Consider the following 144,179-nt stretch of genomic DNA (forward strand, 5'->3'; position numbering starts at 1 on the left):
CACTATAAACTGACATGAAACTGAAGCTGAATGTCCTACACGCATCCCGAAGCGCATGCTGCGGAGAGACCCAATAGAATGGCACTATTTGCCAGAGCGTCACATAGTCCACTGTGGCACACTGCTACTTGCTTGCCACTGTGCATGGTTCCACCAGCTGCCTGCTCACGTGCACACTACTACAGCACTGGACAGGAGGGACGAATCACTAGTAACACGCATCAGGGACAGTCCTACGATGCACCAGCTGCGCGACGGTGAGGAGTGCACCTTGCGCTCAGAAGTCGTGAAGGAAGCTGGCGCGGAGAGAGTCGGCCGGCAGTGAATGGCTGCGCTGGCGAGTTGGGTGCTTTTCTCTTTCCCGCGTCCGCGGCCGCATTGTCTGGAGCGTGGGAGCAGCGGGTTCAAGGGAAAGCGGCCGCTGTTTGCCTTAGCCGCGCGCGGCCCCGCCCCGCTCTTCCAGAGCTTTTTGTCTGCCTGCTTACCGCAGCCACGGCGCTGTTTGCTTAGGTAGGCTGCCGCCCCGGCTGCCGCCGCGACGCGATGACGTCTGACGACTGACTTCCCAGCCCCGTCCTCCACCGGCTCCGTGCCAGAGAAACTCCGGCGCGAATTCTGTGGACAGGGAAGGGGGAAAAATTCTTGCGGCGTCTCGTCTAGTGAGCATCAGAAGTACTGGGTCGATCGCAGACCTCTGGTGAGCATCGCGTTCCCTGACTCTGAGCCACTGAAAACGTGGAACAGATGCAATATTCAGAGAAAGCATCTTAAAACCGCCAAGAGCAGTTCCACACTGCCGACCGGGGTGGCCGAGCGGTTCTAGGCGCTACAGTGTGATGTCCTTACGTTAGTTAGGTTTAAGTAGTTCTAAGTTCTAGAGGACTGATGACCTCAGAAGTTAAATCCCATAGCGCTCAGAGCCATTTGAACCAAGTTCCACACTGACGGAAGTAGAATGTGTTGCACCAGTCCAGTACCAGTCCGATGTGTATCAAATTTTGTGGAGAGATTCGTGATATAAAATGTACTGAATCTTTAAACTTCCTTTTTATTTAAAACTGGTATCCATCACATCTGTTTCCGGTGTGGTGTCGAAGCGCACAGCCTCGGAATGTCATCTTGAGGCCTTTCTTGCGGTGCCTGAAAGACACGCGGTGTCGGTTGGTGAAGACTCCTGGTTAGAGCCTGTTGTGAAAGTACACGTGTTCCCATCTCGTCACGTACCCCACATTCTCTACTGGCGACAAATCATGGGATGGAACGGGCTATTCAACAATCCGAGCATTCCTCAAGGCGTTTGTGATGTGGTCTACAGTTGTAGTCTAGCATTATCTTGCTGGACTCTGACATTCTATACAGTAGGCGTGAAGGATATGACAACAGTGTTTGAGAGTTTGGCTATATAGTGGCGAGTCAGCCTTCCTTCAACAATTAGCTCTCCACACCACCTTCATGGCCTTTCACCCAGGCATAGTTCGTATGAATCCTGGTCAAAGAAATTACCACCGCTAGAACCCACCGTCAAAGAGAGCAGATACTGAAGGAATGAAGGAAGGAAGGAAGGAAGCGAGAAAGAAACCAACTGAATTATCCGTCCGTTCTTGGCTGAACATGATAAAAATATTCAAAAGGAAAAACACTCCCTAATGTTCTGCAAAACTATACGCTGAGGTGACAGAAATCCTCCTAATTAAATTATAATTATATCAAGACGCTAAGCTGTCGACAGGCGTTGATATACCAGGTGATCAAAAAGTCAGCATAAATTTGAAAACTTAATAAACCACGGAATAATGTAGATAGAGAGGTAAAAATTGACACACATGCTTGGAATGACATGGGGTTTTATTAGAACAAAAAAAAACGAAGTATTGCTAGACGCGTGAAAGATCTCTTGCGCGCGTCGTTTGGTGATGATCGTGTGCTTAGCCGCCACTTTCGTCATGCTTGGCCTCTCAGGTCCGCAGACCTCAGTCCGTGCGATTATTGGCTTTGGGGTTACCTGAAGTCGCAACTTTTTGATCACCCGGTACATCAGTGGGGACGGTTGAAAATGTGTGTGCTGGATGCACACCCAATGCCCGAATTCTTACGGGACGCGATAAGATTGTCTGCCGCGAGTAATAAGTATAATGGGCAGGGGCACTACGAATTTAGTGTGTGGACATTAAGTTGGGAATGTGGGTCTCACGGAGAGCATGCAAGGGATAAATCCCTGCATAGCGCTATCCTCTGTGCCCTTGGTGGCTCAGATGAATAGAGCATCTCCCATGTAAGCCGGAGATACCCGGGTTCGAGTCCCGGTCGGGGCACACATTTTCAACTGTCCCCGTTTATGTATATCAACGCCTGTCGACAGCTTAGGGTCTTGATATAATTATTATTTCATTATAAGCGAGCTGCATGGTCACGGATGGTATCTGTTCTTTCGGACATGTCCGAAAAAACAGATACCATCTTCATACCACCTAATTACGTTTTGGACCTCCTTTTGCCCGGCGTAGTGCAGCAGCTTGGTATACAATGGACTCAACAAATCGTTAGAAGTCCGCTGCAGGAATACTGAGCTATGATGCCTCTATAACTGTCCATAATTGCGAAAGTGTTGCCAGTGCAGAATGTTGGGCACAAAGTGATCTCTCGAGTATAACCCATGCCGGGCGATTCGGATGGCTAAATCATTTGCTGGAATTTTTCCAGAATTTTTTTCACATCAATTGCGAACAATTCTCGCCTTGTGACATGCCATCGCCGCCTGAGAACATGGAGTCCATGAATGGCTCCAAATAGTCTCAGGGTAGCCAAACATAACCATTTCCAGTCAATCATCGGTTCAGTTGGATCATAGAACCCATTCCATTCACGTAAACACAGCCTACACCATTATGGAACCACCACCAGCTTGCACAGTGCCTTGTTGACAACTTGGGTCCGTGGCCTCGTTGGGTCTGTCCGACATTCGAACCCTATCATCAGCTCTTACCAACTGAAATTGAGACTCGGTTTTTGGTCGTCAAAGGTCCAACCTATGTGGTCACGAGCCCAGGAGAGGCTCAATAGGCCGTGTCGTGCCGTTAGCAGACGCACTCGCATCGGTCGTCTGCTGCCATAGCTCATTAACGCCAAATTTCGCTGCGCTGTCCTAACGGATACGTTCGTCGTGCGTCCCACATTGATTTTTCCGGTTATTTCACACAGTGTTGCTTGTCTGTTAACACTGACAACTCTACGCAAACGCTGCTGCTCTCGGTTCGTTAAGAGAAGGCCATCGCCCATTGCTTTGCCTCTGGTGAGAGGTAACGCCTGAAATTATTCTCGGCACCTTGTTGGCATTGTGGATCTCAGAATATTGAATTCCCTAACGGGTTTCGAAATGGAATGTCCGAAGCGTCTAGCTCCAATTACCATTCCTCTTTCAAAGTCTGTTAATTACCGTCATGCCGCCATTATCATGTCGGGAAACTTTTTCGTTAAGATTTTCACGTGAATCACCTGAGTACAAATGACAGCTCCGCCAATTTACTGCCCTTTTATACAGTGTGTGCGAGATAATACCGCAGTCTGTATATATACCATGACTTCTGTCACCTTGATGTATTTATTTGTTCACGAACCGGATTTCGTCTTACCAGGCAATCTTCAAGTGACAAATGGGTCTGAGCACTATGGGATTTAACTTCTGAGGTCATCAGTCCCCTAGAACTTAGAACTACTTAAACCTAACTAACCTAAGGACATCACACACATCCAGGCCTGACGCAGGATTCTAACCTGCGACCGTAGAAACCTCTGTTATTTTCGCAGCAGTCTTGGTACAAAACCATTCCTGATAACTAAGAAAGAGAAATTATTATTTATTAATTTATTGCTTATTTACCCTGACCAGACTAGTGCTTTAAGACACTCTTTTATGTATGACGAATCCCACATGCAAAACAAAAAATATTACATAAAAATCACAATAATTTACATTATTCATAAAAATAAAAATTTGTGGTAACAATAATAATAATAATTATAATAATAATAATAATAATAATAGTATAATGCTAATAAATTAGTGGAGACATTAAAAATGATATTGATTAGTTACACACTTTTGAAGCCTTGTTTGATATTAGAGGTAGTGGAAGGGATAATGAAAGTGGAGAGAATTGAAATAAAGTGACAAGGGCTGTTCGGAAAGAACAGAACTTTAATAGAGAACTCTGTAGACAACGGGAGGGAAAAGTAGTGGGGGAGGGATGGTTGGTGAGAGTGAGTACCAAGAAGAGAGACCTGTAGTGATTACCTGTTTTTTGGAATTTGAAAGGATTTTCATTTCTATAATATTTCGGGGAAGATTGTTCCAAAGTCGGGTTTCTGATAAATAAAATGATTTAGAGAACTTGGCAGAGTTGTGTATTGGTACAGAGAAGATTTTAATTTGTTGAGAGTTAGCATTGGAGCCCTGTTGTTCAGATGGTTGTACAGGGGTTAAAAGTATATAGGAAGGAGTCCAGCGGTTGAGAAGGCGATATAGTAAACAGAAGGTATGATGATCTCTATGCTTATCGGCACGTAGCCATGATAATTGTCCTTAGGCAAGGGTGATACGGTAGGAATAGCGTACATTCCAAATGTATCGCACACAAGCGTTCAGCCGCCCGGTGTGGACGAGTGGTTCCAGGCGCTTCAGTTTGGATCAGCGCGACCGCTATGGTCGCAGGTTCGAATCCTGCCTCGGACATGGATGTGTGTGATGTCCTTAGGTTAGTTAGGTTTAATTATTTCTAAGTTCTAGGGGACTGATGACCTCAGATGTTAAGTCCCATAGTGCTCAGAGCCATTTAAGTCACAAGCGTTCATAGATTGTTCCTGCCGACTTGAGCTCTCATACGAAAGTTCTTGGAGCACAGGAGCATCATAAGGAAGGATGGGGAGTATTTGTGACCCTACAAGTTTCTTTTCAAGTTCAAGAGCAGGTACTTTTTTTATGTTTTTGAAATTAATGAGGTGATGCTGAGACTTCTCACAGACTGCAGTTGTGTTTTCAGCCCAGGGGTTATGTCTGTGCTGTTTAAGATCACAGATGGAAAATACTGTCTGAACTGAGGAGTAATGTTTCTTTTTGTGAGCGAATAAAGTTGCTTGCGTTTTCGGTGGGTTAAGTTGCAATGCTATGTTCTGCGGCCATTTTGATAAAGCAAGAAAGTTCAGCATTTATGTTCTGAAAGGCTGTGCGCAGATATGTTGGAATTGCATTTAGGTGTAACTGAGGGTCATCATCTTACACACTTACCAGCCAGAACATTATAACCACCTAAAAAATAGCCGGTATTTCCTCCTTTGGCACGGTTAACAATGGCGACGCGTTGTGACATGGAAGCAGTAAAGCCCTGGTGCGTCGCTGGAGGGAGTTAGCACCACATCTGCAGACATAAGTCACATAATACCCTTAAATTCCGGGGGGCGGCGATGAGCTCAGACGCCACGTTCACTCACGTTCCCAAATATGTTCGATCGGGCTCAGATCTGGGGAGTTGGGCAGCCAGCACATCAATTGGAAGTCGCCACTGTATTCCCCCAACCTACTCCATCACACTCCTGGCCTTCTGACATGGCCCAATATCTTGCTGAAAAACGCCACTGCCATCAGGAAACATGATCGTCATGAGAGGATGTACATGGTCTGCAAATAGTGTACAATACTCCTTGGGCATCATGGTGCCTTGCAAGAGCAATGTGAGCTAATAGTCGACACACCACTAACTGTATCAGAACTAGTGAGAGGACGGGCTAGGAGAAAGCGAGTGAGACATTCTTTTGAACAATTTCCATTTATTACAATTTTAAACACAGCAAACAATTTAAAGTCATCTTCCTTCTTTATTCGTGTCAGAGGTACACTGAAATGAAAACACATACAATGCATACAAAGAAAATTATACAGTATTCACCCGGAATTGGGCAACTTTGATAGCACCGGGTGCTGCAAACGTCAAGTCTTCATGCTACAGCTGGTTGGACACGAGTTACATTTGAAGAGATGCCGGGTTGTCTGCAATTCACCGCATTCGCACAGTGTTGTGTTGGCAGCTGACAGTTGGAAGTTCCATTTAAGGAGATTATCCCTCGATCTTGCGACTTCGGTACGTAGTCTGTTCAAGGACTTCCTGATGACCCACTTCTCCATGTGTTCAGGCGGCAGGGGATCTCGTGGTGACATCTAGTCTGACAGGTGTTGGCGTCTTTCTTTCCACTTGGTGAGTCGGGTAGCCGCAGCTGATCCTTCTAAGGGCTGTGAAGTTGTTAGGGAACTCTTCCAGGACTTCAGTCTTGGCTTGGCAGGTTGATGTCCAAAGGGTGGATGTGAGGTCACTCTATTTGATTTATGCCTCTCGATGCTAGCGGCGACCTCTCTTCTGACGTCACATGGAGCAATCTCAACGAGACATTGAACTTTGTCCATGGGGTTGGCCGTAGGCAGCCTGTAACAATCCTACAGCTGTCATTTAAGGCTACATCAACCTGCTTTCCATGTACTGAATTGTACCACACTGGGCTAGCATACTCTGCCGCAGAATAGCAAAGGCAAGAGCTGTTGTTCTTAATGTTTGTGGATGTGTACCCCAGTTCGAGCCCGCCAGTTTCCGAAGAAGGCAGTTTCTGGAGGATAGTCATAAGATCACCAGTAAGAGAAACAGTTAATATAATCCGTAACACAATAAATGATAATGATACTAATAATGACACACAATTTCAAACAGTTGATTCCAATGAATCAGGTCAGTTGAACGTAAAACTGAACGAGCTGAACGCCCAACTAGCACACAGATAAATGATTTTGAGAATGAACAACCTTAAATCACGAAATATTTAACACTATATTATTGAACAAGGCTGCCAAAAAAGTTCTATAAGCAAGGCAGCTCACACTACGTTTCTGTTTACCAAAAGAAAAATTTGCTTGCATTAAATGGCACAGGCACAATAACCAGACACAACCCCCGCTAAAATACATCGGCTAAGTCTTTCAGAAGCGCTCGACAGGTTCCAATAACAGCAGAAAGTCTTTCTTAACCACTTCCAAAAAAAAAAAAAAAAACGAATAAAATAAAATAAAGTAAAATTCAATGGCAGCGGCATTGACACCGAGACACATACCGACCAAAAGGTTAATGATCCGGTGAGCGAGCCGCTCATCGACCTTCGCAGACGACCGGCTGGATCACAAGAGAGGTCGCGATGTGGCCGGCAAGGATTGGCTGCAAACAGACGGCGCCACACGCCGCAGTAAGTCCCGACGAGGCGCACCGGGAAGTCAAGTCGCCGCGACTCGTGACGGCTTAATGTCGGCACAGCAACGTATAATGAGGAAACTAATGGCACCAGAACTGATCCTTGTAAGTCCCATGGCACTGCGTTCTTCCACTGTGACCTCTTTCAGATGTGTGTGAATTCCTAAGGGACCAAACTGAGGTCATCGGTCCCTAGACGTAGACGCTACTTAATGTAACTTATGCTAAGAACGACAGACACGCACCCATGCCCGAAGGAAGACTCGAACTCCCAGCGGAAGGGGCTGCACAATCCGTGACACAGCGCCTCAAACCGCGCGGCGTGACCTCTTTGTTCGATCGTTACACACGGTTGGCGGTATGAGTGGAACCATTGTACAGCACTAGCAGAAAAGTTTTGACTTTTGAGTTACCTTGTATAAAAATACGAAGAAGAAATGTTATTACACTACTGGCCATTAAAATTGCTACACCAAGAAGAAATGCAGATGATAAACGGGTATACATTGGACGAATATATTATTCTAGAACTGACACGTGGTACATTTTCACGCAATTTGGGTGCATAGATACTGCGAAATCAGTACCCAGAACAACCACCTTTGGCTGTAATTGCGGCCTTGATACGCCTTGGCACTGGGTCAGACCGAGCTTGGATGGCGTGTACAGGTACAGCTGCCCATGCAGCTTCAACACGATACCACAGTTCATTAAGAGTAGTGACTGGCGCATTGTGACAAGCCAGTTGCTATACCATTTTCTGTATCCAGAAAGGCCCGTACAGGACCTGCAACACGCGGTCGTGCATTATCCTGCTGAAATATAGCGTTTCGCAGGGATCGAATGAAGGGCAGAGCCACGGGTCGTAACACATCTGAAATGTAACGTCCACTGTTCAGTGTGCCGTCAGTGGGAACAAGAGGTGACAGAGACGTGTAACGAATGGCACCCCATACCATCACGCCGAGTGATAACGCCAGTATGGCAATGACGAATACACGCTTCCAATGTGCGTTCACCGCGATGTCGCCAAACACGGATGCGACCATCAAGATGCTGTAAACAAAACCTGGATTCATCCGAAAAAATGACGTTTTGCCATTCGTGCACCCAGGTTTTCTTCGTCGAGTACACCATCGCAGCCGCTCCTGTCTGTGATGCAGCGTCAAGGGTAACCGCAGTCATGGTCTCAGAGCTGATAGTCCATGCTGCTGCAAACGTCGTCGAACTGTTAGTGCAGATGGTTGTTGTCTTGCAGACGTCCCCATCTGTTGACTCATGGATCGAGACGTGGCTGCACGATCCGCTACAGCCATGTGGATAAGATACCTGTCATCTCGGCTGCTAGTGATACGAAGCCGTTGGGATCCGGCACGGCGTTCCGTATTACCGCCCTGAACCCACCAATTCCATATTCTGCTAACAGTCATTGGATCTCGACCAACGCGAGCAGCAGTGTCGCGATACGATAAACCGAAATCGCGATAGGCTACAATCCGACCTTTATCAAAGTCGGAAACGTGATGGTGAGCATTTCTCCTCCTTACACGAGGCATCACAACAACGTTTCACCAGGCAACCCCGGAAACTGCTGTTTGTGTATGAGAAATCGGTTGGAAACGTTCCTCATGTCAGCGCATTGTAGGTGTCGCCACCGGCGCCAACCTTGTGTGAATGCTCTGAAAAGCTAATCATTTGCATATCACAGCATTTTCTTCCTGTCGGTTAAATTTCGGGTGTGTAGCACGTCATCTTCGTGGTGTAGCAATTTTAATGGCCAGTAGGGTATTATTGGTGTTTGTAAATCGATTGCACGTTGCTGGTTTAAATCATATCATGAATTTCTAGTTCGTGATTTTTTTTTCTCTTTTACATCATTTATATAAAAGTAATTTCTCCCTTCCTTTCTGGTGCCCGATATCCAGCCATTGCAGAGTCGGGAGTGATTTCGCGGAGAACCAACCATAGCTGTGTGCATGTGTAAGTGGGCTGCTTCTGTGTTGGCAGCGCTGTTTAGCGCTCTGCATTGGATCTCTGACTGCGCTTTCTTTGTAAGAGACTCTGTGGCTGGTTGGACTCGTTGTTGGAAGTTAATCACCAGTACTATTGGGCAGCTGGAAGTTAGTCGCCAGCAGTGATGGAAGTACTGTTGGGCAGTTGGAGGTGAACAGCCAGCAGTGATGGATGTTAGATGTGAGAAGTTAGCATTCATGGAGGGTACAGGTCTGAAGTGTTAGCACAGGCTGACGATCTGTACATGTTCGACTTGAACATTGAATATTATTTATGATTAAATACCTTTGTACTATTTATAGTCGTGTCTGAACTGGATGTCACGTTATTAAGGTAAAAAAATACATTATTTGGTTTGCAAAAAAATCTTTCCTTTGCTAACCACGTGCCTACTAGTAGTCAGTGGCTTTAGTAGTCAGAATCTTTTATTTAGCTGGCAGTGTTGACGCTCGTTGTATTGCAGTAGTACTCGTAATTAAGATTTTTGTGAGGTAAGAGCTTAATGAAATGTGTAGGTTATTGTTAAGATTTCTTTTTTAGCTAGGGCTATTCTTTATGGAAATGGAAGAGGATGTAGATGAAGATGAAATGGGAGATACGGTACTGCGTGAAGAGTTTGACAGAGCACTGAAAGATCTGAGTCGAAACAAGGCCCCTGGAGTAGACAACATTCCATTGGAACTACTGACGGCCTTGGGAGAGCCAGTCCTGACAAAACTCTACCATCTGGTGAGCAAGATGTATGAGACAGGCGAAATACCCTCAGACTTAAAGAAGAATATAATAATTCCAATCCCAAAGAAAGCAGGTGTTGACAGATGTGAAAATTACCGAACTATCAGTTTAATAAGTCACAGCTGCAAAACACTAACGCGAATTCTTTACAGACGAATGGAAAAACTAGTAGAAGCCGACCTCGGGGAAGATCAGTTTGGATTCCGTAGAAATGTTGGAACACGTGAGGCAATACTGACCCTACGACTTGTCTTAGAAGCTAGATTAAGGAAGGGCAAACCTACGTTTCTAGCATTTGTAGACTTAGAGAAAGCTTTTGACAATGTTGACTGGAATACTCTCTTTCAAATTCTGAAGGTGGCAGGGGTAAAATACAGGGAGCGTAAGGCTATTTACAATTTGTACATAAACCAGATGGCAGTTATAAGAGTCGAGGGACATGAAAGGGAAGCAGTGGTTGGGAAGGGAGTGAGACAGGGTTGTAGTCTCTCCCCGATGTTATTCAATCTGTATATTGAGCAAGGAGTGAAGGAAACAAAAGAAAAATTCGGAGTAGGTATTAAAATCCATGGAGAAGAAATAAAAACTTTGAGGTTCGCCGATGACATCGTAATTCTGTCAGAGACAGCAAAGGACTTGGAAGAGCAGTTGAAGGGAATGGACAGTCTCTGGAAAGGAGGATATAAGATGAACATTAACAAAAGCAAAACGAGGATAATGGAATGTAGTCGAATTAAGTCGGGTGATGCTGAGGGAATTAGATTAGGAAATGAGACACTTAAAGTAGTAAAGGAGTTTTGCTATTTGGGAAGCAAAATAACTGATGATGGTCGAAGTAGAGAGGATATAAAATGTAGACTGGCAATGGCAAGGAAAGCGTTTCTGAAGAAGAGAAATTTGTTAACATCGAGTATAGATTTAACTGTCAGGAAGTCGTTTCTGAAAGTATTTGTATGGAATGTAGCCATGTATGGAAGTGAAACATGGACAATAAATAGTTTGGACAAGAAGAGAATACATGCTTTCGAAATGTGGTGCTACAGAAGAATGCTGAAGATTAGATGGGTAGATCACATAACTAATGAGGAAATACTGAATCGGATTGGGGAGAAGAGAGGTTTGTGGTACAACTTGACCAGAAGAAGGGATCGGTTGGTAGGACATGTTCTGAGGCATCAAGGGATCACCAATTTAGTATTGGAGGGCAGAATGGAGGGTAAAAATCGTAGAGGGAGACCTAGAGATGACTACACTAAGCAGATTCAGAAGGATGTAGGTTGCAGTAGGTACTGGGGGATGAAGAAGCTTGCGCAGGATAGAGAAGCATGGAGAGCTGCATCAAATCAGTCTCAGGACTGAAGACCACAACAACAACAACATTCTTTTGAATTAATTATTTGAAGTCAGGTTGCAATTGTTTTGAGCATTCTGATTGCGTTGCGCTAGAATATTGTGGGTCAGTGTTGACACGATAAGAAAAAAGTAAAGAGAAAGTAGGCTCAGTAGGTTCAGTTCCACTCAGCTGTTTCAGAATCACATAACGTAGAAGTTTCACATGCTATTATTACCATGGAGTCGCCATCCCCAGAGGCATTTTAAAGTCCCCCTCCCCCCCCCCCCCCCCCCCCCCCCCCCGGGGCGGACCCCTTCTGTCTGCGTCTAGTGTAGATAGCATGATCAAGAGTGACAGTGTTCGCGCATCGTCCAGATGCGAGGGGACGTTGGAAACACTCGGTATTTACCTGGAATCACTTAAATAACGACATCCAGACTGGCCGGCACATCGGCCCCAATCGTGAATCCGCGAGGCAGATTTGATATGTAGGACGTTCCCAGAATCTAATATGAGAAACTATATATTGTTTGTGTGTGCATTACAAACATATCAATCAAGATTTGAATTTCTTGTATCTAGGGTTGCTTAACTTCTGGCTCACCCTGTACTATATACGCACAGTAAGTAAAATTTCGTTATTTGCTTGCCGTCGTGGTCTCGCAGTTTTAATCACCACCAGTGTAGAAACCCATAATAAATGTAGTAATTTTCTTATTTGTAATAGAACACTTTGAAGGAGTTCATTCTGTGGTATGGTTTAGTTCCATTCTGCCCTCTTTCACACTCTTCGTCTCTGCAACTTTCTCATTTGCCATGAATTGCGTGGTACTGGGCGAATGCATTTACGTTCGCTATCAAGCGACACTCACTCTCCTGTTAAATTAAGAACTGGTCTATTTTCATGGAAGTATACGCAGTGTGATGAGGTGCGCTCCACACAGTACGGCGTCGTGCTAGTTTATTACAGTTTAGAACGACGAAGCTCTCGAAGAATAAATTTCCTCTTTCTGCACACTAGTAGGAAAATGGAACTGTGGCTCACACCTTCTCTCACGCTAATTAGCTAACATCATGTAATGTTTCTGAAAAATACTTCACCAAATGCCTGAAACCAAATTCTGTGCAGACAAATTGTCTGTTCCCTGGAACGTGATGTGTCAGGATAGTACAGAAACCCTGCGTCCAATATAGCTATTTCCTTGTTGCTGGAATTTTCTTCGCGAAAGTCAATAACTTTGACTTAAGTCGCGTGGAGTACACATCTCTCTTGTGTTTCAGCTACAACGCTGTGCCTGTTTGGTGATGCCGGTAGCAATGTGGACGTACTACGGTATAGGGTCACTATTCTTGCCTTTAGTTCTGCCGTAATTTCCTATTACTGAACTCATATAACAGTATTCACTCTCTCACACACATTCACAGGTACACGCAACCTTGGATGCATCCGCGCCTTACCGTCAGCGCATTTCTATCTTTTTTTCTTTTTAAAAAAAAAAATCTCTGTATGGACACCAAGGAAAAACTGATAGACATACGTCAGGGAAGATCAGCTTTGGTTTTGGAAAAATGTGGAAGAAGCCAGACCATTCTGAAGGTACGACTTCTCGTACAAGATACGTTGAAGGAAGAGAAGCCTACGTTTGCAGCAATTGTCGATTTGGAGAACGTGTGACTTGACGATGATTCATTCGTGTCTAGGGGCAGCGTCTTTGATTAGTAACAAAACGGCCTTCGGTCCCGACTTCGTGACCACGGCACTGCTTAAATTTTGACTATAAATCATTAGTAATGGCGGCCGAAGACCTCCGGCATAAAAAGCCAACGATTTTGTCAAAGGAGGCGGAAGAACGGACAGGGGTTCAAGGAACGCTCTTGCCCTTGGGGTAGAAAACTGCGCATAAATGCGGAAGAACCAGCCGTGATCAACGGTATGAGGATACAGACTGCAAGGGAAACGACTACATTAAGAACAAATAATTTGTATCCACAGGTCAAGTGGCCTGTAATTGAAAAAGTGTCACGATCATCGATCCATTGGCAAAAGATTGCGGAAGAGTTCAAAATGGTTCAGATGGCTCTGAGCACTATGGGACTTAACATCTGAGGTCATCAGTCCCCTAGAACGTACAACTAATTAAACCTAACTAACCTAAGGACATCACACACATCCATGCCCGAGGCAGGATTCGAACCTGCGACAGTAGCAGCAGCGCGGTTCCAGACTGAAGAGCCTAGAACCGCTCAGCCACAGCGGCCGGCTCCGGAAGAGTGCCCTATTCGGATTTCCAGAAGGGGACTGCCAAGTTGGAGGCGACCATGAGAATGAGATCGAATAACCAGTGAAAGGATAACGATCTACTAGTCGGTGAGTAGAATGTCAGAAGCTTGAACGTGGTAGGGAAACTAGAAAATCTGAAAAGGGAAATGCAAAGGCTAAACCTAGATATAGTATGGGTCAGTGAAGTGAAGTGGAAAGAAGACAAGGTGGTCAGGTGAGTATAGCGTAATATCAACAGCAGCAGAAAATGGTATAAAGGGAGCAGGATTCGTTATGAATAGGAAGGTACGGTAGAGTGTGTGTTACTGTGAACTGTTCAGTAATAGGGTAGTTCTCATCAAAGTCGGCAGCAAATCAACACTGGCAACAATAGTATATATGCCGACGTCGCAAGACGAAGATAGATAGAGAGAGAGAGAGAGAGAGAGAGAGAGAGAGAGAGAGAGAGAGAAAAGAGGAGAGAGTATGTGACGGTACTGAATGCTTAAATCAGTATCTGACGGAAGATGAAAACCTAATAGTCATGGGGGATTGGAAAGAGTAGAAGAAATGGTTACAGGAAAATATCAGCTCGCTACTAGGAATGAAAGAGGAGAAAGACTAATTGAGTTCTGCAGTAGATTTCAGCCAGTAATAGTGACTACTCTGTTCAAGAATCATTAGAGGAGGTGGTATATTCTGAAAAGGCGGGAGATACGAGAAGATTTCAGTTGCATTACGTAATGGTCAGGCAGAGAGACCGGAATTGTCGGAAGGACTGACTTAGCATATAGGTAAGTCAAAACAGCCACCGGTGAAATTAAAAGTAAGGGTAGTAACATTAAGAGTGTAACGGGAACTCCACTGCAAAATGCAGAGGAGAGAGCTGACGGGTGGAAAAAGTACATTGAAGGCCTCTATGAGCCGCTACAGCAGAGGTAGGGGATCCAATATTAGAACCGGAAATTAAGAGAGCTTTGAAAGTCTTAAGATCGAGTAAGGCAGAAGCGATAGACAACATCCTATCAGAATTTCTAAAGTCATCAGGGGAACAAGTTACAAAACGACAACTCACGTTCGTGTGTAAAACTTATTAGTCATGCGAAATACCATCTGCCTTTGGGAAAACCATCATCCACACAACTCCAAAAATTGCAAGAGTCGATAAGTGCGAGAATTATCGCACAATCAGCTTAACAGCTCATACGTCAAAGTTAGTAACAAGAATAACATACAGAAGAATGAAAAGATAATTGAGAATCTGTTAGACGACAATCAGTTTAGGTGTAGGAATGGTAAAGCCATCAGTGAGACAGTTCTGACATAACGGTTTATATTAGAAGCAAGGCTGAAGATAAATCAAGAAATGTTCATAGGATTTTTCGATCTGAAAATACCAATTGACAGTGTCAAATGGTGCAAGGTGTTCGAAATTCTAAGGAGAACACGGAAAACTATAAAGAAAATAGAGGTGGAAGACTGCATCCCTGTCATAGACCATTTTTAATCAGAGAATTTCGTTCTTGGTGTTCCGTTCTTGTTCCCTCTTGGCTCACCTACATGTTGTACGTTACTCGCCTGTTTAATTCTTACATCGAAAAAGCAATGATCGAAATAAAAGAAAGGTTCAAGAGTGGGATTAAAATTAAAGGTGGAACAATATCAGTGATAAGATTCGCTGATGACATTGTTATCCTCAGCGAAAGTGAAGAAGAATTACAGGATATGCCGAACAGAATGAGAAGAATTATTATAGGATATGCCGAACGGAATGAACAGTCTAGTGAGTGCGCGGTATGGATTGAGAGTAAATGCCGGCCGCGGTGGTCTAGCGGTTCTAGGCGCTCAGTCCGGAACCGCGCTACTGCTACGGTCGCAGGTTCGAATCCTGCCTTGGGCATGGATGTGTGTGATGTCCTTAGGTTAGTTAGATTTAAGTAGTTCTAAGTTCTAGGGGACTGATGACCACGGATGTTAAGTCCCATAGTGCTCAGAGCCATTTGAACCATTTTTTTGAGAGTAAATCGAAGAAAGACGTTAGTATGAAAAGTAGCGTAAACGGGAACAGCAAGAAATTTAACCTCAGGATTGATGGTCACGAAGTGCATGAAGTCAGTGAATTCTGCTACCTAAGTAGCAAAATATCACGTGACAGACGAAGCAAGGAAGCATCAAAAGCAGACTAGCACTGGCGAAAAGGGCATTTCTGGCCAAGAGAAGTCTACTTGTATCAAACATAAACTGAGAAAGAAATTTCTGAGAATGTACATTTGGAGCACAGCTTTGTATGGTAGTGAGACATCGACTGTGGGAAAACCGAAACAGAAGAGAATAGAAGAATTTGAGATATGGTGCTACAGAAGAATGTTCAAAATTCGTAGACTGGCAAGGTAAAGAATAAGAAGGTTCTGTGCAGAATCTGCCTCGTGATGACTGGGTGTTGTGTGATGTCCTTAGGTTAGTTAGGTTTAAGTAGTTCTAAGTTCTAGGGGACTGATGACCACAGATTTTAAGTCCCATAGTGCTCAGAGCCATTTAAACCCTTTTTTTTTCTTTTTTTTCTTCAAAGGAATATATAACGCTGATATACGATATCAAGGAATAACTTCCATGGTACAAACGGGAGCCGTAGAGTGTAAACACCATAGAGGAAGACAGAGATTGGAATACGCTCTGCTAATAATTGAGGACGTAGGTTGCAAGTACTATTCTGAAATGAAGAGGTTGACACAGGAGAGGAATTCATGGCGGGCCGCCCCAAACCAGACACAAGACTGATGACTCAAAAATGTTGACTGGATTGCTCTTTGGAATTCTGAAGGTAGCAGGGGAGAGCGAAAAGTAATCTACAAGTTGCATAGAAAGCAGAAGCCAGTTGTAAGTCTGTGAACACGAAAGAGAACAGTAGCTGAGAAGGGGAGAGAATGAGAGAGGATTGTACCCTATCCCTGACGTTAGTCAGTCTGTACATTGAAGAAGCAGAGAAGGAAATCACGGAGGAATTTGGAGAAGGAATTAAAGTAGAAGGCAGGCAAAATATTTAAGGTTTCACGGTGTCATTGTAATTCCGCCAGAGATAGCAAAAAACTTGGGAGAGCAGTGAAATGGAGGGTATAGTGTCTTCAAGTGAAGTTACAAGATTAATATCATGACGGTTTGTTTGATGTAGTTGAATTACTCTGTCTTTCCTTAAGGGATTAGGTTAGGAAATGAGACAGAGGAAGTAGTCGACGAGTTTTGCTATTTGGGCAGCAAAAACCCTGATGATGGCCGAAGTAGAGAGGATATAAAACGCAGAGTGGCATTAGCAAAAAAAAAAATAATAATAATAATTCCAGAATGAGAGAAGTATGTTGACATCGAATGGAAGTGGAAGGGAAGTCTTTCCTGAAGATGCTTGTCCGGAGTGCAGACTGATAAGTCAAAGGCTTCAGTCAAGAAGAGAGTAGAAGATGCTATAATGGGGTGCTGAATCGACTTGAGAATAAGACATTTATGACACAATTTAACAGAAAGAAGGAATCGGTTGGTAGGACACATCCATCCTGAGGCGCAAGGAATCGCCAGTTCAGTAATTGAAATAATTTGGGGAGGGAGGTACAAGTAAAAAAAGTGAACAGGGAGACAAAGGTTTGATTTTAATTAGGTGTTTCAAATGGACGTAGATTAGAGTGGTTATACAGAGAACTGGCTTGCATAGGTTAGAGAGCGTTGAGAGCTGTAGGAATCAGGACAATTGGCAAGGGCACTGAGAAATTCACTGAATGCAGCATTATACGGCTCAGGGTCACTTGGGGCACAAGGTAAGTGTTGTCATTCCACCCGCTGTCAGAGGGTACGAAAGGTGGGATGGTAGTTCTCAGACGCAGTGATTCGAGCATAATTCGCAGCAAAACGCTGTGCGATTGCCTCTGGATTGGTATAGATAGTTCCATTAGTGGAAATCCCAGGTACACCTGCAGGGATCTGATATTGATAGAGGCGACTAATCTTAGTCCAAACCTAGGGAGGAGAGATTTGTGAGGCCAGTGCCTTGGTGTCCTCTGGAAATCACTACATCCATTAGAAATCGTAGGCAGGCCCCTGAAACATCATAAGCAGCACATAGCCCTGGAGCACCTCATTGCCTTCAAACAGCTCCATGCCAGGGTCCATCAACTAATCAAGAGATGGAAGCACGAGTGTTGGAAATCGCATGTCTCCAACATCAGATCACGGGTTTTAGCGCATGTTCTTTGTCCCTCTGTGTCCTCCACCCTAGTGCTTTTAGGGTGGAGGTTTTAATGTATTGCAGAGTGGCTGGCTTTCCCTTTTTATTCTCGTGGTTGGCCAGCCACTGTAATCTGCTTTCACGTTCTACTGCCTTCTGTTTCTAGCGTCTCTCTGTTGTTTTCTTGTCCTCTTATGTTCCTTTTAGTGTTCGGTGCCTTCCCTTCGTTCTTGTGGATTTCCTTTCTTTCCGTTTTGTGTTAAATGTTTCGTCCGTTTTATTCTCACACTTGTGGCATTGTTTCATTAGGAACAAGGGACCGATCACCTCGTAGTTTGATCGCCTCTCATGCCTTTAAACAAACTAACCAACCAACCAACTTGCCGCTACTGCCATCTGCTACAAAACGACGGAAGCGTAGTTGTAGGTTTAATACATTTAGTATTATGTGTGGATACTGTATAAAAAATGTGCTGCTAATAGACTTAGTGGTAAAAAAGTAATACAATAAAACTTCATACCCGATGCTGTGGTTTCTTGCGTTAACAGCGAAAATGCAGTAAGCAATACTTGCTTTTCCTTTCATTATTTTGTGGGGCCGGAGAGGGGAAGGTGTCGGCGCCAACTGTCTACAAGGATTGAAATTACATAAAATTAGTTGTAAATGGCGAAGTACTCTCATTTTCAAATACTGGTTGAATACAATCTGGGGAACTTGCGCGACATGAGTTACGCTGTCTCAAGAGATAAACACAGTTTCTAACTGTAACGCTTGACTCACTGTGTTAAAGCTTTCACGTTATATTGTATTTCTTATAGATTAGATTATGACAGCATTTCAAATTTTAAAATTCGGTGAATAATTATATGAAATACTGAAAATAAAGTTTTCGTTGCTGACCGTTTTAGCCGTTTAGTAATACAGATCTGTCTGGAGAACAGTCTTGTACGGAAGTGAAAGATGGACGATAGGCAGTTGAGGCGACACTTCCGAGAAAACGGGCGTGTTGGTTGAGGCGAGAAGAGACAAGGAGCTTTTGAAACTAGATGCTGTAGAAGAACGCTGAATATTACATGGGTTGATCGACTAAGTAATTGGGAAGTGCTGAAACGAACTGAGTAAAAATGACATTAAGCCACGACTGACAGAAGGGATCCGTCGGCAGCACACGTCCGGATGCATCACGGATCAGTAAATTTGGTAGTGTAGGGAAGCATGAGCGACAAAAATTGTAGAATGAGAATACAGAAAGTAGGTTCAAATGAATGTAGGTTGCAGTAATCATACAGTGACGAAGATGCTTGCATAGGGCAGACTAATGAAAAGAGTTGTACCCAATCAGTCTGCGGATTGAAGACAGCAACAACAACAACATTTGCCTAAGCCAAATTAATAACGAAAAGTTTTCATTGTTGTAACGCGTGCAGCAGTGAAACGGCCGATTTGGCAATAGCACGCTTCGTTAGGAATTATAAAAAGGGAGTGGTGCCATCTGGATAACAAATCTTTGTCACTGACCCTGATATCGATATTCAGTCTAGATGGCGTCGTGGACTGATGAACAACGCGCTGTTTCCGCGAAGGCGTTTCGTAATAAGAAAGAAGACTGTGTGACCGCCCTGCGAGTATTTCGTGCTCGTTACAGTCCCGCACGTCCCGTCGGCACATGATACCAAAGTGAGCACAGAGAACTTCGAGGAGACGGGTGATACGGTGCGAAAGGAGGGTGGAAGTTCAAAACGCGTGTGCACACCAGAAATGTTGCAAAAGTAGAAAAAGCCTTCAGCCGATGTCCCAGGCGTTCTGCTCTCAAGCATTCCCCGCAACTGGACATATCGGATCGCAGTGCATGGCGAATTTCGCAAATGAATTGCAATACCGCAGGTTAAAAATTCAGATGGTGCAAAAACTATACGCGGACGACCTGCCAAAGAGACTACGCTTTTACCGGGAATTGTTGCAACTCACGAAAGGCAATCCAGACCCGTGCGATGATCATGAGCGATGAAGCCAATTTTTATGTTAGCAGGCTTTGTTAACAAGCAAAACTTTGGATACTGATTTTGTCATAATATTTAAATGTTTCATAAAACGCCTCTTAAGTCAGAAGGTGGTAGAGGTGTGCGGCGTATCATCGTTTGGAATCAAAGCACTGGTTTTTTTTCATTTTATTTTCGGGACGATCGCAGAATTGCCGTCCTTGTGGGTACAGGACGTTGTGTTCACATGTTGAACCTTGTTCCAACAAGGCGTGGCCACATATCTCAAGCCGGTCGAAGTGGCCGTGCGGTTAAAGGCGCTGCAGTCTGGAACCGCAAGACCGCTACGGTCGCAGGTTCGAATCCTGCCTCGGGCATGGATGTTTGTGATGTCCTTAGGTTAGTTAGGTTTAACTAGTTCTAAGTTCTAGGGGACTAATGACCTCAACAGTTGAGTCCCATAGTGCTCAGAGCCATTTGAGCCACATATCTCACCTCGCCACATTTCATGAACGCGCTACAGACCATCTTTCCTGTTCATCCATCTCGAAGGAGGTGGACATTTCGTGGCCTCGAGGATCCCGTGACATTTCAGCATACGGTTTTTTCCTTTGCGATATTTTAAATCTCAGTTATATCGGTAGTGACTCATCACAAACCATCCAGAAACTGAGAGATCAAATTCGAGGGGAAGTGGGTCGAATTTCAGTGCCAGTCTTGCAAGATTTTATGTCTGACTTCCGTAACAGGCTTGAAATTTGAAGGAAAATGGCAGCCACTTACATCGCGTGATTTTCATGTGATGGGCATTTTAAATTTAAAGCATTGTTAATTCATGTGTGTTTCTTTTACATCGCTGTAAATAAATTGCAATTTAGATCTTATTATGAATGAATCTAGTTAAAAGTAGGAGTAATTAAAATAGTCTGTGGATAGATATTGTTCTAGAATCCAAGTTAAGGCTGTGCCCAACATTGTTAAGTAGTTACATAAATGAACACATCATTTTAAACATAAAAATACGACTTTAGTATAAAGTAAGCAGGCAAAATTCATGCATAATACGCAATTATACCAACTTAATGCATCCACTACTCAAGAAAGTTTAGTTTTATTCTACAAAAATGAGTTTACAAGATTAACAATAGTTTAGTAATGGCTTGTTATATCTCCTACAGCTATATGGGAACAGAACATAATTAGATTACATTGAGGCAGGTTATTGTTGCAAAGCTGTGCAGAATTTGGCTTACTAACTAACCTAGTGCTGGTAGTTTTTATGTAACGCAACAAACATCAATTCGCACATCACTCTAACAAACAACTCCGACATAGTTTAGATCCGCATGGACTGAACAAATCGAGTTTCCCCGAAAAGGGATGTTCTTGTGGGTAGTAATAAAATAGGTAGTACCACATGTGGACGCTGGACTTTAAGTTCAATACCTAGTCGTCTCTTCCAGGTGGTGGTGATGGTAAACGGATATCCTTACCTATTCTTTCCTGTCTTATTTAATTCTCTTCTTACATTATACCATAAAATTATAATTTCCTATTCCCAAATTCCTGTCTTTTTCTTTAAAAAATAAGTGTAATTACTGTACGTAAATAAAAGATACTACTGAAGTGCAGACAAAAGAACTCCACGCAGCCCCACCTCCACGTGGTGCTGCATGGGCAACAGTGCCCGTGGCCCCACCTGCGTAGTACAATTTTGCTGTGTGTTGGTGGCCATGGGTACTGCCGAAGAGGTCTGTATGGAGCACTACGGCCTGCGTAAAGTAATAACATGGCAGACCCCCAGCAGTCTAAATTCAGCTAGAAAATAAAATGCAGCTTGTAAATACATTTGTATGACTGGTGCAGATTTCAAAGTCGCTCATTGCCACGCCTGTTAGAATAAATTGATAAGGATAGAAGCTGAAATAATCAGTTAATATTTGCGCCACTTGAACCTGGGTCTCCTGTTTGCTAGGACGATGTCATGCTCACTACACCGCCCTGGCATTGTGGCTAACACAGCTGCACGAACTGCCCTAGCCTAATACCCTGCCTAACACAGACTTCAATTCATAAGTCAAGTCACTCTTGATTTTCCCCTTCTTAAATCGTCATTAATGCTAAGGCCCTCACATATTGTAACAGAACACCAGCTTTGTATTTAATGGTGAAATCTTGCCTATACCGCAAGCATATCTGATCTATTGATCTGACTTAGCTACATTTTCCTGGAGACAGATTAGTCTGTTTCATCTTCGATCAGGATAGAAGCTGTAGTAATTAATTAAAATTTGTGCTACGGCCAGGACTTGAACCCAAGTCTCCTGCTTACCAGGCAGATGTGCTGCTCACTGCATCATCCTGGCATTGTGTTTGACACAGTTGCAAGGGCTATCCCAGTCAAGTGCCCACCCAAACACAGGCATCAGTTCACACTTCACCCTAATCTTTACACAAAGCTCGGATTCTATTCCGGTATAGGAGAGCCTTGACAATAACGACGATTGGTTTAAGTTAAACACTTCAGCTTCTATCCTTATCGAAGGCGAAGATGGGACTTAGTGTGTCTCGAGGAAAGCGTAGTCACATCAGAACGATAAATTGAACTGGATGAACTTGCAGTCGTTAGAGACTATACGCATATTCGTCGTAAAGAAGAAAATAATTTGTGGTAAATTAATGAAGATGATGAGGTAGGAAAATCTTCTAGAAAGCTCTCGCGGTTTGTTTAATGTTAAGTGGCTGAAATTCCGATGAAATTTTGGATGCAGCTGCGAAACACATCTATTACTCTAGTCTCCTCTTTCCTCGTAATCCGAAGAGGCTGTGCCGGCGCTGTGATTCATTGCGCTGATAGGGCGACAATGGAAGCACTTAGGTGTGTGTGTGTGTGTGTGTGTGTGTGTGTGAGCGCGCGTGCTATGAATACGCGGCGCAGATAAGGCGAGGCTGCTGATACCTCGCCGCCGCCTTCCGGCGGCCTGCGCTGCTGCCGCTGCCGGTGCCAAGTAATTACCGCAACGCCTCGGCTTGCGGCCGGCCGCTTGCGTCGCAGCGACACTTTGAAGTGTCCGGCAGAAATAGGCTCCCTACCGCGCTATCTTCAGCCCTTTGAGCTCCTCCACTTTCATCTTTGACTTACGTAGGCACGCCGGCTGCAGATCCTTTTTCTGGGAACACTGGTTCGACACTTTGTTTCGCTCCTTGAAGAAAGTGGCTCGAACAAACCGCCTCTACAATCGGGCGTACGTCAGCGCCAAACACTTACCACAGCTGCTATCCTGATGCTACCGAAACTTTCTAAAAGGGTGAAATTCACTTCTACAGATCCCGTCTCTTCAAACGTAAATGCCAACATTTTATGTTAGTGAACTGTAATTTATAAATGTATTACACCATGCAGTATTATCCAACCTTCGACCTCTGCCTGAGATCAGTTACTCACTCCTGGCACCGAGTGCGCCACCTCGCTGAAAAATTTGCATAAAGTATGGTCGACACAGTAATTGAACTCTGAGTCCAATGAAAGAATAACTGCACACGTCAATCAAAATAGAAAAGCATTGGTCCGATATTGCCTTAACATCTTTTATTAACCTCCCTTGTTGGCCGTTGCTATTGCCTGGGTCAAAATCCGGCTATGGGAGGAAAGGGGTTATTCTTCATCTGGGAGCTGATGGGCCAGTCTTTCCCAATACGTACTAAGATGGTTGTGATCAGAGGGCTTAAGGGGACAGTAATAGGAAAAAATAGCCAACGGCTTTGCCGCAGTGATAACCCAATTCCTGTCAGATTACCGAACTTACCAGCTGTTGGGCTCATCTAGCGCTTGGATGTCTCATTGTCCGGGTGTGCCGAACGCTGTTGACAAGCGGGGTGCACTCAACCATTGTGAGGCAAAATGAGGAGCTGCTTGATTTAGAAGCAGCTGTTCTGGTCACAAAACTAACACTTGGAACAGCGGTATGCCTACCACACGCCTTTACAAATCCACATCCAGTGACGTCAAACGGCAGAGGACGACACGGCGGTCGGTGATATCATTTGGTCTTACGAGCCCTGTTCGTATATGAGCATCATACTGTTAATTGGTTTCATCATAAGAACAGTTGAAATAGCATAGAGATGGCCCCAGGTAATGCTCTGACAGACTGTAAAGCATTACTTGGAGACTATATTGATACTGCTACAACTGTTTTGAGGAAGCCCTATAGTGCCAGATACTTGTTGTTGTTGTTGATACTGATTGTTATGATTTTAGGCTCTCTGAGCACTATGGGACTTAACTGCTGAGGTCATCAGTCCCCTAGAACTTAGAACTACTTAAACCTAACTAACCTAAGGATATCACACACATCCATGCCCGAGGCAGGATTCGAACCTGCGAGCGTAGCAGTCGCGCGGTTCCGGACTGAAGCGCCTAGAACCGCTCGGCCACCTTGGCCGGCTATGGTTTTAGTCAAATGACTGGTTTGGTGCAGCTCTCCATGCTACTCTATCCTGTACAAGCCTCAACTGCTGCAACGAACATCCATTTGAAACTGCTTACTATACTGATCCCTTGGTCTCCTTCTACAATTTTACAACCTTCCCACAACCCATACCTCACACACAATTTTCTCTCCATTACCAAGTTAACACTTTCTTTATGCCTCAGAATGTGTGCTATCAGCCATTACCTTCTTTTAGAAGGTGCCGTAAATTTATTTTCTCCGCAGTTTCATTTAGTACTTCTCCATTTGTTACTCGATCTAGCCATCTAAGACGCAGCATTCTTCTTGAGCATCACGTTTTGAAAGCTTCTCGTTCACTTTTTCCTTCCACACAATCCTACACTACAGACAAATACTTTCAAAAATGGCTTCATAGCACTTAAATGTATTTTGCCTGTCGTTAAATTTCTCTTTTTCAGAAAGCCTTTTCTTGATGTTGCTAGTCTGCATTTTATAACCTCTGTAGTTCGGCTATAGCACTTACTTTGCTGCCGAAATAAGAACTAATTTACTAGCTTCACTGCTTCGTTTCCTAATGCAATTCCCAGAATATCTCCTGATTTAATTCGCATACACGCAGAGTCCCTTGTTTTACTGCTCTTGGTGTTCATCTTATATACTCATTGCAAGACGCTGCCCATTCCACTTAATTGCTCTTACAGATCCATCATCTCTCACAGAATTGTGGTGTATTAGCAAACCTAAAAGCTTTTATCTCTTCCTCCTGAAGTTTAATTTCTGTTACATCTCCTTGTTTTCCTTTGCTGCTTCTCAACAATCACACCCTTTTTTCAAGTCCATCATACAGATGTGGATGCGAGTCTGCGGCTAATGAGTAACTCGTAGAAGAAGATACGAACAGCCGTAATTCTTCCTAATTTGTAACAAAAACTAACCATCCTCTGTAGACGTGATTGTCATCCTAAATAGTACCGAATTTAGAACCGGAATCGGATGATTTGTCGTAATATTGGCCAACTCGGACAATTCTTCAATGTTCAGAAGTAAGAAAAATCTCGTAGAGGACCTTTTATTTAAATTTGATATTGTTGTGTTCAGTGTTACTGCTGCAAATGAGGACGTAATATGTTATCTTGACGACTGTCCTGAAATTGTCATGTCACAATCTATGTAAGCCCATGTGCTTTTTTGACAACAATGCAGAAATTAAACAAGTTTTCTACAGCTAAACACCGATTTGCTCTGTCATAGAATAAGGGTCCACTCCTAATCCCAAAATTTGTTTTAATGACGCTAACGCCCTCAAGGGGTGTGTTTGCTGATGTCTGATGAATGTGAAAAAGAATAGTGTGTCAGAACTTTTCCATCAGCTTCTATAAGTATGTCAGATTTTTCAGTTAAACTTAACCCAAAAATTTAAGTCTTAGAAGTAGATATCACTTTCCCCCAATGAATTTCATATTCAATAACTTCACAATCAGGGCGTTACTCACAAATCAGTAACTCTTTAAAATGTATGTTGAGTAAAACTCAACAACGCTTATCGAATTTTGCGTTCTTTAAAGTTTTTTTTTTCTTGGGGATAAAGTAACAACGCCTCCTCCCCCCCCCCCCCTCCCTCTTTAAAAAGTGTGTTTGTAATTTAAGTCAACAACAGTGAAAGACTTTTGTTTATTCCCTATTGTTTATGTTGGACATAAACTACACGTTCGCCTCTGGTAATACGCGTGATGATAAAATACGTTAGTACTGCTGATGTTAATCGACCGATTTCGACGCTTTATTTGCATCTTAAGGCCCCAATGTGGAAAACGAATGGAGAGCTCTAAACACTGGCCCTGACAGTTTATGTAATGTTTGGAGCGCGCATGTCGAATAGAGAGAATCCATGGTATCCAGTTCGATATATGGTACCCAATTTATGTGCGACGATGTTTGGGTGTCTCCATTTTTATTCGCTAAGGGGCCTGAATATGACGCTAATGAAACGTCGAAAGTATTTTCTTAAATGAAAAAAAAAATCAGGAAGAATTACGGACGTTGATGTCTTTTTTCTACTAATTTCTCACACCCTTTCCAACTATGGCTTCTCTTTCTTACCCTTCCATATTGTAATTGCAGTGTTATTTCTGTACAAGGTGTAGATAACCTTTCACTTTCGAAACCGGTTAACGTTATGAAACTTGTGTGTCATTGCGTCGAAGAAAACAAGTAATATTATTCCTAAAAGAAAGCTGCGTTTCAAAGGTCTGCAATGTTGTTACAGAGTGCTCATAACAACAGGCCGCCATCTTTACGTTTATGCCCCACGGTTGCCGTAGCCATTCTGTGCTAGGCGCGATTAAACCCCGCCAGAAGCATTTATTGCCCACGTTTATTCCCGTACACCTATTGTGTCCTTTGAAAGCGAGGCCATATGATGTACTTTGTGACTCTACCACATTCAAAGCTATATTGAGCGGTGGAGGGACGTAAAGAGCTTTATGTCTTCCTTTCGTTCAATTTGCCTTTAGCGGAGGCCACCAGACAAAACGTTACCGTTTTGTTTAGTCATTAATACGTAACGTGTGGTCGTAATTTTGAAAAACAAAAAATATATTATGTCTCTATCCTTGGCGTCGTCGTAAAGAATACGGCTCTGTTTATGTCACCAAGCGAACCGGCACAGTGATCGGGTCATTAGGTCCGCATTCGGGTGGAGCAAAATACAAACACCTATTAGAACATCTAGATTTGCGTTCCCCATCGTTTCCCCAGTGCGAATGCTGGGATGATTAATCCGGAAAGGGTATAGAGTACTCCTTACCTGTTTCATCCTCAGAGCATGTCCCACTTCTCAGATAACCTCATCGCTGACGCCATGTTGAATCCTAATATGCCTTCGTTTTCTATCGATTATGTTTCAATATGCCATTTATCAAGTATGTTTCTTGTTTCATTCACGGATAGACTGTTGCAAAAATAAGATGTTGACTGTATGAAGTAGACTGCACACAAAAATAAATTACCTACCCAGTTAAAGATACCGAAAAAGACGTTCTGGCGATTCTCTTAGTAGTGAAAGAAAACTGCAGTGGAAACTTGCTAACCCGTCCTCTACGGTACCAGGAGCATGCTCGGAGCGCAAAAATGGCAGGCTTATCAGACGATCACTTTTATTGACCCATAACACCACAATACTGCACAGCACAACTTTAATGTTCAACTAGAAATACTGGCTGAAATATTGTTCCATGTTAAAACAGTAACAAAACGAAAAGAGAACGTACACATCAAAAAATCTTACACGGGAGTATAATCTACTGTAAAACACTCCAGCATCGTACGGTCAGATGATGTTACACTGAGTGAAAGTTTAATATCTGTACATACCTTATTACAACACTGCATTGGCAAGCAACTGATTTGCACTTAACTGACGAAATCACATGGTAAAAAATATTCTGTTCTTAATTAGGACGAAAAAAGTCTGTAATGTTATTTTGCTTAGCAAACTACAACCCTGATTTTGCCGCGATATTCTGCCAGTTCCTGATCCACAAAAATGTCTATTGGGATAGACGCAGAGCTTTGTTCGATGTACTGAAGAGCTATATCTAATTCATTTTTAACATCTGTATGTGGTACCCCATCCGTAGGTTTACCGTCTTCGTTGTCGTCCTCATCTTTCTCCTTCTCATAGGTTGTTCGAGTTACAGCGTCAATGATAAGGTAGTTATTTAATTCTGCTTCCGTTGTCGCGTCGTCAGTTACACTGATAGACACACACACACATCAATGGGCTCAAAGTCACGTTGTCAAGACGTTAAGTTGGTGCCATAATTTAGTTTTACACACTTTAATATGTAAGAGCAACACTGTCACTAATTTTGAAAACCAAATGCGTCTACAGTAATACTTATTGATCGAGTTAGAAGCAATGTATTACACACTAAAACTGGTCGAACAATCGCACATAGCAACGGCCGACTGCCAACTGGTCCACATGGCTATCGATGAGTCGTCGAGAAGCCCAGACCTGATCGTAGTAGCGGTCCGTGTAGGTAAGCAAACACCGGAAATGGGACAGTCGAACTAAGCGGAGAATCCAAACATCTCCGGTCGAATTAGCGAGGTTCTACTGGAAAACAAAAGAATTTTAAACCGTCCGGTAGTGTTAATTGGAATTTTCTGTTAGAAATTATGAAGAGAACGGAAGTATGGGCATCACCATCTGAGAAGAAAAAGGAAGTCCATTAAAAGCAGAAAACCAAGAAGCACCTAGTCCATGAAAGGAAAGCTTCAGTTCTGTGTCTTTGTTGGTTCAACGACTGTGTCAAATAACCAGTAAGGAAGTATGAGATAAAATGTTAAAACGAAAATGGCAAAAGACGACATAGAACCTCTTATACAAAGAAAGTAATACTGTAATGTCGAAGTACAGCGATGAAGCAATCATGAAAATTGCTGAAGGCACAGTAGAAGGAAAAAAATTTCTGATACCGAGGGGAAAGAAATGGTTTAAATGGCTCTGAGCACTATGGGACTTAACATCTGAGGTCATCAGTCCCTTAGAACTACTTAAACCTAACTAACCTAAGGACATCACACACATCCATGCCCGAGGAAGGATTGGAACTTGCGGCGTGAGGAAAAAAGATGACAAGAAACAGATTGATGGAAAGAAAATAACTGTCAAAATGAGCAAAGACAAATTTCTTCCTTAAAAGAGAATTATGTCGGAGTGAAGAAGAATTTCCTGAAACGCTTCTCGATGACAATGTCGACAGTTTGAAGAAAACATTTCAAATATTTTAGAAAATATATTAAATACACAAGGCACAAAATTCAAGTCCACCTCAAAAAAATTAATACGGAAAGAAGTATTTGGAAAACCATTAGCGTGATGCATGTTGAGATAGGCAGGAACACTCAATTGAGCCCTGGAATGAAATGTATTACTATTACAAAAGCATGTAAAAAGAACTTAAGGTTCGATTACTGTTACATATAATCGGAAACTAATGCTCTACGGCTGAATTATGTAATTTCAGTAGTTTTTAAATGTCGGTTGGAGGATGGATGGTAGAAACGTGTTAGAGAAGGAGGGACAGTAGGGGGTCGAGCGGGAGATATGCTAAGTGCGCGCTGATACGCACGCACGCACGCACGCACGCACGCACGCGAGAGGGAGAGGGAGAGATCCGCCGTTCGCTCCTAAATACGCATGCATTTAGCCCATTATCATTTCGTACTCTCACTTGTCACCACAAACGTCAGCCTTTTACAGCAAATACGTTCCTAATTTTTAGTTATAATTCTATTGTGAAATCGCAAGAGTTAGACACTACAAACAACGTTGCTTTCAAAAGCAGTTTCACCACAAGTACTTGTTTTAAAAAATGGCTGCGGGAGGACAATATCTTAGAACATCCTAAAGAATCGAAACAAGTTGCATTTGTTAACTTAATTTACTGGTTTAACGTATGGTATGTCTTCAGAAGTGACGAGACACGAAGTACAAAAGATACTATTACAAACGCGCGACTGCTACGGTCGCAGGTTCGAATCCTGCCTCGGGCATGGATGTGTGTGATGTCCTTAGGTTAGTTAGGTTTAAGTAGTTCTAAGTTCTAGGGGACTGATAACCACAGATGTTAAGTCCCATAGTGCTCAGAGCCATTTGAACCATTTGATACGATTACGTTTTTTGAGAAGCTACGCAGTCGTGACTGGTAGAAAGAATTATTTTACAGTGTACAGATCTCATATGCACCCGAATTTACGGTTGAGACTAAATTAGATATTAAGAGTTAAAAGAGGGAGAGTGAGGGAAACAGAAGTGTAATTCTCGGACGCCGCGTAATGCTTAAGTTTAGTGTAGTACACGAGCTGTGGAGAACGAAAGGCATCACTGATCTGTCGAAGGACAGCCGTTTTAAATTCTAGAGCAGAACTTCAGTGCAATCTCTGATGCGGTTTCCTCGAAACTGACATGCAGTTCATGTACGAACCGTAGGAGTGAGACTATGGAGGACAGTGCGGTAGTATACAATGATTCTGTTATTTATATATTTATTTATATCCATCAAGAAGTAATGACACTGTTCTCGTTATTTATTTATGCAGCAACTATTCCTACCAAGTCGAACACAGTATCCCGCTCCTGTTCGTCCAAGGGGAACGTCGGAAGCTCCATGCAGCTGTAAGGGTTTGATGCCGTTGTATGCTAGAAAATCTAGCGAATTTCAGAATGTCATGCAGAGGATCGAAGCTTGAACCTTGATGCAAGGGTTGGCAGTTTATCCTCAACTCATAGAAGTGTAACATATTGCGCTCAATACCTATTATTACATGGTTACAACCTTCGAAACTTTTAATTGTAGTTTGGTGTCTGCACAATTTCTGGATAAACTTTCGCTCCCAGTATTTTATCCCCGTTACCTTCAGAATTTTATAGTGTACTCCACACAAAAATGTCAAAAGCTTTCTGTAAATGTACTAATGCTCTACACGTAGGTTTGCCTTTTCTGAAACTATCTTCTAAGGTAAGGCGTAATGTCAGTATTGTCCTGTGTGTTTGTACATTTCTCGGGAGCCCTGACTGACCTTATACGAATTCAACTTCTACCAATTGTTCCATTCCTCTGTAAGTAATTCGTGTCGGTATTTCGAAACCATCACTTATCGAGCTGTGTGTTTCGGTAATAGTCACGCCTGTCAGCACATGTCTTGTTTGGAATTGGAATTACAACAGTCTTGTTGAGTTCCTGTGTTACAAAACTGTGATGTTGCACCGTGTCTTATTCCCGTTTCCCCGTCTAGCTGGTTTCATTAGTCTCTTCGATTCTGAACTGCTGTATTACTTGGAATTTTCCGTGGCTGCATTCACAACATGTGTACCCTACTATATGCTCACAATTTGGCAATTTTGTAGAATTCTGTTTACATCATTAACTTAATCCTACTGTAACATGAGTGTTAGAAAGCAGATATCAGCATTTTCTTTTATTTTCTATTTTCCAAGAAGTATGCGAAGCTTTCGAACAGAAAATAGTATGAATAGATAAGACACTGGAGTTTAGTATGTGCTCTTAAAAGAAAAGGGGAAATAGAATCATCATCGGAATATCTGAAAGAAGCTTATTCCCAAGCGCAGTGGCTCATTTAACAGGACAATAGCATGTAGGACATCTCATTGGCGAAGAACGTCGACTAATGCTATAATTCTTGAATCTGCTTCCTCGTTCCTTATCTCTAGATCCTTTGTTGATTAGGTTCGACAGACTGTGACAGTTATGAATACGAAGTGTGGAGCATTTAAGAGATCAAGAGTGTCACCTGAAATCAGAAAAAGAGTAGATTCTCTTTGTTCATTCCAGTACATTCATCACGCTTTCTCTAAATGAAAACTGTCATCTCTAAGGAACCACGTGGATATTCTCCATTCAGTCCTTTATAAAGGGTCATTCAGCTGCCGATATCGGCGTCGTTTTATGCAACCCGCAATTCTATACCTGGCCTTCAGAAATAACGAGCAAGATTATCATATTCTCTCGCTCGCTACTCGCAAACTATTAGTCCTACAGAAAAAATGAACAAAATCTTTTTGTGGAAACATTTTGTACTGTTATACGTTTTTGCTAGAGCCTGTAATCTGAGTTATTCAAGACACCTTCAGACACACCGCAACTACCACACTCAGCCCCGGACAGGATTTCTAGTATGTTACCGAGCGAGGTGGCGCAGTGGTTAGACACTGGACTCGCATTCGGAAGGACGACAGTTCAATCCCGCGTCCGGCCATCCTGATTTGGGTTTTCCGTGATTTCCCTAAATCAATCCAGGCAAATGCCGGGATGGTTCCTCTGAAAGGGCACGGCCGACTTCCTTCCCTAATCCGATGAGACCGATGACCACGCTGTCTGGTCTCCTTCCCCAAACCAACCAACCATCTAGTATGTTGTTCATGGCACTTCCTTCTAAGACTATACAAAAGTTCGTGACTGCACGAATTATTTCCCATATTTGACCTTCCTTGGTCCCCTTCATGAGGCCATATTACGCCACCGGCTTAGTCCAGCACCGAAAATCGTAAAATTGACTATTGCACAAATTTTACCTAACGATTTTGTGAATTTTAACAGCATAAAGTAAACAATTACACCGCTGTATTCGCCAGGCCTTCTGATTACGAGCCTACTATGCTTGAGAGGTTTCAATCGAATTGTCAACGTAATTAGTTTTAGCGTAACGTCTACAAAAGACCCTTTTCTTTCATTACCATCATGGACACGTTTAAAGTAACAATGTCAACGAAGTTGCCGTCTACGCTGGTGGCATAATAGTCCAATCAATAGAGACGAGAAAAAGGCTCTTGTAGTCGGAAACTTTCATACCGTGGTAGGAGAGAGTGCCAGGGACAATAAACTAGAAATTCTGGCAGGTAAGGGAAGAGTGCGGGGGCTGGAGGTACGCCTGAAGGTACTTTTTTTTTTCTCTCTTGAACAACTCTAAGGACGTGGACTCCAGCAAAAGCGCATCCCAGCAGAAAATTTAGCTACATTAAATTTCCTACAAAAAGTCCTGTTCATTTTCCCTGTAGGACTAATAGTTCACGCCTAGCGAGCGAGAAATATGAAAATCGTGGTTTTTGAAGTTCAGATACAGAATTGCGGGTCGCATAAAACGACATCGGTAGAGGCAACTGAATCACCCTATAGTGTAGTGGTTCCCAAGAGACCATTACCCTTGACTACAACGAGACATTAGCTAGTACCTCCGCCCTCCCCCACCTGCCATCTGTTGCCCCCCCTCCGCCACATTATCACCATCTTTAGCACCTAACTAAACTGTAGAATGAAAGACTTTCCTTGGAACGCTACCCACAACTGATTCTCAGAAAAAAAGGCTAGCTATCCACAGGGAAGGTAGACACTTGTTACAAAACATGCTTCTCCTGCATTACGCCTCTCTACCGCGACAATTGCTTGACGTCCACACTGCAACCCCATTTAAAATCAAGCAATTTAAGACGTGTGCACTATACTTACTGTTCGTAAGTCACTTTATTGCTGCTCTCCTTACTTCTGAACTAGCACGAATTGGACTACTTTACGCTGTTAATGCTTTGTCTCTAACGACTCATAATAATAATAAAACTGTGTACGAACTATAGCAGCCCTTGCGTAGTTACTGCTGTGTCGTGCTCTCAATTAAGTCAATTGTGTGTTTGGAAGCAAGTAATGAAGCAATTTATGGACTACTGCAGATATTATATACAACTTGGAAAAGACATTTTCTTAAGGTATTTAGAATTTGTTACGTATGTGTCTCACTTTTATCATCAACGGTGTACGGGACAATGTACAACATACGTTTGTAGTGAGTGGACTATGTGGGGAGCATCTAACCTCCACCGCATTAATTCTACTAATTGAGAAAAAGTAATTACTGATAACTTATATAATTAGTATTAGAGTCTTCCAAAATTGTGGCAGTAGCAATGATATTTTGGAAATAATTTGGTTTCCTTACTGAAATAGAATCGAATCTTTTCGTTTTTACCCCGCAGAAAATTTCATGCAACCTTTCAGGGGGTTAGGAACGCTGCTGTAGTGATACACAAATTCGTTCTCAAAGTCGCCGATACCGTTTCTGCTATATCGTTATTCCGCGACGTACGTCAGCTTACCATCAGATGGATTAAATGGCCGAAAACACTGAGGGATGAATAATTGAGCTTTGAAGCTTCCTTGTTCAAAGTAAGCACAGAACGTTGGTTACACTACTCCATCTGCATTTACTGCTCAACAGTGCGGTATGCAGTTGAGGGTACTTAGTACCAAAATTAGCTTCTTCCCACCCTGTACCATAAGCGAAAAGAACAGTGGAAATATTACTGTTAGAATGTCTCCCAGGCACAAAAACTTTCTTCCAGTAACTTTAACCCATAGGGATGAGTAACATGGAAACAGAACGTGAGAAACATGTTAGACAGCCAGAAGTTCCAACAATTTACACTTCAGATTCCGCAATCGTCCCACTTCCAAACGAGATTTAAGAGGGTTGGAACTTCAATATTGGCAACTATTTATTTACAACTCGTACAAAATAGATACGTGTTTCAAAGTTCTACTGATTTTCACAGTAGTAACCAGCGTTGTGTATAACCCGTTGCCAGCGATGTGGAAGTCGTAGGATACTCTCAGCAGTGCCAGTTGTGTTGACAGTTCGAGCGGCGCGGTCTATTGCCCGACGAATTTGTAGCAGTTCTGAAGCGAATGCCGTGAAGTGTTTCCTTTCTGCAGGACCTGACCATCATTTTGCAGCCTCTGTGGAGCTGCAGAGATGACCAATAACAAACCCTAGAAAGGGCTTGGTCCCTTTCTGTTTATTCCTGGAGACCGATTTTGGTTCACCCATCTACAGACCAACTATTAAAGAGAAGAATGAAATGATTCATCCAAATATGAATGGTTGATATCTTACATAAGGTACTAAATCAATGATGCCGACGCATACACGTCACCATGTGTTTTGGATGGCTTATCTATTTATGCAGCTTGATTTATCCATGAACAGTTTTTAACGATCTATTCATTACTGAAGAAACAGATTTACGTTTTTGATCAGTATTTAAAAAATGCTATATCCATGTTAGATTAATATTTCTCGTAGTTAATGAAATATACAATAATCCTAATCCTGATAAGCCTTTGGGATCAGTTACTCCATCGATCTGTAATCGCTGACTTCCAGTGGCACATTGTACATTTCCTGGATGTTTTCATCTAGATCTGTCCTTCTTTGCGTTGATCGTCTCCAAGAGAAATCACTGTTTAAAAATATCCATTACAGTGCAATACACTCAACACAACACTTTATGTAAACTTATACTATCCTATTGCCCAAGGTCATATTTATCTGAAGTTACTGTGCAACAAGTACCAATCTATCTACGTCAGCATTTAATCTATAGTTACGAACCCATTTACGGAGTGCAGCGGTGGGAACTTTTGAAGGCACTATCTTTTTTCCTCCCTTGCCGAACGAGGTGGCGCAGTTGTTAGCACACTGGACTCGCATTCGTGAGGACAATGGTTCACACCCGCGTCCAACCATCCTGATTTAGGTGTTCAATGACTTCCCTATATCGCTTAAGGCACATGGCGGGATGGTTCCTTCGAAAGGGCACGGTCTATTTCCTTCACCGTCCTTCCCTAATCCGAGCTTGTGCTCCGTCTCCAATGATATCATTATCAACTGGTTGTCAAACACCAATATCCCCCTCCCTCCCCAATTCTTTTTCCTATCTTCCCTTTTCCACTCGCTATTGGCGCGGTGAGAAGAACGGATGTCGGTAGACCTGTTTATAAACTCTGACTTCTGATTTTACCTATCTGGGATTTCGCGAATCGTATGTGGGAGAAAGTAATACGTTTCCGCACTCTTCGTGGAAATTCGGCTCTCAACATTTCTCCTTGATACCCAACGCCCCCTCTCTTGCACCGTGCCGGCAGTTGTGACCGAGCGGTTCTAGGCGCTTCAATCCCCGCTCGACCGCTACGGTCGCAGGTTCGAATCCTGCCTCGGGCATGGATACGTGTGATGTACTTAGGTTACTTAGGTTTAAGAGATGTCCTGTCTCCGCTACTTTTGTAATTTTGTCGTAGAATATATTGTACGAATGGCAGCAGATAATTCAGAGGGTGTGGAGTTAAATGGAAATATTAAGATATTAGGGTATGCAGATGATCTAAACATCATTAGCGATAGGAAAGAATCTGTAACAGCAAATGGTAATGCGTTAATCAAGGCTAGTGAAGATGTAGGTCTAAGGACAAGTGAAGACAAAACTAAACACCTAGTTACTAAAGAATGCCAACAGCAGTAGATCAGGAAATGTTAAGAGTTGGAGACATGCAGTTTGAAAAAGTGAACACATTTAAGTATCTAGGCGTGGACATCACTTCGAGAAATGAGATTGAATCCGAACTGAAGAAGAGATTACGGGCGGGAAATGCGTGCTACTTCTCACTGAATAGATTACTTTCATCACGGATATTGTCTAGGAATTTAAAGATTAGAATATACAAAACTATTATTCTACTAGTTATGCTGTATGGGTGTGAGACTTGGTCTCTCACTGTGCAGAACGAAAAGCCGTTTCAAGTATTTGAAAACAAAATTTTGAGGAAAATTTTCGGAGCAAAAAGGGATGACAGCGGAGAGTGGCGAAAACTGTATAACAAAGAGGTTCACGAACTCTATTCAAACCCTGACGTAATCAGTATTATTAAATCACGTAGGCTGCGATGGGCGGGTTACGTAGCTCGAATGGATGAGGGCAGGGCAGCGCGCAGAGTACTGGTAGGGCGCCTACTGGGAAAACGTCCTGTGGGCAGCCCGAGGCGTAGATGGGAGGACAATGTGAAAGCTGATTGAGGAGCCTAGGTATTGAAGGTGAATGGAAGGAAATAGCCCAAGACAGGGACAGATGGCAAAAATACGTTGCTGCGGTAATGGACTCTCGAGTCCGGTATGACCAGTAAGTAAGTAAGTAAGTAAGTAAGTAAGTAAGTAAGTAAGTAAGTCTAGGGGACTGATGACCCCAGATGTTAAGTCCCATAGTGCTTAGAGCCATTCGAACCATCTTGTACCGTTTGCCATTGGAATTTGTCGAGCTTCACATAACGCTCTCTCGCTCATTAATCGATTCCGCGACGAAACGTGCCGCCCTTCGTTAGGTCTCTTCAGTCTCTTCTGCTAATACTGCTTAGTAAGGTTCCCAGTCTGATGTACAATATTAAGAATAGCATAATATTTAGTTAAAAGGACATCCGCAACTGAGCGTGGCAGAATCAGATAATCAGCTGCTTCACTTGTAAATAGTGTTATTGGTTCAGTCGGGCTATTGTAAGCCCACCTTCAGGTGTACAAGAACGTGAGGGGCATGGCCGCTGCACACCGAACACCGGCCGCGCGCAGGTGACAGCCGCACGTGACGCCCAGATACGGCATACCTCGGCTTCACGTGCGGCTGTCACCTGCCCGCGGCCGGTGTTCGGTGTGCAGCGGCCATGCCCCTCACGTTCTTGTACACCTGAAGGTGGGCTTACAATAGCCCGAAACCGGTCGTGACCGAACCAATAAAACTACACAGACGAAAGAAACATCTCAATACCAAAAGATAATTAATCTAGAGTAATGAAATTTCGGGAATACATTTATGGAGGTAACATTTTTAAGTAATTAACATTGCAAGACCACACTTTACTGAAAACGTGAGATAAGCCATTGCAAAAATAAAATGCTGGTACATCAATAAACGGTGTAACCGCGAGAATATTGAACTGTGTTGTACATGTGCCAGACATCAGTTTGTGGGATGATGTTGCATATCTGCAGGGCGATGTCTGTCAAAACAGGGACGGTTAATGCTTTTTGTCGACGAGGCTACAATTGTCGTCAGATGACGTCCCATACGTGCTCGACTGGAGAGAGATATGGTGATCCAGCAGAAAGGGCAAAATATCGACACACTGTTGGGTATAACAGCGGTACGTGGGCGAGCGTTGGGAAACAACCCCTGGAATGATGTTCGTGGAATGGCAGCACAACAGGTTCAATCACCAGACTTCTGCAGCCAGGGTACTCGGGATAACCACGAGAGTGGTCCTGCCATCATACGAAGTAGCACTGCAGAGCATAGCTCCAGGTGTAAGTGCAGCGTGTCCAGCACGCAGACAGGTTGGTTGCAGGCCCTCGACTGGCCTCCTCCTAACCAACACACGGCCATCACTGACAACGAGGTAGAACCAGCTTTCATCACGTAACACAACAGACCACCGTGCTCTCCAATGAGCTCTCGCTTGACACCACTGAAGTCGCAAATGGCGATCGTTTGAGGTCAGCGGAATGCACGCTTCGGGGCATCTGGCTCAGATCTGTCCTCAGAGTAACCGAATTATAACAGTTCGTTGTGTCTGCTGCTCAACTTGGTGCTGCAGATGAACTACGATGCGCCAGAGCCAAACGCCCAACACGACGGTCTCCCTCTTGATACTGTCACTAGGCCGTTCGGAGCCCGGTCTCCCTGCAGCTGTACATTCCCGTCGCCACCGCTGCCAGCAATCATGTACAGTGGCTACATTCCTGCCAAGTCTTTCTGAAATATCGTAAAAGGAACATCAAGGCTTCTCGTAGCCCAATTACACTACCTCATTCAAACTCAGTGAAGTGCTGACAACGTCATCCTTGTCGCCTTAAAGGCATTTTTGACTAACACAGTTAACAATGTGCAATCTCAACGGTAACTAACGCTCACGGACATTACATCTGTATTTACATCCATACTCTGCAAACCACTCTGAGTATTTCTGTGACACTCTCCCACGTATTAAACAAACTAGCGACCGTCCGTGCTGCCCTTCTCTGTATACGTTCAGTATTCCCATTTACTCCTATCTGGTACGGCTCCCCAACACCAGAGCAATATTCTACACTCCTGGAAATTGAAATAAGAACACCGTGAATTCATTGTCCCAGGAAGGGGAAACTTTATTGACACATTCCTGGGGTCAGATACATCACATGATCACACTGACAGAACCACAGGCACATAGACACAGGCAACAGAGCATGCACAATGTCGGCACTAGTACAGTGTATATCCACCTTTCGCAGCAATGCAGGCTGCTATTCTCCCATGGAGACGATCGTAGAGATGCTGGATGTAGTCCTGTGGAACGGCTTGCCATGCCATTTCCACTTGGCGCCTCAGTTGGACCAGCGTTCGTGCTGGACGTGCAGACCGCGTGAGACGACGCTTCATCCAGTCCCAAACATGCTCAATGGGGGACAGATCCGGAGATCTTGCTGGCCAGGGTAGTTGACTTACACCTTCTAGAGCACGTTGGGTGGCACGGGATACGTGCGGACGTGCATTGTCCTGTTGGAACAGCAAGTTCCCTTGCCGGTCTAGGAATGGTAGAACGATGGGTTCGATGACGGTTTGGATGTACCGTGCACTATTAAGTGTCCCCTCGACGATCACCAGTGGTGTACGGCCAGTGTAGGAGATCGCTCCCCACACGATGATGCCGGGTGTTGGCCCTGTGTGCCTCGGTCGTATGCAGTCCTGATTGTGGCGATCACCTGCACGGCGCCAAACACGCATACGACCATCATTGGCACCAAGGCAGAAGCGACTCTCATCGCTGAAGACGACACGTCTCCATTCGTCCCTCCATTCACGCCTGTCGCGACACCACTGGAGGCGGGCTGCACGATGTTGGGGCGTGAGCGGAAGACGGCCTAACGGTGTGCGGGACCGTAGCCCAGCTTCATGGAGACGGTTGCGAATGGTCCTCGCCGATACCCCAGGAGCAACAGTGTCCCTAATTTGCTGGGAAGTGGCGGTGCGGTCCCCTACGGCACTGCGTAGGATCCTACGGTCTTGGCGTGCATCCGTGCGTCGCTGCGGTCCGGTCCCAGGTCGACGGGCACGTGCACCTTCCGCCGACCACTGGCGACAACACCGATGTACTGTGGAGACCTCACGCCCCACGTGTTGAGCAATTCGGCGGTACGTCCACCCGGCCTCCCGCATGCCCACTATACGCCCTCGCTCAAAGTCCGTCAACTGCACATACGGTTCACGTCCACGCTGTCGCGGCATGCTACCAGTGTTAAAGACTGCGATGGAGCTCCGTATGCCACGGCAAACTGGCTGACACTGACGGCGGCGGTGCACAAATGCTGCGCAGCTAGCGCCATTCGACGGCCAACACCGCGGTTCCTGGTGTGTCCGCTGTGCCGTGCGTGTGATCATTGCTTGTACAGCCCTCTCGCAGTGTCCGGAGCAAGTATGGTGGGTCTGACACACCGGTGTCAATGTGTTCTTTTTTCCATTTCCAGGAGTGTATAACTGGTCGCACGAATGACTTGCTAGCAATCTCCTTTGTAGACTGATTGCACTTCCCCACGAAGTCTACCGCCTGCTTTAACAACGACTGATCCTATTGATAATTCCATTTTATATCCCTACGAAATGTTACACACAAGTGTTTGTATGAGCTGGCCGATTTCAACAGTGACTCACTGATATTACAGTCATAGAATACTAAGGTTTTCGTTTTGTGAAATGCAAAACTTTAGATTTATGAATAATTAGAGCAAGTTGCCAATCTCTGCACCACGTTGAAATCTTATCGAGATCTCACTGAATATTTATGCAGCTTCTTTCAGATCGTACCTTATAGATAACATCTGCAAAAAGCCCGATTCTTACTATTAATACTGACTGCAATGTCATTAATATTCTAAGTGAACACACTTCCTTGGGGTACACCCGAAGTTACTTCTACATCTCACAATGACTCTCCATCCAAGATAACATGCTGTGTCCTCCCTACAAAAGGTACTCAATCCAGTCACAAATTTCCCTTGATACCCTATATGAACGCATTTTTTACAGTAAGCGTAGGTGGCGTACTATGTCAAATGCTTTTCGGAAATCAAGAAATACGGCATCTACCTGGTTGCTTTAATCTAAAGCTTTCACTACGTCATGTGATAAAAGTGCAAGTTCTGTTTCACACGATCGATGTTTTCGAAATCCTTGCTCACTGGCATTGATGACGTCATTCTATTGACGATAACACATTACGTTTAAGCTCAGACTATGTCCTGAGATTCTACAGTAAATCGATGTCAAGGATACTGGACGGTAGTTTCGTGGATCACTTCTACTACCCTTCTTGTAGACAGGTGTGACCTGTGCCTTTTTCCAAGATATGGGCGCGGTTTTTTGTTCCTCCAACTCAGCCGCAAATTCAGAATAGAATCTGACAGGGATTCCATCGGGGCCTGAAGCTAAGTTCAGTTTTAACGATTTCATCTGCTTTCCAATGCCACTGACACTAATACTTGCTTCATTCATATTTTAAGTGGTACTAGAAATAAACTGGAGCAATTCCCCTGGGTTTTCCTCTGTAAAGGACCATTTGAAAATACACTTAAACATTTCAGAATTTCCTTCGCTACCATCAATTGCAGTTCCTGTTTCATTCGCTAGAGACTGGACACTAACATTGGTGCCATTAACAGACTTTATATCTACAGTTACATGATTACTCTGCTATTCACAATAAAGTACCTGGCAGAGGGTTCCATGAACCACATTCAAGCTGTCTCTCTACCGTTCCACTCTCGAAAGGCGCGCGGGAAAAACGAGTAGTTAAATTTTTCTATGTGAGCCCTCATTCCTCTTACTTTATCGTGATGATAATTTCTCCCTATTTAGGTAGGTGCCAACGAAATGTTCTCACAATCTGTAATGTATTACGAATACATAGAAAGAAGGATCATTTATTGTATGATTATATGATAGCGGAAGAAACACTGGCACTGGCAGCAGTTACTTCTGTAAAATACCTGGGAGTTTGCGTACGGAACAATTTGAAGTAGAATGATCATATAAAATTAATTGTTGGTAAGGCGGGTACCAGGTTGAGATTCATTGGGAGAGTCCCTAGAAAATGTAGTCCATCAACAAAGGAGGTGGCTTACAAAACACTCGTTCGACCTATACTTCAGTATTGCTCATCAGTGTGGGATCCGTACCAGATCGGATTGACGGAGGAGATAGAGAAGATCCAAAGAAGAGCGGCGCGTTTCGTCACAGGGTTATTTGGTAACCGTGATAGCGTTACGGAGATGTTTAGCAAACTCAAGTGGCAGACTCTGCAAGAGAGGCGTTCTGCATCGCGGTGTAGCTTGCTCGCCAGGTTTCGAGAGGGTGCGTTTCTGGATGAGGTATCGAATATATTGCTTCCCTCTACTTACACCTCCCGAGGAGATCACGAATGTAAAATTAGAGAGCTTCGAGCGCGCACGGAGGCTTTCAGACAGTCGTTCTTCCCGCGAACCATACGCGACTGGAACAGAAAAGGGAGGTAATGACAGTGGCACGTAAAGTGCCCTCCGCCACACACCGTTGGGTGGCTTGCGGAGTATAAATGTAGATGTAGAATCGGAGGAGAAAAATGGTGATTGAAATTTCATGAGAAGATCCCGTCGCAACGAAAAACGCCTTTGTACTAATGATCGCGACTCCAATTAACGTATCATATCTGTGGCACTATCTCCCCTATTTCGCGATAATACAAAATGAGCCGCCCTTCTTTGTACTTTTACAATATCATCCGTCAGCCCCACCTGATGCGGATCACACACCGCACAATAATACTCCAGAATAGGGCGGACAGGCGTGTTGTAAGCAGTCTCTTTAGTAGACCCGTTGCACCTTCTAACAAGGGAACCTCCCCATCGCACCCCCCTCAGATTTAGTTATAAGTTGGCACAGTGGATAGGCCTTGATAAACTGAACACAGATCAATTGAGAAAACAGGAAGAAGTTGTGTGGAACTGTGAAAAAATAAGCAAAATATACAAACTGAGTAGTCAATGGGCCACATAAGCAATATAATGGAGCATGTGAGCTTAAGTGCGCCGTGGTCCCGTGGTAGCGTGAGCAGCCGCAGAACGAGAGGTCCTTGGTTCAAGTCTTCCCTCGACTGAAAATTTTACTTTCTTTATTTTTGCGTAGTTATTATCTGTCCCTTCGTTCATTGACGTCTCTGTTCACTGTAATAAGTTTAGTGTCTGTGTTTTGCGACCGCATCGAAAAACCGTGCGATTAGTAGACGAAAGGACGTGCCTCTCCAATGGGAACAGAAAACATTTGATCGCAAGGTCATAGGTCAACCGATTCCTCCACAGGAAAACACATCTGATATATTCTATACGACACTGGTGACGGCATGTGCGTCACATGACAGGAATATGTTGTCGACCCACCTAACTTGTACATTTGGCGAATGGATAAAAAGATTCTTCTACCTTGCCCGATTTAGGTTTTCTTGTGGATGTGATAATCACTCCCAAAAAAGTGATGAAAACAAAGAGTTTGTCACATAAATTGAAAATAAAAAATTAAACTTTTCACTCGAAGGAAGGTTTGAACCACAGACCTCTCGTTCCGCAGCTGCTCACGTTACCACGAGACCACAGCGCTCCTGCGTTAACATTGTCCTTAATGTTGCCTATCTTGCCTTGAACTACTCATTTTGTATATTTTGCTTATTTTTTCACAGTTCCACACAACTTCTTCCTGTTTTCTCAATTGATCTGTGTTCAGTTTTTCAAGGCCTATCCACTGTGCCAACTTATAACTAAATCTGAGGGGGGTGCGATGGGGAGGTTCCCTTGTAAGTTTCTGCCAATGAATCGCAGTATTTGGTTTGCTCTATTCACAACATTATCCATGTGATCGTTCCAATTTAGGTTATTTGTAATTGTAATCCCTAAATATTTAGTTGAATTTACAGCCTTCAGATTTGTGTGACTTACCGCGTAATCGAGATTTAGCCGATTTCTTTAATACTCATGTGAATGACATCTCACTTTCCTTTATTCAGGGTCAATTGCCACTTTTCGCACCATACAGATCTCTTATCTAAATCATTTTGCAATTCTTTTTGGTCATCTGATGACTTTCCAAAACGTAAGTGACAGCATCCTTTGCAAATAATCTAAGACGGCTACTACGATTGTCTACTATATCGTTAATATAGATCAGGAACAATAGATGGCCTATAACACTTCCTTGGGGAACGCCGGATATTGCGTCTGTTTTACTCGATGATTTTTCCGTCTATTACTTCGAACTATGACCTTTCTGATAGGTAATCACGAATCCAGTCACACAACTGAAGCGATATTCCATAGGCACTCAGTTTGGTTAGAAGACGCTTGTGAGGAACGGTGTCGAAAGCCTTCTGTAAATCTAAAAATATGAAATCAATTTGACATTCCCTGTCGATAGCACTCATTACTTCATGAGGATAAAGAGCTAGAATATACGACCGAATATCTTTGGGTTCTGTGAAAGGTCATCTGACAACATTCTGCTGTGGTAGTTACTGAAGGCACCATGCATTGGCCCCCCAGGGAGCTCGCCACTCTTTGGCAGGTTGGTGCTTGGCTACCACGGGGCCCCAGCCTTTGCAACATCTTTCCCTTCTGTGCTGCATGTCTGTCCTCCAGATATTCTTATTCCCTTCCCTTGGGTAACATGCCTTGGGCGCTGTTAGGAATGTTCCGCATTGTCTGTCTCTGGCATAAGAACAGTCTCACCACTGTTTTTCGATCCTTTTTCCTTTCTTTGTTTCCTTTCTTTGTTTCCTTTCTTTGTTTCCTTTCTTTGTTTCGTTTCTCCTCTTGCTCCTCCTCTTGTGCGTTCGAGGTTCCTCTTTTTCTTCTTCCTCCTGTGCACAACAACTGCTTGCTGCCTCACTTCTCCAGAGCTATCCTGTTCGTGTTGAGGCCGATAGGACTCTGAATTCTTCACGTAGTGTTATTTACACTAGGCTTCTCGACAGTCTCACCGCGACCGAAATATCCATTCTTAGCTCTCTGATCAGGATGTCGTTGCCATCCATCGGGAGATGAAAGAGGTAGATTCCTCCTTAGTGCCCACCCGCACTCTTTCTCACCTTTATAGTGGTGCTTCCATCCAAGATCAAAGCAAGCTATGAAATTATCCAGTCCAGCCATACATTCTGAACCCGATGCACTGCTACCAGCGTCATTGTTTCAACCACACTAGAACGTCTCGTCGACACCCATCCAAACGTGTAACCTGTGGTAGGGATGCACATGACAGCGATTCTCTGCCTCCTCCTCCCAGATGTATCAACTGCAATGGCGGCCATGCCGCCTCCTCTCGGGATTGTCCTGTGTATCTTGACGAGCGGGCTGTCCAGAAGATCTGGGTAAAGGAAAAATTGCTTTACCCAGTCGCTCTTTAGTTATTAGTTAGTCGCAGACCCTGTGTTCTCCTGTCTGGCACTTACAGATATGTCCTTGTTCCTCTCGCTCCATGAAGGACATGGCCACGCAGACATGCGATCTCAAATTCAGCTCTGATGCTGTGAAATCGCCCAGTGTCAAGGTAGTATCGCCATCCACCCTCTAGCAGTACAACAAGCTGTCAAACTCTCGCCTCAAGGGGTGAAGCCACCAGCTACATAATCCGTAGGCTGGAAAGGACAGGAGCACTCCTGTGAAAACTTCCTACATCTCTATGGCCAAACAACACCTGAGTCTTCATCTGCTAACCGGAAAGGCTCAGAGAAGTCCAAGAAAGGTAAACGGCCTTCTCCTTCGCCAACTCGAAGATCCTCTTCGATGGTGTTCCCAAGTCGTACCTTAACCCAGCTGGCCTCTGTGCCGCCAGTGCGCACCACCAACCGTTTTTCTGCATTTGACTCCACAGATCGACAGCACAAGCAAGTCGATGCTTATGTGGACCTCATGGAGCAGGATCCTCCAGACTTGGTGCACTGCAGCAGCGAGTCTTCACAGGCTGTCACTTGGCAGCCGTTGAGGTGACACCCCTTCATTTTTTCCTCATAATGACTCTCCTCCAATGGAAGATTCGTGGCCTTCGGTCCTACAAGGATTTACAGCTGCTTTTAGTGTCGCAGTGTGCCCTGGTACTCTGCCTTCAGGAAACAAAATTGAGTCCTCACGACCACTATGAGCTTTCACATTTCTTCCTGGTTCATTTTGACCTTCCCCCTGAGGTCGGCATTCCATTTCATGGGGGCGTCATGCTGAATATACGGGATGACGTTCATAGTGAGCCCATCTTCTTGACCACCCATTTTCAAGCTGTTGCCGTTGGCCTTTTCCTTCCTCACCTGACTATTTCCCTCTACACCATTTATGTTCCCCAGTCATTTGATGACACCGGGGTAGACTTCCTCCAGATTAATGGTTAGCTACCTCCCCATTTCTGCTACTCAGTGACTTTAATAAGCATCATCCCCCTTGGGATTCGCCCAGAACCTGTCAGAGAAGTGCCCTCTTGGCTGATCTTCTTAAGCAACTCAATTTCTTCTGTTAACACTGAAACACCCGCATTCCTTTCTGACTCCTTGCCCACCTATTCCCATTTAGACCTATTCTTCTGCAATGCCCAGCTTGCCCATCGTCTTAAATGGCCAGTTCTTTCTGACACCTTCTCAAACGACCATTTCCTATGTGCTATCGGTTTGCTGACTCCTATGCCACCTGCATGCATACCCGAATGGCAGCTTGAGAGGTGGCATGAGCCCCCTCTCATATTTCTATCTTACTCTGAGTAATTTGATTTTCCTCTCTAATTGCATGTGGTCAAAAGTTGCTATTCCTTCACACGCGGACTTCCCATGCAGCGTCTCTGGTCACCCGGGTGGTCCAGTGACAGGTGGGTGCTGCTGACCTAGAAAGGGTTAAGCCGACGGGTGTGAGGGAGTTGAGTGGATGCTTTCCAGATGCTGACATTGTCATAAGAGCGGGGGCGACACGCCCACAGGGGCCTGATGGAGCGGCTGGGCTAGAGATTCCGTTACTTCGCTGAAACTTAGTGAAAACACTTTCTGACAGGCTGCCAGCGAGGTGTGGGAATGAATTGTGTACCCAGGCAGTCTTGGCGGGCAAATTCCCGCGTTTTTGCTGCAAAATCATAACTGTGATCGGCTTGCTCAGGGGATAGCTCCGTGACGTAGCTAAATCGGAGCAGAAATTGGCGCCAAGTATCTCCATTGGTGGAATAGTAGTGCGTCGGCAATAGCGTGGAATTTTCCGCCGGCTTTCGAGTTGCTGATTGGAACATTTAACCACGGCCACTGTCGTGGGGGCAGGAATGTTGTGTGTTCAGCTTGTGCGGGTACTCTTGAGGGAGTCGGCTCTCGGCTTTCAGTCGGAGTAGATTAAAAGACTGAGCTCTCGCTGCTCTGGACAGCGTGCCTTCCGTTGGCTGTCTAATATACTTTCATTTAATTGTAACTGTTTGACGAAGTTGGTGAAGTTTCGACTTCAATGTAACTTTCCGAGTACAGTTAGCAATTGCCCGTTCTGTGTGCAAGCGGTCTATGTTGTCCGTCTGGAGCAGTTTTGGCTGAAGTTGACTGTATCGGGGTTACTATATGAAAAAAATGGCTCTGAGCACGATGGGACTTAACATCTATGGTCATCAGTCCCCTAGAACTTAGAACTACTTAAACCTAACTAACCTAAGGACATCACACAACACCCATTCATCACGAGGCAGAGAAAATCCCTGACCCCGCCGGGAATCGAACCCGGGAACCTGGGCGCGGGAAGCGAGAACGCTACTGCACGACCACGAGCTGTGGACGGAGTAACTGTGTGACTTCGTTTGTTAAAATCAATCACTGTACCGTCAGTGATTGTGTGGCGAGCTTTCTTCGTCTCCCTTAGAGGCGCATTTGTATTGATAGGAAGTCTTCAGTCTGGAACAACCAGACCAGGATAATTTGTTTCGGGCTATACTCGTGACATTATCATCACCACGACTGGACGTCGAAGCAACCAGCCATCGCTTCCGGTACGCCAGATCGTCTCCTTTCAGTTAAGAAGACAGTTTGGTAATGTGTGTCCACAGCACCGGCAGATAAGGGAATTTTGCTCTGTGATTAATCAGAGCTCAGCAGAGCGCGCCTGTTCCCGTCTTTTCTTACGTGGTTCTGTCTTGGGTGTTCATTGTCTGAGTTCTCAATACTGAAACAGCAATTAATGTTGATTTGGCTGGGTGTTTCTCTTAAGATTTGAGTTCCAAGGAATTGGCTCCACATACCACTTGGCCATAAACGTCACAAGCTAGTTTACGGACAACTTCACGTTCACAGCATTTATTTGAGTATTCAATTTGACGTATTGTAAAAGTTCCATGTGTTGTGTTTATTATTTTGAGTTTAGTCATAATAAATCAAATTGTTATTTTGGACAGAACTTTCATTCGGTAGATCCGTAGAGCAACCCTTTCATTTCTCACCACGTTAATGAAACTTATTTATCAAATTAATTTCTATCAAATTAAATTATTGCAGGTGTCAAACTCTTTTCTACTCCACTTGCAGGGTCGATTAGAGTCAGTTCGCGTTTCTTCTTAATCCATGTGCAACAGAAAAAGTTGGAGTTAGAAAAGGGGGGGGGGGGGCTTAGAGCTTCATATCCATATGAAGAATCTAGAAGAATTTAATGTTAAATACACTGCTAGCCCTGGCACCTCGCAAGCTTACTAAGGCTGACTGGCAGCTTTACTCCTCCCTGGCGACCTTCGCAGAACAGGATTTCCCCAGTTGTGATGACCAGGTGGAATACCTCACAAACGTTCTCCTCACTGCTGCAGAACGTTCCATTCCTCGCACTTCCTCATTACCACGCCGCGTCCGAGTCCTTTGATGGACTGAGGCAAACCGCGACGCAATTCGCGCACAGAGACATGCTCTTCGCGTTTCTGACCGTCATCCTACTATGGAAAACTGCTTTCATTATAAACAGATGCGTGCAAAATCTCATCGTGTTCTTTCGGACAGCAAAAACGCTAGCTGGATTTCATTCATTATTTCTTTTGACAATTCCACCCCTTCCTTCCTGTCGTGTGGGCCAACCTCCAAAGGCTCTCTGGGACTAAGATCCATTAACCAGTTTCCGGCCTGACAGTAGTAGACGATGTTATTGTGGGCCCTATTACTACCTCCAATACCTTGGGCCGCCATTTTTGGGACATTTCTAACTCTTTCCACTATCGCCCTGCTTTCCTCCATTGGAAACGAGTGGTGCAGGCTCGGGCGATAGCCTTCTCTTCTCAGAATAGTGAGTGCTACAACGCTGCCTTTATTGTGAGGAAGCTAGATCATGCTCTCATATCATCTCGATCCTCCGCCCCACGGCCAGACGCTGTCCACATTCAGACGTTGCAGTGCCTTCCTCTTGTGGGAGCCGGCCGGGGTGGCCGAGCGGTTCTAAGCGCTACAGTCTGGAACCGCGCGACCGCTACGGTCGCAGGTTCGAATCCTGCCTCGGGCATGGATGTGTGTGATGTCCTTAGGTTAGTTAGGTTTAACTAGTTCTAAGTTCTAGGGGACTGATGACCTCAACAGTTAAGTCCCATAGTGCTCAGAGCCATTTGAACCTCTTGTGGGCAAGCACTTTCTACTTAATATGTACAACAACATTTAGCCAGAGGGCATGTTTCGTGGACGTTGGCGTGAAGCCACCATCATACCCATACCCAAGACCGGTAAGGACAAAAACTTTCCTTCAAGCTACCGCTCCATCTCTCTCGCCAGCTATGTTTGCAAGGTGATGAAACTTAAGATTCATGCCTAGCTGGTATGGTGGCTCGCGTCTCGCAATTGATTAACGACTGCACAGTGTGGATTTCGAGTGCGCCGTTCTGCAGCTGGCCATCGCATTACTTTTTCCACCCATGTCATGAACGGTTTTCTGCGGAAATCCCAGACTGTGGCCATTTTTTATCTATTTGGAGAAGGTCTACAATACCTGCTGGAGAACTGGTGTCCCCCAAACTCTTTACACGTGGGGCTTCCGTGGCCTCCTGACCTGTTCCCTTTGTGCATTTTTAAAAGACCGAGTTTTCAATGTGCGTGTGAGTTATGCCTCGTCAGACACCTTTATCCAGGAAAACTGTGCACCTCGGGGTTCCGTCCTGCGTGTCGTCCTCTTTGCTATCGCCATTCATCCTATAATGGCCTGTCTCCCGTTTGGCATTTCCGGCTCCCTTTTCGTTGGCGATTGTGCCGTCTATTGCAGTTTTCCACGGACCTGTCTCACTGAGTGGCGGCTTCAGCGATAGCTCGATAGTCTTAACTCCTGGAGCATCAACAATGACTTTCGTTTTTCCACTGACAGAACCGTATGTACGAATTTCTAACGATGCAACTGGTTTCTTCCACTATCTTTACATTTTGTGCCTGCTGCTCTTCCGTTAGTTGAAACTACAAAATTCCTGAGGCTCATGTTCGATAGGAAACTCTCTTGGACCTCCCATGTGTCTTACCTGGAAGCCCACTGTACACAGTTCCTCAGTGTGCTACGTAGCCTCAATGGTACTTCCTGTGGTGCAGATCGAACCACTCTCCTCCATTTGTACTGGTATCTTGTCCGTTCGAAACTAGAGTATGGGGGCTTTGTTTACGCGTCTGCACATCTGCCCTTCGTACGCAGTCTCAACACTATCCACCATCGTGGCATCCATTTGGCCACTGGCGCCTTCTGCACTAACCCATTTGAGAGTCGGTATGCTGAAGCTGCTGAACTACCACTGTCCTACCGCCGTGACTTTCTCCTCAGCAGCTATGCCATGTGTGACCACCTCTTCTATGCCTCCTTTTTCGATGATTCTTTTGATCGCCAGTATGGGGCGCGTCCCTCTTCTCTGTTACCTCCTGGAGTCCGCGTTCGGCACTAGCTCCGGTGGCTTAACTTCACACTACTTGCAACTTTCGCAGTGGGCATGAACGCTTCACCAACTTGGCCTCATGTGGCAGCCCATGTTAACCTTGGCCTTCATTCACTTCCTAAGGACACTACTCCAGCCTTGTTCAATCGCATGGAACTTCACGACAGTATCTTTGTGTACACCGATGGCTTTCGGACCGTGGTGTCGGGTGTGCCTTCGTTATTGGCACCCTCATCTTTTAATATCGGCTTCCGGCACACTCCCAGTATTTACAGCCGAGCTCTTTGCCCCGTATCAGGCCACGCAGTACATCTGGCGACACAGACTTTTTAATTGTGTCCTCTGCCCGGCCTCTCTCAGCGTCCTTCAAAGTCTATGTGAGCTGTACACCGCCCATCACTTAGTGCAACAGATCCAGGCAAACTCACTTGCTCACTCTTGGTGGAACCGCCGTGATGTTTCTGTGGGTTCCTGGTCATGTCGGTCTGCCAGCAGACGCCGCCGCTGACGCTGCTGCCAAGGCTGCAGGCCTCACACGTCAGCCCACTAGTTCCTATATTCTCTCTGATGATTCCCGTGTTGCCATCTGTCAGGAGGTGGTGTCCCTTTGGCATCGCCATTGGACCTCGCTTCATGGGAGTTCAAGTTCCAGATTATTAAGCCTCTCCCAGGGGTTTGGACGACCTTTCTCGGCCCTCCCGCTAGGAGGAGGTCATTTTAAGTAGGTTGCGTATTCGGCACTGCCTTTCTAGCCATCGTCATTGATAAGTGGCGCCCCCCACCACTTTGTACACATTGCACCCACGTTTTAACTGTCCGCCACTTCCTGATGGAATGCCCATTTTTTAACCATTTATGTTCCCGCTTGGTTTTGACATCTGAGTTATCGGCAGTTACAGCAAATGGGCGCGGGCTGTCGACCACGTTTTACTTTTTATCCATCAAAGCAATATAGCGACGGCCATTTAATTTTTAGTTTCGGACTTCCGTCTCTGTATGGCGTCTTTTGTAGCCCTTTCTCCACGCCCATGTTTTTAGCTGTCTTCTCTTACGTCAATTGGGACTGATGTATAGTCGTTTTTTAACTCATCTCTGTCTTCATGTTCTGTAGTTCTGACTTGAGCGCATATGACCCCTTTTGTTTTTGCACCCTAAAAGAAAACACACACACATTGGTTGCTTGACAGCCAAGCGCGTTTCATTCAGTGTCTCTCTGTCTGTAGACCTACGCTTTTTTACCCATTATGCAGTAATCTTTCTTTCTTTAGAAGTTTCTTTACAGTGACAATATACCATTAAGGTTCCCTCCCATTATGAACTATTCTACTGGGTACATATTTATCCATTGCTTGGTCAACCATTCTTTTAAACTTTAGCCAGGATTCCTCTACATGCTCCTGCCCTGTGCTGAAAGTTTGAGGTTCCTCACTGGGATATGACGCTACTGATTTTATATCTAGTTCGCTGAAGATATTTTTTTTCTGCTTGTTTTACTTGTTCCTCGTACTTTGTAATCATTGTTCCCTTAACCTCGCCCTGGTCACTGATACCAGTTTCGATGTGGACCTCCTCAAAGAGGTCAGGTCTGTCTGTTGCCATTAGATCCAATATGTTTTGTAACACCCCAATCACCAGAAACCCTAATAAACAACCCCTTGTTGTAAAAGAAGTAGGAAAATACGTCATCCTGACAGTGACAGCAGCTACTGACGACAAATTTTACACTTGTGATAATTCGATCAACAGGAATGTAATGTGAATAATAATATTTATCATGAAGTAGAGACTGAATGAAAGAATAGCTAGGATACGCAACAAAAACATCAAAGAAAGAACTGCAAAATAATTAATGTTAAAACCTAGATGGTAAATTGGCCAAAGATAACATTTACCATAGAAGAGAGTTGTAGCCGCATCGAAAAGAAAGTTCGATGTGACTACAATGTAACTCGGAAATGGAAATGTTAGCTTCAGTTGCTATCTAGTCACTCTACTGTGATAGTAGCATGCATGTAAGCGCTACCAGATTGTTTTAAGTTAATCGGAAGTTTGAAAGTTTTGCGATATAGACAGAAGCATTATTCAGAAGTCATACTAAAGCGGAGTCATCTCTACCGTTAGCAAGATAACGGGATAAGGAGATTCGCGACGAAATTAAATCGTGTGAGATTTGTGATGGGACTTAGCCTTCGTGATACTGAATAAGCACGAACATTCAAGGACATTGAAAAAGAAAGATCGCCGCCAGAAAAACAAATATTAGTCTCGAGTAGGTAACAGACAAACGCAAACACGAAGAACGTACAATAGCGCCGAGTTGTCAGAAGTTGTCGACAACGACAGGATTACTGATGCAAACGGAAGCAATTCCCTGAGTGAGAAATCGGTCTGCGTGCTCAGCGTAGGTACAATTAATTATAAGGAACAAGAAAATTGAATTCAAACTTTAATTCTTCGTGTCACCTACATAATTGAGCAGACATTATCATGTGTGTTAGTGAAAATTACCTGACTATTAGAATATTAGAATATTATGAAGTGAAAAGTGAAATGCCGGCCGTGGTGGTCGAGCGCTTCTAGGCGCTACAGTCCGGGACAACGCAACTGTTACGGTCGCAGGTTCGAATCCTGCCTCGGGCGTCGATGTGTGTGGTGTCCTTAGGTTAGTTAGGTTTAAGTAGTTCTAAGTTCTAGGGGACTGATGACCTCAACAGTTAAGTCCCATAGTGTTCAGAGCCATTTGAACCATTTTTTAAAAGGTGAAATCACGGTTATTTAACAGTGAACAGTCATCGATTTGTCCCAAAATACGACGCATTCTGAACTTTGCTTAAGTATATGTTATCTCTGGAATTACGTCGTGTAGTTATTGAACACGCGACGTAGCGACGTCTTGACGACGAAATAACAATTCATCAAATTAACATCCTTGCAATTCCACAATGTGGTCACGACTTGGGAGATGGATTGAAGATTCACGACTTTATGTTATTAACATTCAATATCCATTATCTAACCGGTCATAATAAAAAGAACTACAGTTAGCCAATTCGCGCAAGCTGAAAAATCTGTCGCGGACTCACAAAAAAAGAGAACTGGTGGTCATCATTAGGTCAAAGGAGTCATCGCGCCATCGTGTGGTGCAATTGCCGCGTTTATCAGTGAAGAAGCAAGAGCGGCTGACACATTCTGACGCGCTGCTCTATCGAAATATTGACATTAATCACGAAAGACGGTATCTGAAATATGACCAAACCACGCGAGGAGTTGGTGTTTTCCTACTAGTTACAGGGTGACTGGGACAAGCATCACCACCGAGTCGTGTCAACTGTAAGGACACCCTGAGGCCACAGTGTCCATCATGAGTAGCGTTTCTATCTATCCTAGGTAGTTTTCATAGAACCTGTTTAGTAGTGTTTCAGAGGATGTCTTACCACGCTCACCACTAACAAACCTGTAATTTTCCCAATTGATTGTTGGATGATTACTCTCCACCGATAATTACAGTATGATTTGGGAACTTACAAGTGAGCTAAGGTTTTCTCTCAAGCTTTTGGTTACGTGAGAACATGAGTCAGGTGGACTATAGGAGTATCCAATCATTATTTTACGCCCACCGCTGATATTGAGTCTTGCCCAAACAATCTTATATGCAGCTTCCATTTCCGTCTCCATGGATTTGAGTCTCTTCTCTGCTGTGATAAATACACCACCTCCATTTCCCATTCGCCTATCCTTTAGATATGGATATAAATTTAAATTTGCCACAAAAGTCTCATTGCTATCAATTTCAAATAGCTTCTGTACCTCGTAGTATGTGAGTTTCACTGCCTTCATGAGCGCTTCAAACTCTGGCTTTTTGTTGCGAATGCTTCGACAGTTTACCTTTAGGATTTTAATGCTGTCACCTGTGGGAGGCATTTCTTTCGATCTTATACTGATACTTTTGGGTTTCCTACAGCTATCGTTATATGGATTGAATGGAGAGTCGCCTAATCTAAAAAGGCATTATGTGCACCCCACACACAGTCAGCTACCTTAGTAGCAGCCTCTGGCGTATAGTACAGACTTTACCTACTTAGGGGATAGTAGAGTTCTCAACCCTACGGCGCAAGTCCGGGAAGTCGCACCCTAGCTTGTCACAGAACCTTCGATGTCTCTGGTTCAGTCCTTCCACCGAAACTCCACGATCATTTCTAGAGAGAATATTGCAAATTCTGAGCTTCATCAAAACTCCACACCCGAGGCTGGTCTTCTCAACCTTCTCTGCCAGTCGCTGGAATGACCCAAGAATGACCTCAGGGCCCAGGCGACGGGCATCATTTGTTCTAACATGCGCCACACTCTGCAGCTGGTTGCACCCTGTTCCCTGTTTAAAGTGCGAACGATTAATAGCCCTCTACCCTTCTGAGTTTGCCTCCTCCTGACATCCGACAAAACAGGTTTCCCCCAAAACAGGTGAAGTGAGTCCCACTGGCCCAGTTTAAGTTACTGAAAGACAGCACCTCAAACTTTTTACAGGGTGTGTATAAAGCAAACTTGATTTGCATCCTCATAGCGGCGGTACTAGCGCCTCTTATGTGATTGGCGCGAAATCTGAGTAGATATAATCTTCCAGATGTAGAAACACGCCTGTCGACTTTCGTTTACGCCGCACAACTTCTTAGTGTTGCGATATTTTTCCATCAATATATTTACAAATGTAGTGGTTAATTATGAGATGCTACTCGAGAATCGGCTGAATGTTTCGTAAGTCACTTCCATCGTGTACGAATTACATTTCCTTAACATTTTTTCCCAGTGAATCTCGACCTGTTACTTGTTTTCCCTAAACTTAGTTTTCCGTGATCAACGCACTACATGTCGCACCGGACCGCTGCTCCCAACACTCAGGGGCTCACATGAGTTTGGTTGGGCTTGGCGACCCCGGGCTGCCTGAGCTGGGTACTGGTAAGCGCCGCCAGTCTCCTGTTACTGTAAGCTCTGCGCATGTTTCAGCGACCACTGTTTGGCGCAGCAGTGGAATGCTGTGTGTCGCAGGAAATGGGGATCTCGGCTTGGCCGCCCGGATCGCGAAGATGGTAAAAACCTCTATAAAAACCGCTCAGTCTAAAGGTGTGCTGTGCGCTGATGAGATGCATGGCTGTTGAGGTGGAATACTCGTTAGCCGGCAACCTCTGGGGATCCTGCCGCGCCTCAGTTGTATAAGGCTTACTCAGGCACGCGGGACTCTGAGTGGAGCCTTGCTTCCCTAGCTGCTCGTGGGACTGAGATGGAACGCTCTAAATCATCATCTTCTCCTCCCAGTGGGAAGGGTGTACCACCTGGGAGTTTTCACACCCAATCCTACCAACGAATGAGGGAGGCTAGCCCTCCCAGTAATCTCAACTTACAAAGACCGAAAAATTGGGTGAATACGATGTAACTATTGAACTGCATAACTCCTTTAACTCTAGCAAGAGTGTGATCACATGCCGTGACATTATGGATATTAACATAGCCGAACCTAAACAGGAATCGGCATTAAAGGGGATATTAGACATAGAGCAAAAGATGGGTAGGAATACTGGAGAAATTGAGAAGACTGCCACCTTCATTGTGACCTTTAATTGACCAACATTGCCTGACCACATCATGGTAGGTTTCCTCCAACTTAGGGTTAGGTTCAAATGGCTCTGAGCACTATGGGACTTAACATCTTAGGTCATCAGTCCCCTAGAACTTAGAACTAATTAAACCTAACTAACCTAAGGACATCACACACATCCATGCCCGAGGCAGGATTCGAACCTGCGACCGTAGCAGTCCCGCGGTTCCGGACTCCAGCGCCTAGAACCGCACGGCCACCACGGCCGGCTTAGGGTTAGGCCTTATGTACCTGACCCTATGTAGTGCTACAACAGCCAGCTTTTTCGTCACACAATGCTGAGTTGCGGGGGTGAGGCAACGTGCGGGAAATGTGGAAAGGCAGCTCGGATTGACTGTCCGTCTCCAGCAGTCTGCATTAACTGCTCTGGGGGCCACCCAGTCTCGAGCCTAGACTGCCCTGCATAGGGACGAAAAATTCAGAAACTAAATTACCAAGTGAATCCCTTATGCTGAAGCCAAAAAGGAATATAAGGCGACGAAACCTCCCGTCTTCACCATTTCAGATGCTTCCATGGTGCAGAAACCTGTTCCTAATGTCGTCCAGTGTACAACCACCAGCACCTGTATTTGCATGTGTACATGTCAAGACAAAACGAATAATAATAAAGCATTCCAAGCAGCCGCCACAGAAAAGACCAACAACAGTTCCGTAGGGAGTGTCAAGAAGGCACACGACAAACAGAGTACCTCTCAACGCTCCCTTTCCCCCTAATCCTCGAAGGAACAGGGTGCAGGAAAATGTTCATAGCGCTCAGGTCAAAAGCTGTCCTGAGCACCGTCAGAGGTCATTCTTTCACGTCTGACTGACGTGGAGGACATCGTGGAGTTAGATGCGTTGGATCCAGGCAGCCCCTCCATTCCCCCTCGCTCTGTAAGTGCTTCACCTCCGCGGTGCAAACACAGGGGTAAGTAAAAACCACATCGATGAAATGGCGCACATCCTACAGTGCAATTTGCAGGGGTTCATGGCGCATGTGGAGGAACTATGTCTCTTATCTCAGGGTAGACCACTGTGTCTCCAGGAGACACATTTCTATCAATGGTACACCCCTGAGCTACGAGTTTATGTACTCCACAAAAAGTACGACCTGAGTAGAGAGAGCTAGAGGAGACGTAGGTATTTTCGTCAGTTCTGACTACCACTCCTCGCTTCTCTCACAACGACTTTACAAGTAGTTGCTGTAAGAGTGCACATGGGTCATCCATGACAAAATGTTCCCTGTACTTGACCCCACATCATACACTTGATGAAGAGGCCCTAACCGACCACCGACCTTATTACACAGCTGCCCCCCCCCCCCCCACCGCTTTATCTTGTTGTGATTTTAATGCACACAATGTGCTTTGGGGCTTTGCGACTACATGCCCCAGGGATAGAGCAATTCAGAGGCTTCTCGTGTCGTCATGAACATTCTTGATAAATGCGGGACAGAGCACTCACCTTTGCACAGCAACTGGGTCGTTCTCTGTCATTGATCTCTCGCTTTGCTCTCCAATTCTCGTTCACACTGCTCAATGACAAGTGGTCGATGCTTGCACGGAAGTGATCACTTCCTGATCTGGATTCACCTGCCAGATGAGTTGGAACCCAAAAGGAAACTGCCACAATGAGTGCCCCGTTCGAACATTGTGCGAATGTCGACGCATGGCTGGATCATATTACCAAAATGATACACCCTGCCGCTGCAGTATCCATTCCAGTCTATGGGACAACAGAAGAGGCAACCTGTCTCTTGGTGGAGTGCCGAATGGCACTATGCTATTAGGACCAGGCATGCGGCTCTGCATAGGTTCAAGGGCCGGCCAACTGATGAGAATCTTGCAGCCTTTCAGGTGGCGAGGGAAAAGTGCCGCCGAATTATTCGAGAGAGCAAGATGAGGCCATGGCAATAGTTCCTGAACACCATTAATAATTCCACCAAAAGTTCCGTTGTGTGGGAGACCATCAGGAGAATTTCTGAGAGAGGAGGCAGATGCCCCATGGCTGCTGTAATGGAGAACGGCACTTTCCAAACCAATCCGCGAGATATTGTCGAGACTATGAGGGCGTATTTTTCCACAGTTACAGCACCAGCCAGTCAGTATCCAGGTTTCCAGAGCCATCGGAAAGCTCGTCTGCAGACTCATGTGGCGACGCACTTGACGGAAACTCAGTCTCGCGCAGTTCTACACGTTCATCTGACTTCCACTCTACCACGTGGGGATCTGCAACAGGGAATTGACGTGTTTACAGAGTTGATTTCTGCTGTTGCTCTGGTATTTCTTTTTCCCGTAAGAATATGCTCTTATTGCTGACCAGATGAGCTTCGCTGCTTTTGTTTAAACGTTCCACTTTAGATGTCAGGACACCTGCATACTGTAGTTTTCGGGTGTTTTTTATCCTAGTAATAAGTTATTCGTTAGTTCACATTATGTCGACTGCCGCATCCTGGCTTGTGAGTGTTTCCCCCGCCGGCCAGAGTGGCCGAGTGGTTCTAGGCGCTGCAGTCTGGAACTGCGCTACCGCTACGATCGCAGGTTCGAATCCTGCCTGGGGCATGGATGTGTGTGATGTCCTTAGGTTAGTTAGGTTTAAGTAGTTCTAAGTTCTAGGGGACTGATGACCTCAGAAGTTAAGTCCCATAGTGCTCAGAGCCATTTTGTTTCCCCCGTACGTACAGAGTGCACACCCCGGCAACGTAATTTACAGACGAACAGTTAGCAAGTTAATCATTAGAGCTGCAACCGTCCAGGCTGGCGGCTCTACACACATACAGATAGGCTATGCATGCTTATTACCAATCGCGAAGTGCTACAGCCCCGAAAACAGCGAAAAACGCTTCGCAACGCGATTCTGTAGGGGACGTAGGCACATTTAAATTCATCCTGCTAAAGAGCGTAACATCTTCGAAACAAGTCGTATTATAGGTATTTCGTAACAATATTGTCTAGATTCTCCAGTAATAACAACAAACCATGGCATTGTGCTGCGCCTATTACATCTTCTTCTATACTCTTAAAGATCCACTCACGATAATGGCATATAATCATCCCAGTTCCGCTATTTTGTGTGGTAGATTACTGTCGGAATGATGTAGGCAGTCCTTTATGAGTGTTACTCTTATCTACAGTACAGAACAACACACTAGTCAGATGGTATAGCACTATACTCGACTGCACACAGTCACTCACAACCATATATTCTACAGATGCAGTGCAATTGCTCTATGTTTTGTATGTCTGTGTCTATGTAAATGTCATGGATGGCTGCCATAAACCTCACACTGTCCTTTCGCTGGTGGATCCACCTTCGAACTATATCCCCGATGGAACGTATTGCATTGCGGAACATCCTGTAGACACTGTTCTGGACATAGTGAGTGAAGTATCCACCAGCGGGAAGACTGGGTGAGGTTTATAGCAACCATTCATGACACTCGCATAGACATGGACATGCAGAAAAATAGTGCAAATGCACTGCATCTGTAAAATATTTGGTTCTGAGTGTTTGCATGAATTCGAGTACAGTATTACACCATTACAACTAATGTGCTGTTCTGTACCATACATAAGAATAATGGTCACGAAGGACTGTCCCCTTCCATTAGACAGACATCCAGCACACAAAATAGCGGAATTGCGACGATTGTGAGCCACCACTGTGGACCTTCAAGAGTACAAAAGGAGGCGTGATAGGCACTGCAAGATACCATGGTTTGTTGTTATTACTGGAGAACTTAGACAAATTTTTTATGAAATATCGGTAATATAACTTGCATCATAGATGTTACGCTTGGTAGCAGGATGAATTTAAATGTGCTTACATCCCCTACAGAATCGCGTTGCGAAGCGTTTTTCGCTATTATCGGAGCTGTAGCACCGTCCAAAATAACGTACAAGCTGTTGAAATTGAGACTTCACGATTGGTAATATGAATGCGTAGTCTCTGTGTGTACGTGTAGAGCTGTCCTTGACGGATGATTTCGATTCGAATGCGTGACTTCTCAGCTGTTGGTCTGATATTATGTTGCCAGGGATGCGCACTCTGTAGGTACGTGGAGGGGAAACACTCACGGTCCAGGATGCTAAGTGCAGTCGACACAATGTCAAATAACGAATAACTTACTACTAGGATAAAAAACACCTGGAACCTACAGTTTGTAGATGTCGTGACATGGTTGTGGGGAAGTACCAGAGTTGGAAGGTGTAGCGAAGCTCATCCGGTAAGCAATAAGAGCATATACGCAGGGGGGAAAAATCAGAGGAACAGCAGAAATCAACTGTGTACACATGTCAACTCCCTGTTGCAGATCCCTACACGGTAGAGTGGAAGTCAAATGAACTTGTAGAACTGTCTCAGACTTTGAATTTCCATCAAGTGTGTGACTATATGAGTCGGCAGATGAGCTCTCTGATGTGCCATAGCAGTACACGGATTTCTTTCCGGACTATGAGTTTTCCATTGCATCACTTGTTGCGTCTCATCCAGGTAAGAGCCAAGTATTACTACACTTTTCACGATCTTCCTATCCAAGTTGCATGCATGTAAATCATTGAAAATGGTCCAAATGGCTCTGAGCACCATGGGACTTAACTACTGTGGTCATCAGTCCCCTAGAACTTAGAACTACTTAAACCTAACTAACCTAAGGACATCACACACATCCATGCCCGAGGCAGGATTCGAACCTGCGACCGTAGCAGTCGCGCGGTTCCGGACTGCGCGCGTAAATCATTGAGAAGTGGGGTGTATAGAACAGGCAAATATCCTTGTATAAAATCCAACAACGCATAACTATGCCAGCAATATGACCATATACATATGGAAAACATCAAATAATATTAAAAAATACACAAATCCGTAAAAATCAAGTAAATCCTTATATAACTGCGACTAATTGATGGGAAACACGTAAAATTAAGGGAAGTACGACGAAATATACATAATCGTGAAAGTACTCGCAAAATTACTTAGACTAAAAATACGTAAGATTAGAGGTAAAGTACCACGAAATGCGCGGAATTGAGGATACCCAGACACTCAACACTGAGAAAAGCTCAAAAATTATGCTCTTGCTGCATACACTTTTAACCCTCCCCCTCTGTAAATTACGTGGGTTTTCCTAACACATACTCCAACAAAGGCGACATAAGTATTACACAGAGTTGCCATATTAAAGCAGGCAAAACGTATGTGTCCCAATCCATAACTATTTTTTCAGACAGGCTGTTCAATATATAGATATTTCCGAATTATGGCTGATACTCACAAACAATGTTATTCCTTAAGTATTAAGGAGAAGACTCAATGCATTTATCAAGCTTAAACCATTCCATAGAGTGTTCTTTAGGAGAGGGAACTTACGCCTTATACATCACCTTTAACAGTGTGAGGGGGTGTACTCGAGACACATGGTATTAGGGCGAAATTGCTGTATTATCTTACACATCAGCAAAACTATGTAACTTCAGACCAGGACTTCTTTGTGCAAGAGGAATCTAGCAGTGTTGTAGTGATGCTACTGTAAACAGCAATAAGACTGTTAAATCTCCTTTGGCTACTGATCATGATGTTTACACCCCTGTAAGAAGTTGCTGCTTCTTTGTGTCCATTCTCGTGCAGCAGGGTGTGGGTGATAACTCAATGTATCAGCTATCTAAAACATTCATGTCGGTTTTTCTTCACTCAATTTCCTAACGAGACAGCTGTATCCATCGAAACCAATATTATTACTACTACTACTACTACTAATGATAAGAACGACTGATGCCAGAAGTGTGACGGGTGGTACATGTCTTTCCTTTAAGACATATAAAATCCATAAATTTTCTAAGAGACAGAACAGCAGTCCAGTATTCGTTCTAGTTGGTTTATAAGCAGCTCAAACGGTGGATATACACTAATGATGCCTTCTTAGGAGCCAAAATAGTGTATAAGGAAGTAGTTTTATCATTTCAAGGTTTGTCACCGTAGTGATTGGATTGGGATACTTGTGGAGTGATTGTATGTGTGATGTTGGACAACTATAGCCTGCATTCTGCATGACTAATACTTCAGGAATTGTATGGCTTTAACAGTAAGACATTTTTCAGTGCAGAACCATGTAACCACGTATTTTCATGCTCTACATTCATTTCTCTAATGCAAGTACCTTCCTGGTACTGACTACAGACAGTGTAATAATGCTTCAGAATTGGTAGCACACTTGATTTACGTGAAATGTTTCCAACTACATGCATCTGGAGCTCTATCATGTATAAACCACACATTCCTTCTTAACCGTCTTTTATACCACCACAACGCCAACTGCAGAGGTGCTACCATCCTCCACATGCATGCATCTGGAGAGATTTTGTGCTTTTGGATGGGTGCCATGGATAAGATAGCTGTTGCAGGGAGAATTGGTCAGGGACAATGTAGGAGGGATCTGTTAATCTCAGACTTTCTGCTACAAATGCGAGAACACTCCGTGACGCCCATCCACACAGTGAAAAATGACCAGTCATAATCGTAAATTCAGAACTATGATTGATGCACTGGAAAAACGTAGAAAACGAATTGCATCGGTGTATGACGCTGTCTGGTATACTGTGGTACATGTAGCCGAATGAACATACTGCAATCATCTATCTGCATTCGAAATCTAGTACATGGTGCTTGCAGAGTAGTGGAGGGGTGATTTGGCAATGATGTAGAAATTGGGAAGCATTCCGCCATGTCAGTGGCTGGCATTGAAACAAAGGAGCAACTAGTAAAATTGCTAGATTTGATTGTAGTATAAACTGTGGTGTGTATTACTGTACATCCCCCATATCAACAGTGTCTCTACCATACTGTCCATCCACTGATATGCTGTTGATTACCCCATGATGATTGGCTGACACCACTTGGATGAGATGGAGGAGCCTTGGCGGAACACTGAATATATGCTGTTTGTCACTGTGGAGCATGGGATTAAATGTAGAGCACATCACCTTCAGACAGTTGTTTCAAAGCGTTCCTCAATGCTGCAGACTTGGCCTATTTCCATATGCTGTAATGCCCTCCACATGACCTTATTTCTTATTTTCTTTTCACCAGTAAGATAACAGTACCTCTTTCTATTTCTACTACCTCACAAAAGTTGTGAATGGCACCTTCCGGCTGTGGTCAACACTGGAACATGACTGAAAAATGAGGAAACAATGCTCTTCAAAACAGAACGCTGACATATCCACTGGCCGGCCGTTGTGACCGAGCGGTTCTAGGAGCTTCAGTCCGGAACCGCGCTGCTGCTACGGTCGCAGGTTCGAATCCTGCCTCGGGCATGGATGTGTGTGATGACCTTCGGTTAGTTAGGTTTAAGTAGTTCTAAGTCTAGGGGACTGATGACCTCAGATGTTAAGTCCCATAGTGCTCAGAGCCATTTTTAGGTATCCACTAACCTAGCACTTTGGAAGAAGAGATTAACTGTATGGTCCATCACCTTCAGATAACCGTTCTAAACGCTCTACAATGCTGCAGACTCATCCAGTTTCCATATGTTGCGATGTCTTCCACATTTTTCTCAGTGAAAAACATCCCCTCTGTTTTATTTCAACCAACCTGTGTTGCATAGTTTACACCATGCGATGTTTAGCTTCCTGTGAGGGCCAAAGGATCGAAAGTGTTAAGTTTAGCAGGTGACACAGATGTCAAAGTTATGGTAGAAAAACAAAGTGTATGGCAGTATACAAAGCATCTTGGATGTGTGACAGCCTAAAAAACAATCTATTAAACTGCTTATGAAGGACCAATACATGAACCCTCCCTTGTAGTTCATAGTCTGTTGGATATGGCGTTCCTCCTGTACAGTCAAAACTTCATGGAGGTCGAGCACTGGCCACATGCTCCAATGGAGCGATATGTGCATACGTAATATGATCGATGTCAACATGCAATACATCAGAAGAGAGAGATGCAGTAAAATCTTACAGGAGGTTCTATTACAAGACAGGCTCTCACGATTTGTTTTGTAAACAAAGGTGTGATATAGCTTTGCACTGGTAAACACTAATGCTCTCTTGAATATTACCTTGTTGTTTGTAACCTCCCCCTCACTTATCGACCTTAATGACAGTGAAAAATTAAACCGCGTGTACCTAATGGAAATTTGGGAAAAGCAATCGTCACCGAAGTTAATCTATCGGTAAAGAGGGAGGAAAGGGTTACATCTAAATGAAAGGAAAAATGCAAATGAAACTGGTGGAAATTAATTTTGAAAAGGGGTAAAGTTAATAAAGAAAGTAAATGTGCGGCCGTTACGTTAACAATTAACTAGCGGTAATTAGATATTTGAGATTTGGGGGAAATCACGGTCGCCAGTCCTAAGGACAATTACTATAGTAACTGAAAAAGAAAGGTTATTACACATATAATTAACACTAGAAGCGTGGCGCCCGCATCTCGTGGTCGTGCGGTAGCGTTCTCGCTTCCCACGCCCGGGGTCCCGGGTTCGATTCCCGGCGGGGTCAGGGATTTTCTCTGCCTCGTGATGGCTGGGTGTTGTGTGCTGTCCTTAGGTTAGTTAGGTTTAAGTAGTTCTAAGTTCTAGGGGACTGATGACCATAGATGTTAAGTCCCATAGTGCTCAGAGCCATAGCCAAGAAGCGTGGCAACTGAAGGTTGACACGTGTAGTGTGAAAACTGAAAGTTTGTCAGAAGTAATAAATTTCGCTACACTCTGACTTAATTTAGCAAAAGAATTAATAAAACCGGAAAATCGAAAGTTAATTTAGTGGCTGAAGTTAATAGTGAGCTTTCTTTCTGAAGCACATCGACATTCAGTAAAATAAGGTTAGTCTTGGACTACCTCAACAATCATTTCAAAAGCTACTTGAATCTACGCAATTTAGAAATAAGAGAATTAACTTTGAACTTGAATTAAATGATTCTGAACAATTAACAATAGTAAAATTTAGTACGTACCAAGCTGAGCTGCAGTCACAGGTAACTAAAATACGGTAACAAAACTCGCACTCTTAATTTGTGCTTGTGCAATCTAAATATTGTAGCCAGCTGAACTTTGAAATTAAAGCAGTGAAATGGAATTATGCTGGCGTTTGAATTTCAACGACACTCGGGTTCATTTCGGAAAAGGAAGGGACCCTGCTTGGCAATGCAATTGGGACAATGAGCAACAAAGGTTCATGCTAAGTTGTTGTAATTTTGCGAGGCAAATGGAACAATTTGAAAAGCTGAGGTCTGCCATACAGTTCTGAAACTTTACGTGCTTTTAGTCTTCCTTGTTGGTTGATTGAAGGTTTGAAGCCGTCGATCGAGGAGGTAACGACAGTCACTCATTGTCGGCCGTCGCTGTTGCAGAAACTGGATGTTGGCGCGCCTTCTTCTCGACACGGTCACCAGGCGAAACGGGCTCTTGATGTGCGCCAGCTAATGCTTCCCGTCCGCGACACCATGTCAGAAACTATCATCGCGAGTCGAGCGCAATTACATGCTGCCAAACCCCGAAAGCGCGGCAACTCGCGGGAGCGTCACACAACACACCTGCTCCACTCGCTACTCCCGCCAGACTCTCACTGCCCTGCCCGCGCTCCACGCGGCAGAGTTAACACTACCAAAGATCCTACACACTTTGATTCTTCACACGACCCATCGATGTAATCGTTCGATAGCAGTTTTCCCTAGGCAAGACCCAGCGTAAAAATACAAATAATATTTACGAAACAAACCAATTATACATCGACATAAGTGCATAAATATATATATACAAACAGTAAAACAATTACAATATATAAAGAGACAGAAATGTCATATCTTGAGGTAACAAAACAAGGAAAAAAATAATAGTACAATAGATGAAAATAGGAGGATATGCATTTCCGGCGTTACATGTTGTCGAAAGTAAAATTATTGTACTTTTTCCAACATGTGATCTAAAGATGTGAAAGATTGTACTGTCTAATGTTATTTCATATCTCTGAAATGTTTGTGACACAAATGAGCATGACAGTTTATTTACAGATTCTGATTTGAACGCGAGAGATGCTCTCAAATCACGTAATTTGTCCAGCAATCTGAAAGAAGTTGCTTAATATAGAGGTCTTTTTTTCTGAGTTTAAATTCTCGCTTTTTCTTTACTCCGATGACTGTCTCGAAATAACAAGGACACTCTGGGGCGATTGGTAGTTTTCACAACAAAATAGCGGAAGTTTTATTTCCAAATTTTGCATAAGATGAACATATCAATGCAGTCTGATCATTTGTAATCAGTTGTGGTGCAACTCGTTGAATGTTGGTAAAATAATGAAATGCGAATTGTATCCTGCAGTCGGATGTCAAAAGTATACTAGTTTTGCTGATTAAACTAAAAGAAAATGGACTGCACCTATTTTCGTGGAAAGGGGACATTTATTGTCATCACTATTGTGCTTTCCTTTTTAATGGATGCTCGATTATAGGAGTTGCGTTGACGTTAAATACATCTGTTACAGTACAGTGTTTCCCACATTCATAACAGCAGGGAGGGAGGTAGGTTGCTCTAGGCAGCTGTGCTCTGGTCAGGGCACGACGTATAGTGTGGGGTGGCCTTCACTTATCTTCTATTGATTCGTTGGGTTTACACTCTTCTGAGGAGGCAAAGGATCATCGCCTCAAGACATGCCATTGCCTCTCATATGCTGGCAGAAAAGCGGTGGGCCGCAGCAAAAGCTTGTGACCCACCTTGAATGGAGGAAGGAAGGAGGAGCGGGAGGGATAAGGGGACGGAAGAGAGCCCATAATTTTCGTCATTTTGTGATCATACGTTTACAAGGATGCACTTCCAACTACCACCCCCTCCAAAATCTTTTGCGTTGACGGTTTTCCCTAGTACACGTGTTCGATTATGACATGTTCTTTACGAGTGTCGGTTTTTTCACGACAATTTCGATATGTAATTAGAATGGTGATGCATTTTCTTTCAATTCTGGTAGCGTGTATTGGCCTCAATTACCTGGGCAGCAGGGTGATTATTGAGCAGGCGTCTGTACCGAATTGTGACGTCAAACAACGATTGATACAGTCGTCAGCTGTACACTTACAGGTAACACTCTTATTAAACTCCTCTCTGTCCAACATCAGCATCTCATCAGTTGAACATATTTCCTGCCAAAAGCAATAAGGATAGTACCTCACACCGCAAGCTTTTTCCTGCCAGCTTGTATGTCAAGGCTAAAGTTTGAGTGCATCTGCCACTAGTTTCGAATGATGTTGTGTAACTTCCTCCAGCAGGATAACAGCAGTTGTGTGGCATCGTTAATTTTTGAGCTGTGTTGTGATTTTTGACAGTCCTTGTATAGCACTATGCATATAGTTGCGTAATTAGGCTTTTGCAAACGGTCAATTGCTACTGCCAAGCACCTTGTGGTTTTGCAGCGAAGCATTGCCATTCCGCCAGCAGATGAGAGGCACTGGCACGCCTTGAGGGGACAGTCCTTTGCCAATGCAAAAGCATGTAAACCCAACTAATCAATAGGAGATCAATGAATGCCACCCCACCTTACACATCGTGCCCTTACCGGGGACAGCTGCCTAGAGCAGTGTCGGTGCTAGCAATTTTGTGCAAGGTTGTAGCAGCCTTTGGACAGACGGTATCTACATGTGCTGAAAAGATCGCTTTTTCGTGAAGGAAAACACGCAATTACCTGCAAACCGTACTTCGCCTAATTAGACTGCAATCCATCCTAACGCTGAGTTCCTGTTTAGAGAAAACGTATTGTTAAGCAGTGTAGTCTGGAATTGACAGAGACCACCACCAACAAATTTCAAGCGTAAGCCGTAAGTCCTTTGACTTCATCAGTCCCATCCAGCAGTTCTCACGGCGGCTCCATTGTCATATCGCAAAATATTGGTCCACGCATCGAGCCTTGTGCACGTTCAGTTGTAATATTTTTAATCACACATTCGGAATGAGTGATAAACTGGCATTGACAGAATGTTCTATCGATAGTCCGGCTGTCTTTTTACAGATTGAACAAGTTTTGACGTCGCACCCGCAGGCATATTGCCATTTGTGCCGGTAGCGGCCGCGTGTTGTGATGGGCGTGGCGCTGTGGCGAGAGATGGGCGCGGCGCGGCACGGCGAGGCAAAACGAGGCAAAACTCAGCGCGCTGACTCACCGGCCGCGCCTCCTCCTGCACCTCACCGCAGTCTAGGGACTCACCGCTGCTGGCGCTCCTTCTCTCTCTCTCTCTCTCTCTCTCTCTCTCTCTCTCTCTTTTTTCTGTCTTTTTGCGGAAATACTTAAGAATATTACATAGTCAATCGAACATTTTAAAATTTGTGCGTAGTTTGTTACAGTAATTGCATAAAAAAGATCAATAACATGGATTGTAATAAACACACACACACACACACACACACACACACACACACACACGCACACACACACGAAGGCGCGCGCTGCGAGATGTGTATACTCTGTCGCCATTCTCCAGATGGCCGGTTTTTGGCGTTTTTCTTCCACCCACATTTATTACAAGACTTCACTTCCACTTTTCACTATGTGTTGAGAGTGTGTGTTCCACAGACAGTGAAAAGTGCGAGTGAAGTGTTGTAATAAATATGGATGGAAAACGCCAAAAATCGGCAGTCTGGAGTGTTGGGAGCGAGTAAACAACTCTCACAGGAACACGCAGATAAACTAGCAACATTGGAACTAGCCACTGAGGATGCTTCATAAATAAAAGAACCGAAATGCTTATGGCAAAAAACAAACTGCTTTTTATTTAATTGAAGAGACAGAATATACTTCGTGAACTTTGAAGCAACTAAGGAACGACAAAAATTAGAGAAAAACGGCGACACAGAGTGCAACTAATGCTTGCATGATTAGACAGGCAGTAACTCAGTTTAAATGAGGGGAGGGGAGCGTGTCCACCTTGTTCGCGTTCTTTGGAAATTAATTATATTTCCGGTCTTAGTCCGTTTCATGGAAGGCAATCGAATCGTCCCTACTTGCAGGGGGTTCAATATCGGTTAATTAATAAACTGAGGCAGACATGAATTCACTGCAGGTAATCACAGGCAAAACACTGACACTCAAAGGGAAATTAGCATTGTTAATGCCTTACTGCACAAGTAGTTCTTGCAACGTACCGATATTCTACAAGCTAAATTTAACCTCTGCACTATCCGATACTGTTGGGGAAAATGTTCTGATGTACACGCCAGAGAAACTGGTATAGACATGCGTATTCAAATACAGAGGTATGTAAATATGTAAACAGGCAGAATACGGCGCTGCGGTCGGCAACGCCTATATAGGCCAAGTGTCTGGTACAATTGTTAGATCGGTTACTACTACCACTACTACTACAGTGGCAGGTTATCAAGATTTAATTGAGTTTGAATGTGGAGTTATAGTCAGCGCACTAGCGATGGGACACAGTATCTCCGAGGTAGCGATGAATTGGAGATTTTCCCGTACGACTATTTCGCGAGTATACCATGAATATCAGGAATCTGGTAAAACGTCAAATCCCCGACATCACTGCGGCCGAAAAGGATCCTACAAGAACGGGACCAACGACGACTGAAGAGAATCGTTCAACGTGAGAGAAGTAACCCTTCCGTAATTGTTGCAGATTCTAGTGCTGGGTCATCAAGTGTCAGCGTGCGAACCATTCAACGAAACAACATCGATATGCGCTTTCGGAACCGAAGGCCTACTCTTGTACCCTTGATGACTACACGACACAAAGCCTTAAGACTCGCCTGGGACTGTTAACATCGACATTGGACCATTGATGACCGGAAAGATGTTGCCTGGTTGGACGAGTCTCGTTTCAAATTGTATCGAGCAGATGGACGTGTACAACCTCATGAATCCATGGAACTTGCATGTCAGCAGGGGACTGGTCAAGCTGGTGGAGACTCTGTAATGGTGCGGGGCGTGTGCAGTTGGAGAGATGTGGGATCCCTGATACGTCTGGATATGACTCCACCTACGGTAACGAGACCGTAGGCGGAAAGCGTCTGGAACCAAACGGAATAAGCGTTGGCGTCTTCCGAATGTGCAGCTGCTGATGTCCGCACACGGACAACTAGCAGAGACGACCATGTCCCGGAGTTCTATGACGTTAGATCGACCGCTGTTCAGTTGTCGACCAACTTAACAAGAAAAAAAAAAGTTTTGGCAACTGCTGTCGATGGTAGTGGCCCATTTACTACTGGTACACAGAAAGCAGACATTTCCTTAGTTCCTCAGAGATCTCATCCTGCATAGACGCCGAATGACCCGAAGGAAGACGTTTTCTATATCGAGACGCCTCTTTTAAAGTTGAAGGAGCCGTTTAAACTTTCAGCGGATTCTACCGGTTATCGCCATTTAGGACAAATTATCAGGTTTTCTTATGATGATCGTATCATATATGAAATTCTGAGGTGCTTTTCAGCAATATTTAAAGAATTTGGTTATGATAGCATCTTTACTCTCTGTTTTTCTTTGAAGAGGAAATCTTCATGTAATATTACACATATATCGAATTAAAGTTAATATTAAAAAAATTCAATACACCGATGTTAACTGTAACGAGGGGATCAATATTCCGTAGGAATATAAATCTTTCTTTATTATTTAAGTTCGCACGAGCTCTCATGTGAAACGAGTCTCCGTTGCCTCTCAGTCGGGATCTTTCTCCGGCCGCAGTTCTGACGACATGTTTCGTGTCCACCTGTGTCTCACCACTGCTTGTAGACACGACAACCGTCTACCGAGAAACAACAAAAAAATCCATCAACCTCAGTCACAGTACGGTCAGGGACACGGCCAGACGCGACTGGCCCTTTTTGCCAGTCTGTTACGCCCTTACATTTGCTCATGTTTGTGTACAATGCTCGCTTCAAACATAAATGTCTCACTGATCGCCTCTGCCTTGTGCTCACGCAGAGACAGTGAGTGCGCACTGGAGTGACTTATTTTTTTGTCCGGTGAGCATATATTCCCTCCTTTCATGCATCTAATTAAAACCTTGTCTTGGTATGAGACAACGTAATCAGGAGATTTACTTGTACATAAATCCTCCGCGAGCCACTGTACAGTGCATGGAGGAGGGTACATTGTATCAATACTAACGGTTTTACATTTCATTCGAGTATTGAGGGACGGAAGAACGGCCGTTTATATGCGTCTATATGTAACATAAGGTGTCTTCTCTGATTCCTCATGATCGCTGTGCGAGATAAGGTATGGTCGCAGCAAAAGATCGTCTTCTAAATCAGGTTCTCTAATTTTAACCAGATCGGTTTTCTGAGAAGTGGGTTGTCTTTCCGCCAAGGATTCCCATTTAAGCTGTCCGAGTGTTTCTGTTAAACTTTCGTATGGGCTACACTGATCCTGTTAAGATTCTAGCAGCTCCTCTTTGGAGTCCTTATCGAGTAGGCACGACGGCGAAATCGAACAAATTCAAACACTGGAAAACAACTTCAGAATTACAACCGATCGCCCTAGCGTCTTGTAGAATATTTGCTTTGCAGATGCTCCGAACTTTCCCAAAATTATTCCAACAAATTAATATCTTCCACTCGTTTTCCCTAATACTGATCTGGTATGGTGGTGAGACATGGACTTAAAGAAAACCAGGACACAAGGTAATCGAAGCATTTCAGAGATATGATGCTACACAAGAATGCTGAAAATTGGGTGGACGGATAAGATAAGAAATGAGGTAGTCCTCCGCATAATAAGCGAAAAAAGGAGTATATGGAAAATACTGATAGTAAGAAGGGACAAGACGATAGGACATCTGTTATAACATCAGATAGTAACTTCGATGGTACTAGAGGAAACTATAGAGGGTAAAAAGAAACTGTAGAGGAATACACAGATTTGAACACATCCAGCAAATAATTGAGGACGTCGGTTGCAAGTGCTACTCTGAGATGAAAAGTTGGCATTGGAGAGAAGTTCTTCGAGGCGGGCCACATCAGATCTGAAGACTGATGTGTCCCCCCTCCCAAAAAAAAATAAAAATAAAAAAAATAAAAAAAACTGATTTCACTTCATGTACCCATTTCATATAGTTTCTTTGAATTACCCCTAAATACTTATATGAACAGACGTGCTGAAAATGTATACGGTTTACCTCATCTATGCACATTTAGAGTCTGCCTTTCATTGTAGCAGGTGGAATTTTTATCCAAGCCGTTCTACAATTCCTTACAATCGTCCATACACGATGCTTCCTTGTTACAACAGCGTTGTCAATGAAGAATCTTATACGGGATGATGTTACTAAAAGGGGAGAAACTGCAGGGATCCATCCCTGGGACGATAACGACATATGGACATAGGGCTGGAGATATGTAGTGTCTGTGCTGCAGAGTAATTATTAATTCACCTTGCCTCTATAGAACAATGCAATGCACTTCTTTTAAGTGCCTCCACAGGTAGATATCGAAAAGGTTGAAGTCCACACTACTTTTTCCCAGTGCCTACGCAGGTAGTCATCTAAAAGGTTGAGGTCCAGCGACCGGGTAGGTCGTCATGGGAATGGGCCACCATGTCCGTTCTGTCGGCCAGGGTCGAGCACCATCATGTCTTCCAGCAGGGGAGGGGGGGGGGGGCAGGGTCACCCGCTTCAGTCGCAGATACACCTCGCCCGTGAAGCGTTGTAGAAGGATGACTGGTCTCATGAAGCTGTTCCCATAAACCGCGCCCAAACACTGAGACAGAACCGGCGTTGAAAGGTCGCTGCTACCATACCACAGGGATTCTCCTTGGCCCTCGGAAGCTTGACGACACCGCCGCTCGTATAGGCAGCCTCGTCTATGAATATGATGGATAACAGAAATTCCAGCACTGTGGTAACCTGGGCGATGGAACAGTGACAAAACCATCACCATGGAGGCAAGTCCGTAGATAATAAGGCCTGCACGTATTGTAAGTGGTAGGATAATGACGATTATCGTCGAAAATGTTCCATCCTGATGGGCCATCTGCCTGGTACTGATACTGGAGTCACACTCTGTAGTGTTCAACCCCTGTCCCTCCAAATTCTGTGTACATATGCAGCGTACCCGCCTTTCATGGTTACCCATTCAGTTAAACGAGCATGTCCAACGCAAACAATGAAACGATATCGCAAACAGTTTATGGTGCAGCTGCTGTGGACAGGGATACTTTTCCCGGTACTGTAGTGTTGCCGCCCACCCATTGCCAGCTGCCTGCTGCGGGTCAAGACAATGTCGTCCGTTCCTGGGTGGCATACTGGGCCATCGTCACCCAGCGCCACGCTGCACGACACACGTCAACACCAGTGTGAATCGATAACAGCAGAGAAGATGATGCCCCCTAGTATCAATGTATGAGGATGCCGCCATTAGGAATAACATTACTGCCGTCTCGAGTGTGGAGCTTAAGCCCTAGTACTGGCAGGACATTCCCACCTGTCTGGTGTTCTGCCTTGTGTGCTTTTAATCACTGAAACCATCACTGCCAGATAATTTTTATCTTCACCTTCAAATGGGTGTACTTCCCTTGGAACTAATTTCCAGATGACATTTTCCTCGGCATTGGTCCTGCAGTTTGTCCCCGTTTAGTAAAATCACACTGTACTGTTGCTGAACATATGTGACAGTCATTTATATGTACTGAAAACATTAGAAGTTGTTAAACAGGGTGTCCAGAACAAGAGTGCCAATATTTACAGAGGATGTAGCATGCATCAAACTAAGAAAAAGTGTTCTTACAAACTTCGGTTGTAAACCTCATATCTTCAGAGTTATTGCCTGCGTGTGTTCGAGGAGCATATCTTGCACACTGAGCTCTTTGGCACGAGACAAATGACGAGACAGTGTACGTTCTAGATGGTCATGCAGCGCGGCGTGTTTTCATTGGTATCAAGCATGCATCCAACACAAGAGCACGTACAGTATTCTACAGCATACTATACTACGTAGTGCATCGGTCAGCTATGTTGTTTTCATCTGGCGTGCCTGTAGTGTTCACTTGGGAATTGTTTGTTGTGACACAGCAATACATTACTGTAATTTGTTTCTGTGGCTTTCACTGGACGTACAGTTCCCAATGGAGGCCTACTGTTCAACATAGGAGATGCCAAATATCCACGACGCCGTACACCACCTGTAAAGATTATTACCCTATTCCAGCGACATTAGGAAACGAGATCAAATGGTTCAAATGGCTCTGAGTTCTATGGGACTAAACATCTGTGGTCATCAGTCCCCTAGAACTTAGAACTACTTAAACATAACTAACCTAAGGACACCACACACAACCATGCCCGAAGCAAGATTCGAACCTGCGACCGTAGCGGTCACACGGTTCCAGACTTAAGCGCCTAGGACCGCACGGCCACACCGGCCGGCGAAACGAGATCCTTTGCACCACGAACGTGGGATCTTCGCACACCTCAAACAACTCACACACCTGATGTGGAGCGAAGGGTATTAGAACATGTGGAAGACAACGTTGGAACAAGTGTCAGAAGAGTAGCTGCAGTGGAAGGTGTTGCTAAGTCTGTTGTCTGCACAGTCTTTCATGGACAGTTGATCTATCCCTATCATGTGCAGCGAGCCCAAGTTCTGCTGCCACACAGTCAGCTGACCAGATTGCAATTCCGCCAGTGGCTTCTCCAGACGTTTGCTTATGGTCTACAGTCCATAGCCACGGTGTTTTTTTACTGATGACACAGGCTTCGCGAGAGACGGTACCGTAAATTACCATAATACACACACATGGGATGATGCCAACGCGCATGCACTTGAAGAGAGACGGCACCGGCACATATTTAGTATCAACGATTGAGCAGGCGTCCGTGGGGACAGAGTGCTAGGCCCCTACTTCCTACACAACACACAGAACGGTGCTAGCTATAATCACTTCGTTCGGAACCAATTACCTGCGTTGCTAGAGAATGTGCCATCACCCCAAGACCGCGAATGTGGTACATGCATCGTGGAACACTGGTCCATTTTCAACTTCGGATGAGGCGACTCTAACAAAAGTCTTTCAGGAGTGATAACTTGGTCTGCCCGTTCTCCTGACCTTAACTCTGTCAGTTGCTGTCTTTGAGGAGATGCACAGGCCTTGTTGAACGCAGTCTCCATAGATGACGTGGATATACTACGAGAACATGCGTTGAAGCCTGTGACGCAATCTAGCAACAACCAGGGGTGTTCCAACGAATGCGTGAATGCGTAAGACGTAGGGTGGAAGGCAGCATTGCAGTGGTTGGTGGTCACATCGAGCATATGTTGTGAAGAGTAGCACAGAGACATGACGATCATTGACAAAAGTGGTTGTGAACCATAACTCCGACGATATGAGGTTTACGAGGAATGTCCAGAGAATTTTTTTTCTTCCTTTCTTGCGTACTACATGCTCTGTAAATAGGGGAACCTTTTTCCGGACACACATGCTACAACTGTTAATGTGTAACATTCGTCAAACAGTTGTATCCCACGAACCAACTACGTATCTGCAAAGGTACTGCTTGCTATTTGTGGATACTGTACAGTGTCTAACGCCTTACGGAAAAGTAGGAACACTGTCTCCTTGCTCATCTGCATCTATTGTTCACAAGGTGTCGATCACAAACAGCGATGAATAATTCGGTAATGGAAAATACTGTTACACTGAATGTTATTATACGAAATTAGAGGTTTCGGCAGTTATTGGCCGCTTTCAGAAGAAAGATACAATGCTTCACTCCAGCCGCTGAGGGAACCACATTGTCAAAGTCAGTGTCCTTGACGGTGTAGTTTCCTCAGTGGTTGGTATCTGCCATACGATCTGGAAATCGTCTGTGACCGCCGAAACCGGTAATGTCTTACTGAAATTGTTGTGATCGCGCCAGCAAATAAATACTTTCGAAACAAGCAATCAATGGCGTCTCCATTTGCAAACTTGTTAAAACACTTCTCGCGTGTGTGACACAGGACTCGCGCGTGCCCAATGCGATATGGAGACTATACTCTGTTCATCGTAAGAATAAACCTGGTGTAAACAAATACAAACGCGATGATTAGTCAGAAGCCGTAGCACACGTACACTGATGGTGTTACGCCCATGGAAGTAGGCCCTATTTACTTATTAGAAACCTTATTACTGAGTTACGTTAAATGGAATATTAAAATATTCTAATGCGTTAACGGCCATCAACGTTTTTCTCAATCACGCTTTAGCTATGTAATTTTTATGTAAAAAATAGTGTACAGTCACAGTCTCTGTACAGTTGTGCTCCGATTGTCGCGCTGCTAACACGCCGTACAAAAATTGATGAGACTGCTTTCTGCTCCATAGTGAAACACGGATGTGGAACACGGTTAAAAACTGCCGAGAAATAGGTTTTTCTTACTGTTTTTCATAAATTTACAGAAAAACTCGGCTTGGAAGTTTTCCGAGAGATTATATTTAATACGACTAGCTACAACTACACAGTGGATGTATAGCGGAATCGGAGCGTGGGAGATGGAAAACGTGGTGAATGTCATGGATTGCTGGTTCAATCTCGTAATTGTAAAATTCATCATTTTTTATGACTAATTTACGTCTTCTTAATTCTAATTACGATTGCAGAGGAAATTCCTGATATCATTTCAAATATAAATTCTTAATATCGATGTTTTATAAAATATTGTTAATAAAGGTTGCTTAAATTTTGAAACATAAGAACTGAGCTTTTTAGGACACAAATAGAAAACCAAATACTCTTTATTTGGACTGTCCATCGTTTTATACCACAGATGTAGCCTCACACGAAGCAGTGTGATAAGTGTCATAGAAACATGAAAAATATCATTGTCACAGCATCGAGCACACCGTACAAATGCATTTTTAGATTTTCCACGGTACCATTACAATATGAATTCAACAGAACTAATCTGGAGCCAAGTTAAGAGATTTGTCGCGAGTAATAACGAGACAGTTAAGCCGCCATACGTGCGCAGCTTCTCACATCTCACTGCCGAACGCTGGCGCCACATAAAAAAAACTTTGACTCTTTCCACATCCCAGAGACTCCTCTCCAAGGGATCCGTGGAAAACGATAAATGTAATCTAAATGTAATGTAATATAGAACGGTACGTGATGAAAGAAGACGAGAAAATGCGGCGTCTGTTTGGCTTCGTGGATTCTGTTATTGATCAACTCGTTACCAGCGTAGGTGATCACAGTTCCAGAACTGAGGCTTCGGGATTCAACAATGCGGTGAAATCCTGCAGTATGCCTTTGCACCACACATGGCTCGCTCCGAAAGAATTACCCTATGTTTCAGTCAGGAATTATCGTCACTCTTGTTTGTAATTAAAGTACTATGTTACATTAGAACGAGAGCATTTTACGCTTTCCGTCTGGTCATCTAAGAAGCGTGCGGTAGTGCTGGAGTTTTGCCGAATATTATTTCATTCTCTTTCAAAATTAAATGGCAGTCGAAGCTATATTGTTTCTCTGCTCGCCTCATTTTAGGTCTGAATTGCAACTTCTCACAAAATGGTCCAAATGGCTCTGAGCTCTATGGGACTTAACTGCTGAGGTCATCAGTCCCCTAGAACTTAGAACTACTTAAACCTAACTACCCTAAGGACACATCCATGCCCGAGGCAGGATTCGAAACTGCGACCGTCGCGGTCGCGCGGTCCCAAACTGTAGCGCCTAGAACCGCTCGGCCACTCAAGCCGGCTAACTGCTCACATCATTGCAGGTTAGTTGGACAAGCTGGCTGATCAATGCCGTCCAAATATAATACGCCGGGCCGGCCGCTGGTGGCCAAGCGGTTCTAGGCGCTTCAGTCTGGAACCGCACGACCGTTACGGTCGCAGGTTCGAATCCTGCCTCAGGCATGGATGTGTGTGATGTCCTTAGGTTAGTTAGGTATAAGTAGTTCTAAGTTCTGGGGGACTGATGACCTCAGCAGTTAAGTCCCATAGAGCTCAGAGCCATTTGAACCATTTTTTATAATGCGCCGGTAAAGCTGTTGTCCCAAATTTTCGCGCACTCTACGTGCGTGTAACACAAAATAAAACGTATTCTCAGTACCTTATATGACTGTACCGGCACCGCTCGGCTTCCGCTTCTATAATTTCCCTAAACCGCTTCAGGGAAGTGCCAGGAGGGTTCCTTTGAAAGGGCACGGCAGGCTTCGTTCCCCATCCTTCCCTAATCCGATGGGACCGATGACCTCGCTGTTTGGTCCCTTCCCCCGAATCAAGCAACCAGCCACCTGAAACGAAATCCAATGAGATCCAAATTCACGTGGAAGAATACACGGTGTAATGTGTGCATCAGGTTTATTCTTATGATGAACACAGTGTAGGCGGCAAGTCCTGCAGGCGACACACGGCACGTGCTGCCCGCCCTCCACTTCGCAGATCTGCCCGATGCCAGAGCGGCGCGGCGCGTTGCGACCCAGTTCCGGCGGGCGCGACGGAGGCGGCTGGCGCCGGAGAAATACGGCCGAGCAGCTCTCGTCGTGCACTTCGCCTGCAGGCGCCCTGCTCACTCCATCACTCCCATAATTGTCCACGGCGGCAAGCTCCGCGACCGAGTATAATTCTGCGAAACTCTACTTCTAATACTTAGAATGTAATGGTTTGTTTACTTCGTGTATTCTGGACTAATTACTCACTTAGACATATAATACTCCACTTGCACAATTTTCCCTTAAGTCGTTGTAAGCAACTACTTACGGAACTAAGCAACTTAAAGGCAACGCCATGGCTCTTGCTAACATCTGATTAGTTTTGAATGTGAACATTATAGGTTAGCCTTTACCGTGACTGTTATTGACATTACATGAAACAACTACTTTTCTGTTACCAGTCACTGTGTATTTATCTTCACGATGCGTTTCAAACGTTTTAAGCCTACACCATCAGGTGGATTTAGATTTGTTAGTATGACGTGTGTGTGTGTGTGTGTGTGTGTGTGTGTGTGTGTGTGTGTGTGTGTGTGTGTTGTGTTACGATTTTTTGGAGGAACTGGTGGCACTGTCTAGTGGAGAAACGAAATACTATTTCAGAACATGGTTTTTGGTTTCTTTTGGCGAATACTAAACGTATATCTAACGGTAAAAATAAAATAAGTAAAATAGAGTACCTCCAATGGTCACAAGTTTCTTTCACTGTCGTAACACATCATATGTATACTGTCGTATTTTGTAAACAAGTATGGCGTCTGGAAACAATTTGATACAAGGATCATATAGCAGAAGAGAAACGTTATCCCAAAGAACGAAGAATATAGATCGTTACAACATTATTACAGAATAAATTTTAAAGGATTTTGGAGGTGTTTGTTTTGAGGTGTCCAATACATCCGTTGGAATAAATATTTGTGGTGGTATAATTCCGATTTTGAGAAGTTAATACAATGAGGTGACATGTTACAAACTTTAAGTACAATAATCATATTGGCTACAATGGTAAAATTATACACAAATAATTTTAACTTGGATTTCACAGATAAACATGAAAGGCTCGAAGCAGAGGGAGACGAAGAGGAGGAAAAAGTGGAACAGAGAGAGGGTGGAAGGAGTGATTGGATGAGAGCAAACTTCACAGAGTAGGGGGTTCTCAAGGTTATATTTGTTACGTGTAATAATTGCCTGAAGGTCGGAGCAACACGTTGGTTAATGCTTCAAAATATTCAGATGGATGTGCAATTTGTGCCAGTAGTTGATGTACATACAGTTTCAAGCTGACAGGGGATTCAAGCTGTTGGAATGATGATATATGTGTAAATGAGGTCAACCCCTTCTGCATTTGGGGGCTGTCATGGTAACATAACCAAATGTTTATCGTAAATATTAAGTGTGTGTGTGTGTGTGTGTGTGTGTGTGTGTGTGTGTGTGTGTGTGTGTGTGTGTGTGTATTTTTCAAGGATGTCTACCTTTTGCCTTTGGAGCGGATGTGTAGGGTTCTGATACTTGTGTTGTTAAAATGATATTTTGTTTCATGAAGCTGGGTGGCTATTGCTGAAGTGTGGTATTTCTTTTTCTGTTTTTAATGCTGCCGTGTGTTCTTTTAATCTAATCTGAAATGATCTGCCTCTCTGGCATATGTAGAAGCAGTCACAGTCGAACCATTCAATTTTGTACACAGCTGTATGATCAAGTGGGTTTCGTGTGCTGATGCTATGAGGTAACTTCTGTCCAATGTTAGAAGACATTGGCAATCTGATATGAAATGTTACCTAGAAAGGGGATTGTATGGAAGATGATTTCTTTTTTGCTTTTTGTGATGTGATTGCTTTGCCACTATTGAGTGTCTGCCATTCAATCACTCTTTCCACCCTCTCTCTGTCTCACTTACTCTTTGTCTGCCTCTCCCTCTGCTTCCAGCCTTTCATATGTATCTGTGAATCCGAAGCAAAAATATTATTTGTGTATAATTTTACCATTGTAGCCAATATGATTATTGTACTTAAGGATTGTAACATGTCACCTGATTGCATTAACTTGTCAAAATCGAATTTATATACCGTTTGAAATATTTATTGCAACGCATGTATTCGACATCTCAAAAAAATCTCCAAAATCCTTTAAAACTTATTCTGTAATAATGTTTTTTTTTTGTAATCTAAAATGGTTCAAATGGCTCTGAGCACTATGGCAGTTAACATCTGAGGTCATCAGTCCACTAGAACTTAGAAGTAATTAAACCTAACTAACCTAAGGACATCAAACACATCCATGCACGAGGCAGGATTCGAACCTGCGACCGTAGCGGTTGCGCGATTCCAGACTGAAGCGCCTAGAACCGCTCGGCCACAACGGTCGGCTTGCGTACTCTGCGATATGCTGTGATATATGCGTTTGCCTATGATTATAATCCCACGCCGAAGGTCAGATAACTAGCGAAGCCCTGCCGTGTTTGTGGTAGTACAACCCGTCGGCTTCTGGCAGAGATCAGTTACTTACGCTTGTCATCGACTGCGCGTGTATGACTAGCTGAAATAATTAAGTAAAGTATGACTCCCGGATTAACGTATCTCAACGAATCCTCCGAAAGAGTAACGGTGAAAATTAGTCGAAATATAAATGCTGTGGATGAAAGAGAATCGTTCGATCGTACTTGATGAGTCGGACAATAACAGCGTAACCTTGTATCGACTCCGGTGTTGCTAGACGGCTGCGAAGGCTACTCACAGTTATTCGGGCTGGCCATGCAAAAGAATTTATAAACGCAGGAATCCTCGTAGAAACGGTTTGTTCTTAACGACCTTGACTGCCCAAACAATGGTAAGAAGAATGTACAGAATTGAGTTCAGAGTGTGGGAAATCAGAGGAACAATTCTGCTAGGGTTTTCCTACGCGCAGAGCGCGTACCTTCATGCTGAAATGTGCCTTGTTGCGGCTGCAGTGGTCTCAACGGCGCGTAGACCCGCCATCGGAAGCGGGGGCCCAACCTTCACCGCACGACGCGTCTGCCCTCTAACGCTGCCCATCTACAAGCGATCTATTGTTTCAACTGAGAACCGTTGACATGTATTCGACGGTTGGTTTGAGAGAACCTCCCGCACTGGCAACCGAACTGGTCATGTAGATACGACCGTCCCACAGGAACTTCTCTACTGTCCATTAAAATTGCTACACCAAGAAGAAATGCAGATGATAAACCGGTATTCATTGGACAAATATATTATACTAGAACTGACATGTGATTACATTTTCAAGTAATTTGGGTGCATAGATCCTGAGAAATCAGTACCCAGAACAACCACCTCTGGCCGTAATAACGGCCTTGATACGCCTGGGCATTGAGTCAAACAGCTTGGATGGCGTGTACAGGTACAGCTGCCCATGCAGCTTCAACACGATACCACAGTTCATCATGAGTAGTGACTTGCGTATTGTGACGAGCCAGTTACTCGGCCACCATTGACCAGATGTTTTCAATTGGTGAGAGATCTGGAGAATGTGCTGACCAGGGCAGCAGTTGAACATTTTCTGTATCCAGAAAGGCCCGTACAGGACCTGCAACATGCGGTCGTAAATTATCCTGCTGAAATGTAGGGTTTCGCAGGGATCGAATGAAGGGTAGATCCATGGGTCGCAACACATCTTAAATGTAACGTCCACTGTTCAAGGTGCCGTCAATGCGAACAAGAGGTGACCGAGACGCGTAACCAATGGCACCCCATACCATCACGCCGGGTGATACGCCAGTATGGTGATGACGAACACACGCTTCCAATGTGAGTTCACCGCGATGTCGCCAAACACGGATGCGACCATCATGATGCTGTAAACAGAACCTGGATTCATCCGAAAAAATGGCGTTTTGCCATTCGTGCACCCAGGTTCATCGTTGAGTACACCATCGCAGGCGCTGCTGTCTGTTATGCAGCGTCAAGGGTAGCCGCAGCCACGGTCTCCAAGCTGATAGTCCATGCTGCTGCAAACGTCGTCGAACTGTTCGTGCAGATGGTTGTTGTCTTGCAAACGTTCCCATCTGTTGGCTCAGGGATCGAGACGTGGCAGCACGATTCGTTACAGCCATGCGGACAAGATTCCTGTCATCTCGACTGCTAGTGATACGAGGCCGTTGGGATCTAGCACGGCGTTCCGTATTAGCCTCCTGAACACACCGATTCCATATTTTGCTAACAGTCATTGTATCTCGACCAACGCGAGCAGCATTGTCGCGATACGATAAACCGCAATCGTGATAGGCTACAATCCGACCTTTATCAAAGTCGGAAACGTGATGGTGAGCATTTCTCCTCCTTACACGAGGCATCACAACAACGTTTCACCAGGCAACGCCGGTCAACTGCTGTTTGTGTATGAGAAATCGGATGGAAACGTAGCTCATGTCAGCACGTTGTAGGTGTCGCAACCGGTGCCAACCTTGTGTGAATGCTCTGAAAAGCTAATCATTTCCATATTACAGCATCCCTCTCCTGTAGGTTAAATTTCGCACTTCTAGCACGTCATCAGCGCGGTGTAGCAATTTTAATGGCCAGTAGCCGTATATAAGAATTTTTATATGGTAAGTTTCCTAATAATGTCGATGTTGCATAAGGCTTGTGGCTGTCCTCCTTCGATGAGTTTGAATTTCACGGCCTGGTCCTCACTTCCTGTACCAATAAGCAACCATTGTACATACTGATCCAGAAAAAACTTTATTATCACAGATCTACATGATTTACAAATGCAGACGTGCTACTAGGTCTTTGGTGTTCCATGCGGGATGCAGAACTCAGTTACTATAGATGCCATCACTCAAATGAGCACCGCCTTTGTGGGAGCAGAGATGTAGACGAACTATAAGTTGCTAGGCGACGTGTTTTCCTATAAAGCAATAGAAATACCGACGACTTCTCTGCAGTTACTAGCCTCCAACGGCAAGAAGTTTGCAGGGGGATTTTCGAGCACTCTGTACTACAGATCCTTCCAGAGGAAGTAATCTGGAGCCTCAGATCGGGTGAACTGATGTCCGTCCAAGGTCGATGTTTCCCGCGTCCTGAAATTCCGGGGCCATCCAGGAGACTTGCTATAAAGCACCGACCCATTCTTTCGGTCTTAGCTATCCAATGCCGTATGGTATGGCTATTCAGGACGTGTCTGCGATGGTTTAATCTGCGGAAACCTCGTTGGGTCGCTGCTGTAGATTTAGTTTCAAGATAAAGCTCTACCACACTGACGCGGTTCTGCACACTCCGTTTCTCCATCGTAACTGAACTTCCCACCCCCCTGCACTACTGCTAGCATGTCACCCACTACCTGCGCGCACCAGCAGTCACAGTAGCCAGCTGAAATGAGGCATTCTATCTGCCACACCCTGTGTAACGTTTGCTCTAAGACGCGCCCAAGATCGATGTATTTCCTAATGTGCGTAACGGTGATTCTCTGTCATCTCCTTCGCTCACCTCATTGACAGTTGAAAAACTTATGTCTATAAATAGCTAACATAGCATCAGTGTCTCACGTTCAGCTTTGTGGTGACAGATCAAACTATTCGTATCAATATCACTACATGTTTACTGCGCATTTATCTGTAGTGGATTTCTCAGTTATCTGTCTACAAAACATTACGACGTCACACTCAGCACACCTTCAAGAGAACCCACCCCGTCACTTCCGGTCAGACGCCTTAGTTGCAGTTGCAGGCAAAATTTAGAAATTGGGGAAACATAACGAAGATGTTGAACGTACGATACATACGTGCAAATGGTGAGTTGTAACCGTTACCATGCCTGCTTCACAAGATGGAAGGAAGATACAGACTGTACAGAATACAGTCATAATCACCTACCACTTCGCCGCCGGAGTGGCCGAGCGGTTCTAGGCGCTGCAGTCTGGAGCCGCGCGACCGCTACGGTCGCAGGTTAGAATCCTGCCTCGTGCATGGATGTGTGTGATGTCCTTAGGTTAGTTAGGTTTTAGTAGTTCTAAGTTCTAGGGGATTGATGACCTCAGATGTTAAGTCCCATAGTGCTCAGAGCAATTTCATTTTCAACCTACTACTTCCAAGCAGGAATTCAACTCAAATTAACCGAGCAGTGCTTGTTGATTCCTTTTATGATTTTCTATTACTGCAGCCTGGCGTTGGCGAGAAATAAAATGGGGTAAGGTCTTATGGGACCAAACTGCGGAGGTCATCGGTCCCCTGGTCGTCCGGTTCTAGGCGCTACAATCTGGAGCCGAGCGACTGCTATGGTCGCAGGTTCAAATCCTACCTCGGGCATCGATGTGTATGATGTTCTTAGGTTAGTTAGGTTTAATTAGTTCTAAGTTCTAGGCGACTGATGACCTCAGAAGTTAAGTCGCATAGTGCTCAGAGCCATTTGAACCATCACCGGTCCCTACGCTTATGCTTAACCTAACTTAAAGTAACTTATGCTAAGGACAACACACACAGCCATGCCCGAAGGAGGACTGGAACTTCCGACAGGGGGTGGGGGGTGGAGGGGGGTGTTGAGTCGCGCGGCTACACCGCGCCCCGTTGGAGAGAAACGCGAAGTTACAGACGTGGGCCATTTATGAAAAGTCCAGTGCATAATGCAATCGGTTAATCGTATTTTGCTGTGTTGTTAACTGAGTATCGGACTTCGTTTCTGAGACACTGCGGGTATACTAGTCCGTTATAAAAGTTCTGATAATTTTCTAATCAGTATTTGGATCATGCCAATGGCTGACAGGTTCCAGGTCAGCAGTTTTGCATTTCTTTCACGAGCAGCCGCAAACAGAGCTGATAATTCCAACAAATAAATAGAGACGGATATGTTTGGGTTGTTAAATAAATAAGTCTAAAGGGTATTAATTTAAATATACCTAAATGTATTCATGGGCCTTTAGGAGCTAGTAAGATAGATGTTATGGCGAAAACTAAACGAAAAAAGACGATGCGAAACAGCAAGGCACCTCTTTGCAGGCCGCAAGAGAAATGTAAAAGCTGCACCTTCCTATATCATCCAAAAAAGTCTTATAAGTACTTAATAACATTTGTGAACTCTATGGTCCATGCATAACATATTTTATAAACGTAAACAAACAAAAATTTCTTGGTGGTCATACTATATCAAAAGATTAGTACAAGACGTGGAGATGGAGAGAACCATGAAAAGAGCCAATAAATTTGATTTTTAAAAAAGTGTCGTCCTACGGTACTGTATTTCGCGTCAGGCGGTATCAGTGAGTGAGTGCGCCAAATAAACTGCGCGCTTTTGCAGGAAACGACCGAAAGCGGACGCTGCGCTGGCGGTAGCGTAACCGCCTGGTGGCTAGCGGCTGTGAATGTGTGTGTGTGTGTGTGTGTGTGTGTGTGTGTGTGTGAGAGAGAGAGAGAGAGAGAGAGAGAGAGAGCGAGCTATGGCAGTCGCCATAAAAATAAACGCTGCCGGCGCTGACGATCGGTTCGCTCCGCCCCTAGAGCTGCCATTGCGAGAGCGCGGCGCGGCCTAGCCACCGCCTAGTTCTCCTAGACCACCATACTTGTCGTATCCTGGAATGTGGAGCTACAGACGTTATAAGCTCCCTGTCTAGTTTTGAAAACGGATTACCTACAACACTAAGTTCGAACTATGCCTTGCATTCAAATGCCTTCATATCCTTTTCATATAAAAAATTAAGACCCATGAATTTATAAAGTAACGCAGTGTAAGAAGTATATAAGAAACTATCAGCCTCGATTGCGGTAATGAAGCCAACCTTTACCTAGGTTTCAGCCCATGGAATTGAGCCCTCTTCAGAAGATAAACCTGATTCTATAATATGTCTACGAAATCACGGTCTAGAAATAAAACTAAAACAACCTGAATATGCGTAGAATGTGGGTTTTTTTGCCAGTAACGTAGACATCATGGATAATATAACCTTTCACGCAAGACACGTAGACGATGTACATATTATTGACGGTAACCAAAACGACATAGACAAAATTTTCCTAACATTTAACGACTCCATGAGAAGATTAATTTTACACTTGAAAATGAATCCTCTACCAGATCTTTAAATTATTAAGATCGTACCTTCACGATAGTAGATAGCCACATTGCGTTCAGCATTTTTCGTAAAAGTACATACTCTGATAATACCATACCGGCCGATTCCGCCAATCCGCAAGCTCATAAGTTAGCTTTTTTTCATTCCAGTATACATTGTGCCCTGACAATTTCCTTGTCTCCAGATGCTTTAGAAGCTGAGTTAGTAACGCTTCAGGAAATTGCTAGAAATAATGGTTACAAGGCTGACTTGGTGAGGCAAATGTACAACAAGAAACTAAATAAAAGAAATAATACGTCATTCACATTAAATGATGGAGGAGAAAGTGAACCTGCTGCCATTTTATCTATTCCCTTCATAGGCAGGGTTTCTTACAGATTAGGCCGAATGCTTAAGAATCATGGGTTTAAGGTAGCATTTTCAACCAATAATAATCTGAAAAAAAACTTGGGTCCATATACTGCAAGCATCACATGACAAACTATTTCGCTCTGGGGTTTATAAAATCACCTGTGGGGACTGCCAGAATTATTATATAGGTCAAACAGGCAGAGCTATTGTTACTAGATATAAAGCGCACATTCCAACCAGAAGCGGTGACGGCACACCAGGTTCCTCCTCCGCCGAACACCTGATCCAAATGGCACATGCACCTAATCCCCTGACCTGCACAGTGCTACTTCATCATGACATTAAAGGTACTAGATTAGACATCCTGGAAGAGGAGGAGATTTTTAAACATCTGCAATTTGATAAGGATAACCTCCTTAATGATCAACTTCAGTTGAAAAACAGGAATTTTTTTGAATGTTTTATGCAATTATTTAGAATATCATGACCAGATAATGGTTGATTCGTAGGAGCCGAGCAGTATTTCGGTGGCGGTGTGACACAGATGGTCGGTGTTTGATGTACTTTACTTTATACATCCCTTAAGGTAGCAGTTACCATGCGTGCGTTTGACCACGTAACATTTTGGTACAAGATTCCAATCAGGTGGTCTTTCCACAAACGATACTTACATAATGTAGCACACATGGTTTCAATAATTGAGATGCCCGTATCTATCCCATAGACAATAGTCATATTTACATAAGGGGTGTAACGTTGTTGCTTTAATTTGCTATGAAAGCGGTGCTGATAGACAATAAAAGCGGGTTAAAAGCTGTGAGCTGCCTGGGGAAGTTAACCTTGCATTACTGCGCAACTGTTTCACCAGGTATCCAGTCTAGCTTACCAAATTCCCAACCAGACTAACATTAATTATAATCTTTTAATCGTCATACGACAACCGGTGATATATATATAAAAAAGAGAATTTAAATAAAAAGAAATAAATCAGTTTATATTTGGAAATTTATTTTAACATTGATCATTGAAATTTCAGCATATTAAACTTGAGTCATAACTAAGCTGGTGCCTTATTTAGGACTGTGAAAATGTGAGTTTGTAATCTTACGGAACACATCAAATAGGGTGCCAAGATTGGGAGACTACATACAACACTGCATTCATAAAATAACACACGGAGAACGTTGAAACATATGCAAGAGGAAATTAACCACAACCAACCGATTCAATTTTCACCCAAAGAAGTTACGTTCGTAGCGCAATCCTGTCCGTCATGTAATTACCACACACTGGTATACTAAATTCATACTAACACTCTGTGAAATCTTCCCGAAAAGAGTAGCTGAGGGCTACTTTGATAATTACACCACATGCTTCACGTGGTCAACTTGGTTTACACAAAGAGTGTAACTCCACAATAATTTTGATAATTAAAATAAATTACATCGAAACGCAAGTTACAGAAGAAAAACCTCGAACTGGTTACTATCGTCTTACTATTAACCTGATGGGTCAAACAATTGTATAAGCACGTGGTACTGGTCTCACAAAGTACACCCACGTAAGTTGAACATAAAGAAAAGTTGCTATATTGAAAAATATTGTCAAGACGAGACGCTATAATCTCACGCACATTCGCATTTAAGATTGATGATACTTTACTCACAAAGTAGTGACAAAGCAACTACCAGAATATATTCTGAACTTTACACTCGAATCACACTGCGTTGCAATTTGAGATAACATTAGATATTTTAAAGCTAAATCTGAAATAAAGGTGATTAAATTTTCAGTTAGGCTGAACTTAAGAAATCCATTGTCCTACGGGATTTAGCAGACACGCGCTTAGCCGGAGATCTTACCACTTCAGACGCTCGCCGCGGACAGACTGACGTGGTCCCTTCCTGAGGGTGGCTCACAAACACAAACGGAAGTGGCCAGAGACGCAGCTTCCTATACCAACATGAGAAGGGACGGACAGGACCATACTAAGAATAGAAACCTCTCTGCTTTTAGAAAGCGTAGCTACCTGTTCTGACGTTGGTCCTACTGTTCTCTAGCAGACAGGCTTGTCTGCTACCCTCAAGCATGCAACTAGAAATACATTTGCTCATTCATTCTTTCACACAGAAGCGAAGGGGAATGACAGTATCTTATCATATACAGTATATAAAAGAAAGCAGATGTAGGTTCCGTATGAGACTGTGTGACATGAATTACATATAAACTGTGTTTTAAAGTGTAGTAGTGTGACAGATCGTTCTTGTTTATGTGTAAAAGTAACACGTTTCACTGCTCAGTCTCTTCCCAGATTGTCAGAAACACCACAGTAAATTTAGAGGAGGAATTTATGCCATAAATGACAACAGATTTAAGAAATTAACATGAAAGGAATCCAAGAGAGACCTTTCAGTGGTTACTAGCCCACGAACAGTGAAATGGACTCTCAGGTGACAAGATGACGTTTAGCTTGTCTGTCTCGACGTTTTAGGGCAATTCCCTTTACATTTATTTATAGCTGCAATCCTGAGACGACTTCATCCTTGCTCATTTATGTTATGCACACGGGCATACTAGTACCTATCTGTTACTTCTTTTTAATTCTTCCTTGTGAAGAACATGCCGTTTTGCCATCTCAAGAGTCCATAAATAAAAAATTTAAAAAAACTCCAAGGTGTCTTCTCAGGTCAAGCACTATTTATCATAACATATCTGTTTAACAATAGCCTTTAATATAAGAGGCGATAATTCTCTTTTGTCGCGCGTAGTGAAATTGACCTCTGTCGGTCGATGGAGTATAAGGGCGATGAAAGGACGTTGCACGTCCGTTCACGCAATTGCCATATATTTTACACGTAAAACACAATTTGCCCTATACTGGTTGACTGCTATTACATGGTGATGAAGTGGCGTTGTTCGTTCACTCACGCGTTATTTTTAGTAATAAGATAAAAATTAATCTAGATAATATTCTTCATTGAGTGCGTGTCAGCATCAACTGATAAAAACACCTACTCGACCATCTGTATACAGGTTATCCGAAATTATTGCATTTTGGCGTTTACATATAACAAAAATGGTTCAAATGCCTCTGAGCACCATGGGACTTAACATCTGAGGTCATCAGTCCACTAGACTTAGAACTACTTAAACCTAACTAACCTAAGGACATCACAAACATCCATGCCCGAGGCAGGATTCGAACCTGCGACCGTAGCAGCAGTGCGGTTCCGGACTGAAACGCCTAGAACCGCTCGGTCACAACGGCCAGCTTACATTCCATAGTTTCACTGTTTTATGTCATATTTCATTAATAACGATGGTTGCGTTATGAAGCATTCGTTGTGAAAGGGCCGATATATTCTAATAGTGTTACCCGGGGTAGTGTGTTCGCACTCATATAAATCCATGCATAGTTTGTTACATTTTAGTCAAAACCTGGTGCAGAGGCTTTATGATTCAGAGTTTCAACCATTCTATTAGTTATTTGTTTTAAGATATGACTGCGTTAGTCTACTATCTTTGACAGTCATGGTCTCAGACAAACATGCGCAATGTTCCCCGCCATGCTGATATGCAGCGCGACATCTGGGTCTACTTACGAGGGACCCTCCCCATCGCACCCCCCTCAGATTTAGTTATAAGTTGGCACAGTGGATAGGCCTTGAAAAACTGAACACAGATCAATCTAGAAAACAGGAAGAAGTTGTGTGTAACTATGAAACAAATAAGCAAAATATACAAACTGAGTAGTCCATGTGCAAGATATGCAACATCAAGGATAATGTGAGCTCAGCAGCGCCGTGGTCCCGTGGTTAGCGTGAGCAGCTGCGGAACGAGAGGTCCTTGGTTCAAGTCTTCCCTAGAGTGAAAAGTTTACCTTCATTATTTTCGCGAAGTTATGATCTGTCCGTTCGTTTATTGACATCTCTATTCACTGTAGTAAGTTTAGTGTCTGTGTTTTGCGACCGTACCGCAAAACCGTGCGATTAGTAGACGAAAGAACGTGCCTCTCCAATGGGAACCGAAAACATTTGATCGCAAGGTCATAGGTCAAACGATTCCTCCACAGGAAAACACGTCTGATATATTCTATACGACACTGGTAACGGCATGTGCGTCACTTGACAGGAATATATTGTCGACCCACCTAACTTGTGCACTTGGCGAATGGGTAAATAGATTCTTCTACCTTGCTCGATTTAGGTTTTCTAATGGATGTGACAATCACTCCCAAAAAAGTGATGAAAACATAAGAGTTTGTCACATAAACTGCAACAAATGAGTGGAACAGTTTCACAGTCGCACAGTTTTCCCTGTGCTCTGTCAAAACATATGTTTTGTTTCGATGTTTGTTTAGGTGTAGCGTCCTTATACTACGGCGCAGTTACCTCGCATCGGACGGACGGACAGATAATAAATTGCTGAGAATAAAAAAATAGACTTTGTACTCAAGGGATGGCTTGAACCAAGGACCTCTCATTCCGTAGCTGTTCACGCTAACCACGGGACCACGGCGCTCCTGAACTCACATTATCCTTGATGTTGCATATCTTGCACATGGGCTACTCAGTTTTTATATCTTCCTTTTTTTTTTCATGGTTCCACACAACTTCTTCCTGTTTTCTAGATTGATCTGTGTTCAGTTTTCTACTGTGCCAACTTATAACTAAATCTGAGGGGAGTGCGATGGGGAGGTTCCCTTGTTAGCTTCACGTGAGCTCCCGAGGCCCACCGCACGGCGACAAGGAGACGAGGCGCTCGGTGAAGCTTAAGTGTTGGTAGTGGCATAGTACCTATGTACCGCATTTTTAAAATGTGACTACGCCTATTCAGGCTGTTTTAGTTTTATTTCTAGACCATGCCTTCGTAGACATCTTATATAATCAGGTTTATCTTCTGAAGAAGGCTCAATTACTTGGGCTGAAACCTAGGTGAAGGTTGGTTTCGCTATCGCAACCGAGGCCAATAGTTTTTTATATGTTAAATTATCACGATTGCTGACTGGGCTTGAATGTTGAAAGTACTACAATCTAAGGAGGATATTAAGAGATTATGACCTAGGGATTAGTAGAAGTAAACACCTCAATTTACCTGAAAAATGTGTTAACAGCGCCGGCCATAGTGGCCGTGCGGTTCTAGGTGCTACAGTCTGAAACCGCGTGACCGCTACGGTCGCAGGTTCGAATCCTGCCTCGGGCATGGAAGTGCTACCCTGCATCTAACGGTACTGCGGTAATTGTGAAGCAGGTTTGGTACGCGTTTTGCCACCGAAGGTGAGAAATGAAAAATTACGCCCCCCGTCTTTTTCATTGTCATCGGTCTTACAGATATACCCGTCCCATTCCACCACTGCCAACATCCGAAAGCATAACAATGCAAATCTGCTATTGTACTTTTAATCATTAAACAAAGGTGACGAGATGTCCTTAGGTTAGTTAGGTTTAAGTAGTTCTAAGTTCTAGGGGACTGATGACCTAAGATGTTACGTCCAATAGTGCCCAGAGCCATTTGAACCATTTTTGAACCAAGGTGCTGCCAACACGTCTCCTCAACGACCGCTCAGCGAACGTCGCTGCTTATGGGCCTCCGCAGCAGGCGTCTGGTTCGTGCACCGACGACGAAGGCTGGAATTTGCACGCCAGTATCGCAGCTGGACATCCACTGAGTGGCGTAAGGTTGCCTTTTCAGATGGCCGTTGGCGTGCAAGGCGTGAAGCGTCTCTAAGCTGAGGATCCAGGTCGGAGGAGGTAGCGTTATTCCACATCTGAATCTACATTTATACTCCGCAAGCCACCCAACGGTGTGTGGCGGAGGGCACTTTACGTGCCACTGTCATTACCTCCCTTTCCTGTTACACTCGCGTATGGTTCGCGGGAAGAACGACTGCCGGAAAGCCTCCGTGAGCGTTCGAATCTCTCTAATTTTACATTCGTGATCTCCTCGGGAGGTATAAGTAGGGGGAAGCAATATATTCCATACCTCATCCAGAAACGCACCCTCTCGAAACCTGGCGAGCAAGCTACACCAGTTGCAGAGCGCCTCTCTTGCAGAGTCTGCCACTTGAGTTTGCTAAACATCTCCGTAACGCAATAACGCTTACCAAATAACCCTGTGACGAAACGCGTCGCTCTTCTTTGGATCTTCTCTGTCTCCTCTGTCAACCCGACCTGGTACGGATCCCACACTGATGAGCAATACTCAAGTACAGGTCGAACGAGTGTTTTGTAAGCCACCTCAGTTGTTGGTGGACTAAATTTTCTAAGGACTCTCCCAATGAATCTCAACCTGGCACCCGCCTTACCAACAATTAATTTTATATGATCATTCCACTTCAAATCGTTCCGCACGCATACTACCAGTGTTTTTTCCGCTATCATATAATCGTACAATAAAGGATCCTTCTTTCTATGTATTCGCAATACATTACATTTGTCTATGTTAAGGGTCAGTTGCCACTCCCTGCACCAGGTACCTATCCGCTGCAGACCTTCCTGCATTTCGCTGCAATTTTCTAATGCTGCAACTTCTCTGTGTACCACAGCATCATCCGCGAAAAGCCGAATGGAACTTCCGACACTGACTACTAGGTCATTTATATATATTGTGAAAAGCAATGGTCCCATAACACTCCCCTGTGGCACGCCAGAGCTTACTTTGTCTGTAGACGTCTCTCCATTGAGAACAACATGCTGTGTTCTGTTTGCCAAAAACTCTTCAATCCAGCCACACAGCTGGTCTGATATTCAGTAGGCTCTTACTTTGTTTATCAGGCGACAGTGCGGAAGCGTATCGAACGCATTCCGGAAGTCAAGGAAAATAGCATCTACCTGGGAGCCTGTATCTAATATTTTCTGGGCCTCATGAACAAATAAAGCTAGTTGGGTCTCACACGATCGCTGTTTCCGGAATCCATGTTGATTCCTACAGAGTAGTTCTGGGTTTCCAAAAACGACATGATACGCGAGCAAAAAACATGTTCTAAAATTCTACAACTGATCGATGTCAGAGATATAGGTCTATAGTTTTGCGCATCAGCTCGACGACCCTTCTTGAAGACTGGGACTACCTGTGCTCTTTTCCAATCATTTGGAACCTTCCGTTCCTCTAGAGACTTGCGGTACACGGCTGTTGGAAGGGGGGCAAGTTCATTCGCGTACTCTGGGGAAGGTTTTCATCGCATTGCGTTGGTTATCTCGACATTCTGGTGGGCGCAATGGATCGACACAAGTGTGCATCTATCCTTGGCGAACATATCAAAGATTACATATAGTGCGTTTCCCTCGGCACGATAGCATCTACCAGCAGCACAATACAACATGTCACAAGGCTCGCAGTGTACATGTGTGGTTCGAAGAGCACCAGGATGAGTTTAGCGTACTCCCCTGGCCACCAAACTCCTCGTATTTAAACCCAGCCGAGAATCTGCGGGACCACCAGGATCAGATTGTTCCGCCTTTGATCCTCAACTGAGAAACCTAGAGCACAGCCACGACACTGGATTCGACGTGGAGCCGCAACACTGTGGGTACACTGCGTGACAAAAAGTATCCAGACACCGCGAAAAACATACGTTTTTTATATTAGGTGCATTGTGCTGCCACCTACTGCCCGGTACTCCATATCAGCGACCTCATTAGTCGCTATACTTCGTGAGAGAGCAGAACGGGGCGCTCCGCGGAACTCACGGACTTCGAACGTGGTCAGGTGATTAGGTGTCACTTGTGTCATACGTCCTACCCAGCGAGGTGGCGCAGTGGTTAGCACACTGGACCCGCAGTCAGGAGGAAGTCGGTTGAATCCCGCGTCCGGCCGCCTTCATTTAGGTTTTCCGTGATTTCCGTAAATCGCTTCAGGCAAATGACGGGATGGTTCTTTGGAAGGGAAGGGCCGACTTCGTTTCCCCATCCTTCCCTAATCCGATGACCTCGCTGTTTGGTCTCTTCCCGCAAAACAACCCAACGCACACTCCTAAAGTGTAGTGGAAACGTGAAGGGACACGTATAGCACAAAAGTCTGCAGGCCGACCACGTCTGTTGACTAACAGAGACCGCCCACAGTTGAAGAGATTCGTAATGTGTAGTAGGCAGACATCTAACCAGACCGTCACACAGTAACTCCAAACCACATCAGGATCCACTGCAAGTACTGTGACAGTTAGGCGGGAGATGAGAAAACTTGGATTTCATGTTCGAGCGGCTGCTCATAAGCCACACATCACACCGGTAAATGCCAAACGACGCCTCGCTTGGTGTAAGGAGCGTAAACATTGGACGATTGAACAGTGGAAAAACGCTGTGTAGAGTGAAGAATCACGGTACACAATGTGGCGATCCGGTGGCAGGGTGTGGGTATGGCGAATGCCCGATGAACGCCATATGCCAGCGTGTGAAGTGCCAACAGTAAAATTCGGAGTCGATGGTGCCATGGTTTGGCCGTATTTTTCATGGAGGGGCCTTGCACCCCTTGTTGTTTTGCGTGGCACTATCACAGCACATGCCTACATTGATGTTTCGAGCACCTTCTTGCTTCCCACTGTTGAAGAGCAATAGCGATTGCATCTTTCGACACGATCGAGCACCTGTTCATAATGCACGGCCTGTGGCCGGAGTGGTTACACGACAATAACATGCCTTTAATGGACTGGCTTGCATATAGTCCGAACCTGAATTCCATAGAACACCTTTAGGATGTTTTGGAACGCCGACTTCGTGCCAGGCCTCACGGACCGACAGCGACACCTGTCCTCAGTGCAGCACTCCGTGAAGAGTGGGTTGCCATCCCCCGAGAAACCGTCCAGCACCTGATTGAACATCTGCCTGCGGGAGGGGAAGCTGTCATCGAGGCCAACACCATATTGAATTCCAGCATTACCGACGGAGAGCGCCACGAATTTGTAAGTCATTTTCAGCCAGGGGTCCGGATACTTTTGATCACATAATGTACCTTGCAGAACTTCACTCTCATCCTGCACGTCTCGCAGCAGTCCGCACTGCAAAAGGTGGCTATTCAGGCTTTTGACTAGTGGTCACATCAGTGTCACTAGATACTGTAAATATGACTGTTGTATGAAACTTCCTGGCAGATTAAAACTGTGTGCCCGACCGATACTCGAACTCGGGACCTTTGCCTTTCGCGCACAAGTGCTCTACCAACAGAGCTACCGAAGCACGACTCACGCCCGGTACTCACAGCTTTACTTCTGCCAGTACCTCGTCTCTACCTTCCAAACTTTAGAGCACTTGTCCGCGAAAGGCAAAGGTCCCGAGTTCGAGTCTCGGTCGGGCACACAGTTTTAATCTGCCAGGAAGTTTCATATCAGCGCACACTCCGCTGCAGAGTGAAAATCTCATTCTGATGACTGTTATATGCCTGGCCGACATCCGGCCCAAATTCCTATAACATGGTTCCTCCTTCCTTCCCCCCTCCCCAACTCCTCCTCTCCCGACTTCACAGAAATGCACAATGTTATCACATCAGTTCTCTATTGTTTGTTTGTTACGGAGAAATCAGATACAGCACACCTTTTCCCACCTACGATTAAATATACAGCTATTAAATTTCACGTGGCTATAGAGTCAGTGTGCTACTCCCTATTGTGCGTTACCACAGATAGAACGTTACCCTCTCCATTTGTATTAAAGTAGCGGGGCGTCTAAGAGCTCTTGTTTCATCTTGCCACTTACGAACAACACAAGTTCTAATAGTTCTGATTGTAATCAACAGTTTCACTTGTGTTTATTTAACGTTAATGTTGTTAGTAGCCGGCCGGGGTGGCCGAGCGGTTCTAGGCGCTACAGTCTGGAACCGCGCGACCGCTACGGTCGCAGGTTCGAATCCTGCCTCGGGCATGGATGTGGGTGATGTCCTTAGGTTAGTTAGGTTTAAGTAGTTCTAAGTTCTAGGGGACTGATGACCACAGATGTTAAGTCCCGTAGTGCTTAGAGCCATTTTAATACCAAATACTGCCTGTTCAGCATGTGACTAAAACTACTCGATATCACCTTGAAATCTACGTCGCCAGTGGCTTAAATGTTGTCTGATAACGGCCACTGACAGGAAGCTCTAAAAACACCAATATTAAATAAACGAGATTGAAACTTCTAGCTGAAAATTTCCTGAAGACATAATAAAACTGCTTCGCTCGCAGATGACCGTACTTAACCTAAGGATAACTAGCGCCGTGCCATCGGACTTAGCACTGAGTAGTTGGCAAGAACAGCGTCAGCCAGAACTCAGACAGTGTGTGCTGGCGTAATTACCCATCATACCTGCATCAAGATAGCAGCCTCTATCGTGGTTGCCTCATTCCACCTTGTGACGTCATATGTAGCTATTGGAGCCTCGATCAGCTTAGGTGTAATCTGAACGCATAAAGTAATGCCTCCAAGAGCCAGAATGCTACGCTGTGCTGAGGACAATTGAGATCCATGACTGCTTCCTCAGCTTACATTCACATTTATGCTGCAGAGCGACTGTAGTAGACTCTGAGCAATACGGCCGTGCTAGGCAGTAGACGTGTGTGTCTGTTCCCCTGATGAATTTGAGCCCATAGTTATGCAGTGAGGAAAACGTGTGTATCTTCAAGGCTGAAAAGACGTTCTCTGCAGGAAGTGGGACTTTCTCAAACTGTATGCAGTGCAATAAATTGTAACCATTCAGTCAAATAAGCACGAATTCTGCAAGTCCGTTTGACATGATCCACTATAATAGGTCAAACTGGGTAAACGAAGCTGCTATACAGTAAATCGCAGGCTGTTAAAATTGATTCTACTGGGCAATTTGAGAATGGTTTCGCACAGGCATCCTGCCGAATGCTGGCTCTGGGTTAAACTTTACCAAAAAAAATGGGCTTTTACCACACATTTTGTTCAGTTTTACTTATTCCAGTCAACGGTAACGAATTGTATGAAAATAATCCGATAAATGCGTTAATGTAGTCAGATGAGAAGTTCAGTATGCGTTGTACGTCGATAGCGTCACAGTTGAATAAATATGTGTGTAAAGTTTAGGTTGCCTCCTTTGAGGTGTATTAATGTGACCTTTTTATGCTGCATTTTCTCACTCATTCAGATATTTCTTCTACTGCAGGATTTCAACTTCCACTGGTAACATAACTTTACTGGTATATGGATAAAAATCTCTCTTTGAATAACTAATGGAATACCCTGAATTAAATCACAAGGAGGATTAACTTCAGACGCTCAATCAGAAAATTGATATATATATAGAGGTGTACCTACCTTACACTAATAACACATACTTGCCACTTAGGTGTCAAAATAATTTCGCTTAAAAACAGTTAGTGCATAGCTATCAATCGTTCAAGATACAGCAACATTTGTGTACTTCCTGTGCAATTATTTTTTGCAACACAATGCGTTATTAAACCGTTTATATTTGAGCTACTCAAACGATCACATTCAGCTGCTTTCACTCCTCGCATCATCGGAAACAAAGGGATCGACCTCCTAATATACTGTGCATATAATAATTCCTTAAGAAATAAATTTCTGGGTTTAACATCACTTAGAAAGTATTAACTGCACAAAAGCGAAAACTACGAATAATACGTGTTGTTCGTCCTCAGTCACCTTGTAGGTAAGTTATCGAAGATTTATTTAACTGCAGCTTCAAAATATCTGCTTATTAACTACTGAACTTCGTCGTACATAAGTTATCGCAATCGAAAAGAATAGCGATGTCCATGCCTACAATGACAGGAGAAAAAATGAGATTTATTACTCATTATTAAAGCTGCCAGTGAGTCACAAAGGAGTTAAATTCACGTAAAAAATTATAGTTTCCCCATTAACATAAATTGTCGGATAGGCAATATAACGCCTGTTATATGCGATCTGAGCAAAGAAAAAACTATAAAAAGTCTTTCTGACCAGACAATGTCCAAAGTCCATTAAGGAATCGTGGTTTCAGATCACATCGGTAAGAGGGAAGACTGCGTTGAAATTGTTCATTACAGATGTCTTACGACTACATAGCTTGTCGCACATTTCAGTTAGTAACCGGAACACGAAGTGTTTTCTTTTGAGGTACCAGACATGGCTAAACAAAACTGAGACCGTGAAATTAAAAATTGTATGTGCGGCAATTTCCGTTCACACTAGAAAATCAGACTTCTTCTATAGAGAACAACTAGGTCCTATGTAAAGTATGTGAGTAATAATAATCTCAGTGAAATGGTCACAATGGCGTCTGAACACATCGCCACCAAACCAGCTAATTCTGATAACAAATACTTACCGGTTGACTCCTGAGATGAGCTATTAAAACGTATTATTGTGATTAAAATCATAGACCACAATGCAACAGACTTTCATCTTATTATTCGATAAGTGAACTTACGTGGATCATACGAACGTATAGATGCAACCAGAAGAAGAGCATAAAAACAAGTAACATAAAAGTGACAATTCTTTTTATATTACTCTCGAAGATAAATGTTCGAGCAGCGTTGTTGTTGTTGTTGTTGTTGTGGTGGTGGTGGTGGTGGTGGTGGTGGTGGTGGTGGTGGTGGTTTTCAGTCCAAAGACTGGTTTGATGCAACTCTCCATGCTACCCTATCCCGTGCAAGCCTCTTCAACTTCGAGTAATTATTGCAACCTACATCCTTCTGAATCTGCTTACTGTATTCATCTCTTGGTCTCCCTCTACGATTTTTACCCTCCACGCTTCCCTCCAGTACTAAGTTGGTAATCCCTTGATGCCTCAGTATGTCTCCGGCCAACCGATCCCTTCTTCTAGTCAAGTTGTGCCACAAATTCCTGTTCCATTTCTATTCCTTCCCTCCTCATTAATTACATGATCTATCCATCTAATCCTCAGCATTCTTCTGTGATTCCACATTTTAAAAGCTTCTCTTCTCTTCTTGTCTAAACTGTTTATGGTCCATGTTTCTCTTCCATACATGGATACACTCCATACAAATATTTCCAGAAATGGCTTCCTGACACGTAAATCTATACTCAATGTTAATAAATTTCGCTTCTTCAGAAGCGCTTTCCTTGCCATTGCCAGTCTACATTTTGTATCCTCTCTTCTTCGACCATCATCAGTTATTTTCCTTCCCTAATAGCAAAACTTCTCTACTACTTTAAGTATTTACTAATCTAATTCCCTTAACATCTCCTGATTTAATTCGACTACATTCTATTATCCTCGTTTTGATGTTGTTTATGTTTATCTTAAACCCTACGTTCAAGACACTGTCCATTTCGTACAACTGTCTTTGACAGGGTTACAATGTCAACGGTAACCTAAAAGCTCTTATTTCTTCTTCCCGGGCATTAATTCCTCCTCCAGATTTTTCTTTTGTTTCCTATACTGCTCGCTCAATATACGGATTGAATAATATTGGGGGTAGGGTACAATCCCGTCTCACTCACTTGTCAACCAATGCTTCCCTTTCATACCCCTCGACTCTTATAACTGCCATCTGGTTTCTGTACAAATTGTAAATAGCCTTTCGCTCCCTATATTTTTCCCCTGCCACCTTCAGAATATGAAAGAGGGTATTTCAGTCAACATTGGTTCAAATGGCTCTGAGCACTATGGGACTTAACTTCTGAGGTCATCAGTCCCCTAGAACTTAGAACTACTTAAACCTAACTAACCTAAGGACATCACACACATCCATGCCTGAGGCAGGATTCGAACCTGCGGCCGTAGCGGTCGCGCGGTTCCAGACTGTAGCGCCTAGAACCGCTCGGCCACTTCGGTCGGCTTCAATCAACATTGTCAAAAGCTCTCTCTAAGTATACAAATTCAATAAACGTAGATTTCCCTTTTCTTAACCTAACTTAATGAGAAGTTGTAAGATTAGTATTGCTCACGTACTCCTACATTTCCACGGTTTCCAAACTGATTTTCCTTAGGTCGGCTTCTACCAGTTTCCATTCGTTTGTAAAGAATTCGTGTTAGTATTTTGTAGCATTGGGTTATTAAACTGATAGTTTGGTAATTTTCACATCTGTCAGCACCTGCTTCCTTTGGAATTGATATTATTACATTCTTCTTGAAGTCTGAGGGTGTTTCACCTGTCTCATACATATTGCTCACTATATGGAAGAATTCTGTCGTAACTGGCTCTCCCAAGGCTATCAGTAGTTCTAACTGAATGTTGTCTGTTCCCGGGGCCTTGTTTCGACTTACGTATTTCAGCGTTATCGTCAGTCAAAATAGTAGGAGAGCCTTTTTTCGCAATAGCAATATTTCCCCTTCAGAAAAACAGCACTGTCTTTCCGAATTAACTTGCGCAAACTAAGAAACAAAAAATATCATTGAGTCGTTTCAGCAGTAAAGCAAGTTTTAACTCTAAACTATTATCATTTATTGTGGACAAATTTTGATAATAAAGTAATAGCAAAAGAATTGTTTTAAGTGTAGTTGCACGAGTTGTGTCGGAAAAATAATACGTTCATTGACGTTAAAATTTAAGACAGTCGGCCAATTCGGAGTTGCAAATGGCCAGCATTTAGCAATCAATTGAAACTAATCATGTGTGTATATACCCTAAACTGACTCCTTTCACATCATTTCGATAAAAAAAATCGTTAAGAAATGATCTGTGAAACATTAACTGCAAAAATTTACAATTTCGGAATCTTGTATGAATTTCTGCGGGCGCTCATGTAGATCACTTCAGTGGCAGCTCTTCCGTTGTATATCCCGCAGCGTTGTGGCCCATGCCACGCAACGCCTGTAACAACAGGTAATAAATGTGAGGACTAAACCTGCTGGCTCGGACGTTACCTTAAGGAAGCGACCGGTGAGGTGTCAGAGGTATTCCCCCACACACGAGTATTTCTCGCGCATTGCGTCAGCACGCGGACTGTTCAAGGCTGTAGGAGCGGCTGCAGGCTACTGCAGGGCACACGAGCCGTGCCTCCCTACAATGTTGGCAGGTGGCGACACGCACACGCACACCGAGGGAATGTATTGTGTACTCGACTCGCTGCAAGGATACTGCACGTTCCAAAGTCTTTGTGAATGTTATGGAATCATCGCGGCACGTTGCTCGTTGTAGCTGCGGTTCTCCAAGTGTGTTGTTACTAGTTGCAAATCCGAGAAGATAAAAGAATTAATCGTTCTTGAAATGACCTATTGCCTGCGGTTGTTGTAATTCTAAGTCAGGTGATGACCGCATGGGAGTGGGGATGGGGGCCTTGGGGGGGGAGGGGGGGGAGTGTTGGGGGTCGTCTTGCATTAGCAAATCTAGATTTCTCGAGTGATGCGTCGTGCTCCAAGAAGCCGTAGACCAGAATCACCAGAGACGGAACACTGTGGGGTTTAATAATAGAGGGGATGAGCTGTTAAACACAAATATTTTAATTCGAGATAGTGGTTAACTACAGCGGTACATATCGTATTTCAGGGCCTTCCTGACAGATTTCGAGGGATGATAGGTATCGGAGAAAGTGGGGACGAATGGAATGAAAAGTCTACTGAGCACAAAAAAGTATGACTGGCAGTAAACCAAAAGAAGATAAAAGAACTGCGCATATTCCTCAAAAGGTAACAAAATAGCAAAGGATAAATACTACAGTTAATTATAGTCAGTATTTTAGTTAAAATGTAGGAAAAACGAACTCCCTGATTCTTCTGATTACAAATATTGTTTTGAAACTTCAATTTTGCTTATCTTCTCACATGAACTTTCTATAAAGACTTCAATTGCGGATGTTCACGCTGTCAACAATTTTGCAAAATTTGTTACTTATTTGACCAAATTGACTTGGTGCAAGTTCGTTGCCGCGTAGCAACTTCGTATGGTGGCAAACACGTTACGAGTTCGAGTCTCGGTCCAGCACACAGTTTTAATCTGCCAGGAAGTTTCATATCAGCGCACACTCCACTGCAGTGTGAAAATCTCATTATGGTACAAGTAGTTCGTCTGGTATCTGCCAGATTTCATTCAGGGCAACGCACCTCCCTCTGTAAATGCAATACAGGGTTATTACAAATGATTGAAGCGATTTCACAGCTCTACGATAACTTTATTATTTGAGATATTTTGACAATGCTTTGCACACACATACAAAAACTCAAAAAGTTTTTTTAGGCATTCACAAATGTTCGATATGTGCCCCTTTAGTGATTTGGGAGACATCAAGCTGATAATCAAGTTCCTCCCACACTCAGGGCAGCATGTCCCCATCAATGAGTTCGAAAGCATCGTTGATGCGAGCTCGCAGTTCTGGCACGTTTCTTGGTAGAGGAGGTTTAAACACTGAATCTTTCACATAACCCCACAGAAAGAAATCGCATGGGGTTAAATCGGGAGAGCGTGGAGGCCATGACATGAATTGTTGATCATTATCTCCACCACGACCGATCCATCGGTTTTCCAATCTCCTGTTTAAGAAATGCTTCTGCTTTAGCCTTTTCCGTAAGATTTTCCAAACCGTCGGCTGTGGTACGTTTAGCTCCCTGCTTGCTTTATTCGTCGACTTCCGCGGGCTACGCGTGAAACTTGTCCGCACACGTTCAACCGTTTCTTCGCTCACTGCAGGCCGACCCGTTGATTTCCCCTTACAGAGGCATCCAGAAGCTTTAAACTGCGCATACCATCGCCGAATGGAGTTAGCAGTTGGTGGATCTTTGTTGAACTTCGTCCTGAAGTGAAGTGTCGTTGCACTGTTATGATTGACTGACGTGAGTGCATTTCAGGCACGACATACGCTTTCTCGGCTCCTGTCGCCATTTTGTCTCACTGCGCTCTCGAGCGCTCTGGCGGCAGAAACCTGAAGTGCGGCTTCGGCCGAACAAAACTTTGAGTTTTTCTACGTATCTGTAGTGTGTCGTGACCATATGTCAATGAATGGAGCTACAGTGAATTTATGAAATCGCTTCAATCATTTGTAATAGCCCTGCATTGAAAACGAAAAGAAAGACGTTAGTATTGTCGTATTAGTTTAAATAAGTTGTAAATTACTAGCGTCGTTATTAAATTAAGTAATAAAGATGTTGACGCTATGCTGCTGCCCTCCGAATGTATTCGTCAGCACACACACACACACACACACACACACACACACACACTCTCTCTCTCTCTCTCTCTCTCTCTCTCTCTCTCTCTCTCTCTCTTGGTCTCAGTGGAAATGAATGGTCTCAGTGGAAATGAATATAATCGACACGATGTCTTTCAATTGCTAAGTAAAGTTTTCTCGTACTAAATCTCTCTCGCATACTGGTTCATTACAAACTGTCCCTGTACATTTTGGCTGAAATCGTCAATTATAATTCACACCAGCTTACCATCAGATACCACAATTAAAGTATATCTAGACACAGCGACGCTTACCCATACCCAGCAGTTCCAGCGTGACAGAGCCGCAGTACATAAACAGAGATGATACGCGAGCACAAGTCAATCTTGTGGCCGGGCAGAACCTGTTGTCTAGCCTGTTCAATGGCTTTACCGAATAACCTCTTTTATTAATATAAGTGTGGTTTGCCAAGAAAACATGTACGATATCTAGTGGCCACTAGAGTCGAGATGATTTTTCGACTCAGTTACGCCTTTCACGATACGAAACAGACACTTGCCATTCACAACGGATTTTGGCGATCACTGAAGCTAAAAAATAGAGGACATAATGACCCTCAGGACAGACTGAACATCTGTTGTAAACTGTGTACAACTGTTAGTTACTCAGAGAACCTCGTGGATGCCGAATATGTATATCCAAAAAATTCCGATGGTTTAAAAAAATTGCTACTTATCGCAAAATGTCACTGTGTGTGTGTGGCATATCATTCCGCGAAGTTGGTCGATGAGGTCCTGAAACACTTTATGCCTTGAGGGAAAGGGGTGTGGGCGAAAATAGGGGGCCCGGCATAGCAAAACGCTGCAGGGGCAAATGTGAGTATATGACTACTTGAGGCGGACCTAGAAACTGTTCTAGTGCCTCTAGTGGAGCGTCAACGACTCGTAACTTCACATCTATACGTAAAGCTCCTACAGAACACTTAACAACCAAGGCGCTAAAAGCATCAGAATTGTTTTAACACCTTATAAAGTTCATTATCAAAGGCTCATAATTTGGGAACAGAGGCAACACACACAAATTTATTACTGGAAGTAAATGTCATCTAAGCTTTTCACAGATTAACCGTACCGCAGCACAAAAAAAGGTACATATTATGTAGCTGTAAAATGCGAAACTTTAAGCAATACGCTCAATAAAAGGAAACGAGTAAATGCACAACCAAAATGTTAAGTTTGACGTTAATAACCGCTCTCAAATTGATAACAGCCGTAGACGGCGACAGCTCTTTTACGCGCTATTTGTCTTTGCAACTAAATAAAAATACCTTTAAGTATTAGTGACTTTCTTTGTGACCTTTAACATAGGCCAGGAAAACATAGCTATTCTAAAACATAGCACGCCTGAAATTTGGAGTTGAGCTTTGTCTTTCGGTCTTTAAATCTTATAACGCTAATGATTTTCGTCACCTATCTTCACCGTTGCTGTACTAGACCTGTGTAAATGAGTGCGTAACATCTTAAGCGTGACTAATAGGATAAAAATCTGGAAAACAACTGCGCAAGCAACTTTTTCCAGTACATAAACAGAGACTAACGCAACACTGCGTCCGCAAAAGACTGTTGTCCTCTTCCACAACTCTGCCGTACCCCTGCGTCCCATTAACGCTGTGCTGCTGCTTTCTCTCTGTCCCGTCATCTGCAAAAAAAATGGTTCAAATGGCTCTGAGCACCATGGGACTTAACTTCTAAGGTCATCAGTCCCCTAGAACTTAGAACTACTTAAACCTATGTAACCTAAGGACACCACACGCATCCATGCCCGAGGCAGGATTCGAAACTGCGACCGTAGCGGACGCGCGGTTCTAGACTGTAGCGCCTAGAACCGCTCGGCCACTCGGCTGGCGTCATCCGCACCCTGCTGGTCAAACCTCCTGTGCCTGCCTCACCAGTCTGTGCCCCACATCTACCTATAGAACCCACAAGGCCCTGGTCACTAGAAAATGTCTTATTCTATTCTGGTCTGAAGCGAGAAAAAAATTGACTGTATAGGTCAATAAAGAAATTTAACCACTCTTATATAATGGCACTCTCTCCACGTGCGATATGTGACTGTGAGTCAGTTGTAGCAACTACGATTAATAAAGTACAAATAGCGACTAGAAGAAGTGGAATGGCTTCGATTTTCAGCAAACCAATGAAGAGGCAGTAGTATCCTACCTCAGTAACGAACTCTAAACGTTTAGCTCCGGAGAGGAGGATGTGTAGAACTACTGTGCCTCAGGTTTAGAAGAATAGTTACCATGCACTGATAGATATGTAGATGGTAGACTAATTCACGATGGGAGATACGGTCTACGGAACATAGGCAATGTAAAAAAACATCTAAAAAAATGGTTCAAATGGCTCTGAGCACTATGGGACTTACCTGCTGAGGTCATTAGTCCCCCCGAACTTAGAACTACTTAAACCTAACTAACCTAAGGACATCACACACATCCATGCCCGAGGCAGGATTCGAACCTGCGACCGTAGCATTCGCGCGGTTCCGGACTGCGCGCCTAGAACCGCTAGACCACCGCGGCCGGCCAAACATCTAAAGAAACAGAATACGGCGTAATAAATGATAAAAGCCCTAGGGCTAGAGATAGGGAGACGCTGAATGAAACGTGTTTGACTGTCAAGAGGGGAATGCGTGAAGCTTCAACGATTACTGTAGAACATCATCGAGGGTCTCTAAAAAAAACGCAATAAATTCTGGTCATACGTAAAGACTGTTAGTGATACCAAAGTTAGTGTCCAGATACTCATGAAATAGTCTGGGAATGCAATTGCGGGTAGCTAAGCAAAAGCAGATGGGCTTAACTCTGCTTTCAAATGTTTCTTCAAAAGGAAAGCCTAGGAGAATAGCCAGAATTTAATTCTCATACCACTGAAAAGATGAGTCAAATAGATGTTACTGTCAGTAACGTTGAGAGACCTCTGAAATCGTTAAAATTGAACAGAGCCCCAGGGCCCGAGGGAATCTCTGTCCGATGCAGTGTCCAGTTCTCAGATGAGTTAGCCCCTCTGCTCGCTATAATCTGTCGTAGATTCCAGGGACTGAAAACTGTTCCCATTAGTTGAAAGAAAGCACACGTCACACCTGTCTACAACAAGTGTAGCAGAAGTGATCCACAAAACTGCCTTCCGATATCCTTGACATCCATTTTTTATAGAATCTTAATGAAGTATCTCTAACAGAATGAACTCTCCCATGCTAGCCAGCATGGATTTCAAAAACTCTGATAATGTGAAACTCTTCTCGGACTTGCCTCAAAAGACGTCCTGAAAGCCATGGATCAAGCCAATAGGTAGATGCAGTATTTCTCGATTTCCGAAAATCATTTGACCTAGTGCCAACGATCTTGTCGCAGTGGTAACACTGGTTCCCATCAGTTAAGCCTTGTCTGCCGAGCGCTTTGGCAAGCGAGGTGCACTCGGGCCTCGTGAGGCAAACTGAGGAGCTACTTGACTGAGAAGTAGCGGCTCCGGTCTCGTAAACTGACATACGGCCGGGAGAACGGTGTGCTGACCACATTCCCTCAACGTCAGCATCCAGTGACGCATGTGGCTGAAGATAACACGGCAACCGTTCGATTTCGTTGGGCCTTCATGGCCTGTTCGGGCGGCGTTAGCTTTATTTGACCTACAACCACATTTACCCTTATTTTCGAAATTGTGGCCGTATGGTGCAGCAAACGAAATTCGTGACTGGATTGATGATTTTTTGGTTGGGACGGCGCAGCGTGTTATCTTGGATGGAGACTCATCGACAGATGTAGAATAGCTTCTTGTGCGGCGTATGGAAGTGTAATGAGACCCTTGCTGTTAGTGCTGCGTATAATGATCTTTTAGAAAATACACTCATGCTCATAAATTAAGGATAATTGCAGAGTGTGGTGCCACACAACTTGGCACTACACAAAACTGGCGCTAACAGCATAGGAACATAGGGAACACAGACGACACAGATCTGTAAGTCCACGGTTTTGTGGCGGCGTTCGTAGCGACAAGCAATTCGCTGTAGAAACGGCTTACGAAGTCACCGCCACACTTTTAATAGCGGGCCGACCGGTCCGCTGGAACAGTGAACAGAGAGATGAAAATCCAAACACTCTGATTAAATAAAAGTCGGTATTTATCTTTATTAACGAAGATACAGAAACACAGTAGTGACTCCGTGTCTACAGAATTCTGTCTAGTTCGAGTCGGAGCGGCTAGGTCAGCGTCGGCTGACGACAAACAACAACTCTGCTGCGATGAACGCACAACTGACTAGCAAGTACACAATTCGGTGGCGAGTATACAACTGAGCGGCGAATACAGAACTGTCCTAGCGCTCGCGACTCCAGCGCTTAAGAACCAGAAGCCAGCGGTGGCGCGCGCAGACTTGCGGCGATTTCCTGTCTCACTGGCGCTGCTTATGCGGACGGCGTCCGGACTTTGATGCTGCCAACCTTTTGGCAGCGGGCTCGGGTGGCATTCCTGGCTAGGATATAACACACGGTATTGGTGATAAGTTGAGAAAACCGTCCCGAAACACATGTGCTACAAAACGCCACTGTTTTCCTGCGCATGTACCCCGACATCATTATGGGATATGATCACCCTGCACACGTACACAGGCCGCACAACTGGTTGGCATACTCTTGATCAGGTCGAGCAGCTGCTGGGGTATAGCCTCCCATTCTTGCACCAGAGACTGTCGGAGCTCCTGAAGTGTCCTAGGGGTGTGAAGACGAGCAGCGATTCGTCGACCGAGAGCATCCCAGACGTGCTCGATGGGGTTTAGGTCTGGAGAACAGGCAGGCCACTCCATTCGCCTGGTATCTTCTGTTTCAAGGTACTCCTCCACGATGGCAGCTCGGTGAGGCCGTGCATTATCATCCATCAGGAGGAAGGTGGGACACACTACACCCCTGAAAAGGCCGACATACTGGTGCAAAATGACGTCCCGATACACATAACCTGTTAGAGTTCCCCTGTCAAAGACATACAGGGGTGTACGTGCACCAATCATAATCCGACCCCACACCATCAAACCACGACCTCCATACAGGTCCCATTCAAGGACATTAAGGGGTTGGTATCAGGTTCCTGGTTCACGTCAGATGAAAACCCGACGCGAATCACTGTTCAGACTATACCTGGACTCGTGCGCGAACATAACCTGGGACCACTGTTCCAATAACCATGTACTGTGTTCTTGACACCTGGCTTTACGGGCTCTCCTGTGACCAGAGGTCAGTGGAATGCACCTTGCAGATCTCCGGGCGAATAAACCATGTCTGTTCAATCGTCTGTAGACTGTGTGTCTGGGGACGACTGTTCCAGTGGCTCCGGTAAGGTCACGAGCTAGGCTACCTGCAGTACTCGATGGCCATCTGCGGGCACTGATGGTGAGATATCGGTCTTCTTGTGGTGTTGTATACTGTGGACGTCCCATACTGTAGCGCCTGGACACGTTTCCTGTCTGCTGGAATCGTTGCCATAATCTTGAGATCACACTTTGTGGCACACGGAGGGCCCGTGCTACGACCTACTATGTATGACCAGCCTCCAGTCGCCCTAGTATTCTACCCTTCATAACATCATCAATAAGTGTTCTTTGAGCCATTTTCAACACACAGTCACCATTAGCACGTCTGAAAACGTCTGCACACTTACTCGCTGGGCCGAACTTCGACATGCATCAACACACCTCTGCGTATGTGGGCTGCTGCCAGCGCCACCTTGCGACGACCGCAGGTCAAATGCACCGCATGATCATACCCCGAGGTGATTTAAACCTGCAAACCGCCCACCAGAGCGTTGTTTCACCTTGTATCATCATTATCCTTAATTTATGATCATGAGTGTAGTAGTAGTAACTAAACCTTTCATAGTTACGTGCAGTGAAGCGCTGTCTGAAACCTTATCAAGATGTAGTTGAATATTTGTGTAACTTTCTTCAAAGTGGTGCAAAGATTGTCAAATCGCTTTAAATGTTCAATAATATAAAACTGTGCATTCCACAATCCAAATATCCAAATATCCTAGTATCCTGTGACTTCAATATCAATATGCCACACCTGGAATCAGTCAACTCAGGTAACGTCGCTGTGACACTTCGTAGGGATATGAAACTGAACGATCACACACATTCGGTCGCGGGTAAAGCAGGTGGCAGACTTCGGCTTATTGCTAGAATGCAATCTGTCTGTAAAGGAGATAGCTTACAAATGACTCGTGGGATGCGTCCTAGAATACTGCTGAAGCGTGTGGGACACGTAATAAGTGAGACTGACAGGGGATACTGAAAGAAATGAGAGAATGGCAGCACGAATGGTCACAGGTTTATTTCACCTGAAGGAGAGTCACTGACATCGTGAAGAAACTGATCTGGCAGACGCTTGGAGACAGACGCAGACTACACCGAGGAAGCCTGCTTAGAAAGTACGGACTTTAAGTAATGTATCTGTCCATGTTGTTCCCAATTTCTTCTGCATCGAAGTCTTCCTAAATTTAGTATTCAATTCTTAAAAAGGTTTCAGTCTATTATTTCCGATTCTTTTATGTTGTTTCTAACTAGTTCTTTCCTTATGTCTGTAATCCATGCTTCTGTCGATTTCTTCACACAGAAATACAGGAATATTCGTTTCGTGACTTCTCATTCAATCGGTAAGGGTGTTAAAAAAAAATAATCTTCACGTAGCCCCTACTTCCGATATTTTCTCTATATTTTTGTAGATCGCCTCATTACTTTTCATTTTCCAGCTGTCTGTCCAGCTTATAATCACTCAGCAATCACATAAAGTCTGGTCGTACCACTGGGATATAGTGTTTTAGTTTTGGTTATTTGTTTTCGATATGCATTTCTTGTTGTAAACATTCTTTTTCAGACCATATGCTCTCTCCGTTTTATTAACTGTTACATCTACTGCAAATTTTTCTAGTCCATTATGTTTTATAGTTTCTCCAAGATATATAAACTTACTTCTATTTCACGTAATTGGGTTTCTACGAATTGTAAAGTATTTTTTTTATTTGGCATGAATTTGGTTTTTTCAGCTCAAATGTTGGGACCAGTTCTATTTGCTATTACTTCCAGAAGATTTAAATTTGCTGACAGTTTTGCAAAATCGTCTGCAAAAGCCAGGCAGTTCAATTCCATTTCTTTTCCTTCCTAGAATTATTGGTTCAGTTTTGTATTTTTTAGCTCCAAATTTCAGATCCACATAATGCTTTCAAGAACACAGCTGAACAATAAATGTGAAAAACCATCTCCTTTTCTAACACCAGTTTTTATTTCACATTGCTGAGATACTTTTCATATAAATTTAACTTTATCGTATTTTTAAGAGTTTCAAGAATTATGTTTACCAATTTTGCTTCAATATAGATTTTCCAATGATTTTTGTCTATTGTTTCTCTGACTACAGAATCAAATGCTCTTTTGAAACCAATAAATGATACTGTTACAGTTTTACTGGTTAACATTCTGTGGTGAATTACTGATTCTAAGTTAAAAAACTGCCCTGTTCAAGACTTTCCCTTTCGAAAACCACTGTTTGTGTAAAGTTTCTACAACTCTGTCCAGGTGATCTTTTGATAATATTTTGTATGCTACTAGCAGGTGCAGATCATTTATAACCTTAGTTCTGACCCTTTCAGCACTTGGTTTGTCTTTGAGTGACTTGATGTCTCCATGAATTTCTTGCTCCGTTAATGGGAAATCTTCTTACAGAATTTGTGGTATTGCTGGAAATTACAATTTAAGTGTTGGAACTCGACAATTTAAGAGCCTGTCGAAATATTTTGCTAGTATTTCACAGTTTTCTTTTTTATTAATGATATTTGGCTATTTTCATCTTTGAAACAAATATTTGGTGCTTGATAATCCGTAAATAAATGTTTAAAAGTTTGACAAAAGTTTCTAGTACTAATTCTTGTACTTCCTTGAGCTGAGTTTTTCCAATGGTTCTGTAGATTTTTTGGATTATTTGTGATCTTACTTTTCTTTGTTGTCTGAAACTTTTAAATGTTCTTTTTTGAACACCTCTATTTCCTTCATTTTTGGGCTCTTTCTTCTAATGCTTCTTCACACTCCTCATTCCATCGGAACTTACTTTTATTCTTGGCCAGCCCCTTTATTTATATTATCCTATTTACATTTGTAGCACTATAATGTGTATAACATGTGGAATATGGAATACTGGTCATAGAAACATGGAAAATGATAATTATTGCGTCATACAACACATACAATGAACGCCGAATTTTTGATTATGCGTGATGTTCTTTAATTGTCTGTTGCAAAACAACTTCGTTGGCGTAACATTCAAATCCATAACGGAAGTTCCTTTCCTTACTCGTTTACCACCGATAACTGCAGGATGGCCATCCAAGGACTAGCGCTGTCAGTCATGTGGCACACGGACGCTACAACTGCATATCACCTCCAGCTAGTGTGTGGTTCTTGATTCCACCACCATACACCGCTGATAGGCGCGTTGCCCGAATTCTCTGGCGAGGACCTTAATGCGTAAAGCAGTTACTCTAAGTTATTCGCCATGCCGTTAGGTCCTTTATATTATGTGCTTAGGTTTGAGCTATCCCCTACTTTATTTGAAGAATTTACTGATTCCAGTTCGGTTAACTGAGATTGCTAAAAATGTTTTTAGGATTTGAGACCCGTTGATAATGTATAAGCATTATTTGTGCTGTTATTATGTAATTTATTTTGTATTGGGATCAATGAAGTTTGTTTTATTACCTCTAGTGTTAGATGATGCCATTGAACTTTTGCTTATGTAATACCGAATTCCATTCGACAGAAAACAACCTACAGTTTGTTGCATATTCTTTTTTGTCGTTGACTGACGTTATTTATTAGAGCTTGTACTATTGCTCATAATCTCGTTACATTCATTGATTCAGTTCTTACTGATAATTGATAGATAATGGCCCTAAAATTTATTTAATTAATTAGTTACTTCAATCTCGAATTAAAGAACATAGCAAAACGGATACGCAAAAGAGAAGAAACAAGCAACCAAAGGAATAACTGGATGAGACTGCTTGAAGGATAGCCTGATACGATAAATATCCACAACGGATTTTGATTTAATTACTGATTCAATCACAGTTATTTGAGGGGGTGAATCTATTCCAAATTATATTATCAAGCGGGTTAGGTGACTGAAATTGTGAGTGGGAACAATCTTAAGCTTCTTCTCGTTTAAAATTTCAGTTTGTTAAGGGACTCTGTCCGAATCTCAAAGGTGAACAAAACGTATACAACAAACTTCGTGCACTGAGACTACTCAACATCTACACGTAATCGGTCTCTTAATTCATTATCTTTCATACTCATTCTACCCACACACCGGTTAATAACAATTATTTCTCATAATTATGCGCACGGTATGGCTACTGGATACTGGATTTGGCGGGAACAGTGAGTATGTAATCTCAAGATACCATTTGACGAAAGTGAGGGTGGAGTAAGCAGAAATATACATCCTGAAACACACAATTCAGTACTACATGCTACCGTATTCTTCACACGAACACACGCTTAGCCTGACATGAAATTCTTCAAACACGGTCAGCGCTCATTTACTGCGCACCCAACAGTTCGTGGGTGATTGGAAGTCAATAGCAGTTTCGTGCACTCATCATGTCCGACCACTCTTGGTTCATTAGCAAAATTCCACACGCAAGACACGCAACCGATTATGAAATTCCTCAATAAAGATCATCGCTCATCGACTGTGGATACACCACCTAATATGTAAATGGAAGTCCGTGGTACAATTATGTACTCACCAGCCTGGATCGTTCCTGGACCAAGAAAGGTTTTGCATCACCTCGGTTCCGAGAGTTCCGGAACCTGTACAGAAAATTGGAACAGAGATCAACATAAACATCATTTCCGCCCTTTATATTGTTCATGAAAACCACACATTGCATGTTGTACCACCATACAGCGAGACCTTCAGATGTGGTGGTCCAGACTACTGTAAGCACCGGTACCTCTGACACCCAGTAGCACGTCCTCTTGCATTGATGAATGCCTGTATTCGTCGTGGCACACTATCCACAAGTTCACCAAGGCACTGTTGGTACAGATTTTCTCACTCCTCAACGGCAAGTCGGCGTAGATCCCTCAGAGTGGTTGGTGGGTCACGTCGTCCATAAACAGCCCATTTCCATCTAACCCAGGCATGTTCGATAGGGTTCATGTTGGAGAACATGCTGGCCACTCTAGTCGAGCGATGTCGTTATCCTGAAGGAATTCACTCACAAGATGTGCACGATGGGGGCGCGACAGCCGTTACGGCACCTTCCATGTCTACCACCAGCGGCGTACGTCGGCCCCACATAATGCCAGCCCAAAACAGAAGGGAACCTCCACCTTGCTGCACACGCTGGACAGTGTGTCTAAGGCGTTCGGCCTGACTGGGTTGCCTCCAACCACGTCTCCGACGATTGTCTGGTCGAAGCCATATGCGACACTCACCGGTGAAGAGAACGTGATGCGAATCCTGAGCGGTCCATTCGGCATTTTATTGGGTCCATCTGTGCCGCAGTGCATGGTGTCGTGGTTGCAAAGATGGACCTCGCCGTGGACGTCTTGAGTGAAGTTGCACATCATGGGTCGCAGGTTCGAATCCTGCCTCGGGCATGGATGTGTGTGATGTCCTTAGGTTAGTTAGGTTTAAGTAGCTCTAAGTTTAGGTGACTGATGACCTCGGATATTAAGTCCCATAGTGCTTAGAGCCATTTGTCCTCTTTTTTCCATCGTGCAGCCTATTGCGTGCAGTTTGACAGGGTGACGTTGCTGTCAGGGTTCCTCCATGACATAATCCTTAGGTAGCGGTCATCCACTGCAGTAGTAGCCCTTGGGCGGCCTGAGCGAGGCATGTCATCGACACTTTCTCTCTCTCTCTCTCTCTCTCTCTCTCTCTCTCTGTATCCGCTCCATGTCCGAACAACATCGCTTTGGTTCACTCCGAGACGCCTGTACCCTTCCCTTGTTGAGTGCCCTCCCTGGGACAAAGTAACAATGTGGACGCGATCGATCCGCGGTATTGACTGTCTAGGCATGGTTGAACTACAGACAACACGAGCCGTGTACCTCCTTCCTGGTGGAGAGACTGGAACTGATTAGCTGTCGGACCCCCTCCGTCTAACAGGCGCTGTTCATGCGTGCTTGTTTACATCTTTGGGCGGGTTTGGTGATATCTCTGAACAGTCAAAGGGACTGTGCCTGTGATACAATATCCACAGTCAACGTCTATCTTCGGGAGTTCTGGGAACCGGGGCGACGCAAAACTTTTTTTATGTGTGTAGTAAAATCGCACACGCATCGCACTCAAATTCTATCCTTAACTGATTCATGAAGTAGCTGGTCCTTTCTCCGTGAAACTCTGCTCTCGTGAAAGGATGGAGAGAGAGGCCAACCAAGCAGAAATAATTAAAATAATTTCACACGTCAGAATACGTAAATAATACACATTATTCATTCTTTTATAAACCTAAGCCGAAGCAAATGTATGAAAGAGACTACTTTTTGTTTTATGCTTGCGGCCACATGGTTAGCTGATACATAATTTGTGAGGACTATATCGCAAAGAAAAAACGTTAAATACTCCGCAAAAAGTTACTGAAAATGAATAAACGTAAATTAAGTGTAAGATAAAGTCAAGCATGTTAAATCACCTGAAGGCGCCACAGGATTAATTAACTTCATACCACTGGACTCAAATGAACTCCACGTGCCAGCCGGCCGAAGTGGCCGTGCGGTTAAAGGCGCTGCAGTCTGGAACCGCAAGACCGCTACGGTCGCAGGTTCGAATCCTGCCTCGGGCATGGATGTTTGTGATGTCCTTAGGTTAGTTAGGTTTAACTAGTTCTAAGTTCTAGGGGACTAATAACCTCAGCAGTTGAGTCCCATAGTGCTCAGAGCCATTTGAACCATTTGAACCATCCACGTGCCCCCTTCAAATATAAGTCCTAACAACTGAATTTACTTGAAAAATAATTACAAGAGGGTGTCGCAATCTAACTCTAACTAAGACGGTGCTGGAAAAGAACAGACTAGTTATTTAAATTACTGTACACCTCATCCTCTGAATTTACCATTCACCACGATGGAGACATATATGCCGTCCGTCTATCTTATGAACCAGCCGGAAACCGAATGCAGAAAATGGCGGAGAAAAAGTTCTCTGTCATTCTGCTTTTCCCTGAGGAGGAAGGAGGATGTTCCTATCGACCCCGAATATTCCAATCTCACAGGTGAACCTTTGACTGTTCATCCGAAGTATTAGGTTGAAACCAAAGCTCAAGTAAAACTTGTATCTCTGCACTGAAACGGCTCTACTCACGTAACCTCAATCAAAACACTTACTTATCTCGTAGTAGATGGCAGCACAATAGGGGTGGGAAAAGGATGTGCGCCATGAAATAGTTCATCTCCAGCCCTTCGCCATAGGCCTACCAACATGTGATTCATCATAAAGAACACAGAGTACCTTGAGGCAAAGTAATGGAGCGGGACAACCACTTCCATCGCATCACGTGGGCTTTGTTTCATTATTTTATAGAACTAGCCTGAGTTATCTGTATTCTACTTACGGAGTTTAAATAAAATAGCTCTGATTTGCCTAAAGGTTACAATGAAAACTGTTTTATAGCAGGTCGTTGAATGCCTGAAACTGCTGTGCTTATAAGTGTTAACTAAATTTTAGTGATCATTTATTTTCTTTGGAAAATTATTTGTTGTTGTTGTGGTCTTCAGTCCGAAGACTAGTTTGATGCCACTCTCCATGCTACTCTAACGTGAACAAGCCTCTCCATCTTCTAATAACTACTGCAAGCTACACTATGTGATCAAAAGTATCCGGACACCTGGCTGAAAATGAGTTACAAGTTCGTGGCGCACTCCGTGGGTAATGCTAGAATTCATTATTGTGTTGACCCACCCTTAGCGTTGACGACAAGTTCCATTCTCGCAGGCATACGTTCAATCAGGTGCTGCAAGGTTTCTTTCTTCACGGACTGCTGCACTGAGAAGAGGTATCGATGTCGATCGGTGAAGCCCGGCACGAAGTCGGCGTTCAAAAACATTCCAAAGGTGTTCTATAGGATTCAGGTCAGGACTCTGTCCAGAGCAGTCCATTAAGGAGATTTTATTATCGTGTAATCACTGCGCCACAGGCCGTGCATTATGTCGAAAGATGCAATCGCCATCCCCAAATTGCTTTTCGACGGTGGGAAGCAGGAAGGTTCTTAAGACATCAATGTAGGCCTGTGCTGTGATAGTGCTACGCAAAACAATAACGGGTGCAAGACCCCTTCATTAAAACACGACTACACCATAACACCACCGCCTCTGAATTTTACTATTGGCGATACACACGCTGGCAGACGACGTTCACCGGGCATTCGCCATATTCACACATTGCCATCAGATCGCCAATTTGTGTACCGTGATTCGTCACTCCACACAATGTTTTTTCGCTGTTCAATCGTCCAGTGTTTACGCTCATTACACCGAGCAAGGCCTCGTTTGGGATATGTCGGTGTGATGTGTGGCTTATGAGCAGCCGCTCGACCATGAAATCCAAGTTTTCTCACCTCCCGCCTAACTGTCATAGTACATGCAGTGGATCCTGATGCAGTTTGGAATTCCTGTGTGATGGCCTGGTTAGATGTCTGCCTATTACACATTACGACCCTCTTCAACTGTGGGCGGTCTCTCAGTCAACAGACAAGGTCGGCCTGTACGCTTTTGTACTGCACGTGTCCCTTCATGTTTTCTCTTCACTATCACATCGCAAAGAGTGCACCTAGGTATGTTTAGGAGTGTGGAAATCTCGGATGCAGACGTATGACACAAGTGATACCCAATCAATCACCGGACCACGTTCGAAGTCCGTGAGTTTCGCAGAACGCTCCATTCTCCTCTCTCGCGATGTCTAATGACTACTGAGGTCGTTGATATGGAGGACCTGGCAGTAGGTGGCACCACAATGCACCTAATAAGAAAAACGTATATTTTTGGGGGTGTCCGGATACTTTCAATCACATAGTGTACATCTTCCTCAACCTGCTTACTGTATTCATCTCTTGGCCTCCCTCTACGATTTTTACCTTCCACGCTGCCCTCCAATGCTAAATTTGTGATCCCCTGATGCCTCAGAACATGTCCTACCAACCCGTCCCTTCTTCTTGTCAAGTTGTGCCACAAACTCCTCTTCTCCCCAATTCTATTCAGTACCTCCTCATTAGTTATGTGATCTACCCATCTAATCTTCAGCATTCTTCTGTAGCACTACATTTCGAAAGCTTCTATTCTCTTCTTGTCCAAACTATTTATCTTCCATGTTTCACTTCCATACATAGCCACACTCCATACAAATACTTTCAGAAATGACTTCCTGACGCTTACATCTATACTCCATGTTAACAAATTTGTCTTCTTCAGAAACGCTTTCCTTGCCATTGCCAGTCTACATTTTATATCCTCTCTACTTCGACCATCATCAGTTATTTTGCTCCCCAATAGCAAAACTCCTTTACTACTTTAAGTGTTTCATTTCCTAATCTAATTCCCTCAGCATCACCTGACTTAATTCGACATTCCATTATCCTCGTTTTGCTTTTGTTGATGTTCATCTTATATCCTCCCTTCAAGACACTGTCCATTCCGTTCAACTGCTCTTCCAGATCCTTTGCTGTCTCTGACATAATTACAATGTCATCGGCGAACCTCAAACTTCTTATTTCTTCTCCATGGATTTTAATATCTACTCCGAATTTTTCTTTTGTTTCCTTTACTGCTTGCTCAATATACAGATGGAATAACATCGGAGAGAGGCTACAACCCTGTCTCACTCCCTTCCCCAACCACTGCCTCCTCGATTCTTACAACTGCCATCTGGTTTCTGTACAAATTGTAAATAGCCTTTCGCTCCCTGTATTTTACCCCTGCCACATTCAGAATTTGAAAGAGAGTATTCCAGTCAACATTGTCAACAGCTTTCTCTAAGTCTACAAATGCTAGAAACGTAGGTTTGCCTTTCCTTAATCTTTCTTCTAAGATAAGTCGTAAGGTCAGTATTGCCTCACGTGTTCTACGGAATCCAAACTGATCTTCCCCGAGGTCGGCTTCTACCAGTTCTTCCATTCGTAAAGAATTCGCATTAGTATTTTGCAGCTGTGGCTTATTAAACTGATAGTACGGTAATTTTCACATCTGTCAACACCTGCTTTCTTTGGGATTGGAATTATTATTTTCTTCTTGAAGACTGAGGATATTTCGCCTGTTTCATACATCGTGCTCACCAGATGGTAGAGTTTTGTTAGGACTGGCTCTCCCAAGGCCGTCAGTAGTTCAAATGGAATGTTGTCTACTCCCGGGGCCTTGTTTCGACTCAGGTCTTTCAGTGCTCTGTCAAACTCGTCACGCAGTATCGTATCTCCCATTTCATCTTCATCTACATCCTCTTCCATTTCCATAATATTGTCCTCATGTACATCGCCCTATTATAGATCCTCTATATACTCCTTCCACCTTTCTGCTTTCGCTTTTTTGCTTAGAACTGGGTTTCCATCTGAGCTCTTGATATTCATACAAGTGGCTATCTTTTCGTCAAAGGTCTCTCTAATTTTCCTGTAGGCAGTATCTATCTTACCCCTAGTGAGATGAGCCTCTACATCCTTACATTTGTCCTCTAGCCACCCCTGCTTAGCCATTTTGCGCTTCCTGTCGATCTCATTTTTGAGATGTTTCTATTCCTTTTTGCCTGCTTCATTTACTGCATCTTTATATTTTCTCCTTTCATCAATTAAATTCAATATTTCTTCTGTTACCTAAAGATTTCTTCCCTCAGAGATATCCATTCTTCTTCTACTGTATTTCTTTCCTCCATTCCTGTCGATTGTTCCCTGTTTCTCTCCATGAAACTCTGTACAACCTCTGGTTTAGTCAGTTTATCCAGGTCCCATCTCCTTAAATTGCCACCTATTTACTGTTTCTTCAGTTTTAATCTACAGTTCACAACCAATAGATTGTGGTCAGAGTCCACATCTGCCCCTGGAAATGTCTTACAATTTAAAACCTGGTTAGTAAATCTCTGTCTTACCATTATACAATCTATCTGGTACCTTCTAGTATCTCCAGTATTCTTCCATGTATACAACCTTCTTTTATGATTCTTGAACCAAGTGTTAGCTATGAGTAAGTTATGCTCTGTGCAAATTTCTACCAGACGGCTTCCTCTTTCATTTCTACCCCCCCCCCCCCCTCCCCTTCATATTCTCCTACTCTCGAATTCCAGTCTCCCATGACTATTAAATTTTCGTCTCCCTTCACTACCTGAATACTTTCTTTTATCTCATCATACATTTCATCAATTTCTTCGTCATCTGCAGAGCTAGTTGTCATATAAACTTGTACTACTGTAGTAGGCTTGGGCTTCGTATCTATCTTGGCCACAATAATGCGTTCACTATGCTGTTTGTAGTGGCTTACCCGCATTCCTATTTTCCTATTCATTATTAAACCTACACCTGCATTACCCCTATTTGATTTTGTATTTATAACCCTGTATTCGCTTGACCAGAAGTCTTGTTCCACTTGCCACCGAACTTCGCTAATTCCCACTGTATCTAACTTTAACCTATCCATTTCCCTTTTTACATATTCTAACCTACCTGCCCGATTAAGGGATTTTACATTCCACACTCCGATCCGTAGAACGCCAGTTTTCTTTCTCCTGATAACGACGTCCTCTTGAGTAGTCCCCGCCCGGAGATCCGAATGAGGGACTATTTTACCTCCGGAAGATTTTACCCAAGAGGACGCCATCATCATTTAATCATACAGTAAAGCTGCATGCCCTCGGAAAAAATTACGGCTGTAGTTTCCCCTTGCTTTCATCCGTTCGCGGTACCAGCACAGCAAGGCCGTTTTGGTTAGTGTTACAAGGCCAGATCAGTCAATCATCCAGACTATTGTGGTTGCACCTACGGTACGGCCATCTGTATTGTTGAGGCACGCAAGCCTCCCCACCAACGGCATGGTCCATGGTTCATGGGGGGAGGTACAGAATGAATAATATCGTGGGTAGGTTACAGTACTGTCTCACTCCCTTTTCAACCGCTACCGCTACTTCCCTTTCATGCCTCTCGACCCTTATAATTGCCATTTGGTTTCTGTACAAGTTTTAAATTGCCAATCACTGGCTGTATTTTACTCCTGCCACCTTTACGATTTGAAAGATAGTGTTCCTGTCAACATTGTCAAAAGCTTTCTCAAACGTGGGTTTACCTTTCCTTAACCTACCTTCTATTAGAAGTCGTAGAGTCAGTATTGCCTCGCGTGTTCCTACATTTCTCCGGAATCTAAACTGTAATTCTCCTCTGTAAAGGACTCGTGTTTGTATTTTGCAATGGTGACTTATTAAACTGATAGTTCAGTAATTCTGACACCTGTCAGCACGTTCTTTCTTCGGAATTGGAATTATTATACTCTTCTTGAAGTCTAACGATATTTCGCCTGTCTCAATATGTCTTGCTCATCAGATGGAAGAGTTTTATCATGGCTGGCCCTCCCAAGGCTTCATTAGTTCCAACAGAATGTTGTCTTATCTCGGGTCATTGTTTCGACTTAAGTCTTTTAGTGCTCTTTCAAATTCTTCACGCTGTACCATGTCTCCGATCTCATCTTCATCTACGTCCTCTTCCATTCTATAATATTATTCTCATATACATCTCCCTTGGATAGACCGTCTGTATACTCCTTCCACCTTTCTGCTTTCCCTTCTTTGGTAAGGACTGGTTTTCCATCTAATGATATTCGTACGGGTAGTTCTCTTTTCTCTACAGGTCTCTTGAATTTTCCTAACCATTCTGTATTTTCCGTCAGTCTCATTTTTTAGATGTTTGTATTCCCTTTCGCCTGCTTCATTTACCGCATTGTATTTTCTCCTTGCATTAATTAAATTCAGTATCTCTTGTATTACCCAGTGATTTATACTAGCCCTCGTCCTTGGACCTACTTGATCCTTGCTGCATGCACTATTTCATATCACAAAGCTACCCTTTCTTCTTCTACTGTATTTCTTTCCGCCTTCTTGTCAGTCGTTCCCTAATGCTCTGCCTGAAACTCTCTACAAACTCTGATTCTTTCAATTTATCCAGGTCCCGTCATCTTAATTTCCTACTTTCTGCAATCTCATCAGTTTTAATTTACAGTTCATTAGCACTAAATTGTGGTCAGAGTCCACGTCTGCCCCTGGAAATGTCTTACAATTTAAAATATGGTTCCGAAAGCTCTGTCTTACCATTACATAATCAGTCTGAAAACTTCCGGTGTCTCTAGATCTCTTATACGTGTACAACCGTGTTTCGTGATTCTTAAACCAAGTTTTAGCGGTGTCATCTTGGATATTCGGGAATCCAGCCGGATGTTCGCGTCGTTCTCGCACGATATTTCAACAGCGTGCCTCGCTGTCTTCTTCAGGTGCTACCTGAGACTGGTCCTTGGCTCGATCGAGTCCAGTATTTATGCCTGGGAGGAGCTGGGCGTTCCCTAATCGGTCCGCGCCGGGTCGAGTGTTCCATCTGTGGTCCGCGCCCGCCAGACTCAGCTTCAATGGACCCCTCCAGTCGCAGATGTTCCGACTGCCGTCGGCGCCCGTTCTGGCCGTCCTCAACGGATGTGGTTATCATCTGAGGTGTGTCAGACCAGGTCTGACACACCTCAGATGATAACCACATCCGTTGAGGACGGCCAGAACGGGCGCCGACGGCAGTCGGAACATCTGCGACTGGAGGGGTCCATTGAAGCTGAGTCTGGCGGGCGCGGACCACAGATGGAACACTCGACCCGGCGCGGACCGATTAGGGAACGCCCAGCTCCTCCCAGGCATAAATACTGGACTCGATCGAGCCAAGGACCAGTCTCAGGTAGCACCTGAAGAAGACAGCGAGGCACGCTGTTGAAATATCGTGCGAGAACGACGCGAACATCCGGCTGGATTCCCGAATATCCAAGATGACAACAGATCGCCGGGAAAGCATGAAGAATTACAAGTTTTAGCGGTGATTAAATTATGCTCCGTGCAAAATCGTAATGGTATATATATTATATATCAGGCGGCTTCTTCATTGGTTCCTTTCCCCCAGCTCATATTTACCCACTATTTTTCCTCCTCTTCCAACTGTCGAATTCCAGTCCTCCATAAACATTAAATTTTCGCCTCTCTTAACTCTCTGCATAATTTCTTTCATCTCATCATACATTTCTACAGTCTCTTCACCATCTGCGGAGCTAGTTGGCATATAGACTTGTACTACTGTGGTGGGTGTGGGCTTTGTGTCTGTCTTGGCTACAATAATGAGTCCACTACGCTGTTCATAGTAGTTCATCCGCGTTCCTATTCTCTTATTCATTATTAAACGAACGCCTGCATTACTCCTATTTTATTTTGTGTTTACGACCCTGTACTCACCTGACCAGAAGTCGTGCTCCTCCTGCCACCGAACTTCATTAATTCCCACTATATGTAACTTTAACCTGTTCATTTCTCTTTTTAAATTTTCTAACGTAACAGCGTGTTTGAGGGATCTGACGTTCCACGCTCCGATCCATAGAACGCCAGTTTTCCTTCTCCTGATGATGACATCCTCCTGAGTATCCCCGACTAGAGATCCAGATGAGCCACTATTTTGCCTCCGAAATATTTTACCCAAGAGGATGTCATCATCATCATCATCATCATTTAACCATACAGTAGGGCCGCATGCCCTCGGTAAAAATTACAACTTTAGTCTCTCCTTTCTTGCAGCCGTTCGTAGTACCAGCACAGCGAGGCCGTTTGGTTGATGTTACAAGGTCAGATCAATCAATCGTCCAGACTATTGCCCCTGCAACTACTGAAAAGCCTACTGCCCCCTATGCAGGAAGCTTTCGTTTGTCTGGCCTCCGGTGTGGCTGTGCGGTTCTAGGCTCTTCAGTCTGGAACCGCGTGACCGCTACGGTCGCAGGTTCGAATCCTGTGATGCCCTTAGGTTAGTTAGGTTTAAGTAGTTCTAAGTTATAGGGGACTGATGACCTTAGAAGTTAAGTCCCATAGTGCTCAGAGCCATTTGAACCATTTTTTTGTCTGGCCTCTCAGCAGATATCCTGTATCGCTGAGGTAAGCAAGCCTCCCCACCAACGGCAGGCCATGGTTCATGTGGGAGTAGGGGAAGATGTATTAACCGAAATATGTTTTGTGAAGTTTTAGTAATGCTTAAATTTTTGCTGTGCTTTATTCAAATTGTTTTGAGACAGACGCTCGATGTAAGGTCATCCTGTCAAATCTAAACTGAAAATTTCTCCATTTTTAAACATTAAATATTTGTGCCTCATTTTCTTACATTCATTTGAGGTGATTAAATTTCATAACCTCATAAAGAAATCTGTCTTTCGTGGGTAAAGTGTTGTGTTTTTTGTGGCCTGTTACCTTACCACTCCTAGCTCCACCATTATTAAAGTAAGCATATGTAAATAGTTGGTTAATACAGCCTTAATAATAATCATGTACACATCGTTGACGGCCGAGATTGAAACCACTTAACGTGGGCTCTGAAGCGCATCGTGTCAGTCTTCCTCAGTTGTTACCGATGCATTATCTTTACGATGTATCATTTTTTTTGCTACTGTACTTCTTATTGGTGCTATGGATAATTTATGTAGCATGTTGTGTACATTTCACAAACCAGTGGGGAGCTGTATTATTCTAACTAGAGCATATTGTCAGCATGTCGACGAAACTGATTTACAGTATACATCTGGGAGATATGTAATTTCATCATTCAGATAATGTGATTCCTTGTGTATAAGAAACGATCATGCAGTTTTCTGCATTAACTTTATTCTACCTGTAAGATGTAGATCTGAGGATGACATCTAGCTACTGTCAAAATTGGTTATGAAATAAACTATTTCACATCAAGTTCTCTTTGTTTCAAATATTATACCCTATTAAAGCACAGGGTGTTTCAAAAATAATGATTTCTGGACGATAATAGTTACGAAACATGTGACGTGCCGGCAAGGAAGTGTGTGTTGTTTGGATGGGCGTGACCTAGGGTTTCAGAAAATCGCCATTAGATGTCAGTCAATGCCTCTTCGCATTTTGCAGTCAGTCAGAGTGGTACGGTGTTCGCTCAACAGAACACGTTTTGTGTGCTGCAGTTTGCAAAGAGCGAGTCACTGGTTTGCGACCACTGTTCTTTTCTTAGGCGTTTTGGCATTGATCCGCCAGCACCCAAAAACAGTATCCTTGCTATTGCCGGTTTGAAGAGACAGGATGCTTGTGCAAAGGTAAGAGTCCAGGTCGATCTCGCCCTTTTGATGACATCTTGGAAAGTATCCGGCATACGTTTGAGCGGAATCCGCGAAAGGGTACTCGCCACGCAAGCAGAGAACTGGCGATGCCTTATACGGCTGTCTAGGAGTGTTAGGGCGTCGTTTGGTCTATAAACCATACAGACTGCAACTAGTGCAAGCTTTACGGGTTGATGATAAAAGGAAACGGGTTGACTTCAGCAATGCTTACGAGAGGGCATGGAAAACGATTTTTACCACGGCTAGTTTTCAATGATTAAGCAACTTTCATGTTATCGATGAAGTAAACAGACGTAACGTGCTTATATACAGTCTCCAGAACCCCCACGACGTTACTGAGCACGGAAGAGACTCACCTAAAGTGAAAAATATTTGTTCCATTTCTCGTGAAAAAGTGTATGGTCCCTCCTTTTTTGAGGAAAACACAGTGACTGGAAAGAGCTATGTTCAAATGCTGCAGAACTGGCTTTTTCCAGAACTTCAGGACGACTCGGATGACTTCATTTTCCACCACACTGGCACAACAACATACGTCAGTGTCTCAAGGACACTGCCTCAGTGCCGGATATGACGCACGGTACCAGAGACACTGCCATGCATTCTTGGCCTCCGAGATTGTCAGACATGACTGCATGCAGTTTTTCCTATTGGGGGTATATGAAGGTAAGTACACACTGGCCATTAAAATTGCTACACCAAGAAGAAATGCAGATGATAATACGGGTATTCATTGGACAAATATATTATACTAGAACTGATATGTGATTGCATTTTCACGAAATTTAGGTGCATAGTTCCTGAGAAATCAGTATGCAGATCAACCACCTCTGGCCATAACAACGGCCTTGACACGCCTGGGCATTGAGTCAAACAGAGCTTGGATGGCGAGTACAGGTACAGCTGCCCATGCAGCTTCAACACGATACCACAGTTCATCAAGAGTAGTGACTGGCGTATTGTGACGAGCCAGTTACTCGGCCACCATTGACCAGATTTCAATTGGTGAGAGATCTGGAGGAGAATGTGCTGACCAGAGCAGCCATCGAACATTTTCGGTATCCAGAAAGACCCGTACAGGACCTGCAACAAGCGGTCGTGCATTATCCCGCTGAAATGTAGGGTTTCGCAGGGATCGAATGAAGGATAGAGCCACGGGTCGTAACACATCTGAAATGTAGCGTCCACTGTTGAAAGTGCCGTCAATGCGAACAAGAGGTGACCGAGACGCGTAACCAATGGCACCCTATACCATCAAGCCGGGTGATACGCCAGTATGGCGATGACGAATACACGCTTCCAATGTGCGTTCACCGCGATGTCGCCAAACGCGGATGCGACCATCATGATGCTGTAAACAGAACCTGGATTCATCCGAAAATATGACGTTTTGCTTTTCGTGCACCCAGGTTCGTCGTTGAGTACACCACCGCAGGCGCAGTCATGGTCTCCGAGCTGATAGTCCCTGCTGCTGCTAACGTTGTCGAGCTGTTCGTGCAGATGGTTGTTGTATTGCAAAAATCCCTACGTGTTGACTCAGGGATCGAGACGTGGCTGCACGATCTGTTACAGCCATGCGGAGAAGATGCGTGTCATCTCGACTGCTAGTGATAAGAGGCCGTTGGGATCCAGCACGGCGTTCCGTATTACCCTCCTGAGCACACCGATTCAAATGGTTCAAATGGCTCTGAGCACTATGGGACTTAACATCTATGGTCATCAGTCCCCTAGAACTTAGAACTACATAAACCTTACTAACCTAAGGACAGCACACAACACCCAGTCATCACGAAGCAGAGAAAATCCCTGACCCCGCCGGGAATCGAACCCGGGAACCCGGGCGTGGGAAGCGAGAACGCTACCGCACGACCACGAGCTGCGGACCCCCACCGATTCCATATTCTGCTAACAGTCATTGGATCTCGACCAACGCGAACAGCAATGTCGCGATACGATAAACCGCAATCGCGGTTGGCTACAATCCGACCTTTATCAAAGTCGGAATCGTGATGGTACGCATTTCTCCTCCTTACACGAGGCATCACAACAACGTTTCACCAGGCAACGCCGGTCAACTGCTGTTTGTGTATGAGAAATCGGTTGGAAACTTTCCTCATGTCAGCACGTTGTACGTGTTGGCACCGGCGCCAACCTTGTGTGAATGCTCTGAAAAGCTAATCATTTGCATATCACAGCATCTTCTTCTTGTCGGTTAAATTTCGCGTCTGTAGCACGTCATCTTCGTGGTGTAGCAATTTTAATGGCCAGTAGTGTATGTTCATCAACCCTTTACCTCGTGACATAGAAAAAGTGAAGAACAGAATTACAGCCGCCATAACTTGTGTAACAGCAGATACTTTGTGTAAAGTTTATGACGAATTTAGCTATCGTCTAGATGTTGTTCGTGCTGCTGCTGCTGCTGCTGCTGCTGCTGCTGCTGGAGGACTCACAGAGCACTTGAAACAGCATAGCTAATACTCCAAGATTTTGTTAGTATATTGCAAACCTTCCTATGTGTGTAATAAGTTTTATCAATAAGTATGGAGTTTTGAAGTCAGGTGATTCTTTTTTTAAACACATTGAATGCCAGCTGGCCTTAGCGGCGATGGGTCGTCGTGAAACAATAGCCCGTACCGCCGCCTCCGGAGGCTGAGCGGGCAGGAATAGCAGCGCCGTGTAACCACACAGCGGTGGGTGTGAACGCGAGGCCGGAGGTTGCGCCGCGCGTTGCAGGATGTTTATTCTGGGCGGCCGCACCGCAGTTTAGCGGGTCGGGCGCTTCCCCGTAACGAACGCGCCGGCTCTCGAGGTGGAGTGGCCGTCTCTCAGGCGCTCCAATGGCTGACCGAGGCGGAGGCTGAGGCGGCGTCTCCCGCACTGGGCCGCGCGCACACCCGATAGCGAGCCGTAAATTACGCGCGCACTGCCCCGGCGCGTAATGGAAAAATGATATTTAATAACGTGTTTTTATCGCGGCATTCACGGGTTCATAAGAGGCGGCGTTTAAGCACCGCCCCCGCTACCGGCTCGGATTAGCGGCCGGGCGCGCCAGCCTTTCAGAGCCGACGTGATATATTTGTGCCTCCTCAAAGCGCCACGCACGGTAACGAGCCCATAAAGCGGGTCGCATTCGCTGCCGTTCGAGGGCGCGTCCACGCCGACGGTCCACCTGGAAACAGGGATTGTTTCGCCTCGCTCACCGAGAGATAACTCTGTTGCCTGAGCCGGACAAGAAACGTGATGTTCCCCGCGGTGAATATTAATTAAGCGAGCGAAATGTCGACTTCAGAATACGCTAGTTTTGCACAGTACCCACTTTAATATGCTTCTCTATTTAAATTTCTGTAGCAATTTCGTTTCTTCCTTGCTTCACACGAAACGAGCTTATAATTTCCTGAGAGCTTATTTCGTTTTGGGAACGTTTCTACGAACATCCTCGATTCATGTGATATGTAACTGTGCGTTTGTATTTCTATTCCGTAACGAAATGTTACGCAGTAACACAAACACACACACACACACACACACACACACACACACAGAGAGAGAGAGAGAGAGAGAGAGAGAGAGAGAGAGAGAGAGAGAGTGTCTCCAAAGGAGAAAATCCCGACCCAGCCAAGAATCGAACACGGAGCCCGGTGATCGAGAGTCACCAACGCTAACCACGCAAAACGACGAGCACATTGTTGTGGAAATGGACGATTCTCTCTGTCCTCTCCCCTTGCATTGCTGTTCAGTTGCCGGCCGTAGTGGCCGTGCGGTTCTAGGCGCTGCAGTCTGGAACTGCGAGCCCGCTACGGTCGCAGGTTCGAATCCTGCCTCGGGCATGGATGTGTGTGATGTCCTTAGGTTAGTTAGGTTTAACTAGTTCTACGTTCTAGAGGAGTGATGACCTCAGAAGTTGAGTCTCATAGTGCTCAGAGCCATTTGAACTATTTGCTGTTCAGTTATTTACTCAGCCTTCGATGCATCTGTTTTTTTTAACAACTTTTTGCTTTCGGTGAATGCTCATTGAAGGAGATGCATGCTAGGGATCGGTAATAAACACAGTCCAAAACGTTAGTTGCGAACAGTTATGTATACTGACTTGAATTCCTGGGTGAGATACGCTAGTCTGACTGAAAACGGATGCAACACATGCACTGTGACATGCTGCCCACATCTTTCGATGTCTCAGCCTCTGTTAACACCTGCGCAACTGCGTGCACGTCACGCATCGCTCCAATTTCCCAACTCTTACCTACAGTTGGCTGGCACGCGTGTAACCCGTGCTCCTATTCCCTGCGGTCCCGCGATCGACTTTCTACTTAAGAGAGCCCGACCTCCGACCTCTTAACTCGCGGCTCCACCCTCGACTCTCTCGGGAAACACACGAGCCGTAACGGTTATCCCCTGCAGGTTGTTTCCTATCTCCAGAGTAAACGCCCCCCTTTCTTGGTACCAGGCGTACTCCTCTAAAGCGCTTACCGAGGGAGGTGTTCAACACATCACTGAGATAAAAACGGTCTCATTAACGGGACGTTCTCTGTATCGGATTGCCTACCTTGCCGGAAGAGTTGCAAAGACTACTGACATGGAGATTTTCGCAGCGAAGTGCATGAATATAAGGCCCTTACATTTCAGGAGCACGAAGTTGGTCTGGGAAGCCCACTTCTCTTTCTCCAGACCTCAGGAGTCTAAGATGCTTCAAGGAACTCCTCCACATTGCTCCAGTCAACTATAGGCTAATTAGACACTATAGCATTGCTCCTTCAACGCATCCCAACTAGTACCACCACAGCTGTGTCAGTTTCAAAGATAGCCTATAGTGCAGGAGGAGGCATCGCCGTGGACGGATGTCGCGTTGGCACCTCCTTGTAACAAGTGGCTATACCTCAGAAAGCGTGCGTTTTTCCGAACCATGTTCACTGGACTTCCCGCTCTTTTTTTTAGTACTGCCAACTTTCAAAGTATTCGATAATACCTTTATCACACTATATATTTTTACAATTTTACAAGTCGTATGAAGAAACAACAGTTCTAGCTCAGACTTTTACGGAGATGAAACTAATAGTAGACGCTAATTCATAATCACAAGGTTTCTCAGACATATCTGGAGGACAGGGGTTCAAACCGCTCTTTTGGCCACCCCTACTTAAATTTGAAATGATTCCCTACATCACGTATGGTGAATACCGGGAAGTTCCTTCAAAAGAATGTCGCTGATTTCCTTCCCCAATCAGAGCACGTGCTCCGTCTGATGGCTTCGCCAACGACAGGGTGTCAAACCTTAATCTAATTCTAACGCACTTCCGTTCGGTCTCCTGAGATGTCATCCAAGATCAGGCAGCGGCGCCTTGATCCCTCAGAAGACGTTTAAATGTTTCATGTCCCTAGGCTCGTTAACACGATGACAGATCAACCACAGACAGACGCCTATATTCGTCTTCTGCGAACTGCTGGGAAGTACAAGGCAGACTCTATCACAGATTACGACTACTTACTGTTCCAGTCATGCGTACAGCGCGCGAAGAATTACCACTTAAATACTTTAATGTGTACCTCAATTACTCTAATCTTGTCTTCACAGCCACTACGGGGAGTTTACGTAGGGGGCTGTAGTATACTTGATTTCTCACTTAATACTGGTTGTCGGATTTCTGACATGAGGTTTTCACGGAATATCTTCCAGCGTCTGCCTATTCAGGTTTTTCCAGTTTTTCCATGATGCTATCCCGCGTGTTAACAAACCTGTGACCGTCTGTGCTGTCTCGGATTGTTTCCCATGTTAGTCCTGTTTCAAACTGATCCAACACAGTCAAGCAGTATTCTAGGAAGTCGTCGTAGGTTTCCTTAAACAATATCCTTCGAAGGATATTGGGAAAATATAACAGCTCTACAATTAACCGAATTTTTTATAAAAGCCCCAACTATTTATAATAGATACCATAAAACTAACCGAATATGTGGTCAAAGATTTACACTACAGGCTATTAAAACTGCTACACCACGAAGACGATGTGCTACAGACGCGAAATTTAACCGACAGGAAGAAGATGCTGTGATATGCAAATGATTAGCTTTTCAGAGCATTCAGACAAGGTTGGCGCCGGTGGCGACACCTACAACGTGCTGACATGAGGAAATTTTCCAACCGATTTCTCATACAAAAACAGCAGTTGACCGGCGTTGCCTGGTGAAACGTTGTTGTGATGCCTCGTGTAAGGAGGAGAAATGCGTACCATCACGTTTCCGACTGTGATAAAGGTCGGATTGTAGCGTATCGCGGTTGCGATTTATCGTATCGCGTTGGTCGAGATCCAATGACTATTAGCAGAATATGGAATCGGTGGGTTCAGGAGGGAAATACGGAACGCCGTGCTGGATCCCAACGGCCTCGTATCACTACCAGTCCAGATGACACGCATCTTATCCGCATGGATGTAACGGATCGTGCAGCCACGTCTCGATCCCTGAGTCAACAGATGGGGACATTTGCAAGACAACAACCATCTGCACGAACAGTTCGACGATGTTTGCAGCAGCATGGACTATCAGCTCGGAGATCATGGCTGCGGTTACCCTTGACGCTGCATCACAGACAGGAGCGCCTGCGATGGTGTACTCAACGACGAACCTGGGTGCACGAAGGGCAAAGCGTCATTTTTTCGGATGAATCCAGGTTCTGTTTACAGCATCATGATGTTCGCCCCCGTGTTTGGCGACATCGCGGTGAACGCACATTGGAAGCGTGTATTCGTCATCGCCATACTGGCTTATCACCCGGCGTGACGGTGTGGGGTGCCATTTATTACACGTCTCGGTCAACTCCTGTTCGCACTTACGGCACTTTGAGCAGTGGACGTTACATTTCAGATCTGTTACGACCCGTGGCTCTGCCCTTCATTCGATCCCTGCAGAACCCTACATTTGAGCAGGATAATTCACGACCGCGTGTTGCAGGTCCTGTACGGGCCTTTCTGGATACAGAAAATGTTCGGCTGCTGCCCTGTCCAGCATATCCTCCAGATCTCTCACCAATTGAAAACGTCTGGTCAATGATGGCCGAGCAACTGCCTTGTCACAATACGCCAGTCACTACTCTTGATGAACTGTGGTATCGTGTTGAAGCTGCATGGGCAGCTGTACCTGTACAAGGCATCCAAGCTCTGTTTGACTCAATGCCCAGGCGTATCAAGGCCGTTATTATGGCTAGAGGTGGTTGTTCTGGATACTGATTTCTCAGGATATATGCACCTAAATTGCGTGAAATGTAATCACATGTCAGTTCTTGTCTAATGTATTTGTCCAATGAATACCCGTTTATCATCTGCATTTCTTCTTGTAGCAATTTTAATGGCCAGTAATGTATAAAACTTGCTTTTCAAAAGATCTTCGACAAGGTACTTATTGGTTTTGGAAATAAAAAGTATCAGCATATATCAATGCTTCTTAAATTATATATTAGAACTTTTGCCTTGACCACTATATTTACTATTTTTCATTGTGGTCAAGACAGAAGTTTTATTATAAGTTCAGAACATGAACGCCATCCCTCACTAAGCTTTTATGTAATATGTATCTTATATCATATACCGGTAATACAAGTATAGAGTATTTCGTCCTTGCAGAACCTTTACGTTTCTCTTCCGGGTGTTTAATTTCATAATTGTTCAAAGAGATACGAGTTGCATGCTTCTTGGAATCTTGCTGCTGATTATGACCGGCGCACTCAGTTGCGGTAAGCAGTTCTTTGTTGAGAGACAATGACAGGTTGCTGATCTGTAGCAGTGAATCTCACAACTCTGCGGAGATGAAGTCACATGAAACAAACGGAAATCACAAACCACTGAATTCTTATCATGAAACGGATTCTGTAAAGTATCCTTTCCGTGCGACAGTAGTACGTCGTCGAAGGACCAGTGTGGAGAGCAATTCTATGGCCTTTAACTAAGATGCGCCAGGTCGCTGGATTCGTCGAGATGACTTTGAATCTGGGGTGCTTTTGTGAAAAGATTCCGAAGTTATTGGAGGCGAGGGGGGGAGGGGGGAGGGGGGAGGAGTATTCTGTGACACAACCACTGTCGTCAGCATCACGGGGTTGGGAAGATTTCCTCGGAACTGAGCAATATTTGCTTTAGCGCACAGAGTATTCACTGTGTTGCCGCGACATTACACTTGTGATTCTGATCGTTAGTTTCTAAACGTGGTCACGAATATGATGGTATCTAAAATTTGGTGAAGTTGTTCGCGGAAGTCGAAACGACAGAAAACTGAAGCGTAATGTAAGAAGACCTAGAGAGGATCGACGGTTGATACAGGGAGTGGTAGTTGACTCTCAAAAATGTAACGTATTGCGCATTAATAGGCAGAGAGACTCACTATTGTATGGTTACCTGACTACCGAACAATCACGAAAACCAGACACGTTCGTTAAATAGGTCTGGGAATACACGAAAAAAGCAATATAAAATTGGGAGAGTCCTCAGGAACTGTAGTCTAACCACGAAGAAGGTAACTTTCAAAACTCTCATTCGACCGGTACTTACATGTTGTTCATCGGACTGGGACCCTTCGTAGGTAGGACTGGTAAAGGAAGTAGAAGAGATCCAAAGAAGAGCAGCGCGTTTCGTCACAGATTTGTTTAATAGGAGTACAGACACAATCATTCAACGCCAGTGGCAAACGCTGCAAGTGTGACATTGTCCAGAAAAATCGGTATCAACTTCGCTTTTTAAAATTGATTTTTAATAATTTCTGCTGCTAGTATCGTATTTATAAAAGAAACTAATTCAACAGCGTTTCACTTTCCAAAATCCGATTAGTAATTACGCAGAATTTAATATATTTCGGATTTAGTATTTATCCTCTTTGGACGAGAAGCTAATTACAGTTTGTGCAAAAGTTCGTATTGTTTCTTGCTACAAGGAAATGTCACATTAGGCTGATGGGGTGCTCCAGCTTCTCGCAGCGAGAATGCATACATACGTAAGTTGAATAGTGGCGAAAAGTTTCAAATTCAAGTTTAATTTGTTGTAGTTAGCTACACCAACTAGAAGACAAATGGCGTGGTATCTAAGGACGATACTGCGATTAACTGTGGTAACAATTCTGCTGTTCTGCCAGAACTGTGAAAGAAAGAAGCACGTCAAAAACTGAATGGAACTGGAAAACAAGGAACTGAAGTGTAATTATTGTTAAATAAAAATTTCGGGTCATGAGTTTACTATCAAAATACGCACCTACATAGCGCACTCACATTTAGCAACAGCAACTAAAAGAGAATCGCAAAAGTGTGTGGTCACAAACACTTCGTTCAAGTTCCGTTAATGTTAGCAGTTTTTCGAAATGCTCACCGTTCACTGAAATTTACATTTGCAGTTATTGGTGCGATTAGTCTGGACGGATAGAAGAGGTTCCTTCGACGTCATTGCACGTACTGCAAACAAAGCGATGTTCTAAATCCTCGTGAATCGCTAGAACTAGTGCGTAGACTTCATACTTGAGTATACGTCAAGGAGAACGTCCGCTAGCGTTAAATCAGGTCAACGAGCAGGCCAGCCGATAACGGCCTGACGTGTTATCCAGTCACCAGAAAAGATCTGGCTGAGCACTTTCCTATGCACATGCAAGCAGTGAGCTGGGCACTCATCGTGCTGGTACCGCGGACATCTGTGTATTTCAAGTAGTACTCCTTCTAGGAGAGGCGGTAGACCTTCGTTAAGAAATTTTGCTTGTCTTCTACTCCTTAAAGCTTCTTCCATGAAGTAGCGACCAGTCATGTAGTATCCAGTAATCGCGCCCCAAACGATCACACTCCACAGCCCCTGATGTTGAACCTGCCCCATCCCGTGCGGATTCTCAGTGGCCCAGTAACGCAGATCGCTTACATTCAGGTTTCCATGATTTTTAAAGGTGACGCCACCGATAAAAATAATTCTTGGAAGAACGAACCTATTGTCCTGTTGTCACATTATACCTGAACGCGGAATTCCATACGTCTTCTGCAATCGGATGGAAGATGTTTACGCGCATAATGTGAACGAGGCTGAGCTGACCTATACCATACGCACTTGCACTTTCTCCGGAGCTAACATGAGCATTACTAGCAATAGCCAACAGAACATCTATTTCGTCCGTCCCGCTCGTTGAAAGCTTACTTTTTACTTTCTGGGTAGTATCCCAGTGACGTTTATACAAAAGGCATGGGATCTGATGTCGTGTCGGACCTACTTTTGCCCCGCGTAGTGCAGGAGCTCGACGTGAAATGGATGACTAAGTCGACGGATGTTACCTGCAGAAATGTTGAGCCGTACTGCCTGTATAGCCATAATTGCAAAGTGTTGTCGATGCAGAATGTTGTGCGAACTGACTTCTCGATTATGCCCCATAAATGCGATCTGGGTTCCCATATCAGTCGCTCGGATTATCCAGAATGTTATTTGAACCTATCGCGAATTATTGTCACCCAGTGACATGACAACGTAGTTAGGAAACATGAAGTCAATGAATGGCTACAAATAACCTCCAAGTAGCCGAACATAACCATTTCCATTCAATGATCGTTCCAGTTGGATCAGCGGACCCTGCCCTACTACGTAATCGCAGCCACCACCAGCATGCACAGGGCCTCGTTGACAACTTAGGGTCTGCGCCGCACTCGAACCCTACCATCGGCAATTACCACTTGAAATCGCGAGTCATCTTACCAAGCCACGGTTTACCAGACGTCTAGGGTCCAAGCGATATGGTCACGAGCCCAAGAGACGCTCTGCAGGCGATGTCGCGCTGTTGACAAAGGCACTCGCGTCGGTCGTCTGCTGTCCTAACGGGCAAGATCGTCGTACGTCCCACATTGATTTCTGCGGTTATTTCATGCACTGTTGTTTGTCTATTAGCACTGACAACTCTACGCAAACGCCCCTGCTCTCGGTCGTTAGGTGAAGGCCGTCGGTCACTGCATTGTCCGTGGTGAGAGGTAACGCCTGACATTTGGTATACTTGGCACACTGTTGACACTGTCGATCTCAGATTATTGGATTCCCTAACGATTAACGAAAAAGATTGTCCCATGCGTCTAGATCCCACTACCAATCCGCCTTCAACGTCTATTAATTCGCATCGTGCGGCCATAATCACGTCGGAAACCTTTCCACATGAATCGCCTGAGCACATATGCTAGCTCCGCCAACGCACTGCCCTTTTATACCTCGTGTACGCGATATCATCGCCATCCGTTTATGTTCATATCGCTATACCATGACTTTTCTTACCTCAGTGTATAACAGTTCTTTGTACATTCGTTGAATTGTCATTGTTGCTGCACGCCATCTGTTGTGATACCTTCGTGCGTGTGGCTCAACTATCCTTTTTACGTGCCTTCTGCACCTCTCATAAAGAAGTATCTTATCTACTTCCTCTGGGTTTGTGAAAGGCATTTGTTTTCAAACTAACCAGCACGCGACACACGTGAAGACACAGAATGAAAGCTCCATTTCCTCTCTGGTCTTTTTACACCGGTATCGCTTGGGCGTAACACCGTTCCCTCTTTATCCCACTTTTTAATTTCATACTCAAAGATGGAAAGAGGCAAACTTCCGTAAAAGACGGTTATAATTATAAATATTCTACTTACTTCGAAGCCAGACATCGGATTTTGAAAAATCAAACGCCTTTGGACAAAAAGACTTTAATCTGATTTAGTCAAATAAGTATCTCAAAATTTATTCATTTTATCCAAGAATGTATAACCCGACACAAATACAAAAATTCCCACCTCCGAGCTTATAATTTCCTCTGGACTGATTTGACGCTTCTGTCTAGACCAATGGTCGGTAAACCGCGGCTCGCGACCCACATGCGGCTCTACGGTTCAAAAAATGGTTCAAATGGCTCTGAGCACTATAGGACTTGACAGCTGAGGTCATCAGTCCACTAGAACTTCGAACTACTCAAACCTAACTAACCTAAGGACATCACATACATCCATGCCCGAGGCAGGATTCGAACCTGGGACCGTAGCAGTCACGCGGTTCCGGACTGAAGGGCCTAGAACCGCTCGGCCACAGCGGCCGGCTCCTATCTAGTCGCGTCAGACACGCCTGCTGTGATTCCTCTGGCTATCCTCTCAACATTTTCGTTGCCGGCATGCTTAAATCATACAAAAGGTCCACTCAGAAGAGAGACGTGCGGTACTTTCACCTGTCGAAGTGATACGTACAAATATCGAAGGTAAAACGAACAAACTCGGAATTTAACATCAGTAATAATACCTTATTATGGTACATCATATCTAGAGGATCATATGGACACCATTCCTTGCTGTATGCCTCAGTAAAAATCCTTACACTTTCTTTGTTTCATTCCGCTTGTACAGTAAGAAGCTATCACCAGATACACAGCTTTTCTCGGCGGCAATTTAAAAACACGAGAATTTTCATTTGTTTTATTGCTGTAGTTACCAAAAATTAGTCACTGAGAAATGTGTAGAGTATTTCTCACAAAAACCAAAAAACCGTAGGTACAAGGAATGTAAACGCGAATAAACCATGGATAAGACAAGAAATACAGGAAGTGTAAGGAAGCTATGATAGAGTGGCTGCTTGAAAAATATGAAGGAATTGAAAAAGAAATGATGTTCGGAACGACTGGCTCAGTATACAGGAAAGTCAAAACAACCTTTGGTGAAATTAAAAGCGAGGGTGGTAATATTAAGAGTGCAACGGGAATCCCACTGTTAAATGCAGAGGAGATAGCGTATTGGTGGAAAGAATACATTGAAGGCCTCTATGAGGGGGAAGAATTGTCTGATGTGATAGAAGAAGAAACAGGAGTCGGTTTAGAAGAGATGAGGGATCCAGTATTAGAGTCAGAATTTAAAAGAGCTTTGGAGGACGTACGATCAAATAAGCCAGAAGGGATGGATAACACTCCATCAGAATTTGTACAATAATTGGGGGAAGTGACAACAAAACGACTATGTAGAAAGTATGAGTCTGGCAACTTGCGACTTACGGGAAAATGTCACTTACTCAATTCAGAAGACTGCGAGAGCTGGCAAGTGCGAAAATTATCGCACAATCAGCTTAACACCTCATGCATCCAAGTTGCTTACAAGAATAGTATACACAAGAATGGAAAATGAAATTGAGAATTAGGTGACGATCAGTTTGGGTTTAGGAAAGGTACAGACACCAGAAGCAGTTCCCTGGAAGCAACACTAAAGGAAAATCGAGACATGTTCATAGGGTTTGTTGATTTGGACAGAGCGTTCCACAATGTCAAATTGTGCAAGATGTTCGAAATTCTGAGAGAAATAGGAGTAATCTGTAGGAATAGACGGGTAATGCAAAATATGTATGTACAAGAACCAAAAGGGAACAATAAGACTGGAAGACCAAGAACGAAGCGCTTGGATTAAAAAGGGTGTAAGACAGCGATGTAGTTTTAGGCCCTCTACTGTTCAATCTAAACATCGGAGAAGCACTGACGGAAATAAACGAAAGATTCAAGAATGGAATTAAAATTCCAGGTGAAGGGATATCAATGATAAGATTCGCTGATTACATTGCTATCCTCAGCGAAACCGAAGATGAATTACAGGATGTGTTGAATGGAGTGAACATTCTAACGAGAATAGAATATTTCAAAGTAAACCGAAGAAAGACGAAGGTAATGAGAAGTAGCAGAAATGAGAACAGCAAGGAACTTAACATCAAGTTGATGAAGTTAAGGGATTCTGCTACCTAGGCAGCAAAATAACGCATGACGGACGGAGCGAAGAGGACATTAAAAACAGATTAGCACTGGCAAAAAGTGCATTCCTGGTTAAGAGAAGTCTACTGGTATCAAACATAGGTCTTAATTTGAGGAAGAAATTTCTGAGGATGTGCGTTTGGAACACAGCATTGTTTGGAAGTGAGACACAGACTAAGGGAAAAAGGAAAAAGAATCGAAGTCTTTGATGAGATGTGGTGTTACAGAAGAATGTTGAAAATCAGGTGGACTGATAAGATTACGAATGAGGAGGATCTCCGCAGAATCGGGGAAGAAAGAAACATACGGAAAACACAGACAACATGAGAGAGGATGGTAGGACATCCGTTAAGGTATCAGAAAACAACTTCGATGGAGTTGTAGAGGGTAAAAAATGTAAAGGAAGACAGAGGTTGGAATATATCCAGCAAATAATAGTGGACGTAAGTCGCAGTTGCTACTCTGAGATGGAAAGGTTGTCATAGGGGGAGGGTTTCGTGGCGGGCCGAAACAAACCAGCCAGAAGACTGATGTCTCTTTTTTTGTTTGTTTTGAGTCAAGAAACTCCTCAAAAGTTCACTTATTTCTAGTCTGCTGATCACAAATCAAAGCAACAACAAGCAGGAAGTCCGCTAGAAATGTTACTTTCTGCCCATGCAAGCACACACCTCTTCTACTGCAAATGAGCGGATCCACGGCGTGTTCCCATTCCTCCCTGGCGGATAAACCGTCTGTTAAAATAGCAGCTTCACCCGTTGTACCGCTACTTAAGGCAGGCCACCTATACGTGACATGGACTAGGTACGGGTATCGTGTAATAGCGGCTTTAGGAAGTGCACGCTGGATAATGCTTCGAAGTCAGGTGCGTGAGGTAATTTTCAACTTGATGAATTTCATGCAAAACGAAGCATTGAACTGAACATCTGTACCGTTGAAGAGTGTGAGACTAACCCCGGTTTATTGTGGAAAAAGGCGTGCGATCGGGCGAAAGAAAAAGAACCTAATTATGTTAATAATGAACTAACAAGGAATCATTTGGAAAGCAAGCTGAATTAGCGGTTTGACAGCAATTTCCTCATTTCTGGAGAGTAGTTTCCGCAGTTGGTTGTGTAATGGTTTCCTCCTAGTGAGCACAAAGAGCTGTTATCCAGTTTCGTCGCGCAGAAGAGAAGCAAGCTTAAAAGATTTATCGCAGTATGAACGAGGTGTATGAAGAGCAGTGTCCCGCTCGGTGGACAAGGGTCTGTCTGTCTATGTCTGCGTTATGAGGCGAGACGTGTAAACATGAAGAACATGCCCTATGCTTTGGACAGGCGCACATTGCCACTACCAATGCCACAATTTCGGCTGTGTGAGAGCCTCTACGGACAAATCATGTCACCACACGTGACAGTGCCGTTGCACTGTCGGTATGCAAAGGAACTGTGCATCACGTAATCCATGAGAAGCTGCGTTGTGGCGAAATTTGCGCATAATGGGTGCCCAAGCATCTTTCAGTGAATCAGAAGACGGCAAAGGGAATGCGCCTGAACCATCTGTTCATACATGTATCAAGGAATGAATTCATTCCTCAGATTGTGGCATGTGATGAAATGTGGTGTCGCCATTTTACTCCTGCCTCCAAACGGATGAGCATGGAGTGGTGGCATCCCGGCTTCCCTCGTTGACAATCAGCCCACTCTGTCTCGAAGGCCAGAAAAATGATGCTCAGTTTCTTTCTCGATGAAGGGGGACCTCTACTCATTGCCTGGCTACAACAGGATGCAACAGCCAACGCTGAGCAGTATTGCAACACTTAACTGAGACTCAAATAGGCCACAAAGAACAACTACACAAGCAAGTCCTGTAATGGGATAGTACTTCTCCAGGGCAATATTAGACGTTAAGTGGCCAAGAAGACCCTCCAGCTCCTTCAAAAATTCAGTTGGAGGTCCTGGAACATCCTCCCGATCTCTCCTCATTTGACTTATGTACTTCTTTTTATATACTCGTCTGTCTTCTTACTGGTTTAATGTGTCCCGCCACGAATTCTGTGCCAACCTCTTCATCTCAGAGTAACACCTGCAACCTACGTCCTCAGTTATTTGCTGTATGTGTACAAATCTCTGTCTTCCCCTACAGTTTTTGCCCCCTAAGCTCCCTCTAGTACCATGTAAGTCATTCCCTGATGTCTTCACAGATGTCCTATCCTCCTGCCCCTTTTCCTCTTCAGTGTTTTCCACGTATTCCCTTCTTCTCTGATTCTGCACACAACCTCCTCATTACTTACCTTATCAGTCCACCTATTTTTCAACATTCGTCTGTAGCACCACATCTTAAATGCTTCGATTCTCTTTTATTCCGGTTTTCCCAAGGTCCATGTTTCTTTACCGTACAATGCTATGCTCCAAACGTATATTTTCAGAAATTTCTTCCTCAAACTAATGCTTACGTTTGATACCTGTAGACGTATCTTGGCCAGGAATGCCCTTTTTGCTACTGCTAGTCTTCTTTTGATGTCCTCCTTGCTCCGTCCGTCATTGGTTATTTTACTGCCTAGGTAGCAGGATACCTTAACTTCATCTACTTCGTGACCATCAATCCTGATGTTAATTTTCTCGCTGTTCTCATTTCTGCAACTTCTCATTACTTTCGACTTTCTTAGATTTACTGTCAATCCATATTCTGTACTCATTAGACTGTTCATTCCATTCAGCAGGCCATGTAATTCGTCTTCACTTTCATTCAGGATAGCAATGATAACCTTTCAACTTGACTCTTTCTTTTATTTCCATCGTTACTTCTTGGATGTACAAATTGTACAGCAGGGGCGAAATACTACATCTCTGTGTTACACTCATTTTAATCCGAGAGCTTCGTTCTGTGGCCCCTTAAAACAATGTATGGAAGGTTAGAGGATTACTTGTGGTAAGGAAGGACAGGACACCGTGAAAAACCGAACACGTCAGGAACCCAAGAGTTTCTACACTGAAGGCATCCACTCCCTTGATTCGCACACGGATCAGTATATTAATGTCGATGGCAATTATGTATAGTTGCGCTGTTCCACATCAGTAATTATAATATTGTTATAAAAATTACTTTGCAAATAACTGTTGTCTCCTTTTCATTTCGGCACACTTTATAGATACGCCTGTTTTTCTTATTTCGATTTTTACATACTTGGTTAGTGTTTATGCGTCTTTACCTGTAAGCAAGTGTTCTAAAGTGACTCATTGAGAAAACATTTTCAGAAAGACAAATGTCGAAGTTTTATCGTCAAATAATATCCTTGTAGAGCTACTTCATTATGCTGATGGCTTAGATACCGATACACTCACTGTACTGACAGACTTGCAACCAGCATTGCTGCTCATGAGGAATCATAGGGTCAGTCATACCAGCAGCTACTTGGTGTACCAGGTTATAGACCGGACTGCTGAACTACAGAGCCATAACAAGAAAGTGGGTAAAGGAGACCATGGTATCAGAAGCAATGAAACTGTCGACGCTTTCGCTAACAGTGCTATCCAGCATGGCACAAATAAATAATGAAATGTTCCTTACATGGAACTCCTGTGAAATGAGCCCATCGTATCAAATAAGAGCAAGACGTTACGCAGACATTCTAGCAAGCATCCCTACACGACCGTGATACACCCTTGGTGCACCGATCAGCCAAAACTTTATGACCACTGCCCACCGCGACGTTGAATGCTGCGCCTAGAACCGCTCGGCCACCCTGGCAGGCACTACTGCAACACTACACTACTGCAACACTACACTACTACTGCAACACTACACTACTACTGCAACACTACACTACTACTGCAACACTACGCTACTGATGCAACACTACGCTACTGATGCAACACTGGGCTACTGATGCAACACTGGGCTACTGATGCAACACTGGGCTACTGATGCAACACTGGGCTACTGATGCAACACTGGGCTACTGATGCAACACTGGGCTACTGATGCAACACTGGGCTACTGATGCAACACTGGGCTACTGATGCAACACTGGGCTACTGATGCAACACTGGGCTACTGATGCAACACTGGGCTACTGATGCAACACTGGGCTACTGATGCAACACTGGGCTACTGATGCAACACTGGGCTACTGATGCAACACTGGGCTACTGATGCAACACTGGGCTACTGATGCAACACTGGGCTACTGATGCAACACTGGGCTACTGATGCAACACTGGGCTACTGATGCAACACTGCGCTACTGATGCAACACTGCGCTACTGATGCAACACTGCGCTACTGATGCAACACTGCGCTACTGATGCAACACTGCGCTACTGATGCAACACTGCGCTACTGATGCAACACTGCGCTACTGATGCAACACTGCGCTACTGATGCAACACTGCGCTACTGATGCAACACTGCGCTACTGATGCAACACTGCGCTACTGATGCAACACTGCGCTACTGATGCAACACTGCGCTACTGATGCAACACTGCGCTACTGATGCAACACTGCGCTACTGATGCAACACTGCGCTACTGATGCAACACTGCGCTACTGATGCAACACTGCGCTACTGATGCAACACTGCGCTACTGATGCAACACTGCGCTACTGATGCAACACTGCGCTACTGATGCAACACTGCGCTACTGATGCAACACTGCGCTACTGATGCAACACTGCGCTACTGATGCAACACTGCGCTACTGATGCAACACTGCGCTACTGATGCAACACTGCGCTACTGATGCAACACTGCGCTACTGATGCAACACTGCGCTACTGATGCAACACTGCGCTACTGATGCAACACTGCGCTACTGATGCAACACTGCGCTACTGATGCAACACTGCGCTACTGATGCAACACTGCGCTACTGATGCAACACTGCGCTACTGATGCAACACTGCGCTACTGATGCAACACTGCGCTACTGATGCAACACTGCGCTACTGATGCAACACTGCGCTACTGATGCAACACTGCGCTACTGATGCAACACTGCGCTACTGATGCAACACTGCGCTACTGATGCAACACTA

The sequence above is a fragment of the Schistocerca americana genome, chromosome 1 (assembly GCF_021461395.2).
Source record: "Schistocerca americana isolate TAMUIC-IGC-003095 chromosome 1, iqSchAmer2.1, whole genome shotgun sequence".
NCBI classification, from domain to species: Eukaryota; Metazoa; Arthropoda; class Insecta; order Orthoptera; family Acrididae; genus Schistocerca; species Schistocerca americana.